The sequence below is a fragment of the Anomaloglossus baeobatrachus genome, chromosome 5, assembly GCF_048569485.1.
Source record: "Anomaloglossus baeobatrachus isolate aAnoBae1 chromosome 5, aAnoBae1.hap1, whole genome shotgun sequence".
Classification (NCBI taxonomy): Eukaryota; Metazoa; Chordata; class Amphibia; order Anura; family Aromobatidae; genus Anomaloglossus; species Anomaloglossus baeobatrachus.
In genome coordinates this window covers 577945630-578055505 of record NC_134357.1, presented here as the reverse complement: position 1 = coordinate 578055505, position 109876 = coordinate 577945630, and the positions used below count along the sequence as shown (strand labels likewise).

Sequence of the window (109876 nt, the reverse complement as noted above, 5' to 3'; positions counted from 1 at the left end):
TGCAACCAGATTGCAGTATGGTTGCAAGAACAGGGTCTTCATTTAAAACGGGTAAATAACGTTTAATAATATTTTTGATGTGATTAAATGGTGTGCTGTATTGTAAAGATAGCACTATTTTGTTATGCAATTTCATATTATTCTTATTGTTTTTACATTCAGAGTTTTTATTTGAAAAATCTATCAAATAATCACGTTTTTTATTTTCTACTATCTTGCGTGCTCTCTGAAGTGTCCAGGATGGATAACCCCTTGCACTTAATCTGGATTCAGCTGATCTGACTTCATTGTTATATACAGAATGCTCACTGCAATTACGCAAAACCCTGGTAAATTCACCCACTGGTACAGCTTTGATTGTATGATTAGGATGACTACTCATAGCATGTAAAATTGTATTTCCGGCCAGTGGTTTACGATAAATACAAGTAGATATAATCTGGTTAGGCATGCCTGTGAAAGTCAAATCCAAAAAATTAATTTTATTATTGTCACAAAAATGGGTGAATTTTAGATTGAATTGATTATTGTTTAAATAATTCATGAACTCCGGAATTAATAAGATGGGACCATTCCAAATGAATAACTGGTCATCAATAAATCTACCGTACCAGTGGATGAATTTACAGTAAGGGTTATTAATATCATAAGTATTTTTCCTCCCAATGAGCCATAACCAAATTCGCAATTGAAGGCGAAAATTTAGCACCCATAGAAACTCCGTGGTACTGTAAATAAAACTGTTTATTGAACATGAAAAAATTATGCTCCATCAAAAATTGCGCAACTTGTATGATATAATTTTGAAACGCTGAAGAATAGGAGCTATATTTATTCAAATGAAAAATCAAAGCTTGTATAGCTACAGATAAAGGAATAGTAGTATACAGTGATATAACATCGCAACTAAGCCAACTAAAGCCTGTTTGCCAAATTTTATTGGAGAACTGATCAAGAATGTCAATACTATCTTTGATGTACCCTGGAGTTCTATGGGTTAAAGGCTGCAGTATTGAATCCAGCCATTCACTCATGTGTTCATTGGAAGAGCCGATACCTGAGACTATTGGCCTCATTGGGGGAGGTGATATTCCCTTGTGTGTTTTGGGTAAAGCTGCAGAGTCGGGGTAACAGGATGTTGTACAATGAGATAATCCCTTTGTTTCTCAGTAATATAATTCAAATGTACACCTTCATCAATCAATCGGACAATCAATGCAGAAAATTTCTCAGTAGGATCAAAATCCAATTTTTTGTATACAGTGGGGTCCTTGAGCATGGATTCAACCTGGGTGCAATAAGCCAGTGAATCCATTACTACAACAACCCCACCCTTATCTGACATTCTAATTACAATGTCAGTCATTGTTTCAAGATCCTGCAGTGCTTTTCTTAATTTAAAAGACAAATTGTGCTTGGCAGGTAGAGTGTGAACACTGTCATGCAGCTTTTTTAAATCCTGTTCTATTAAATCCTGAAATCTATCCATGCATTCAACCCGTGAATTTATTGGATAAAATGCAGGGTTTTTTGGAAAAAACTGAGTAGCTTGATCAATGGAATTATCATCAGCAGTATTCACACTCAAATCCTCCAAGCACAACACTGCACGTTGTTCTGAAAAGTCATAAGAACGATAAGGGTTAATACTGACAGGATCATTCACATTAGAAAAATGTTCACCAACAGCATCATGTAAAAAATGTTTTTTTAACAGTGAGAATTCTCATAAACCTGTTAATATCCAGTAATGTTGAAAATAGATTAAAGTCCCGTGCAGGAACAAAGTTCATACCTCGTGATAAGAGTTCAATATGGTCATCTGATAAAAGACGCGATGACAAATTAAGAACGCTGTTCTGATTTAGCGGTAATTGTGCTTCTTGCCTCTTGTTATAACATTGTAGGTTCCTCCGATGTTTCCTCCCCCTCCTCCGTTTTTGATTTAGAAGGTACAAAAGTCCTGGGCAATTCATTGAAGGAGGAATTATTGGAAACATTATCAGTGTCCACATTATGTCCATTAGACATTTCTGCCTCAGAAGAAATGAAACTTACACGTGAAGCTCGATTAAATTTTTTCTTCTTGAGAATGGATTTTGGCGTCCTGTTATAGAAGAATTCTTCATGCCAATCATAAATTTTGTTTGCAGCATAGTCATTGAGATCCCTTTGGAACTTTTTCTTTTTTAAAAACATAATGTTATCATCCAAATTTGAAACTGATTTGTTAATTCGTTCCATGGCAGTATCAAATTCCTGTTTGTTATATTGTGAGATAACACTCTGCTTTAATGTGGAAATGTCCTTTTGAAGTTCTGTTAATTTGAGCTCCTCATACTTGACAATGAGTCGCATCAGGTTCAATGAACAGGTACTGAAAATCTGATTCCACTCCTCTTGAAAGGCAGAACAGAAAATCGTGGTAGGTGATTTTTTAATTCGAAGACCTCTTGGGATCATGTCCTTTGAAACGTACTTGTTTAAGGTTGTACAATCCCACCACGTTTTATTTTCTATAAACAATAATTTTTCCAGCTCACGCATATCCGATAACATGGAGCCTGATGATGATTGAGGATTAAGGCTATGTGCGGACGTTGTGTCGGAGTACCTGCAGTTTATTCTGCACGTTTTCCTTCCCTTGGTTTTTGACCAAATGGCTTTTGACCATTTTTTAGCGCTAAAAACGCATGCGTTTTTGCCGCGTTTTTAGTGCGTTTTTAGCGCTTTTTACCTGCGTTTTCACCTGCGTTTCTGCAGATGCGTTTTTTAGATCAAGACACTGAGAAATAAAGTTGAATTAGTCAAAAAGAATGAAAAAAGAGAAAAAAAGTATAAAATTAACTTTTAATAATACGATATGGGAAATTATCATTTTTAATGAAAAAATAGTGGTTATGCACATTCTATCAGAAAAATAGGTGAAGTTTATAATTTTTTAACATTAAAATTTTCGGTTATTGTGTGTGTGTAAAGGAACATTAGAACCCATTAAATTATTTCCAGAAAAGCATGCGTTTTTGGAGCCAAAAACGCAGTGGAAAAGCATGAAAAACGCAGGAATTGTGATTTTGGTTGCTTTTTGCCATTTCTCATTGACTCCAATGTTAAGGAAACGCTGCAGAAATGGCAAAAACAACTGACATGCTGCTTCTTTTTCAGCATGGTTTTTGACCACAAATATGCAAATTAAACGCTGCAGAAAAAAAAGCAAAGTGCAGACAGGATTTCAGCTTTTCCCATAGACTTTGCTGGAAAACAAAAACGCATGCGTTTTGGCACAAAAACGCTGCAGCTAAAAACGCAGAAACGCGGGAAAAAACGCAACGTGCGAACATAGCCTAACACTTTCATCAAACACAGAGGCAGCTTTGGCTTCCCTATTAGCCATAATATTGTCCGTTCATGAATTATTGATTTATAAGTAATAGAGTATAAATCAAACGTCCAGCTTACCACCAGGAGCGCGGAGTGTCAGAAGTCGATGAGAAGGAAAAAAGGTGATCCAGCTCAACTGGGGCAAAGTCCGGCATGCAAGGATAACACTCTGGCAGTGAAAGGGTCCAATAGAAGAAAGAAAAATCCAGCTTCCGGAGTAGTAGTAAAACTGATGCAAAATTTTACATGCTATGAGTAGTCTTCCTAATCATACAATCAAAGCTGTACCAGTGGGTGAATTTACCAGGGTTTTGCGTAATTGCAGTGAGCATTCTGCATATAACAATGAAGTCAGATCAGCTGAATCCAGATTAAGTGCAAGGGGTTATCCATCCTGGGCACTTCAGAGAGCACACAAGATAGTAGAAAATAAAAAACGTGATCATTTGATAGATTTTTCAAATAAAAACTCTGAATGTAAAAACAATAAGAATAATATGAAATTGCATAACAAAATAGTGCTATCTTTACAATACAGCACACAATTTAATCACATCAAAAATATTATTAAACGTTATTTACCCGTTTTAAATGAAGACCCTGTTCTTGCAACCATACTGCAATCTGGTTGCAATGTGGTTGCTAAAAAAGCACCTTCACTGGGCAACATTCTTTCACCTAGTTTTTTTGTAAAAAATAAACCTGTTTCCACCTGGCTTGAACACAAGGGATTTTTTAGGTGCGGCACCTCACGCTGCCGCACATGTGAATTTGCCTTACCTTGTAGCTCATTTTCAAATACTGGTGAGACTGTCACATATTTCATTTCGAGGTACATTAATTGTAATACCACCAATGTGGTTTATTGCATTAAGTGCACCAGCTGCAACCTACTTTATATTGGTTGTACAGTGAGAAAACTCAAGGTGCGTTTTAATGAACATATCCGGGATATTTATAATTCTAAGGGCACCGTTATTCCAGCCAGAAATCTCTCATCGGCATCCAGATATTTTATTTCACATCACAATTGCAATACTGACTCCCTGCGTGTTTTTGGCTTAGAAAAAGTTAAAATCTCTCCTCGTGGTGGTGATATCCAACATCAGGTTCTCACACGTGAGGCTTTTTGGATATTTCATTTGGGAACTAGAATACCCAATGGTCTTAATCTGAGACGAGATGTCATGTTTCATTATTAAATCTTGGTAGATAATGTTCGCATGTACATTTCGGATGATAGAGGGTTTTTTTATGTGGAATTTTAATATCAAAAATCTTTTCTGTATATATGAAAAAAAAAAAAAAATCTGTTCACTTATTGTTGAATTTTTGTATTGTTGCTTTGTATGTTATCTACCCCATGCTGGCACATGTGCTTTCTGATTAAACACACTCCTCCCATTGGTAGGAGTGAGTTTAAATGCTTGTGAGCAAGACATGTTCACTCAGGCTTGACAAAGAACGCAGGCAGCGTTCGAAACGCGTAGCCTTACGCCGCATATGGGCTCCCTATTTTTGTCATCACATTAATTTTTACGTCCTTTAATAAAATTTTGCATCAGTTTTACTACTACTCCGGAAGCTGGATTTTTCCCCTCCAAATTGGATCACCAGCCAAGGTAAAGCGGACAGCTGTGGTCTGGTATTCTCAGGGTGGGAAGGTCCATAGTTATTGGGCCTTCACAGCCTAAAAATAGCAGGCCGCAGGCACCCCAGACGTGGCGCATCCACTAGATGCGCCAATCCTGGCGCTTCACCCCAGCTCATCCCGTGCCCTGGTGCAGTGGCAAACGGGGTAATAAATGGGGTTGATACTAGCTGTAAAGTCACCTGAGATCAAGCCCAGCAGTTTGTGATGTCATGGCGTCTATTAGATACCCAACATCATAAACTGTCAGTACTAACAAAAACAAAAAAAAATCGACAAAAGAAATTTGAAAAAACAGTCCCCAAAACATTTCCTCTTTCACCAATTTATTGTAAGAAAAAAAATAAAGGGGTCCCACGACGACTCTGCACCGTCTAGAATATGGGGGGGAGACACTCAGGGAATGTATCCCCCATTTTCTAGGAGTGCGGACCCTTCATGTGAGGAGTGTGGGTGCAATGAATCTGCACTCACTCTCCCCGGGTCCACAGCAGCAGAGTCCATGTCGTAATGGTTGCTACCAAAGCTGCAATGCCCTGCTCATAAGGTAAGGGCATGTCTAATCAGGAGAACTACTGTAGAGGAAGCTCTGCTCACTGGTATATAGGTGCTCAGAAGTAATAATAGATAAAATTAGTGAGTAACCTCGGCACTCTAAATCTCCCAGACTAAGTCAGTAAGTCACAACGGATAGTAATGCAAAATCACTCTTTATTGGTCCGTATTAAGAAATTTTTTTTTTTCATAAGCATATATGTTTTTGTCCAAAACAAGTTACAAATGACGTTTCGGCCTGAGCCTTCGTCAGATTGGACTTATCTGCATGTAATCATGAAAAATGACAATAATCAGTATCACATCAGAGTGAGAGAACAATAACATAAACTCGAACAATGTAGAGGTACAATTGGGATGTAGCAAAAAAATTGCAACACAGAAAGAAATGAAACACATGATACAAATGTCATAATACAGTACAAGGACAATATAGTAATGACAAATATGGGGTCAGAGTAGGCTCTGGTACGAAAGAGATGTCAATCATAAAGTAACATGTGCAGTAGGTGTAGAGCTACACTATGCATGGCAGAGCTAATGGGTAGACCGACCATAGAAAAAGAACGGAGAAAAAGTGGAGAAAAAATGTAGAAAAAGTGGAGAGAAAGTGGAGAAAAAATGTAGAAAAAAAATGTAGAAAAAGTGGAGAAAAAAATGTAGAAAAAGTGTAGAAAGAGTGGAGAAAAAAATGTAGAAAAAGTGGAGAAAAAATGTAGAAAAAGTGGAGAAAAAATGGAGAAAAAGTGGAGAAAAGGTGGAGAAAAAATGTAGAAAAAGTGGAGAAAAAATGTAGAAAAAGGTGGAGAAAAAGTGGAGAAAAAATGTAGAAAAAGTGGAGAAAAAATGTAGAAAAAGTGTAGAAAAAGTGTAGAAAGAGTGGAGAAAAAATGTAGAAAAAGTGGAGAAAAAATGTAGAAAAAGTGGAGAAAAAATGGAGAAAAAGTGGAAAAGAAGTGTTTGTTCATGTCAGATGGGAGATAAATAATTTTTTACCGGCGCTGTCATTTTCTGTAACGTGATCATCGGTGTACGGTGTATACCTGTGATCACGTGGGCGGGGACCGGAAAAACCGTCCTGAATCATGATCTCCAGGGTCTCAGCTAGCCCTGAAACCCCGGAGATTTTCTGACGCCGGGGGGCGTTATTCACTTATTTCTGCCTGCTGTTTATAAACGGCAGATCAGAATAAGGCTACATTAACACGACTGATCCATTTTTGCGGTCTGCAAAAAACAGTCCGTTTTTTTTCACGGGTGCATCCGTGTGGCATCCATTTCCGTTCCGTAGACGGTCCATATGTCATCTATTTGTCATCCGTGTGCCTTCCATTTTTTTTTGTGTACTGCAAAAAAACTGAAGGAGGGTAAATGCATAAATTTACCCAGGATCCATAGCTTCATCCTACATGAGGCGGTCACATGTTCACTCCAGTGCCATTTTCTACTGCTTTTCACAGCGTAGAGCGTTCTGGTGATTTTCTTGTGCTTGTGCACTTCATATCAGTCTTTTCTGTCATTATAATGGCAGAAAGACACATAATGTCCCACTCTCCTGCATTTTGTAATTTTGCACACTTTGGTGCCTTTCATGTGGCACTAAGGGGTGCTTAGCTTTGTATTTAGCCAAAAAAATGAAAAAAAAAAATGACGTAGGGTTCCCCCTAGTTTTGTAGCCAGCTAGGGTAAAGCAGACGGCTGCAGCCTGCAGACCACAGCTAGCAACCTCACCTTGGCTGGTAATCCAAAACTGAGGGCACCCCACGCTGTTATTTTAAATTAAATAAATAATTAAAAAAAAAAACCACGTAGGGGTCCCCCCAAAATTGGATCACCAGCCAAGGTAAAGCAGACAGCTGGGGTCTGATATTCTCAGACTAGGGAGGTCCATGGTTATTGGACTCTCCCCAGCCTAAAAATAGCAGGCCGCAGCCGCCCCAGAAGTGGCGCATCCATTAGATGCGCCAATCCTGGTGCTTCGCCCCAGCTCATCCCGCGCCCTGGTGCAGTGGCAAATGGGGTAATATATGGGGTTAATACCAGATGTGTAATGTCACCTGGAATCAAGCCCTGGGGTTGGTGAGGTCAGGCGTCTATCAGATACCCGACATCACCAACCCAGTCATTAATAAAAAAAATAGAAGACAAACACATTTTTATTTGAAAAAACACTCCCCAATACATTCCCTCTTCAACCAATTTATTAGAAAGAAAAACAAATCCAGGTCTGGTGTAATCCAAGGGGTTGCCATGACGATCCACACTGTCCCAGTCAATGAAGAGCAGAATGTTCCCCATTGGCTGGGAGAGCAATGCAGTGACCTTAGCTAACATCAATGGGTCAGCCCAGGTCACTGCAGGGGATGACAAGTGCTGCTGTCAGCGAGGTACATTACCTGCGCTGATCTCCAGCACACTGACAGCACCTGTCACTGAGTTCAATGACCGCCGCCTTCACAGCCAAGTATCGCGAGAGGCACGTGACGTCACCGCTAGTCAGTCTCGGGTCGGAAGCGAGAGAAGGTGATGTGACAAGCGGCGGCCATGGAGGACAGTGACAGCGCTGAGATCGGGATGGCGGGACTTCATCACCGCAGGTAAGCCGAGCGGGACCATGTGTGCAGAGTGTGTGTGTGTGTGTGTGTGTACATGTGTACATGCCGCGGGCAGGAGGGGGCGAAGTGAGCTGAGCGGGGAAGTGTCGGCTTCCTGCACGTAACTAGGATAAACATCGGGTTACTAACCAAAGCGCTTTGGTTGGATACCCGATGTTTATCTTGGTTACCAGCTTGTGGCAGGCTGCCAGCGATAGCTCCTGCACACTGTAGCTGTAAAAAGCCCTGCTTTTTGCTGCTAGAACCATTCTCGAACGTAGCTAGAACTATCGAGCTTTAGCAAAAAGCTCGAGTTCTAGTTCGATCTAGAACAGCCCCCAAAATCACTCGAGCCTCGAACTGGAGAACCTCGAACCACGAACCGCGCTCAACTCTAGTCGTGGGACCTGTAAGTATAATGACAATGTTTATTATTAACTATATTCTTTATTTTACAGCCCCCCCATCACATGACTGTAGTCCAAGATCAGTGATCGGATGCAAGACCATGTTATCTCGATCCCGATCTTTACCATATGATCGGGCGAGGCTCCCTGATCATCGGGGGGATCACCCATCACTATTTACAATATACAGTGCTGCTCACCATTATTGGCACCTTTTCATTTTTTTATAGACTGTACAATATCTTCAGAAATAAATGGAAATGCACCAAAATTATATCCTCAGTATTTTTAATTAGTGGTCTAAAATACAACAATAAAACATTGTTTGTCAACTTACATGTTGCAATTTCAAAGACGAAACAGAATAAACAGCATGTGCAGCAATAAAGGCGCCTAATTAATACTTGGTTACACCCCTAATAAATACATGGTTGTACACCCTTTGGCATTGATGAGCCTCCAAACATTTCTTGTAGCCATCTACAGTGCCTTGCGAAAGTATTTGGCCCCCTTGAATTTTTCAACCTTTTCCAAATTGTCACTCCAGGAAAGGAGACAAACTCTAGCGCCACCTATTGGAAATAGCAATCCTAAAAGTCAAAATTGGCCTTTTAACAAGCCTTTTCATATGACCTAGGATATATACCAGATCAGAATCCCAATTTGCAGATACGGTGTTTCGGGGTGATTGCCCCTCGTCAGTGCAAAGTGTGGGTAACTCACATTTCAGGCTTCAAACATAAAAGATAAACATTTTAATGTTATGGTGAAGAATCTTCAACAAGTAGGACACAATTGTGAAGTTGAACGAAAATTTTTGCATATTTTAAACTTTTTAAAAAAATAAATAACGGAAAATTGGGGCGTGCAATATTATTCGTCCCGTTTAAGTTAATACTTTGTAGCGCCACCTTTTGCAGTGATTACAGCACAAGTCGCTTGGGGTATGTGTCTATCAGTTTTGCACATCGAAAGACTGAAATTCTTGCCCATTCTTCCTTTGTAAACAGCTGGAGCTGAGTGAGGTTGGATGGAGAGCGTTTGTGAACAGCAGTTTTCAGCTCTTTCCACAGATTCTTGATTGGAATCAGGTCTGGACTGTGACTTGGCCATTCTAACGAAACCTTGATACGTTTATTTGTGAACCATTCCATTGTAGATTTTGCTTTATGTTTGGGATCATTGTCTTGTTGGAAGACAAATCTCTGTCCCAGTCTCAGGTCTTTTGCAGACTCCAGGAGTTTTCTTCAAGAATATTCCTGTATTTGGCTCCCTCCATCTTCCCATCAATTTTAACCATCTTCCCTGTCCCTGCTGAAGAAAAGCAGGCCCAAACCATGATGCTGCCACCACCATGTTTGACAGTGGCGATAGGGTGTTCAGGGTGATGAGTTGTGTTACTTTTACGCCAAACATATCGTTGGCATTGTGCCCAAATAGTTCGACTTTGGTTTTATCTGACCAGAGCACCTTCTTCCACATGTTTGATGTGTCTCCCAGGTACCTTGTGGCAAATTTTAAATTACACTTTTTATGGATATCTTTGAGAAATGACTTTGCCACTCTTCCATAAAGGCCAGATTTGTGCAGTGTACGACTGATTGTTGTCCTATGGACAGACTCTCCCACTTTAGCTCTAGATCTCTGCAGTTCATCCAGAGCGATCCTCTTGGGCCTCTTGGCTGCATCTCTGATCAGTCTTCTCCTTGTTTGAGATGAAAGCTTGAATGGACGGCCAGGTCTTGGTAGACTTGCAGTGGTATGATATTCCTTCCATTTCAATATGATCGCTTGCATAGTGCTCCTTGGTATGTTTAAAGTTTTGGAAATCTTTTTGTAACCAAATCCGGCTTTAAACTTCTTCACAACAGTATCACGGACCTACCTGTTGTGTTCTTCGGTCTTCATGATGCTCTCTGCGCTTTAAACAGAACACTGAGGCTATCACAGAGCAGGTGCATTTATACGGAGACTTGATTACACACAGGTGGCTTATATTTATCATCATCAGTCATTTAGGACAACATTGGATAATTAGTTGGCAATAAACTATAATTTTCAAGTAAAACATTTCTCACCTTCTAGGTATGATAATGGCTTCAACCCTTGTGAATTTTGTGATGTTTAAAATGATGCTATTTGTGTGTAAAACATTACCCTCATTCTGAGCACAAGGGTTTCTCCTCTGTGTGAATTCTCTGGTGAGTAACAAGATGTGATTTTTGGTTAAAATATTTTCCACATTCAGAACATGAATATGGCTTCTCCCCTGTGTGATTTCTCTGGAACATAGACTCTGAAGAAAATATTTTCTCCCCTGTGTGACTTCTTTTGTGTCTAGCAAAATTTGATTCATCTGCAAAACATTTCCCACATTCTGAACATGTAAAAGGCTTCTCCCCTGTGTGAATTCTCTGGTGAGTAACAAGATGTGATTTTTTGTTAAAACATTTTCCACATTCAGAACATGAATATGGCTTCTCCCCTGTGTGAATTATCTGATGTGTAACACAAGCTAATTTACGTGCAAAACATATCCCACATTCTGAACATTTAAAAGGCTTCTCCCCTGTGTGAGTTCTCTGATGTGTAACAAGATATGATTTTTGGTTATAACATTTTCCACATTCAGAGCATGAATATGGCTTCTCCCCTGTGTGAATTCTCTGATGTGAAACAAGATGTGATTTACATGCAAAAGATATCCCACATTCTGAACATGTAAAAGGCTTCTCCCGTGTGTGAATTCTCTGGTGTCTAACAAGATTTGATTTTTGGTTAAAACATTTTCCACATTCAGAACATGAATATGGCTTCTCCCCTATGTCAGTTCTCTGGAACATAACAGACTCTGAAGAAAGTCTTTTTTCCCCTGTGTGAATTTTATGGATTTTTCCATATGCTGAAGTTGAGAACGGCTTCTCTGCTGTGAGAGCACTTTGATTTGATGAGGCATTCACTTCAGTTATATCTTGTGTGATATCAAAGTCATCTGATTTAAAAATTGAAGATGTCAGTTGTGCTTCTAATCTCCTGGTAGATTCATCTGCCAAGAATAAAAAATATTTTTAATAATATATACAAATTTAAGGATATCATTTATAAGATAGCTTGAAACGTTACAGACATCACTGCATACTTACCTTCCAGGCCGCCCAACAATGTCTTCCATGGCCTCTATCCCTGCTGCTGTCTCCCAGGACCTGCGCATGCCATGCAAATCTCCTTTGAGTGTGCTTAAGGCATCCGTGCACCTATTCTTAAAGGTCCAGCATACCCTAACCAGGAAGTGCCTCTCAACTTATGGCTAAGAGGCACTAGGTACTTAATGTATCCTCCCCCTATGGGAAGTGCCTAGGCAACATGGTCAATCCTTAGAGAAGTGTTGCTAGCTCTCAGTTCCTGTTCCATTTGCTGAGTCTTATGTTCTGTGTGTGCGAACATGTGTCTGTATCCTGGTATCCACAATGCCCGGGAAACCTGCTGCATTTATCTATCTATATCAGCTGTGTCTACCATATTTGCTTCACCTGTGGTATCAGCTATATCCACTGCACCTGCTTACGCACCCAACCGCATCAGTGACTATTAGTAACCAATCCAGGATCCCAGGTGTCAGCTGTTGCAGTGACAGGGCACCCTGGAATAGCCCTTGGCATCTACCTTCCAGCACAAGCCTATCCTCACCATCAAAACCTCTAATGAAGCCGAGATATCTGCTTAGTTATGCTCCTCCTGGTTGAGATGGTGCTGCAGCCCAGTGGGCCCACTCCCGTTCGCGCCCACAAGCATAACAGTTTGCCCAGGCCATGGATCCCACTGGCTCCAGAACGTTTCATCTCGCAGCAAGATTGTCCGTCAATGGGAACAAGACTGGATCCTGAACTATTTGCAGTCAGTGGACACCTGCTTGAAAGCCTTCACCCCAATGCCTCCATTCGATCTTGTCCCAGTTGTAGTCTCCACCCCGACACCATATCCAGCTCCAATCTTTGGTCCTCATCTATGCTCCTCTGTGCTCTAACGGTGACCCCAAGCAATGAAGAAAGATTCATAAAATCAGTGCTCCAGGCACTTTGAACTTTTATTAATTTTGGACAGGTCCAAAGTAGCCTTTATGATGTCAGATATGAACGGTGAGCCCCTTGCTTAGATCAATTAATTATAGTAGAGAATGCAGCCTGTCGTATTAGATGTACAAATCTTTCAGGGGGCATTCTGCAAGATAATCGAAGAACTGGGTAGAATCTGCACTCCATAGACTGCCACGAAATTCTCACCATAGGCCACTATGCCATTCATTTCCCCACTTCCAAACTAGGCTGGAAAAATGAGGCACTGGTGGCTTCATTCTGAGAGGTTCTGTCCTGCAGAAACAAAGACGAACTGGCAGGCCATAATATACCATATTCCCTGGACGACTTGGTATCTCTGGCTGTCCGCATTTATCTCAGGTTCTAAGAACTGCAGTTCCTGCTGCTTTCTCTAAGTGCATGAAGGTAGATAACGTGAACCTGGCAAAGCCTCGTCCAGTGAACCATCGCAACACAGTCACATACGTTTATGTCCTTTGAAGCCGGGAAACTTCCAAGCCTAGGGTCCGTAGGAGAGGCTATCCTAGATGAAAGCAAGTCCTCTCTGTATTTATCCATATCACGGGCGGCACGGTGGCTCAGTGGTTAGCACTGCAGTCTTGCAGCGCTGAGGTCCTGGGTTCAACTCCCACCAAGGACGCCATCTGCAAGGAGTTTGTATGTTCTCCCCGTGTTTGCGTGGGTTTCCTCCGGGTACTCTGGTTTCCTCCCACACTCCAAAGACATACAGACAGGGAATTTAGATTGTGAGCCCCAATGGGGACAGTGTCATCTGCAAGGAGTTTGTATGTTCTCCCCGTGTTTGTGTGGGTTTCCTCCGGGTACTCTGGTTTCCTCCCACACTCCAAAGACATACAGACAGGGAATTTAGATTGTGAGCCCCAATGGGGACAGTGTCATCTGCAAGGAGTTTGTATGTTCTCCCCGTGTTTGCGTGGGTTTCCTCCGGGTACTCTGGTTTCCTCCCACACTCCAAAGACATACAGATAGGGAATTTAGATTGGGAACACTGTCCCCATTGGGGCTCACAATGTATGTAAAGCGCTATGGAATTAATAGCGCTATATAAATGAATAAATTATTATTATTAATTATTATCTGTGTCCGTATCCTGTGGCAGCACAGATTCACTGAGTTGGCCTATCTGGACACTAGTTCTGCCGGAAACTTCATACAACAGCCCATTGTGGATCAGTAACAGATTCCAATTCAATGACTTCAAGCTCCTATAGCAGTTTCATCCGTGGATGTAAAACTTGTGTAGGAGACTAACCTGTTCATCACTGAACAAGTTGAACTCTGGGTGGAAATGCTGCACTCAAGGAAGATCGCCTTCTATAAATTTGCAGGACCGTCGCACCCAATACTACTGGCTCTGACATGGCTTCAGATTAACGAGTCTGTCTTGGACTAGCGATCCGGAGATGTGCTCAGATGGAGTCAGCCCTGTTCAGAAAAATGTCTCATTTCAGTCCGTCATGCCCGATGACCAGTGATGCCCTCAAATCTTCTGGGTCTGCCATCCGCCTGCTGCGTTTATGCTGATGTCTTTGACAAGAGGAGGCTGAGACTCTTCCTCCACTCAGGCCATATGATTGCCTTATCAACATACTTTCTGGTTTCTCACCTCCCATCGGCCATGTCTACCCTCTGTCCCAGGCAAAAAGCCAAGCCTTGCCAGAGCAAATCAAGGAGAATCTGGCAAGGGCATTTGTCCAGAAGTCCTTATCAGATGGAACCGGGTTCTTCTTCTTTCAAAAAAAAAAAAAAAAAAAGATGGTCCTCTGCCCCCCTGTGTAGATTATAAAGGTCTCAACCATATCAAGGTAAAGAATAAGTATCCTCTGCTGTTTATACTGGAGGTGTTCAACCATAACCAAGGTTCCAGAATCTTCTCCGAGCTCGACCTCCGTGGTGCATACAAACTTGTCCGTATATGGTCGGGAGACAAAGGGAAGCCTGCCTTTAATAGCCATGGTGGCCACTATGAGTTTTAGGTAATGCCATTCGGACTCCGCAATGCTGTGGCGGTTTTCCAGGAATTAGTGAACCATATCTTCTGAAATCTGCTCTACTCAAGCGCAGTGGTGTATCTGGATGACATTCTGGTATTCTCACCTAATCTGACAACGCACAGGAGTAATATTGGCCAGGTTCTACATAGATTGTAGAATTGTTTATATGCCAAATTCGAGAAGTACCTTTTTGAATGCACTTCATTTCTTTTCCTGGGCTACATATTCTCAGACACCAGTTTTAATATGGATCCGGAGAAGGTGTCAGCAGTTCTGAAGTATGGCTTCGTCCTGATGGAGTGAACGTGATTCACCAGTTCCTGGGTTTCACAAATTATTACTGCCAATTCATTCCTCAATTCTTGCATCAGATTCTCCCTATCACGGCCCTGACTCACAGGGGGGAATCCTAAGATGTGTATTTCTGAAGGGGAGAGTCCATTTATCATCCTCAAATAGACATTCTCATTAGCTCCGCCACTACATAGAACAGAGATTAACAGACAGTTCTTCTTGGAAAAGGATGCTTTGTCCTCAAGGGCCGGTGTGATCCCCACGCAGAAGTCGGCTTCTGGTAAGTGGGTAACCTGTTGTTTCTTCTTCAAGGGCTTCTCTGCTCCTGAGCGCAACTAGTCAATTGTTAACCGAGAATTGTTGGTGATCAAGATAGCTCTAGAGGTGTGCCGATACTGTCATGGTGACAGACCGGCTGCAGAAGGTTGTTGCATTTTCCTGCGCTAATTGCTCCTTGATATTTCATTCTTTTTTCCCTGATGTGAATTGAGTTTCAGGTATGTTCTCTGTCAGGGTTAAAGCTTTCCCCTCTAGGAACCTGCGAACACCTTGGCAATTCAGCTGCTAATCCTTATCCCAACGCCCTGTGTCCATATCTACCTGCATTACACCTTGGTTTGTTGCCAGAGATAGAGTTCAGGCCGCTTTACACACTACGACATCACTAAAGCAATCTCGTTGGGGGTGACGAATTTTGTGACGCACATGCGGCCGCGTTAGCGATGTCGTGCGTGTGACACCTATTAGTAATTTTGAATCGTTGCAAAAACGTTGAAAATCGCTAATCGGTGACATGCCCCCCCTAAGCTCAATTATCGTTTCTGCTGCAGTAACGATGTTGTTCGTCGTTCCTGCGGCAGCACACATCGCTATGTGTGACACCGCAGGAACGAGGAACCTCTCCTTACCTGCGTCCCGCCCGCAATGAGGAATGAAAGAGGTGGGCGGGATGTTACGTCCCGCTCATCTCCGCCCCTCCTCTACTATTGGACGGCTGATGTCGCAGCGTGTAAAGCACCCTTTAATCTCCACATTGTGTCTGATAGAGGTGTCCAAGTCACATCTCAGTTCTGACAAATTTCCTGTGGTACTTTGTTAATGAACACCACAGCGATTGGGTCAAGCTTCTACCATGGGCGGAGTGCTCCTATAATAATCATGTGAGTCATCCAGTAACTCTACATTCCTCATCGTATATGGACAGCAGCCCAAGAACACTCTCCCTGTGGTTATCACCTCCGGCAATCCTACCTCCGATGTTCTTGTCAAGGGGTTCTCCAAAGTCTAGGTGAAGACCAAGGCCTCCCTGGAGCAGTCCTCCAATAGAATGAAAAGCCATGCAGAAAAGTGATGCCTGGATCCTCCTTCGTTCTGTCCTAGAGTCAAGGTGTGGCTCTCTTCTAGATATGTCGGTTTCAAAATGCCTTCTTTCAAGTTGTCCCTTCTAGGTGCTTCAAAAGATCAACACTGTGTTCTATAAGCTGAAGATTTTAGCCTCCTTGCGGAATCCCAACTCCTTTCATGTGTTCTTCCTCAAGCCTGTCGTCCTGAGCCTCTACTTCAGAAATCCTGGTACCCTGCCTTCACCGGTAAGTGTGAAAGGTGTCTTTGAGGCAAAAGGCATCCTTGCCATGAAAAAAGTGAAAGGTAAAACTTTCTTTTTGGTTGACTGAATGGGGTTTGGTGGAGAACAGTAATGCCCATCTTGTGCTGAAAAAGATTCCTTTCAGGCCTGGAAAAGGGGGAGGGACACAAGGCGGTGCACTGTAAGGCTGTTACCGGCGTTCCTGCATGGTTCTGTCCGCTTTCCCCAGCGGAGACGCTAGCACACTTACTTTCTTGTCGCCCAGCGTTGGCTTCAATTTCCCCGGTCCCTGCCACCATTTCCCAGGGCCTGCACATGCCATTCAGGTCTCCTGGGAGCATGCTTAGGGCATTGGCACACCTATTATTAAAGGGCCAGTGTGCCCCAACCTGGAAGTGCCTCCTAGCCTATAGCTGAGAGGCACTAGGTATGTAAGGAATCCTCCCCTTAGGGGAGGTGTGGCGCCCCTGAGGCTTCAGTCACCACAGAGGTACTGCACCTCAGCCAGAGGTGTGGTATCCCATCCTGGGTAAGGAAGAGGTCAATGCAGGTTCATGCAAAAGCACAGCACACTCACTTAGCAACACATCACCAAACATGGTGAGGGCGTGATTATACCTGAACCAGACCGGGGGGTGAAGTCAGCTGAGTGGGAACAGAGGTGTCGTCTGGAGGAAGTTAGAACAGTCTAAATATCAAGTCAGGTGAGGAGCAGTGGAGGAGCTAAGACCCATGGTCTGAAGCTGGTACCGCTCGGCACGGGCTCAAACAGAAAGGTCCCAGAGACCAGGAGAATTACTACACTACCCCGTGGCCTTGTTCTACACAAAATCAAGTGGAGGGACATGGTCGCAAATCAGGAACTGGTTCCTAGGCTAGCGGAGATTAAACCCACGGGCTCCCTTGTAAAACCAGTGACTGAGGTGACGTCAAGCACCAAAGCTACCACCGCACACGAATTCGTTGGAAGGTGACCCAAAAAGGACCAAAGAGATAGCGCTTCACGCCGCCCGATAGGGTTCACAAGCACTGGAACAGGGTTCAGTGAGAGAGTGCGCATGGCAGGAGGGAGAAGCCAGCGCAGAAGTCGGCCAGAGAAAGCATACATAAAGAAAGGTGCACCGGACACAGCCTCCAAACTATCCGTGAGGCTACAGTGAGTAAACACCTATTGACTGCACCCCTGAGTCGCTCCATTATTCGCCTGCGCCCACCATAATAGACTACTACTACCACCCTCTCTGCCCTGGGGCCCAGCTCTACCTGTGGAGAGTTACACCATCCAAGCTGCGTCACCATCAGCCCCAGAGGTTCCCCAATCCCGAAGCGGCGGCACCTATATTGCCGCATACGACAGGTGACGTCACAAATCAACCATCATCCCGTATATCTTTATTAAACACCACCGCCAGGGTCACAGAACCGGGCCACGCCACCGCGTTGCCTGATCAGCAGCAGAACCGCAGCCTAGTGACGAGTCACCCACGGCCCAGGTGGGCACGTCAGAGGTACTTGGGCAACGTGTTCTATCCTCAGAGACATATTGCTAGTTGTCAAGTCCTATTCCGTTTGCGGAGTCTTATGCTCTGTGAGTGAACACGTGTCTGTATCCTAGTACTCGTTGTGCCTGGCAACCCTGCTACATCTATCTATATAAGCTATGCATATCGTACCTACTACATTCATCTATACTAGCTGTGCCTGCTGGAGCAGCAGTGACTGTCAGTATCTCACCCCCAACCCCTGAGGCCAGCTGTTGCAGTACTGGGATTCCCTGGAGTAAAACCTGGCATCTACCTTCCAGCACAAGCCTATCCTCACCATCAAAGGCTCTAATGAAGCCAAGGTAGTCGCTGAGTCATGCCCCTCCTGGTTGAGACAGTGCTGCGGCCCAGTGGGCCTACTCCCGTTCGCACCAGCAAGCATAACAGTTTTCCCAGGCCATGGATCCCACTGGCTCCAGAACTCCTTAGCTCACGGGTATTGAGGAAGAGATTGTCCATTAATAGGAACAACAAGACCAGATCCTGATCTACTTGCAGTCAGTGGAAACCTGCTTGCAAGCCTTCCATCCAGCACAAACCTATCCTCACCAACAGAAGCTCTAGTGAAGATGAGGTAGTCACTTAGTTACGCCACTCCTGGTTGAGCCAGTGCTGTGGCCCAGTGGGTCCACTCATGCTTTCAAACGCGAGCATAACATAGCTAAAGAACTTACAAGGTATACAAATTGTAATTATTTACTCCAACAAAAAACATTTACAATCTAAGAGTAGACCCCAGAGCAGGAACCAGACCAGGATGTTCATTTTGCCTCCCGTGTATTGGAATAATAAGCCATCAAATAATATTTTGTAAGATAAAATTATACCAAACTACTTCTCTGTGAGTGGAAAAATGGAGGGTTTCCATAATGGTTGTAGCTGAAAGATTCTTGATAAAGAGATATGGCTTCATAATCCAATCCATCAAAATCCCAGAGCCAAATGTCCTCGATGCATCTCAGCCTTGCAGTGTACCCAGACACTGTCATTATCCACGTTTGGCATTGCCACAGGGAAGAACCCACATAAACATTTACGGTTTGCATGTCTCGTGGAGCACAAGCTGGCCATTAGGTGTTGGGCACTAAAATGGCAGATTTGCTATTTTCACTCTACAACAGGGGTGGGGAACCTTTTTACTGCCGGGGGCCATTTAGAATTTCCTACTAACCTTTGGGGGCCATTTGTTGAAAACAGCTGACATGTGTGCCGACCGCCGCCGCCTGCCCGCGGCAGGGGGTGGGGCTTAACGGGACACGCTCCATGACGGATATATCCGTCCATGGTCATGAAGGGGTTAATGCACCCCCATAGTCCTCTGGCCACTGTGATTAAATACATATTCACTTCTCCTTGTTCCCCCGCTACTGCGGTCTCCTCAGCGTGTGTCCAATCTTCTGCCACTCTGCACATCTCAGCACAGTGTGCAGTAGTGATGTCATTGCGCTCTAGTGTGCTGACACATCAGAGCGCAGACACAGTGGGAGAATGCCATCTGTGATGCCAATACAATTGAAAGTGCTATCCTTGGCGGGGGGCCCGATACCAGCATTTGCACCGGGCCCCACAGCAGTTGTTTGGCCGCCGCTATTGGCTGAGATCCCTAAGCCGCCTAAACACCTGCGACCGCAATCGTTCCGTGAGCTTTGGTTCTAACTACTGTACAGAAAAAATGTGACTGTAGACAAGAACATATCTACTAAAATGATCGCCCTCCAGCCCAACAGCCTTCACCGTCAGTGATTTAGTAACTAGAGGTGACACATCTGGAGTAATTACAGTATGTGGCTCGGGGGCTCTCGGCAATCCAAACTACACTTTGTTCCAAAATATTATGCAAAAAATATTTTTTCATATTTTCCTAAATTAACTATCAATTATAGTCATTGTTATTTTCCAGTCATCTACTATTCGAGTAGAATTGAAATGTTTTTGATCAAACTGCCTATGAAAACAGTATATTTTTAAAAATAAACACTCAAAGTGCACTCAAAATGCATGTTCCAAATTATTATGCCCAGCAGTTTTCAACCTCTTTATTTTTATTTTGAAAAACAATATGGTCAATTGTGAAATTCTAAGCATTATCAGCTTATCACAAAATGAAATCAGTTTTCAAGTCAAAACTTAATTCTAGGTGATGTTACATTTGCACATAGGACCCCTTGTTTGAAAGAAGCTTCTGAACTCTCTCGTCCATTGAATTTGTCAGTTTTTGGATGGTTTGTGCTTCAATTGTTTTGCATGTGGACAGAATACCCTCCCAGAGCTGTTGCTTAGATGTGACCTGCCTCCCGCCATCATAGACACTCCTTTTGATGATGCTCCAGAGGTTCTCAATGAGGTTGAGGTCAGGAGAAGATGGTGGCTACACAATAAGTTTGTCCTCTTTTATGCACATAGCAGCCAGAGATGCAGATGTGTTATTTGCAGCATGAGACGGTGCATTATCATGCATGAAAATGATCTTGCTGCGGAATGCACGGTTCTTCCTCCTGAACCATGGCAGGAAGTGCTGTTTTAGAAACTCCACATAGATTATGGAGTTCATCTTGACCCCTTCAGGGATCCTAAAGGGGGCGACAATCTCTCTCCCCATGATTCCAGCCCAAAACATTACTCCACCTCCTCCTTGTTGGCGCCTTAACCGTGTTTTCATGGGGTGTCCATCAACCAGCCATCCTCCACTCCATCCATCTGGACTATCGAGCGTTGCACGGCACTCATCGGTGAACAAAACAGTTTGGAAGTCGGTCTTCATGTATCGTTTCGCCCACTGGAGCCGTTTCTGGTTGTGTGCAGTGGATAGAGGTGGTCGACAGGATGGCTTACGCACAGATGCAAAGCTCTGAAGGACCCTGCATCTTGTTGTTCGGGGGACGTTGGAGGCACCAGAAGCTTCAAAAACTTGTCTGCTGCTATAAGGCATTTTAGCAGCTGCTCTTTTAACCTGATGCAATTGCCTGTTGGAAAGAGTCCTCAATTTTTCCTTATCAGCACACACACGTGTGTGCTGTGAATCAGCTACATACTTCTTGATTGTGCGATGATCACGATGAAGTGTCTTGGCAATGTTGATTGTAGTCATGCCTTGACCTAAATACTCCACAATTTGTTGCTTCTCAGCAGCCGACACATCCTTTTTCTTCCCCATTTTGGCAAAAAAATGTAGGCTGCTTAATAATGTGGACCAGCCTTCTTAAGTAGTCTTGCCTTTATTTGGACACACCTAACGCCAAACTAATGTGCACAGGTATCTGCAATTGCTTTCAGTGATCTAAAGAGCCCTAATACACATCACCATCAATGAGTTTAAATGACACACAAAAAATTACTAACCTTATCACTCCAAAACTCTTTTTGCATAATAATTTGGAACACAGTGTATTGTAGGGGCCAATATCTTCTGTCAGATGAGTTTCCTGAAGAAATATTACACATTTACTTTCTGCCTCTCGGACTCCACAATGGACGGCTCCAGTACAAGTTCTTATATAATGGAGATTTGTAGAATTCAGAGAAAATATCTTTCAGGTTCTTGAAGGTAAAAATATCAGAACTTTATGTGTTACTTTCCTTTTTTTTCTAATTAAATCTTGTGGGTGGGCTGCCCGGCCTCCATGTACCCACTGTGGGGTAATTCTAACCTCCCTCATATGTTACAGTTACCCTGTGCCCAACTTTGGATAACAACGCCCCTATCAGCAGATTCATCAGAAGGGAAAGAAGGAAGATCCATCAATAAGATGCCGAGATTCTAGGAAGATGGAGTCATTGCTCTCAGTGGAGAAACAATAAGAATCTTGTAGTTATGATACTTATAAGGACCTGCCAAATCACATTTGTGGGAAACGGTGTGCCGTCGTCCTCACCCCACTGCCTCTCCTCACCTCCCCCCACTTTTGATGTATTTGCTCCGCGCTCACAAATAAACTGTGGATACTGAAGTACGGTGATCGCTGCCTTTCTTTCTCTGGATGGATTATACTTATTAAATGGTGAATAAAAATTAAAAAAAATGATGATGTTACAAAGCAAGCTTTCCAGACTACTGAGGTCTCTTCATCAACTACAAGATTATTATTCTGTTTCTCCCACTGAGAGCAATCAATCTTTATTCACCTGGAGAACACGGCACCAAACTAAGAATCTAGGAAGTCACCAGCATCATTAGGGTAAGTTCACACAGTGCGTTTTTCGTGGCGTTTTTGCGCGTTTTTTGGGTGCGTTTTTGCTCAGAAAACTGCATGACTTTGCTTCCCCAGCAAAGTCTATGAGTTTTCATTTTTGCTGTCTGCACACAGCGTTTTTTTTTAGCTGCGTTTTTGTGGTGCCCATAAAAATGCAGCATGTCAATTATTTTTGCGTTTTTCACTGCGTTTTCCACCCATTTAGTTCAATGAGATGTTCATAAACGCAATGAAAACAGCAAATTGCAAATATAGCTGCGTTTTAATTACTAAAAACGCAGCTATAAACGCAAGGGGTGAGTAGTAAAGTGACATGTACAGGAAGAGGATTTCTTCTGTCAGTAAACACAGAAGCGTGAATCCTCCCGGTACCGCCACCGCCGCTTCCATTTCCCGCTCGGTGCCATGTCCGCTCCCGTGCAGGAGGTGGAAGCGGCTGCTGAATCAAAAGTGAACAGTAGAAAAATGTCATACTCCCCTGTCTGCAGACTCCCGGTGCCATTTCCGCTCCCAGCTTCTCTCCCGGTCGCGCCACCCCCGCTCCGGCTGTGTGCTGGGTCCCAGGCACGTCCTATAGCTGCATGACCTGGCCGTGAGGACCTGGCGGTGATCACCTGATGCGGTCACCTGACGCATCAGCTGATCGTAAGTCTCGTGGTGACGCCGGATTTTACCGCTGAGTGACTGATTCCCCGGCGCTTGCAGTCAGTTCATGACAGCTGCAGACAGGCTGGGGTGATCTCCGGAGTTCAGGTGAGAGCACCGGAGATTAGCCCGGAATGTCTGCAGCTGTCATGAACTTAATCGCAAGTGCCGGGGAATCAATCACTTGGCGCTCGCTGTAAAGTCCAGGCTGCACGCCAGAGCTCAGGTGAGAGCTCCGAAGTGCAGTGCAGGTACCTGAATCCAGGCCTGGCATTACTGGAGATTCCTCCGGTAGCCAGTCCGATGCTGCACAGACATGTTTTTTTTTTTGCACTGATGCATCAGCTGATTGTATAAAAGCCGTTTATACAATCAGCTGCTGTCAAATGTGATTCAGGCCCTTGAACCTGACACATCATCTGATCGCTGTAATGCCTGATTGGAGCCACAGACTCAGACTGGCTGTAAGGGGAGTCTAGAGAAAAGCCGCTCACAAAGCAGGACCCCAAGAACTCTGCAACCCTTTAACCCCTATACAGGGATTTGGAATTACACAGAGCTCCAGAGATCACTACCTGTGGTAGGCTGTAGTCCATGGTCATCAGGCAGGGTCAAAACCAGGAGATGCAAAACAGGAACCGAATCGGCAGGCAAGGGCGTAGTGAGGAGACAAAGCCGAGGCCAAATCCGGAACTGGCAGCAAGGTACAAAAACGACAGGCAGGAGGGTAGTCAAAAAACAAGCAAAGGTCAGCGCACAGGAATCAAAATACAAACAGCACATGAGCCAGGAGTACAGAACTATCTCTGGCAGTGGTCATGTGACAGGAGGGGGAATAAGAAGGGTGTGGTGTCTTCCCATTGGCTGCAGGTGAATGTTGGCAACTTCAGCTGGAAGACACACACGCCACCTACAGTCAGCCAGTGGTAATGCAGGTTCCAGGGAAACCCAGCCTGGTGGATGAGCGGAGCCTGTGCTCCGCAAAGCCACGGGCACCGACTCCTCTCCCATCACCAGCACTATCCATGGTGGGAACATGGCGTTGTCTGGCGATCGGAGCAGAAGTCGCAGGAGCGGGCTCCGGTGGGGACGTGACAATCGCTTTGCCTTCCAGCAAACCTATCAGATGACATTGGATCCGATTTGGACGGCGCGGGACCCTTGACCCAGGATTACTGCGGAGGGGGTTCTTTATTTCAAAAAAGATGGGAGTCACTAATTGAGTTGTGTTTTATTTCTAATAAAAATATTTTTCTGTGTGTTGTGTTTATTTTTTTATCTTTACTAGAAATTCATGGTGGCCATGTCTAATATTGGCGTGACACCATGAATTTCTGGCTTAGGGCTAGCTGATAATATACAGCTAGCCCTAACCTCATTATTACCCAGCGAGCCACCCGGCATCAGGGCAGCTGGAAGAGTTGGAAACAGCGCCAGAAGATGGTGCTTCTATGAAAGCGCCATTTTCTGGGGTGGCTGCGGACTGCAATTCGCACCGGGGGTGCCCAGAAAGCTTGGGCACCCTGCATTGCAGATTCCAATCCCCAGCTGCCTAGTTGTACCTGGCTGGACACAAAAAGTAGGCTAAGCCCACGTCATTTTTTTTTTTATTATTTCAGGAAATTCATGAAATAATTAAAAAAAAAAAAAAGGGCTTCCCTATATTTTTGGTTCCCAGCCGGGTACAAATAGGCAGCAGGGGGTTGGGGGCAGCCCATACCTGCCTGCTGTACCCGGCTAGCATACAAAAATATGGCGAAGCCCACATCATTTTTTTTGTTTGGGGGGGCAAAGAAATCCTGCATACAGTCCTGGAAGGAGGATTCTGAGCCTTGTAGTTCGACAGCTGCTGTCTGCTCTCCTGCATACACTATTGGATGGAGGATACTGAGCCTTGTAGTTCTGCAGCTGTCTGCTCTCCTGCATACACTAGTGGAGAATGAAGAACATATGGCAGAAGGAAATGACATCAGACCTCTTTTTTTTTTTCAACAATCTTAAATGGCAATTGTTCTGTCCCCACTTAAAGGCGATGGAAGGTGCGTAGTTGTGAGAGGTTGTGAGAGTCTTACCTTCGTTTTTCCTATAGGTGGGGCAGACAGGACCTTGAGCACTCCAGAGTGAAAACATGCACAAGCTGAGATGAAACAATGGTGGTTTATTTTCTCCAAAGGTCAGGACATGCAGAGTGCAGTAATCCAAGTACCTGGCATTGAAATCTCGAGTGATGCTTGCCTCTGTAGCTACTACGTGTGGTCAGAAGACTTTGCTCCTAGTAGCTCAAGTAAGGGATGTTGCTCTCACAAAAGCTCTGACTGGAATGACAAGCCAGGAAGTGATGCAAGAGGGTCATCAGACACTCCCATGGGCTGAGCAAAAGAAACAGAGGAGCTGAAAAGTCTGACCAGTAGATGGCAGCAGAGACAGGCATGAAAAACATTAAATAACAGTTTTAACTAAGACAAATAGAACAGCACAGCAATGTTGATAAAAAAAACGCAAAAAAACGCAGTGAGCAAAAACGCAGCAAAACGCAGCCAAAAACGCACCAGAACGCGGTAGAAACGCATGCGTTTTTTTCATGCGTTTTTTAAAGACACTGCCTTTCTGTACGTTTTTAGCGCTAAAAAACGCACAAAAACGCAGGGTCAAAAAAACGCAGTGTGTGCACATAGCCATACCCTCCGCTTTCTCTTAGAGGTCCACCATACTGATTAGATTTTTCTTCCCATGATTTTCTAAGTTGTCTGCACATTCTACGTACGCTGTCATTTGGCTTTACAGATTAGAGGTCTGGGCAGCTAAGGGTCAACATCATCTAATTTCTGGGGATAGGGTGGATCCTACCTGTACAGTCTGGCTGACACAGATCTCACTCCAACAGAAGCGCGTCCAATGCCTAAAATAATGGGACCAGGGTCGAACTAGCCCACCAGGAGTTCGGGAGAACCCCCGGTGGGTCCCTGCTATTGATGGCCACGCTCCGCCCCCCTACCCACCGTGGGCCCCTATGGATATGTGTGAGAGGCCCCCCCGGCCAGTAATTTCACTAATCATATCGGCACATTGCCGATATTAGTGACATTCCCATTCCCTCTGCAGTGGAAAGCAGGGAGAGCGATCTCCCTGCTCTGCCTGCTGTCACTGTCAGTGCCGCTCTGACTCCTCTGCGCAGCGATACTGCAGGAGGAGGCAGTCACAGAGCAATGACTGCTTCCTTCCTGCCCCAGTGCAGGCAGCATCGCGCTGCGGAGGACGGATCCGGCGTCGCCCCCAGGCCAGGCTGCAGGAGCAGCAGCATGTGAGCATAGAAGGTGGGGGCTGGGGGGGGTGAGCAGGGGCCCCGGGGGGGGGCGCGGGGGCCGTTTACCTCACCAGTGACCTGCCTGGGGCCAGCCCCAGGCCAGGGGTCCCCAGACAGTGCTCCAGCCGCCACCACCATCCCATCTGTCCTGCTGCTGGGGGCCTGTAGTGCAGCTGCCCCCTCCCCCCTCCCCAGTATGGTGCCCTCAGGCAGCTCCCAGGCCACAGGGCATCACAGGCCCCCAGCCTTTCAATCGGAAACTTCAGTGATTGTACAAGTTCTGTACGATCACTGAAGTTTCCGCAGTTGCAGGACCTTTAGTGACATCACATGTGTCATGTGACTCACAAAAGGTCCTAGCGGTGGACTGCGGGAGTCCCCAGGCCTGCACAGATGAGGTGTGGAGGACTTGGAGATAGCGCCGGTATATAAATGTATGCGTGTCTTTCAGGCGCGCATACATTTGTACAGGAGGTAGAGCAGCGCTGCTCAGCCCCGCACCGCGACGTCATCACTGGGGCCGGGGCTGCAGAGGAGGAGGACGCCACAGGACTGAGGCAGAGGAGCGCGCCTCACTCCTGCACCGACATGACATCATCACCGGGGCCGCAGCTGCAGGGATGAAGAGGAGGACGCACAGGTAAGCGCTCCAGAGGAGCCGAAGATGTACATGAGGGGCTGCGGGTGGGGGAGGAGCAGTGTTATTTTACAAGGGGCATTAAGAAGCGGTGGGGGACTTTATGGAGCATATTATGGGTCAGTTTGGGACATAATAGGGCAGTGGGGGACATTATAGTGCAGAGGGGACATTATAAGGCAGTGGGGGACACTATAGGGCAGTGGGGGACACTATAGGGCAGTAGGGAACATAATAGGGCAGTGTGGGACATTATAGGGCAGTGTGGGACATTATAGGGCAGTGGGGGACACTATAGGGTAATGGGTGCCATTATGAAGCAAATTGGGGCATTATAGGTCACTGGGGGACGTTATGAAAGAAATTGGGACATTATAGGGCAATGGGGGACATTATGAGGCATCAAAGATTGTGGAAGGCAGCATAGTATAATGAGGAGGGGGGGAATTTATACAGGGATATAGTTGGGGGGAGATATTATAGAAAGGGCAAATTTTGGGGGGACATTTTGGAAAGGGGCACTTTGTGGAGCTATTTTGGAGAGGAGCAGTGTGTGGGGATATTTTGTGCAGGAAGCAATTAAGAACCCCTTCTCATTCCACTTGTTTCCCCAGACATTATTAAATAAAAGTGGCCAGGATGAGGGACATAATTACTATATGGGGCCAGGATGCGGGACGTACATTATTAGTTTATGGTGGCACGTGGGGCATAATTACTGTAGGGGCAAATTAGGGGACATTATTACTGATGAAATATAAGTTAATTTTGAGGATACTGTCTCCAATTGGGGAACAAGAGTTTGACGTGGTGTAGAAATTGGGGAAATAGTGAGGAATGTGCTCTGGGAGTGATCAGCTATAGGTGACTGTTATTTTCTGCAGAGTCGCGTCATGGCAGGAAGAAGTGATGACGGTCAGCGCCGGATGAAGAGAAAAAGCGAAGATGAATAACTTCAACTAGAGACGTCACTGGTAACTCAGTGTGTTACATGTACACACACACTATACTGTACACTGTATACAGAGCTCCTGTATATAATGTCACTGGTGATCACTGTATTACCTATACACTATATACAGAGCTCCTGTGTATAATGACACTGATGATAATATTAGTGTTATTAGCATTGTAGTTTTTATTCATGATCGTTATTGTAGTATTATATGTCCTTGTGGTAGTAATATGTCGTCTGGTCATGTACTGATATTTGTCTTGTGTGTGGTATTATTTGTTCATTATGTGATGTGGTAATAGTGTGACGGTATTTCTCCCTTGTATGTGGTTGTATTCGGTCACTATGTGGTCTGATTATGGTGTGGCGGTATTACTTTCTTGTATGTAGTTATAGTCGGTCCTTATGTGGTGTGGTTATAGTGTTGCGGTATTTCTCCCTTGTATGTGGTGATATTCGGTTACTATGTAGTCTAATTATGATGTGATGATGTGGTGGCATTACTCTCTGGTATGTGGTTGCTTTTGATCACTATGTGTTGGTAGTATGTTATCTGGTCATAGTGTCATGGTATTTCTCCATTGTATGTGGTATTATTCGGTCTCTTTGTGGTCTGTTCATGGTGTGGTGGTATTTCTCCCTTGTATGTGGCTGTATTTGGTCACTGTTTGGTGGTAATATGTAGTCTGGTCACGGTGTGGTGGTATTTCTCCCTTGTATGTGGCTGTATTTGGTCACTGTTTGGTGGTAATATGTGGTCTGGTCACGGTGTGGTGGTGGTATTTCTCCCTTGTATGTGGCTGTATTTGGTCACTGTTTGGTGGTAATATGTGGTCTGGTCACGGTGTGGTGGTATTTCTCCCTTGTATGTGGCTGTATTTGGTCACTGGTGGTAATATGTTGTCTGGCCACAGCGTGGTGGTATTTCTCCCTTGTATGTGGCTGTATTTGGTCACTGTTTGGTGGTAATATGTGGTCTGGTCATGGTGTGACGGTATTTCTCCCTTGTATGTGATATTATTGGTCTTGGTATAGTGGATTGTGTTGTGTATGGAGGTCACTTTTTCTCTCTATAAGGGGGAGATTATTTTCAGTAGAAATTAAAAACTTCAACATTTAACCCCTCCCTGTCCTGTGACTATTACACTGCAGTAAATATGCACTTACAGAGATTCTCCAGTGAAAACAAGTAATCACCTTTACTAAGGCCACATGCACACACTATTCAGTGAGTTTTTTACCTCCATATTGGAAGCCTAAACCAGGAGCGGTAAAATCAGAGGAAAAGTAGACTAGAAATACGGGCACCACTTCTGTATTTATCACCCACTCCAGAATTTGGCTACAAATACTGATGTAAGATACTGACCAAATACTGAACGTGGCCTAAGGATAAGTGATAACTTATTCATCAGTGGGGTCCGATTGCTGGGACCTGCACCGATCGTGCAACTTTTATCCCCCATTACACTGGAGCTCGTGTCCGAATCAACCACTGACCCATTCATTCCTCAGTGGTTGTGAGCACTGTGCTTGTTTTTATCTGGCTGCTCCACAGAGGATGAATGGAGTTGCGGTCACACATCCCACCCCACAGATGATGAATGGAGCTGCGGTCACACACCCCACCTGCTGCTGCAAAAAGTTCCCAATCTTCCGATCGGTGCGGTTTCCACTGGTCTGTTCACCGATCAATAAGTTATCACCAACTGAACCTGTGGATCGGTGATAACTTGTTTTCACCAAAGACCCCATTACTGCAAACTACTATAATTGTACATCCCAGTTATGGTGCACAATATAGATTTGCAGGAGCCGTCTGTGTATACAGTCAAAACAACGAAACAATGGGGTGTTTATATTTAGCTGTAGGGAGGGCCCCTGGAGTCAATTCCCCTGGTGGGCCCCAGACACCCCAGTTCGACCCTGCTGGGGACAGTTTTGGGTGGAAGAGCATGTGGTGGTCTATCAGCAGAATGGTGACCATTTCCTATGGCCGGACTACAACCCTGATAAAGCAGCCACAGCCGGTGACTGAGAAGAATCTGTGACTTCTCTGCATTTAGTGGTCACTACTCACCTGGGCGGTTATATGTAGGAATCTCCTCTTTACTCCGCTCATCACCCCTCACATATGTCTCTGTAGTATTAATATGGGGCAGATCTTCCCCCTGAAACAAATATTGTAAAAGTCACAGACAGATGGAGAAGTCCCATCTATGATCAGCTCTAATCCTGCCATCTCCACCGCTCTCATTACACAAGTATAACACATATAATACTGGAGGATAAAACAAGACTGAGCACAAGACCTTCACAGCCGTCTACACATCATAGGGAGATTTCATGGCACCTTCTCTCCATCTACCTGATGATCCTGAGGAACATCGGGATCTTCTTGTTTACAGTCCTGTGGGAGAAGAGGACGGGGACATCTCTCTGGTGTTGTCCTCTTACTGGATAGAACTGGAGGAGACACATACAGGGACTGAATTCATTCCTTACATACAGATAATCATAGGCCGTGTGTATTTAGTTCTGTCTATTACCTGGTGATGTGAGGGGCTGGGGAACCTCCATCATGACGTCCTTGTACAGATCTTTGTGTCCTTCTAAATACTGCCACTCCTCCATGGAGAAATAGACGGTGACGTCCTGACACCTTATAGGAACCTGACACATACAAAGATACCGTCACCCCCGATCCCTTCATAGCGTTACTGTATAATGTCCCAGCATTCCCAGCAGTGTCACCTCTCCAGTCAGCAGCTCAATCATCTTGTAGGTGAGTTCTAGGATCTTCTGGTCATTGATGTCCTCATGTATCGGGGGGTGAGGTGGAGGCCCCGTGATTGGGCTCAGGGGTCTTCCCCATCCCTCAGACACAGGGGCCTGACAGCGCTCACTAGAGGTCTTCTTCACTACTGTGTAATCCTGGTTATGGAGAGACACAGTAATAAATCTCACTCCAGACATTTCCAGAGTCCTCACCTCTCCAGTTCTGTCCATCTGTTATTCCCATAGATAAGAATGATGTAATGTGACGTCATCAGAATCTCTCACCTCTCCAGTAAGCCGGAAGAGGATCTCTAGGGTGAGGTGTAATATCCTCTCCGCCATCTTGTCCCTGTCCATATCCATCCTTCACGGGGCAATCAGGAGAATTCTCTTCTATAGAAGATCTTCACTGAGAGGATCCGATATTGTAGGGACCTGAATGGGGAGAGTGATGATATGTAAAATTAATGTAGATAATAATGAAGGTGAGATATAATTTGGATAGGAAAAAAATTCACATGAAATGTGCTATATAAGTAGTAAAACCGACCGATAAAAGTAGCACATCATTTTTATAAAAAAAACACAATCCTTCATATGGCAATGTGAATGGAAAAAACAAAAAGGTAATTGGTCCCGGAATAAGAGTAGGAAAATACAAAAGAGCAAAGTCAAAACATTTCCCAGTTTTTCGGTTAAGAACAGGGCAATGGAATTAGGATTCGATGTATTCTTGTCTCTAACGGAAGAAGAGGGGCCACACATGGTGTACGGATCTGTGCACTTGTGGCGCCCTGGAAAAGCTAGGGGCCACAGAGAACAACACCACAACACCCCACACTCCCAGCAGGCACATCAAAGTCAGACACAAAACTCTTGTTGCCTTCCTCCAGGGGCTGATGTTCACACCAGGGGGTGGGCCAGGCGGTTGGTCCCGCCCACCGAGGAGTTCACAGTCCTGGAGGCGGGAAAAACCAGGCAGATAGAGTTTGGAAGTGAAAGTGGAAGGAGGGAAAGTGTTGAGAGAGGAGAAAAGTGACAGCTAAGCAGCCTGAAGTTGGTCTGGGTGTGTGGCCCGGACAGATCAGCAAGGTTGGCAGACGGTGGTGACCGTCTGCAGGAGTGGCCGATTGGAGTCTACCGTAAGGACCGTGGACGGGCGGTGGCCCAGCGGTACCGGACCGGTACACGAAGAGAAGCCAGCACCATCTGGCAGGGGCTTTTCGGACCCCGGCAAGGCTAGGAGTCGTGAATTTGCCGAATCCGTTAGTGAAGGGGACCTCCTGGGTTTCCAAACAGTCAAGTCCCGACAAGGCAACCGTCCAACCTAGTGAGGGAGACACCGCCACCGCCAAGGCAACCGTTTCTCAGGGCCAGCGCCTGCGGGCAAAAGGGGCTCCTCCGGCCCATATCCAAGCCGGGGAGCGGGTTACCGGTGGGAACCCATTGGAACCGTACAAGCAACTTAGGTGCAGGGAAAGGCAGTTACCACCAACCTGCCGGGAGCAACAACACCGCAGCCGTCTGTGGGACCCGTCCATCCAGCCGAGTGTCTTACCGAGAACTGTGTCTTCATCATTGGGCTGAGTGAGTACCACCGTGCCGTGCGGCACAGCGCTGCCCCGCGACCCTGCACCTCACCAGGCCCCGCAACCCGCCTGCCATCCAGCCCTACCCCATCACCGGGCCCCGGGACAACCAACCCCTTACCTACGGAGGGGAGAACTAACAACCAAGCTGCTCCCTGTCACCGCTCCCGGAATCCCCGTCCAGAGCAGCAGTGGTGTCACCAAAATCACCACAACCGTGGGTGGCGTCACGGACAATATCCCTAAACCAAACCACCCCCTTTCACTCACGGGCGAGGAGCGCCGCTCGAGTCCACGGGATCCGGCCCACCGCTCGAGCCACCGAGCAGCAGCAGCAGCAGCTGGACCCGAGCAGTGGGAGAGCGCAGCATCCCCTCCTCCGCCCGCGACAACTTGGCGTCACAAACAGGATCCTACCGTTCTACCGATTGGTGGAAGTGTGACCGCTGGAGGTGTCCGGCCGGAAAATTTGAAAAGCCGCCATCTTGGGCGTGAAGAGTTCCCGCTCGAGCGTCTCCTCGAGTAGTGGAGGCGCGAAGGCCTAAACCCCGCCCCAATAGAGGAGGAGCCGGAAAGAGGCTAAGGGGGACGAAATGGCGGCTGGTCGCATGTGAGCGCGGCTATAAAAGCAGGGACGCCAGGACTCTGCGGCCATCTTGTTGCTAGTTCCTGGAGAGCACGACTGCTAAGATGTCCGCTCCAACTACCAGCAGCGAAACCCCTGCGCCCGGCACAGCGGCGTGGGTGGAGGACCGGACCGCCCCGCTCAATCATCGTCTGCAGGCCCGCATGCAGCTCCTCCTGGAGGAGTGGGAGGCCGACATGGCGGACGTGGTGGCTGCTATGCGAAGATGCGAGGTGGAGGAAGATTTGGAGGAACGGGTAAGAGACCCACGTCCCTGTATTCCCGAGGGATCGGCCACTGCGGCTGAGGGGCCCGGCCTATACCCGTTCACCCTGCTGCCTCCCCCGCTACCCGCGTTGGCCGCTGCCGCCCCGCCACTAGGCCCGCTACCTGTCCAACCGGTAGCGGTACCCTGCCCGTCCGCTCAAGCAGACCAACCGGCTGCAGACGCCCGGGGCAGCCCTGAACTGCTTCCCCAGAGGCCACCGGAGCCAAGGCCCCTTAACGAAAATGTGTCGGAGGCCCCGGCAGTGATTGCACCGGGTTCCGTGCCCGAGCCCGGGACTGTGGTGTGGATGAGGGCCAGAGTAGTTGAGTTCAACCAACGTCAACAGAATCAGACCTTCCGGATGATGGAGCAGTGGACCAACGAGGTGGAGATGCTGATTGCAACTACCCCGATGTACGGGATGGGAACAGATGTAACAGAGCCGACTGGTGACCCACGTCCCTATGTCCTACCAGGATCGGCCACTGCGGCTGAGGGGCCCGGCCTAGTCTCGACCCATGCATCGCCCTTGCCGTTACTTATGGGGCGCCTCAGTGTAAACTCGCCTGACCTGCTGCCCCGTGCTACTGCAGAAGGATCTGATGTGCTGGATACTGGAAGCCAGGAGGCTGCGGCAGCTGGCGGCAACCCGCCTGACGCAGAGACAAGCGATGGTGACTCCAGTGACTCCAGCTCTGGTGCTGAGCCCACCCCTGAAGGTGAGGAGGCAAGTGAGCGTCTCCGCTATGTGGGAGAACCGGTAGTTTATTACATCGCGCATAATGGTGGGAACGGATACCGGGCACCCATGTCACAGCAGGCATGTCACTGCATGTTTGATATGCTGGTAGCGGAGGATGGGGCTGCCTCATCAGAAGACTCAGAGTAAGGGCAGCGGAATGCCGTTGTCACCGTCCCCGTTGGGACCACCAGTGTGTTAAAGTTTTGAAAGTTTTTGCAAATGATAAGTGAATGAAACCGTGAAAGAATTACCTGATTGTCAACCTGATTTGGAACCGGTCGTAGCCGGCAACTGGTCCCCGTTGGGACCCCCTTCACCATTTTACATAGAAACTACTATGAACATGCCTGAGAACTTGCAAGGCAACCACAAACTTGTGGCTTGTAAATAAAAATGTTGTTACAGCTTCTACCGTGACCGCCTCCGGAGAGGCAGATTGGAGGAAGGGCCCGCAGTGGAGCAGGCTGGGGCCCAGCCACCACCGGAACCGGTGGCAATCCTCTGGGGGTTTCAGAGGGTCCCCATGGATGTGGGTCCCCTGAAAAGGACAGAACCTGCTCTGGCAACTTGTGCAGGACTGGGGTCAAGGGGTGCTGCCCATTTGCTTAGGGGCAGCATCAGGGCCAGTTTGCTTGGGTGGGAGAAAGCGGAAGCCGTACCCGTTTACGCAACGTTTTAAGTAAGAGTACCTCCTGCTGTGGGAAGAAGTTATTATGATTGTATGTCTGTTACCGTTTTTTATCTTTTTCAGTTGGTAAAAATAAAACCGGTGATGGACGGGCAGCCCGCGGACGGTCTGCATTTAACTAAGGGGGAATGTGGTGCCCTGGACAAGCCAGGGGCCACAGAGAACAACACCACAACACCCCACACTCCCAGCAGGCACATCAAAGTCAGACACAAAACCCTTGTTGCCTTCCTCCAGGGGCTGATGTTCACACCAGGGGGTGGGCCAGGCGGTTGGTCCCGCCCACCGAGGAGTTCACAGTCCTGGAGGCGGGAAAAACCAGGCAAATGGAGTTTGGAAGTGAAAGTGGAAGGAGGGAAAGTGTTGAGAGAGGAGAAAAGTGACAGCTAAGCAAACTGAAGTTGGTCCGGGTGTGTGGCCCGGACAGATCAGCAAGGTTGGCAGACGGTGGTGACTGTCTGCAGGAGTGGCCGATTGGAGTCTACCGTAAGGACCGTGGACGGGCGGTGGCCCGGCGGTACCGGACCGGTACACGAAGAGAAGCTAGCACCATCTGGCAGGGGCTTTTCAGACCCCGGCAAGGCTAGGAGTCGCCGTGAATTTGCCGAATCCGTTAGTGAAGGGGACCTCCTGGGTTTCCAAACAGTCAAGTCCCGACAAGGCAACAGTCCAACCTAGTGAGGGAGACACCGCCACCGCCAAGGCAACCGTTTCTCAGGGCCAGCGCCTGCGGGCAAAAGGGGCTCCTCCGGCCCATATCCAAGTCGGGGAGCGGGTTACCGGTGGGAACCCATTGGAACCGTACAAGCAACTTAGGTGCAGGGAAAGGCAGTTACCACCAACCTGCCGGGAGCAACAACACCGCAGCCGTCTGTGGGACCCGTCCATCCAGCCGAGTGTTTTACCGAGAACTGTGTCTTCATCATTGGGCTGAGTGAGTACCACCGTGCCGTGCGGCACAGCGCTGCCCTGCGACCCTGCACCTCACCAGGCCCCGCAACCCGCCTGCCATCCAGCCCTACCCCATCACCGGGCCCCGGGACAACCAACCCCCTACCCACGGAGGGGAGAACTAACAACCAAGCTGCTCCCTGTCACCGCTCCCGGGATCCCCGTCCAGAGCAGCGGTGGTGTCACCAAAATCACCACAACCGTGGGTGGCGTCACGGACAATATCCCTAAACCAAACCACCCCCTTTCACTCACGGGCGAGGAGCGCCGCTCGAGTCCCCGGGATCCGGCCCACTGCTCGAGCCACTGAGCAGCAGCAGCAGCAGCCGGACCCGAGCAGTGGGAGAGCGCAGCGTCCCCTCCTCCGCCCGCGACACACTCGCTGACGGGCACAATTTACCAATCATTTCTTGTATGAAGGCAGCAAAATAGTGAAAATTATCCCAATTACAAAATGTGCCCACATTATATTTCACTCCTAAACTAGAAAAATTATGTAAATAACAAAGTTTAGATATTCTAAACTGGTTTCGGAGCTCGTAGACTTTAACCCCTTAACGACTGCAGTAAAATTATGTCCTAGCGGTCATAGTGTGTATTTCCTCTCGCTGCTGCCGGCAGCCGGCGGAGATAGGCGCACACCTCAGCTGATTTGTACATCTGAGATGTGTGCCTAGCAGGTACGAGCAGATCCGCGATCTGCCCGTGCCTGGTAACCCCTTAAATTGCGCTGTCAAAATATGACAGTGCCAGTATAATCGCAATTGCCATAAAACTTTACTCATAGGCCTCCACCGGAAGTCACGTGACATGATCACGTGGATCCGATGGTTGTCATGGTGGTACATATAATGACTCCTGTAGCCCACATGACTTAGGTCCTGTAACAAGCAGCCAGGTACTGCAGGTTACAGGAGATGAGTATTTTTCCTGATCTGACCAGCGCTGCTCTGATCTGGATAAATGAATGAGCGATCAGACTAATGATCCTTATAGCCCCCTAGGAGAACTAGTAAAATAAAAAAAAGTAAAAAAAGTTTTCAAAAATTAAAAAAAAAATAAAACAAACCTATAAGTTCAAATCACGCTCCTTTCACCCCATTGACAATGAAAGGGTTAAAAAAAATAAAAATATACACACATTTGGTATCGCTGCGTTCAAAAATACCTGATCTATCAAAATATAAAACCAATTAATCTGATTGCTAAACGACATAGCGGCAAAAAAATGCTAAACGACAAAATTATGTTTTTTGGTCGCAGTAAATTTTGCGCAAAATGCGATAACAGGGATCAAACTGTAGTATCTGCGCAAACAACGGTACCATTAAAATCTTGAGTTTGAGACACAAAAAATAAGCCGTCACTGAGCCATAGATCATGTGAACGCTACGGGTTACGGAAAATGGCGCAAAATGTACGCTACTTTTTTGGACAAACTTCTGATTTTTTTTTAACCCCTTAGAGAAAAGTAAACCTATTCATGTTTGATGTTTACGAATATGTACCGACCTCCTATATGTATTTGACTCCTACTCTGCAGTGATGTTCTACAATGTCATTACATAGCAGTGCATCTATACACAAACATGTAGCAACGGAGAGGAAATCCGTCCATCTCTACATAAGGCACAGACGGTTTATTACTGCCTCTGCCTTCTCTGTCACAGTATACACAGCTCTGCGGTGCAATGCAGCTGGAACAGTGAGGGACCTGACAGTGACACAGATCTCTGTGTGAGAGCCCATCCACCATCGGTACTTGCCAACTGTAATTGTTTGGGGTCTGGTAAGTGCGGTTTTTGTTTTGGGGGGGGTCGGTCTGCTTTCTTTTGGGGATGTCTGCTTTCTTTGATGACGAGTCCTGCTGTATTCTTTAACTTTTTTAGATGCTTGGACACTTCCCTATGGAAACTAGGGCTTATTTTTAGAGTAGGGCTTATATTTTAATTACAGTATAGTCAAAAAAGCCCTAAAAATCCTACTAGGGCTTATTTTCCAGGTAGGTCTTATTTTCAAGGTGGAAAGAGCCGACTGTGCTTTCTCCCCCATACGCAGAGGCCATGTGGTCACTGCTAAGAAGTAAATTAAAAATACTTAAATACGGAACTGCCCCCCCCCCCCTGCCTCCCTCTCCTTGGAATATGTGAAATATAGATAAATGCCACTGTGAATCCAAATCTCTGTTATTAGCTCTGACCAGGTAAAAATCAGCCATATATACAAAATAATAAGTGTTACAAAATAGCTAAGAAATATTTACATGAGGTAATAAACATATAATATGACAGTGTCCGGCTTTCAGTGATAGGGAGGGCCCCGATGAGGTTTTAGTCATTGCTCAGTATACAGTGATCAGTGGTTGTATACGCTCTCACCACTGACTGACAGCAGGTTCTAATGCTGAGCGTCTGTCAGTCACTGCGGGGGGCAGGGTATATATGTGGTAATAACAGACATTTCCCTTATTTTCCCACCAGTATCACTCGACATCAGCAATAAAAACTCGATGCTGAAGTTAGTTTCTTATTTGAATTTTTTTTCTGTTTTTCTTTTTACAGATTTAACAACAAACGTAAACTAAAGCGGAAAAAAATGATTTATCTCCCACCTGGTATAATTAATCATGTCAGATGGGAGATAAGTCGCCTCCCTGGTGCCCGATGTGGCCAAAGTGCCCCCCTAGTCCCACTCAACCCCATGATCTAAAATGGCCGCCGCGCATGCTGCGCTCATCCTCCTCCTCTGAGTTCTGTCGCATCTGACATGTCAGATGTGACATCAAAGTTCTCCCCAGGTCCAGCCAGGTCACCCCCTGTCAATCCCCGGTCTCTCGTTACGGCTGCTTTCACACTACGTCTTTTTAACATGCGTCCTGAACGTTTTTTTAACGCAGAAACGGATCCAGTGCAAATGCGTTTTCATTTCAATGCATTTGCAATGGACTCGCGTTAACATGCGTTCACCTGCGATTGCGTGCGTTATAGTGAGGATCCAGCGACTTGCAGTTTTTTAACATCTTTCAAAAACGCTACTTGTAGCGTTTTTGAGCTGCGTCCAACTTCTGCAAATTGCTGGATCCTGACTAAACAGCACGCAAACGCATGTGAACGCTGGCATGCTGATAGACAGGATCCTGCTTGCTCTACTGAGCATGCCCAGAAACCAGCCTCCGTGATCAGTCTATCTCTCTCCTACCTCTCTGTCTCTCCCCCTCCCTCTCCCCCACCTGAGAGCTGCGGACACTCGTAACCAAGGTAAATATCGGGTAACCACTTATCTTAGTTACCCGATGTTTACGTTGGTAACGTGTGCAGGGAGCCCGGGTCCTATCAGCTGCAGACGCTTGTAACCAAAGTAAATATCGGGTATACTTGCTTGGATACCCGATATTTACTTTGGTTACGAGCCTCGCAGCTGTCAGATGCCGGCTCCCAGTCTGGCACGTTTAGTTCCCCTCACTCCCGATCACATGACTCCAATGCCCGCCCCTAAACATCCAGTGACAGGATCCTGCAAAATAAGACATGCGTTTGCATGCATTTTTTGCTGTAAAAGCAGGATCCGCTTTTGCAGCAAAAAACCGTTCAGGACGCATGTTAAAAAGACGTAGTGTGAAAGCAGCCTACCTCCTGCAGCGACGATCCCTTCTCCTCCTTCTAAAAAGATGTGCAGAATCGCTCTCAGCTGGCTCCCTGCTAGTAGTGACACTGAGCTTACTGCAGCTCACACTGTCATGCTGCGGACCCAGGGAGTGTGAGTGCAGCATCACTGCACCCACACTCCTCTCAAGGGAGATATGTTCTCTGAGCGTGCAACCTATATTCTGGATTTTCGTCATTTGATTTCCAAAATGGATTACGGCAGACCGGATTTTTTTTTCTTTTCAATAAATTGGTGAAAGAGGGAATGTGTTGGGGAGAGTTTTTTCAAATACATTTTTTTTTGTCTTTTTTTTATAACTGACTAGGTTAGTGATGGCGGGTATCTGATAGACGCCATGATATCATTAACCCCAACCCCATCAACACCATTTATTACCCCATTTGCCACTGCTTCAGGGCAATGAGAAGAGTCAGGGCAAATTACCAGGATTAGTGCATCTAATGGTTGTGCCACTTCTGGGGTGACTGCGGCCTGCTATTTTTAGGTTGGGAAGGGCCAAATAACCATGGTCCTTCCCACCCTGAGAATACCTTTACCTTGGCTGGAAATCCAATTTGGGGGGAACCCCACTTTTTTTTTTTTTTTTAATTATTGATAAATAATTTAAGAAAAACAGCATGGGTAGACCTCCAGTTTGGATTACCAGCCAAAGGTGAAGTTGCCAGCTGTGGTCTACAGCTGTCTGCTTTACCCTAGCTATTTTTTTAATTTAATTTTTGGGGCTAAATATAAGGTAAAACACCCTTTAGTGCCCCATGAATGTTACTAAAGGGTGTCAGCTTAGAATATGCAGGGGGTAGAACATTATATATGCGTTTGACGTCTATTTAGCCAGCCATCTATCCATTCATCCAACCAATCCTAGCTTCTTAGGCTGTGTGCCCACGATCAGGATTTATAGCGGTTTGGTCGCAGAGTGTTTTGACTGTGATGTTGTGCAGTACAAGCACAGTAGCGGGATGTTTAGAAATCTCCTGCCCACTGTGCTTCTTTTCTCTGCAGCATAAACTGACCAGCGGCGCGGCTTCCTGAGACGCAGGATTTCAGTTTATGCTGTGAAGATGAGAGTGTTCTTTGCAGGGTTCCAGAATAAAGTCCGCAGCGGCTTGAACCTAAAACATGGGCACGGGCAACTGCATTCTCCTGTGGACAACACTGACATCTGCGCAGTAAGGCTGACACTGCATCCTCACCGGATCGTGGGCACATAGCCTAAAAGTGAGAAATTTGGCACTAAAGCAACATTTTTGCGGGTTCAAAATGCTCACTATATCCCTGAATAAAATCCTTGAGGGGTCTAGTGTCCAAAATAGGGTCACTTGTGGTGGTTTCTACTGTATAGGTATCTTAGGGCCCTACAAATGAGACATGGTGCCCGGAATTTATATCAACTTTTCCAAAATTGAAATGGTGCTCCTTCTTTTCCGGCTCCTCCCATTTCTCCAAACAGAGGTATCTGACCACATGTGGGGTATCACCTCATTCAAAAAGTGGGTAATAAACCGTGGGGTCCACTTTTTGGCGTTTCATCTCGAAACCTGTCAAAGTGACACTGGTCAGAATGGCAAAAAATGGCCGAGTCATAAAGTACAAAACTGGGTCCATCCAAGTGGTTAAACTGAATGTAAATGAGTCGGTCAGGAAGAGCACGAAACTAGTCTTGAACTGGTTAAAGTTGAAAATAGTTGAGAAATGAAGGGGTTAATGATAATGATGACCCCAAAATAATAGAGACCCTGCACCTACCTCCACCTGCAGAGCCGCACACTAGATATATAATACCATGCACCTACCTCCACCTGCAGAGCCGCACACTAGATATATAATACCCTGCACCTACCTCCACCTGCAGAGCCGCACACTAGATATATAATACCCTGCACCTACCTCCACCTGCAGAGCCGCACACTAGATATATAATACCCTGCACCTACCTCCACCTGCAGAGCCGCACACTAGATATATAATACCCTGCACCTACCTCCTCCTGCAGAGCCGCACACTAGATATATAATACCCTGCACCTACCTCCACCTGCAGAGCCGCACACTAGATATATAATACCCTGCACCTACCTCCACCTGCAGAGCCGCACACTAGATATATAATACCCTGCACCTACCTCCACCTGCAGAGCCGCACACTAGATATATAATACCCTGCACCTACCTCCACCTGCAGAGCCGCACACTAGATATATAATACCCTGCACCTACCTCCACCTGCAGAGCCGCACACTAGATATATAATACCCTGCACCTACCTCCACCTGCAGAGCCGCACACTAGATATATAATACCCTGCACCTACCTCCACCTGCAGAGCCGCACACTAGATATATAATACCCTGCACCTACCTCCACCTGCAGAGCCGCACACTAGATATATAATACCCTGCACCTACCTCCTCCTGCAGAGCCGCACACTAGATATATAATACCCTGCACCTACCTCCACCTGCAGAGCCGCACACTAGATATATAATACCCTGCACCTACCTCCACCTGCAGAGCCGCACACTAGATATATAATAACCTGCACCTACCTCCACCTGCAGAGCCGCACACTAGATATATAATACCCTGCACCTACCTCCACCTGCAGAGCCGCACACTAGATATATAATACCCTGCACCTACCTCCACCTGCAGAGCCGCACACTAGATATATAATACCCTGCACCTACCTCCACCTGCAGAGCCGCACACTAGATATATAATACCCTGCACCTACCTCCACCTGCAGAGCCGCACACTAGATATATAATACCCTGCACCTACCTCCACCTGCAGAGCCGCACACTAGATATATAATACCCTGCACCTACCTCCACCTGCAGAGCCGCACACTAGATATATAATACCCTGCACCTACCTCCACCTGCAGAGCCGCACACTAGATATATAATAACCTGCACCTACCTCCACCTGCAGAGCCGCACACTAGATATATAATAACCTGCACCTACCTCCACCTGCAGAGCCGCACACTAGATATATAATACCCTGCACCTACCTCCACCTGCAGAGCCGCACACTAGATATATAATACCCTGCACCTACCTCCACCTGCAGAGCCGCACACTAGATATATAATACCCTGCACCTACCTCCACCTGCAGAGCCGCACACTAGATATATAATACCCTGCACCTACCTCCACCTGCAGAGCCGCACACTAGATATATAATACCCTGCACCTACCTCCACCTGCAGAGCCGCACACTAGATATATAATACCCTGCACCTACCTCCACCTGCAGAGCCGCACACTAGATATATAATACCCTGCACCTACCTCCACCTGCAGAGCCGCACACTAGATATATAATACCCTGCACCTACCTCCACCTGCAGAGCCGCACACTAGATATATAATACCCTGCACCTACCTCCACCTGCAGAGCCGCACACTAGATATATAATACCCTGCACCTACCTCCACCTGCAGAGCCGCACACTAGATATATAATAACCTGCACCTACCTCCACCTGCAGAGCCGCACACTAGATATATAATACCCTGCACCTACCTCCACCTGCAGAGCCGCACACTAGATATATAATACCCTGCACCTACCTCCACCTGCAGAGCCGCACACTAGATATATAATACCCTGCACCTACCTCCACCTGCAGAGCCGCACACTAGATATATAATACCCTGCACCTACCTCCACCTGCAGAGCCGCACACTAGATATATAATAACCTGCACCTACCTCCACCTGCAGAGCCGCACACTAGATATATAATACCCTGCACCTACCTCCACCTGCAGAGCCGCACACTAGATATATAATACCCTGCACCTACCTCCACCTGCAGAGCCGCACACTAGATATATAATACCCTGCACCTACCTCCACCTGCAGAGCCGCACACTAGATATATAATACCCTGCACCTACCTCCACCTGCAGAGCCGCACACTAGATATATAATACCCTGCACCTACCTCCACCTGCAGAGCCGCACACTAGATATATAATACCCTGCACCTACCTCCACCTGCAGAGCCGCACACTAGATATATAATACCCTGCACCTACCTCCACCTGCAGAGCCGCACACTAGATATATAATACCCTGCACCTACCTCCACCTGCAGAGCCGCACACTAGATATATAATACCCTGCACCTACCTCCACCTGCAGAGCCGCACACTAGATATATAATACCCTGCACCTACCTCCACCTGCAGAGCCGCACACTAGATATATAATAACCTGCACCTACCTCCACCTGCAGAGCCGCACACTAGATATATAATAACCTGCACCTACCTCCACCTGCAGAGCCGCACACTAGATATATAATAACCTGCACCTACCTCCACCTGCAGAGCCGCACACTAGATATATAATAACCTGCACCTACCTCCACCTGCAGAGCCGCACACTAGATATATAATACCCTGCACCTACCTCCACCTGCAGAGCCGCACACTAGATATATAATACCCTGCACCTACCTCCACCTGCAGAGCCGCACACTAGATATATAATACCCTGCACCTACCTCCACCTGCAGAGCCGCACACTAGATATATAATACCCTGCACTCACCTCCTCCTGCAGAGCCGCACACTAGATATATAATACCCTGCACCTACCTCCACCTGCAGAGCCGCACACTAGATATATAATACCCTGCACCTACCTCCACCTGCAGAGCCGCACACTAGATATATAATACCCTGCACCTACCTCCACCTGCAGAGCCGCACACTAGATATATAATACCCTGCACCTACCTCCACCTGCAGAGCCGCACACTAGATATATAATACCCTGCACCTACCTCCTCCTGCAGAGCCGCACACTAGATATATAATATCCTGCACCTACCTCCACCTGCAGAGCCGCACACTAGATATATAATACCCTGCACCTACCTCCACCTGCAGAGCCGCACACTAGATATATAATACCCTGCACCTACCTCCTCCTGCAGAGCCGCACACTAGATATATAATACCCTGCACCTACCTCCACCTGCAGAGCCGCACACTAGATATATAATACCCTGCACCTACCTCCACCTGCAGAGCCGCACACTAGATATATAATACCCTGCACCTACCTCCACCTGCAGAGCCGCACACTAGATATATAATACCCTGCACCTACCTCCACCTGCAGAGCCGCACACTAGATATATGGCTGCTCTGTGCTTACAGGACCTGTGATGATGTCACATGGAGGGGAGGAGTCAGGGGTCACATGATCAGCTCCTCAGTGTATGCAGGGCTCTGCTGTGCTGGTTGTCATGGTGCTGGATGAGGGGAAGTTTATGTGTGGGGTCAGGAGGGGTTTACAGTGTGGATGTAGCAGAGCCGTGTGTGTACGAGGTGTACAAAGCGGAGCCGTGTGTGTACGAGGTGTACGGAGCGGAGCTGTGTGTACGAGGTGTACGGAGCGGAGCCGTGTGTGTACGAGGTGTACGGAGCAGAGCCGTGTGTGTACGAGGTGTACAAAGCGGAGCCGTGTGTGTACGAGGTGTACGGAGCGGAGCCGTGTGTGTACGAGGTGTACGGAGCAGAGCCGTGTGTGTACGAGGTGTACAAAGCGGAGCCGTGTGTGTACGAGGTGTACGGAGCGAAGCCGTGTGTGTACGAGGTGTACGGAGCGGAGCCGTGTGTGTACGAGGTGTACGGAGCGGAGCCGTGTGTGTACGAGGTGTACGGAGCGGAGCCGTGCGTGTACGAGGTGTAAGGAGCGGAGCCGTGCGTGTACGAGGTGTACGGAGCGGAGCCGTGCGTGTACGGGGTGTACGGAGCGGAGCCGTGCGTGTACGGGGTGTACGGAGCGGAGCCGTGCGTGTACGGGGTGTACGGAGCGGAGCCGTGCGTGTACAGGGTGTACAGAGCGGAGCCGTGCGTGTACGAGGTGTACGGAGCAGAGCCGTGCGTGTACGAGGTGTACGGAGCAGAACCGTGTGTACGAGGTATACGGAGCGGAGCCGCGTGTGTACGAGCTGTACGGAGCGGAGCCGCGTGTGTACGAGGTGTACGGAGCGGAGCCGCGTGTGTACGAGGTGTACGGAGCGGAGCCGCGTGTGTACGAGGTGTACGGAGCAGAGCCGCGTGTGTACGAGGTGTACGGAGCAGAACCGTGTGTACGAGGTATACGGAGCGGAGCCGCGTGTGTACGAGGTGTACGGAGCAGAGCCGCGTGTGTACGAGGTGTACGGAGCAGAACCGTGTGTACGAGGTATACGGAGCGGAGCCGCGTGTGTACGAGCTGTATGGAGCGGAGCCGTGCGTGTACGAGGTGTACGGAGCAGAGCCGTGCGTGTACGAGGTGTACGGAGCAGAACCGTGTGTACGAGGTATACGGAGCGGAGCCGCGTGTGTACGAGCTGTACGGAGCGGAGCCGCGTGTGTACGAGGTGTACGGAGCGGAGCCGCGTGTGTACGAGGTGTACGGAGCGGAGCCGCGTGTGTACGAGGTGTACGGAGCAGAGCCGCGTGTGTACGAGGTGTACGGAGCAGAACCGTGTGTACGAGGTATACGGAGCGGAGCCGCGTGTGTACGAGCTGTATGGAGCGGAGCCGCGTGTGTACGAGGTGTACGGAGCGGAGCCGCGTGTGTACGAGCTGTACGGAGCGGAGCCGCGTGTGTACGAGGTGTACGGAGCGGAGCCGTGTGTGTACGAGGTGTACGGAGCGGAGCCGTGTGTGTACGAGCTGTATGGAGCGGAGCCGCGTGTGTACGAGGTGTACGGAGCGGAGCCGCGTGTGTACGAGGTGTGCGGAGCGGAGCCGTGTGTGTGACATGTAGGAATCCCGCGCTCCTGAGTCGGGGTCATTCACCTCTTAGTAACAAGGAGGCGTCCGGATGTCGCCGCTCTTCACCAGAGGACAATAGGGGTGAATGTAACAATGGAAGCTCTGCTCCTTTATTGCTGAGTTTTCTCGGTAAATTCCAGTTTATTTTTCAGTATTTCTTCTCTGGTGTTTTTAGTGTTTTCTGATCTTATTTCCTCGTGTTTCTTTGTTATTCTCTTTATTCAGTCGGGTTTATTTTATATTATGAAGTATTTTCATTATATTTATTCCTTGTGTTTTGTGTTATTTTCTATCTGATATTTTTGTCTTTTCTCTGGATTTCTCCACAAGTGATGCTGATACCCGTCATTAATGATTGGGGGAGTCACTGCCCCATCACAGGAGGGATCTCTTCTATATAATCTGGGGTTCGCTGACGTGATCTTTATCAATGACTATGGACATTTCCTCATTGGAAACGTGTAGGAAAATACATCCTGCTTGTAATTATTGTGTCCATTTTTACAATATGGAGTAAAAGTTTTTGAAATATTTTAATCAAGAATCGTCTGGAAAATCTATTATTTCCTGGACATCCTGAGGCAGCACATAAAGGGTTAATGCTTTACCCCTAGCTAGAAACAGAAGACAGGTTATAGGGGCATCCACTACTTGGACAACCCCTTCTCATTCCCCATGTGCGCCCCCATAAGAATAGCAAAGCCTTTACTCACTTCCGGTGCCAGCTCGGTTCCAGCGATGTTGGGGCCACGTGACATTATGACACACCACTCCTGCTTCTTGGGTGAATTGGCGCATGATCCACTAGATCACATCTGTAGAGCGGCTTCCTGGTCATCTACACCTACTTTTCTGAAGCATTGCAGACCAGATGCCTCAGCTCCAGCGGGTTCAGCCTTTGGGAAAAGAGAACAAGCTGCTGGTTCTGGTTCCCTACCCTACAATGTTCTTGTTATTGCTTTACAAATCCCATTACATGCTCCTGTAGGACATCCAGGGTAGTCTAAAATTTACTCTCCTGGAATCCGTCAGCAGCACTGACCCCCATGAACATACGTGGTGTCGGTGGTCTTTGCCCCCATTATGGTATACAATGGGGAGTAGTCAATCATTTGTGGTTGATTAGTAATTGCTTCTTAACCTGTCTTCTTTCTCTAGCCAGGGGTAAAGTATTAACCCATTATGTGCTACCTGCGGATTGCAGGAAATGAAAATGACAGGTGAATAAATCTTAGACTTAGTTTTGCGTTCCTTGCAGCATGAGACGATGCATTGTCCAGCATGAAGATGATTTTACTATTGATGGAAGTTTGTCTGAAACCCTATAGAGTTTGCCAAGGTCATTCATGGGGTCTGCCAGCTCGCTCCACGATTGCAGTCCAAAACATGACTCTACCACCTATATTCTAATGTTGCAGCCTTGTTGGGAAATGATGGCCATTCACCAACCATCCACTACTCCCATTAATCTGACCCATCCTTTTTTCCATTGTAATGCTCGCGGGTGCAAGCGAGGGTGGACCGACTGGGCCACAGCACTTGGTACATCTGAGGGGCTTGACTAGGCCCACACTGGGTATTCACCAGTGCCTTTAATGGTAGGACTGGCCTTGGCTGCTGGTAGCCACCAGGTGATTCTCTGGGGAACTCAGTACTGCAACAGCTGGCCCCAGGGGTCGGGGTACAGACACTGGCAGTCTCTGATATACGTGGATGCAGCCAGAATGGCTGATGCGGCACACACAGCTATTATGGTTAGGTGCGGCAGCTGGTATGGCAGGTACAGCCAGTATAGATAGATGCAGCAGCGGGTACCACAGGCAGGTACTACTAAACAGATAGGTAAAAGAAACACAGCAGCACATGGGAAAGAGACCTGACAGCCTGCAACATATCACTAAGTTTGACCACGTTGCCCAGGCACCTCAAATAAGGGGAGGGTGCCTTAAATATCTAGTGCCTCTCAGCTTTAGAGCACACTGGCTCTTTAATAATAGGTGCACACTCCCAGGAGACCTGCATGGTGTGCACAGGCCATGGGTGCCAGCATCAGAGGTCGCAGCAGTCATCGCTGACTGGCGATGAGTGTGCCAAAGTCCCCGCCTGGAGAGGGGCAGGAGAGTGATGGGGCCCATATTGTTTGAAACTTCTGACTGCTTAATACCGTGGAACGTCGTCTTAATTTTCCTTTTAATTGGACTCACCTGGCAAACTATCACATCTGTTTTAGAATGATTTCAGTGATCCAAAGACCATGAGACACAAGACCATCCTGGAATTTATTTGAAAAACAAAACAAAAAAAATCTTTGACATCCAATTTGCATAATAATTTGGAACATGGCAAATGCATATCATACGATGTATTATATTATTACTATAAAATATTCAGTGCACAGGTGTGATTTATATTTGAGCAACTTGGATTCTATTTTATTTTTGTATTCATGAGACATTACTTTTGTAATTGATATGTTTTCTTGTACAAATTAACCATAAAACAGGATAAAGAATGCTATTTTCTAAGTTTTATGAAGACTAAATGTATTTCTTACGTTCAGAGCATGAATATGGCTTCTCCCCTTTGTGAGTTAGCCTATGTGTAGCAAGACTTAATATCTGAAAAATAGAATTTAATTTTAAAATAAAATACTTCACACATACTGCGTCTGAAAATTTGTTCTCAAATGAGTGAGCCATGTTGTTTTGAAAAGAAAAAAAAAAATAAATAAATAACGACACTAGTGTGTCTGTTTAACATTCAGCTGGATTTTACTGTCTTTTTATTTGCAGGTTTTTCACCAGATGTGCACTGGCAGCGCGGTGATCAACTGTTTACTTTAGGCTACTTTCACACATTAGTTTTTTCCCATGAGGCACAATCCAGAAAAAAACAGATAAAACGGATCCGGCACCGGATCTGTTTTATCCCCATTGATTTGTATTAGTGCCGGATTGCGCTGGATGGCATTGCGTTGCATCTGGCTTTTGCCGGATCCGGCGTAATTGGCTAATGCGTCGGCCGGATGGAACATCTTTTGTAACGTTTTTTGTCTCTGACAAAAAACCGCATCGCGCCGGATCCGGCGTGATTTACAATGGAAGCCTATGGACGCCACATCCGGCGTAATGCGGCAAAAAACGAATGCGGCCGCTGGATCTGTTTTTTTAAACTGAGCATGATTCAATTTATTGTAAAAAAAACGGATCCGGCAAAAAAAAAAACGGATGAAACGGATGAAAAAACAGATACTCCGGATCCGTTTTTTTACGGATCCGGCAAAAAAAAAAAAGGATCCGGCGCATCTGTTTTTGCATATTCCGCGCCGGATCCATTGCATCAGGCACACGCTGAATTGTGCCTGATGCCAAAAAACTGATGTGTGAAAGTAGCCTTAGTGATGATCACTCTCCTGCAGGGAGGTTTTCACACAGGGCACCCTGTTTATCTGCAGCTCCTTCTTATCAGTAGCGCCAGTGTTGATATTAACTAGTTAATCTGGACATAAAATGAATCCCTCAAGCTTTCCTCGGAGTTAAGAAACAGAGGACCCCAGCAGGGATGGCTTTCACCCACCTCTCCCAGCGCTTGCTTCTGCTGCTCAGTCGCTTTCACTCAGCGCCAGCCATCTTGTGAATTCACTGCTTCTCTTCATATACTGCAACTTCGCTGTTCTGAGTACGGGCTGGTCCCTGATAACAGTAATAAAAGCTCCTCCATGGGGGGGCGTGGCTTGCCGATGGCAGAGTGAGGGGCACTGCAGCCAGAAACTTGAGATGCTGCCCCCTGACTGCTGGCCCCTCTGCATGTTAAAATAGAGTTCTCCCCCCTGGAAAGACACTGACCTGCCGCCCCCGCCTCCTGTGGTGTGACTGGCCTAAGCCCCGCCTCCTGGATACATATCACTGTGCTGCCCAGCTTCCAGCCTCTCGGCTGCAGGACCCGGACCTGTTTGGACAGCCGGACACAGGGACCCGCTCCTGGAGGCGGAATGAGAGCTATCAGCAGGGAGGTAAGCGTTTCAGCTCACAGCGCTGTTAGCTGTGAGCGGCTCCCTCTCTGCTGAGGCACAAGCAGTGTGTGCCGGTGAGCGCAGCGTTCTATGGGAACGACCCGCCTGCTGGTCCGCTTGTGCTCGTCATTTTTTAAACACCCTTAACCCCCTCCCTCCCTCCAGCCTCCCCAAAAATCAGCATGGAGGAAAGCGTCCTGCTCACGGCGCTTTTAGCTGTGAGCGGCTCCCTCCATGCTGAGGCTCAAGCTATGGGCGCCGGCGAGCGGCGTTTCTGAGGAAACTACCTGCCCGCCGGTCAGCTTGAGCCGCCATTAAGTTTTTAAAAAAAAAGAGCGCTTCGCGCTTTTTGTCTTTGGCCCCGCCTACCCGCCGCCCAGCCACCGCCGCCCAGCCACCGCCGCCAGTACTGAGAAGGAGCAGGGTAGGGCTGTGTGCGCTCTGCACGGCACCGAAAAGGTGTGCCTCAGAGCGCAGCTGAAAAGCTCCGTTCTGAGGCGCATGGTGCCGGCAGAGAACGTGCGCTCAGCCTGCAGCTCCTGCCATAGACAGAGCAGGAGCTGCCGGCGGAGCGCACGGAAGAGGTGACATGTCACTTCTTAGAACACAGGGATTCGGGCCCCAGCTGAATCGCTGCGTTCTACTATGCAACGTGCGTACGGCCTCTGCACAGTCTCCATAGACTGTGCAGGGGACGCAGGACGCATGAATTACGCACACAGCCTAATTGAAGTGCAGACTCAGTGCTGTCCCTGTCACAGCGCAGGTTGGAGGCACGTTGGGGGGGAATGTAGTATGCAGGCACTAACCTGCAAGAGCTCAAATCACCCCATCCCACACGCACTGAACTTCCCCTCCCCTCCGTTTGTATGCCCCGGGAATGCCAAGGGGGCTAGCCTGGGAATGAACCAGGTACCATGTGGGTCTCCCAGTGAGCGGGTGGGTTAAGGGATTCTGTTAGGACTTCATTGTTCAAATTGAGGGGCTGGTAGTGAACAGGGGCAAGAAGCAACAGTCAGCAGGTGGCGTGTTTTCCCTCCTGCTGATACCAAACCTACACCGAGCCCCCTCCCAGGCCAAAACACACTCCATTTGACATTATGACAATGGTGACTGTTAACAGCCCCTCACCGTTGTCACACAGTGGTTTCAGCATGTTATGGCGGCGGTGGGTTCGGTGCCGACCATCGCGTTGTACGGTCATGTGCAGGGGTCACGGTAGCAAGCTTTGGCATGGGTAGCCACCATGTCGGGAGTCTGTCATCTTAACCCTTGGATAGGTGTGAGCGTCGTCGTAGCAGGCGTTACGTGGGTAGATCTAGATCCAGTCGTCTTGTCATTTTCTGAATCACCAGGTGAGTACCCTGATGGGGAATGCGGGGTGGGGTAAGTCCCCCTTGGGAGGATAACGTGATGTCACAGGTAACAGGCTTCCCGCCCAGCTCTACATGTTGTCACTAAGTTATTTATAACAAACAATGTTATTGGTGCTGAGGGAATCGCCCTTCCCCCGTTCCTGTTAAAAGCTGTGATGGTATCTAGCATTCCTACCCCTTGTAGACAGCATTCCACAATCTACCCGCTCTAACTGTAAAGAAGCTTTCCCTATTTCGGAGGATTAAGTTTGGTGACAGTTTATTTATATTGACCACGAGGGTATTTATACAAATTATTATTATTTATTACAGGGCCATATAATTCATGGCGCTTTGCATGGGACGGGGGTTTTACAAAATACGTACCAGTATACTAATCATAGACCATACAAGGCGCAGTCTGGTACAGGAGGAGAGAGGATCCTGCCCGCGAGGGCTCACAGTCTACAGGGGATTGGTGAGGAGACAGTAGATGAGGGCAGAGCTGATTGTGCGGCGCTGTATCAGACGGAGGGTTACGGCAGCGTGTAGGCTTGTCGGACGAGGTACGAATGAGATCTCCTCTGAGACGTTTTTTCAAAAATTAAACATATCTTATTTTTCAACCTTATTTTAATACAGGCGGCCTACATTCCTTGTAATAATCTTGTTGCCACCGGTTAACTGACCCTTCAAGTGATTTAGTGATTAGTGACAATATGATGGGATCACGGGATCTCACACCCCTGTTATACCCCTAATTTCATGCTGTAATTGAAAGAAGTGATCTATATTGGCCACAGATAGTTTTATCGAAATGTGAGAAGTATATTTCTGTACAGTTGCATGGTTTGATTGTTTTTCTAAAATTGCTTCTCTTTTGTAGTGAAGTAATTCTCATCCTTTTGTACTAGATTTTCCCTCTTTGGTTAATTACGTATGTTTTAATTGGTTTTCCTTACCGTAGGAACCGAAAATAAACAAGTGAGATGGGTAAACCGGCAAGGTTAGCTATTCGCAGAATAATTAGGCTCGCTAATATTTTCTGGACAATTACTTCCACATAAATATTCTAAAAGGTATAAATTCGCTTTTAGTTTTTGGGTGCGTTGCATGGATTGGGGACGCTGCCCCATTGGGGCTTACGGTCTGGATTCCTTACCTGTATGTTTATGGGGGTGTGGGAGGAGGCTAGAGTGCCCGGAGTAGACCCACGCAGTCACGGGGAGAACGTACAGGCTCCTTGCGGATGGTGTCCTTGGCGGGATTTGGGCCCAGGACCCCAGGGCTGCAGCTAGCCACTGAGCCACCGTGCCATGCCATAATAGTTTCAAGAGCAGGAACAGACAGATTTGTAGATGGAGTATTACGGCGTTGCAGGGCCAGCTGTTTGAGATCATTTGCGATTCAAAAGGTTTATATAGTTATATATATATATAAAAAAAAAAAAAAAATGCTCCTTATGCTGGGCCCGGGGGGGGGGGCATGGTCCATTAACCTACCTTTGATTGCGCCTTTCCCCCTATTATGGTTCCAGCTACACAAAAGGGGGGGGGTGGACTGGGAAATAGGAGAATGACCAGTGGTCCGACGGTGCCGGTGGGTAAAAGCCTTAACCAACTACAGCCCTTTCCTCGAATAAGTAATCAGGCTGATTAGGTTTTTTGTGGCTTGGAATGCCTATGGGTCAATGCAGGGTTGAAGACGAAACAGGCATCTGGGTCCGGGTTAGCATCGGGCACCTTATTGCAATCCCAATCTCAGGTATTTTGGTAACTCAACCCACCAGCAGGATCCAGGTTTGGAGTTCTCAGCCAGATGGTGGGGTGTGTGGTGAAGTTAGGCCCATGATCCAGGCCTCCATTTTGCATGGACTTGACGGTTCTATGGTACGTTATTCAGCGGATGTTGCTCTGGTGGTTTATGTGCGTGACGATTTTACAAGCCACCCTCTTGCATTACACGCCCTGCAGTAGTCAGCGAATGTGCACCATTTTCGGTTGCAAGCAAACTGTTACGAGGACGGTCTTCCCAAATTTAAATTGTGGAACGGTACTGAAGCGATGAGGGTCTTGTGGGGTGAAAGGTATTGAAGGGTTGGATGATTATGGTAAGTGAGTGGAGCACAGTAGGCCTATTCTTTTTTAGCCGAAGATTGTTTTGTTTTTAAAAAAAAAAAAAAAAAAAAAAGGGGTGGTTTGGATTGTTCGCCCCATTGCAAATCTATACATTGATATTTTGGATCTTTTTCTCCCACTCGGCGGGTGTCCCGACGTTGTCGGTTGTTTCTCTTAGGCGAGCGGGAGTATGGGACCAGTTTTTACCCATGACGACGGCACTTCATTTTAGCGTCACGTAGTTTGTCCTCCATTTTGTGGGCTGGTTTTTGGTTGGTAATGCGACGGTTACTCGTTCGTTATTTTTGGTGTTTGCCAGCCTGGTACCCGGCACGTACTCTACCAGAGTTGGGGTGCTACAAGGCTTCAGGAGCCAGCATACATGAGCACAGTTTCAGTGGATCAGGTGACGACAATGGAAATGCATTATGAGGGACGACAGGTCGGAGTTGGTTTTCTTTTTTGAAATCGGGTTTTTATTTGACACGTAAGGAGATTCAGAACAGCGTACAGGGCTAATATAAAATGATATGATTGTGATTTGTTTATCCAAAAAAAAAAAAAAAAAAGTTTTGTCAGTACCACCTTGGAGAGAAGAGGTGTTTGACGGTTACGAGAATTCCCTGTTCTGACAGTGTTTTTGCCTTTCAGATCCAAGTCGGCCCAGTGATTGGGTCCGAGGTTACTTCCATGTATGTTGGCAGCGAGGAGAGCGGATCTTCGCCTCTTCGCCTTGGTGGTCGGTTCTTTGTTCCTGTTACAGTGAAAGTAATTGGAGAGGTTGCCGGGGCTTGGCTCAGCGGTGGGTTTATCGGAGGGGACCAAGATTGCGTGAGCTCTCTTTTTTACAATCGACTTGGTGATACACATAGGCTTCAAGTATCTGGTCCAAGGCCGTCTAGCTAGGCCTCTTACCCTTATCCGGTCAGAGAGGTACAAATTTCCCTGTTTTAGTGCAGAGTGTTACAACGATCCGGTCGAAGGTTACCCTCTGGCCCAGGGGGCTTGGAGCTATGGAAGAAGGTGATAAGGATCTCTCCTGGCGCATGGTCGATCGGGGCCTACCCAAGTTGTGCTGTTCATAAAGTGTTTGTATAAAAAAAAAAAAAAAAAAAAGGTTGGAGGTCTGGCACCGCCAGCTGGAAGGCAATATTTGGCTGTCCTTAAGCTCAGATGGGTACATCCCGAATGATGATGTTGTGGATATGGTGGTTGCGGAAATTCCTGGGACGGCTCAGGTATTTCAGTTTTTTGGGTGGGGTCGCAGCTTGCTGGCGCTGTGCTGCTCCTTGGCGGAAGGGGTAGGAAAAGTGGTGGTGAAATACCCGCGCCGGACGGCCGGATGGCGGTACATTTGCCTGAACCCCGTGATGTTGGCAAGTTAATGCCTGATTAAAAGCTGCGACCAAATTTTATGCCAAAAGATGAGAGTGGTTTTTTCCCCATACCTCTCTCCAAAAATGGAAAATTCAAATAAAAGTATTTTAATTTATAAGAGAACGGTGTTGTGTCTTTCTAGGGGGGGAAAAATGGTGGTTGTTGGGTCCTGGCAGTCTGAGGGGCACTGCAGCCAGAAACTTGAGATGCTGCCCCCTGACTGCTGGCCCCTCTGCATGTTAAAATAGAGTTCTCCCCCCTGGAAAGACACTGACCTGCCGCCCCCCGCCTCCTGTGGTGTGACTGGCCTAAGCCCCGCCTCCTGGATACATATCACTGTGCTGCCCAGCTTCCAGCCTCTCGGCTGCAGGACCCGGACCTGTTTCCCACCCTCCCTCCCTTTTGTTTTCCAAGTTTGTTGGAGTTTACTGTGTTTTAAGTCGCAGCAGCGGAAGGGGTAGGAAAAGTGGTGGTGAAATACCCGCGCCGGACGGCCGGATGGCGGTACATTTGCCTGAACCCCGTGATGTTGGCAAGTTAATGCCTGGTTAAAAGCTGCGACCAAATTTTATGCCAAAAGATGAGAGTGGTTTTTTCCCCATACCTCTCTCCAAAAATGGAAAATTCAAATAAAAGTATTTTAATTTATAAGAGAACGGTGTTGTGTCTTTCTAGGGGGGGAAAAATGGTGGTTGTTGGGTCCTGGCAGTCTGAGACACACATCTCCTTAGCTCTGTGCCCAGGCCGCCCTCTCAGCCTCTTACAGGTGGTGCAGCTGAGCCCAAACCTCACATGGGCAGACCCAGCCGTTCCCTCAAGCAAGCAACAGATCCGGAGACCTGGACAAGCAGGATGGATCGCTTCCTGGCCTCCAGCACCCCCACTCAAACACGAGCTGCTCAGGCCAAGATGGCGACAGCAAAGAAACAACAACACTCCTCACTGAAGCATGTCTCAGAGGTAGGGGATTCCCCAGTAACTGCTTCTCAGGATTCCAGTGAGAATGAAATGGACTCTGAGGAGGTGAATCTCCGTGACATTAGTAAATACTAGTGATGAGAGAGTACTAAAAAGCTCGGGTGCTCAAAGCTCGGGCCGAGCCTCCCAAGATACTCGTGTACTCGGCCCGAGCAACGAGCCCAATGTTATCCTATGGGAGACCCGAGTATTTTTGTGAAATGACCCCCCCGGCAGCATGGAGAAACCCTAAAAATGTCACAAAAGTCTCAGAAGAGTGCTCAAATGACATGGCAACAGCATGGGGAAGACCCCTTGAAGCATTTATCACTGAAAAGTCACAGCTGTGAACAATTTTGTCCGCGTTTTACGCCATTTTTACGGACTCACCAGAAAACCTTCCAAAATGACCCCAAAATGATTTTTCATGGCGGAAATGTTAAGGGCACATACCCAATAGTGAGATAGAGCTGGTGTATGCTACTTTTTGAGATTAATACATGAAAGATTTTACGTGAAAACATTGTGTGGCACTCCGATGTCCCTGAGAAGAGACGTACATGAAGGCCTCTTGAGTCTAATGTGCCCATTTTGAGGAAGTGAGTCTTTGTAGTATTTTCCTTTGCCAGGGCAGTCCAAAATTGTGAGGTTCACCAATGCCCCTGCATACAGACGTGCATGATGGCCTGTAAACCTGAAGTGCCCATTGTAAGGAAGTGGGTCTATTGTAGTATAGCCCTTAGGCAGGGCAGCCAAAAATTGGGAGGCTCCACGTTGTCCCTGGATAGAGACGTGCATGAGGGCCTGTAAACCTGAAGTGCCCATTGTAAGGAAGTGGGTCTATTGTAATATAGCCCTTAGGCAGGGCAGCCAAAAATTGGGAGGCTCCACGTTGTCCCTGGATAGAGACGTGCATGAGGGCCTGTAAACCTGAAGTGCCCATTGGAAGGAAGTGGGTCTATTGTAGTATAGCCCTTAGGCAGGGCAGCCAAAAATTGGGAGGCTCCACGTTGTCCCTGGATAGAGACGTGCATGAGGGCCTGTAAACCTGAAGTGCCCATTGGAAGGAAGTGGGTCTATTGTAGTATAGCCCTTAGGCAGGGCAGCCAAAAATTGGGAGGCTCCACGTTGTCCCTGGATAGAGACGTGCATGAGGGCCTGTAAACCTGAAGTGCCCATTGGAAGGAAGTGGGTCTATTGTAGTATAGCCCTTAGGCAGGGCAGCCAAAAATTGGGAGGCTCCACGTTGTCCCTGGATAGAGACGTGCATGAGGGCCTGTAAACCTGAAGTGCCCATTGGAAGGAAGTGGGTCTATTGTAGTATAGCCCTTAGGCAGGGCAGCCAAAAATTGGGAGGCTCCACGTTGTCCCTGGATAGAGACCTGTTAGGTTCTTAGTGCCTCCGTGCTTGCATTTAAAAACCGCACGTGTGTGCCTGTTGGTGGCAGCTTTCCGCTGCATTTGTGTGAGTTTTGCAAAAACTTGGATATAATGCACAAGTCTAGTGAATACACATCAGCACAGCATTGCAAAATGCGCAAGGGCGTTGTCAACGAACAAGGAAGTGGACGTGATGGTGGTGCAGGCAGAGACCGAGGTTGTGTGCAAGCTCTAATTTCGCCACAACAAAGGGCCACATCTAGTCGCTCGCACGTCCTGTCCCAAATTCTTGGGGACCGCAGCAGTACACCGCTCTTGAACCAAGACCAGTGTCAACAGGTTGTTAGTTGGATAGCGGATAATGCTTCCAGTCAGATTGGCACCACCACAAACACTCTGTCTTCCACACGGTCAAGTGTCAGTAGCCGTGATACTGCACCGCACATTTCAGAACCTGATCCTCCTTCCTACCACCAGGCCGAGTACACGTCCACGGACATTACTGATCCCACACTTGGACACTCGGAAGAGCTGTTTGTTCACGTTTCCATTCACAAATTCTGGCCTCTCGCCAGCTCCTGTTGAAGTGGGCCATGACGAGATTGTATGTACAGATGCCCAAATATTTGAGCAGCCACATTCTCACGAAGTTGGCAACGTGCCTCAACAAGGGGTGGACGATGATGAGACACAATTGTCAGGAAGTCAGGAGGAGGAGCAGGGTGCGGAAGAGGAAGACGACGTGGTGGATGATCCAGTAACTGACCCAACCTGGCAGGAGGATATGCAGAGCGAGGACAGCAGTGCACAGGGGGAGGGAGGCGTAGCATCCCAACAGGCAGTAAGAAGCAGAGTGGTGGCCCCAGGCAGACGTCAGGCAACTGTTCCCCGGAATAACACGACACAAGGTGCCTGTACAAATGTTAGGTCTTCCCGAGTCTGGCTGTAATACTATTGTATGTATTGAGGATTTCGATTGCGTTAGGGCAATGACAACCAGAGACGAGTTCTTGGTGCAAGACGTTTATAATATGCAACCAGCAAATATGTACATAAACGGAACAAAAACACAGTAGAACATAAATACAGGAAATACCTTCCAGGGACGGAGCGAAAGAGAATTCCCGGGACCGCGCACCGGACTCCCCCAGGGAGACCACCAAGAGCGAACCCCTATACAGGGACTGTCTGGCAATCACCCCAGAAGCCCTAAATGCGCAGCAGCCGGGACACAAAAGGGCAATAGGTAAGTCCAAAAATGTCCGTACGTGATGTGAGTCCAGAGTGGTATTAAACGGAAGGAACCGGGCAGAAGTGCCGACCAAAGACGGCAAACGGAGTCCGGGCACAGCTAGATGATACCAGATGAAGTCCAGAGTCGGTGTCGGTTGTTTTCCAAGAGGATCCGAATAACAATCAGGAACCAAAAGCAGAAGGGCAGGAGCACACAGGAAGCAGTATACTCAGGCACTGGACTAAGCTTTAGGGGCGGCTTTTAAACAGATGGACAGGAAGTAGGGCAACAGAACAGAAAACTCCATGTTAACAAAGGGCAAGCTCTTTCAAAAGAAAACTGGAAAACCCGGAACTCTGACACTGGCAGTTTTTTAAGTTGGCTCCAGATGATTCTAAAAAGGCCATTTGCAACACCTGCCATGCCAGCATCAGCAGGGGTACCAAAACTAGCAGCCTGACCAACACCAGCATGATCAGGCACATGTCAGCCAAGCACCCGACTTTGTGGGAAGTACAACAGAGTCGAGGAGCAGTGCTTGCTGATGTCACTGCTACGTCTTCGCTGGTTGTGCATGCGAGCCAATCCCCTGTCCATGCTGCCTGCGAACAAGCCTCCTCCACTCCTGCACCTGCAGTTGCCTACGCAGAAAGAACACCATCATCAAGCACGTCCTTGTCCCAGCGCAGCGTTCAGTTATCCATTCAGCAAACCTTTGAACGCAGGCGCAAATACACTGCCAACACCCCACATGCCACAGTTCTAAATGCTAACATTTCGCGACTGCTTGCGCTGGAAATGTTGCCTTTTAGGCTGGTTGAGACAGAAGCATTCCGCGACATGATGGTGGCAGCTGTCCCACGTTACTCGGTCCACAGCCGCCACTATTTCTCCCGGTGTGCCGTCCCCGCATTGCATAACCACGTGTCACAAAACATCACACGTGCCCTGAACAACGCTGTTTCAGCCAAAGTCCACCTAACCACAGACACGTGGACAAGTGCATGTGGGCAAGGCCGCTACATCTCGTTGACGTCACACTGGGTTAATATTGTGCAAGCTGGGACCCAGTCTGAGCGAGGGACGGAACACGTCCTTCACACACCAAGTTTTGCAGGCCCTACCTCAGTCAGGGTTTCACACACTCTACAGCTCCGGAATGTCATGCTCCTCAGCCTCCTCCTCCTCCTGCGCATCCTGATCCACTTTACCCTCCACACCAGTCCCAAGCTGGAAGTGTCGCGGGCGGAGGAGGGGACGGTGCGCTCTCACACTGCTCGGGTCCGGCTGACGCTGCTCTACGGCTGCTGCTGCTCGTTGGCTCGAGCGATGGCCGGATCCCGGGGACTCGAGCGGCGCTACTCGCCCGTGAGTGAAAAGGGGTGGTTTGGGTTTTGGGGATATTGTCCGTGACGCCACCCACGGTTGTGGTGATTGTGTGTGGACACCACCGCTGCTCTGGACTGGGATCCCGGGAGCCTGTGACAGGGAGCAGCTTTGTTGTTATTTCTCCCCTCCGTGGGTAGGGGGGTTGGTTGTCCCGGGGCCTGGTGATGGGGTAGAGATGGATGACAGGCAGGTTGCGGGGCCTGATGAGGTGCAGGGTCGCAGGGGCAGCGCTGTGCCGCACGGCACGGAGGTACTCACTCAGCCCAATGATGATGACACAGTTCACGGTAAAACAAGTGGCTGGATGGACGGGTCACTCGGACGGCTGCGGTTGTTCCTCCCTGCAGGTTAGTGATGACTGTCTCTCCCTGCACCTAAGTTAAGTGTTGGTAGTGATGGTTTCCCAACGGTAACCCGCTCCCCGACCTGGATATGGGCCGGAGGAGCCCCTTTTGCCCACAGGCGCTGGCCCTGGGAGACGGTTGCCCTTAGCGGTGGCGGTGTCTCCCCTTCACGGTTGTACGGTTGCCTTCTATCTGGACTTGGCTGTTTGGAAACCCTGAGGTTCCCTTCACTAACGGATTTGGCAAATTCACGGCGACACCAAGCCTTGCCGGGATCCGAAAGTCCTCTGCCAATGGTGCTGGCTTCTCTTTGTATACCGGTCCGGTACGGCCGGGTCACCACCCGTCCACGGTCCTTACGGCAGACTCCAATCGGCCTCCACTGCAGACGGTCACCACATCCTGCCAACCTTGCTGTCCTGTCCGGGCCACACACCCGGACCAACTTCAGGCTCTTTGCTGTCACTTTTCTCCTCTCTACTACTTTCCTCCTTCTACTTCCGTAGCTTAACTCTCACTGCCTGTGTTTTCCCTCCTCCTCGGTGGGTGGAGACCAACCGCCTGGCTCCACACCCTGGTGTGGACAACAGCCCCTGGGGAAGGCAACAAGGATTTTGTGTTTTGACTATGATATGCCTGCAGGGAGTGTGGGGTGTTTAAGTGTTGTGCTCTGTGGCCCCTGGCTTGTCCAGGGCGACACAGAAGCACTGCAGCACTGCCTCGGCGAAGCGGCAACAGGCAGTGCTGAAGCTAATCTGCATAGGTGACAAACCCCACAATGCAGAAGAGGTGTGGACAGCTCTGAAACAGCAGGCAGATCACTGGCTCACAACTCTGAACCTAAAGCCAGGAAAGGTCGTGTGTGACAATGGCCGGAACCTGGTGGCGGCTTTGAGGCGAGGCCAGCTGACACATGTTCCATGCGTGGCCCATGTGCTCAACCTCGTGGTTCAGCGGTTTCTAAAGTCATACTCAGAGCTGTCTGATCTGCTGGTAAAAGTTCGCCGCCTGTCTGCACATTTTCGAAAGTCACCTACTGCTTCAGCCGGCCTTGCCGGCTTAAGACGCCGTTTGCATCTTCCGGCACACAGACTGGTGTGTGATGTCCCCACGCGTTGGAATTCAACTCTGCACAAGTTGGTCAGGATATGTGAGCAGAAGAGGGCAGTTGTTGAGTACCTGCATCACCTAAGCCGTCGGGAAATGGGTCAAACTCCACACATAACACCTGAGGAGTGGAGATGGATGTCCGACCTATGCACCATCCGCCAAAACTTTGAGGACTCCACCAAGATGGTGAGCGGCGATGACGACATTATTAGCATCACCATACCGCTTCTCTGCCTTCTAAAATGGTCTCTGCTCAAAAAACAACCATGATGCATTGCAGGCGGAGCGCGATGAGTTTGAGCAAGAAACAGTAGTGGGTGTGGGTGATGATAACACACAGCCCAGCCTCGTCTCATCACAACGTGCAGTGGAGGACTATGACGAGGAGGAGGATGAAGACATGGAGCAACTCTCTGGCCAAATTGAGGATATGACATGCAGTCATATCCTCGGTTCAGCGTGGCTGGCCAGAGGACAGGGTAGATGATGATGAGGAGGAGGAGGAGGACAGCATGTTCAGTCATCGTGTTGGTCAGGATACTGAAGTGATGGCTGTTAAGAGTCTGGCACACATGGCTGACTTTATGGTAAGCTGCCTGTCTCGTGACCCTCGCGTTAAGAACATCTTGGCCGACAATCATTACTGGTTGGTAACACTGTTAGACCCACGCTAAAAGGAGAACTTTATGTCTCTTATTCCCGAGGCGGAGAGGTCAGGCAAAATGCAGCAGTTCCAGAAGGCCATAGTCACGGAAGTAGGCAAAGCATTCCCCTCACAAAACGCTAGCGGCATAGGTCAGGAATCACTGGACAACCAAGGCGTACAGCCGAGAGGGGCACAAGTCCAATCCGCCAGAGGTAGGGGAACAGTCTTTAAGATGTGGGACAGTTTTCTCAGCCCCTCACATACCACAGCCCCTGAGGTGAGGGGTAGTGACACAAGAAATCCTAAGTTTGGCCAGATGCTCAAGGAGTACCTTGCAGATCAAACAACTGTACTCCGACATTCCTCTGTGCCTTACAATTAATGTGTATCCAAGCTGGACACGTGGCATGAATTGGCTCTCTACGCCTTGGAAGTCCTGGCCTGCCCTGCCGCTAGCGTTTTGTCAGAGCGTGTTTTTAGTGCCGCAGGTGGAATCATTACAGATAAACGCACCCGCCTGTCAACTGTAAATGCTGACAGGCTGACTCTGATCAAGATGAACAAGGGTTGGATTTGGCCAGACTTCACCACACACACCAACAGCAAATTACAGCGGAATTTAAAGTTTGTAACGGGAATTTGCCATGTACCTCCACTCACCCATGGTAACACACTTCTGGACTTTGGCTAATCGCTGGACTGCTCCTCCTTCTCCTCATGCGCCATCATGGTGACCGTTACAATAGTTAAGCCGTTGTTTCAGGTATACCCCCAGTGGTAAATTTTTTCGCCCATTCTTTCTGAATGGGCATTACAACGACAGGAGACCCGCTCCTTTGCAATGGGAACAATGTTTTGAGGCCCTCATGCACATCTCTATCCAGGGACAATGTGGAGCCTCCCAATTTTTGGCTGCCCTGCCTAAGGGCTATACTACAATAGACCCACTTCCTTACAATGGGCACTTCATGTTTACAGGCCATCATGCACGTCTCTATCCAGGGACAATATGGAGCCTGACGCTGCCACCGACTGCCACACACATGCTGTTTTTAAATGCAAGCACGGACGCAATAAGAACCTAACTGGTTTTTAGGAGCGACAATTACTGAGAAGTCTGACACTATCAGACACTGCTGACTGACGTGTATTATACACTAGACTTGTGCGTTATATAATAGTTTGTGCAAAACGCGCACCTGTACGCTGCCACCGACAGACACACACGTGCTGTTTTTAAATGCAAGCACGGACGCAATAAGAACCTAACTGGTTTTTAGGAGCGACAATTACTGAGAAGTCTGACACTATCAGACACTGCTGACTGACGTGTATTATACACTAGACTTGTGCATTATATAATAGTTTGTGCAAAACGCGCACCTGTACGCTGCCACCGACAGACACACACGTGCTGTTTTTAAATGCAAGCACGGACGCAATAAGAACCTAACTGGTTTTTAGGAGCGACAATTACTGAGAAGTCTGACACTATCAGACACTGCTGACTGACGTGTATTATACACTAGACTTGTGCGTTATATAATAGTTTGTGCAAAACGCGCACCTGTACGCTGCCACCGACAGACACACACGTGCTGTTTTTAAATGCAAGCACGGACGCAATAAGAACCTAACTGGTTTTTAGGAGCGACAATTACTGAGAAGTCTGACACTATCAGACACTGCTGACTGACGTGTATTATACACTAGACTTGTGCGTTATATAATAGTTTGTGCAAAACGCGCACCTGTACGCTGCCACCGACAGACACACACGTGCTGTTTTTAAATGCAAGCACGGACGCAATAAGAACCTAACTGGTTTTTAGGAGCGACAATTACTGAGAAGTCTGACACTATCAGACACTGCTGACTGACGTGTATTATACACTAGACTTGTGCGTTATATAATAGTTTGTGCAAAACGCGCACCTGTACGCTGCCACCGACAGACACACACGTGCTGTTTTTAAATGCAAGCACGGACGCAATAAGAACCTAACTGGTTTTTAGGAGCGACAATTACTGAGAAGTCTGACACTATCAGACACTGCTGACTGACGTGTATTATACACTAGACTTGTGCGTTATATAATAGTTTGTGCAAAACGCGCACCTGTACGCTGCCACCGACAGACACACACGTGCTGTTTTTAAATGCAAGCACGGACGCAATAAGAACCTAACTGGTTTTTAGGAGCGACAATTACTGAGAAGTCTGACACTATCAGACACTGCTGACTGACGTGTATTATACACTAGACTTGTGCGTTATATAATAGTTTGTGCAAAACGCGCACCTGTACGCTGCCACCGACAGACACACACGTGCTGTTTTTAAATGCAAGCACGGACGCAATAAGAACCTAACTGGTTTTTAGGAGCGACAATTACTGAGAAGTCTGACACTATCAGACACTGCTGACTGACGTGTATTATACACTAGACTTGTGCGTTATATAATAGTTTGTGCAAAACGCGCACCTGTACGCTGCCACCGACAGACACACACGTGCTGTTTTTAAATGCAAGCACGGACGCAATAAGAACCTAACTGGTTTTTAGGAGCGACAATTACTGAGAAGTCTGACACTATCAGACACTGCTGACTGACGTGTATTATACACTAGACTTGTGCGTTATATAATAGTTTGTGCAAAACGCGCACCTGTACGCTGCCACCGACAGACACACACGTGCTGTTTTTAAATGCAAGCACGGACGCAATAAGAACCTAACTGGTTTTTAGGAGCGACAATTACTGAGAAGTCTGACACTATCAGACACTGCTGACTGACGTGTATTATACACTAGACTTGTGCGTTATATAATAGTTTGTGCAAAACGCGCACCTGTACGCTGCCACCGACAGACACACACGTGCTGTTTTTAAATGCAAGCACGGACGCAATAAGAACCTAACTGGTTTTTAGGAGCGACAATTACTGAGAAGTCTGACACTATCAGACACTGCTGACTGACGTGTATTATACACTAGACTTGTGCGTTATATAATAGTTTGTGCAAAACGCGCACCTGTACGCTGCCACCGACAGACACACACGTGCTGTTTTTAAATGCAAGCACGGACGCAATAAGAACCTAACTGGTTTTTAGGAGCGACAATTACTGAGAAGTCTGACACTATCAGACACTGCTGACTGACGTGTATTATACACTAGACTTGTGCGTTATATAATAGTTTGTGCAAAACGCGCACCTGTACGCTGCCACCGACAGACACACACGTGCTGTTTTTAAATGCAAGCACGGACGCAATAAGAACCTAACTGGTTTTTAGGAGCGACAATTACTGAGAAGTCTGACACTATCAGACACTGCTGACTGACGTGTATTATACACTAGACTTGTGCGTTATATAATAGTTTGTGCAAAACGCGCACCTGTACGCTGCCACCGACAGACACACACGTGCTGTTTTTAAATGCAAGCACGGACGCAATAAGAACCTAACTGTTTTTTAGGAGCGACAATTACTGAGAAGTCTGACACTATCAGACACTGCTGACTGACGTGTATTATACACTAGACTTGTGCGTTATATAATAGTTTGTGCAAAACGCGCACCTGTACGCTGCCACCGACAGACACACACGTGCTGTTTTTAAATGCAAGCACGGACGCAATAAGAACCTAACTGGTATTTAGGAGCGATAATTACTGAGAAGTCTGACACTATCAGACACTGCTGACTGACGTGTATTATACACTAGACTTGTGCGTTATATAATAGTTTGTGCAAAACGCGCACCTGTACGCTGCCACCGACAGACACACACGTGCTGTTTTTAAATGCAAGCACGGACGCAATAAGAACCTAACTGGTTTTTAGGAGCGACAATTACTGAGAAGTCTGACACTATCAGACACTGCTGACTGACGTGTATTATACACTAGACTTGTGCGTTATATAATAGTTTGTGCAAAACGCGCACCTGTACGCTGCCACCGACAGACACACACGTGCTGTTTTTAAATGCAAGCACGGACGCAATAAGAACCTAACTGGTTTTTAGGAGCGACAATTACTGAGAAGTCTGACACTATCAGACACTGCTGACTGACGTGTATTATACACTAGACTTGTGCGTTATATAATAGTTTGTGCAAAACGCGCACCTGTACGCTGCCACCGACAGACACACGCGTGCTGTTTTTAAATGCAAGCACGGACGCAATAAGAACCTAACTGGTTTTTAGGAGCGACAATTACTGAGAAGTCTGACACTATCAGACACTGCTGACTGACGTGTATTATACACTAGACTTGTGCGTTATATAATAGTTTGTGCAAAACGCGCACCTGTACGCTGCCACCGACAGACACACACGTGCTGTTTTTAAATGCAAGCACGGACGCAATAAGAACCTAACTGGTTTTTAGGAGCGACAATTACTGAGAAGTCTGACACTATCTGGACTGTTTTACACTGTGTACACCAGCCCCAGATATGATGAAGGCTGGTATACGGTCACCACTAGGAATGGCTATATACCCTGCCTGCCTGCCTGCCTGCCTGTATACTGCTACAATAGTCCTGACAAGGACTCTTCTGGTCACTAGCCTGTATTCCGACCTGGCTATACCCTGCCTGTATATAGCAACAATAGTCCTGAGAAGGACTCTGCTACTGTACTCCGACCTGGCTATACCCTGCCTGCCTGTATACAACTAGAATAGTCCTGAGAAGGACTTCTGGTCACACTGTTTGCAGCCCTGCTCCGGAACTAACTATAAAGGGCCGCAAAGCTTTCCCTGAATCAGCGACACTCTCCCTGCACTGACTGTCTGGATAGCTGTGAGCAGAGCACAGCGCGCCGGCCGGTATAAAGGCTCGGTCACGCTGTGCAGGCCGGCCAATCACTGCAATTCCACAACTAACAGGGCTGTGGCATTGCAGTGGTCTGCCAGCCAATCCCTGCATGAGGGCTGGCTCTCAAAAGAGCGCCAACATGCAGAAATGAAGACCACGAGTACAGCACGAGTATCGCGAGATTACTCGGTCCCCGCCGAGTAGACCGAGTACAGTGATACTCGTGCGAGTACCGAGTAGTAACAAGCATGCTCGCTCATCACTAGTAAATACATTAAATCTCTCCCCACCAAACATGATTTGGAAAAGCTAGTGTGCAGGCTGGAGAATACTTATAAGCAAGAGATACATGCCCTGCAGAGAGGGTTCACAGAGAGAGTGGGTGGAGCAAGCACAGGATGTAGCTCTATCAGAGTTAAGGCAGCACCGTGAAATACTTAACCATCACTCTGCCAGGCTGGAGGAGCTGGAGGCAGGCCTGGAAAACCAGGAAAACCGCAATAGGCGGAATAATATCTGCATACGTTGACTCCAGGAATCAGTGCCATCATCCAATGTAGATGCCGCAGCACAGCAGATATTCATGCAGATCTTGGGGGACGATCAAGTAACCACTGTTGAATTAGATCGCATTCATAGAGCCATGGGGCCCAAACTGCCCAACAATGCACGGCCCAGAGATGTGATATGTCGGGTGCACTTGTATAAAACCAAGGAACACATTATGGCAGCAGCCAGATCCAAAGGCCCTATTGCTTTCCAGGATTCTCAGGTTACGCTGCTCTCTGACCTAGCCAGGCGCACCCTCATGCTGAGGAGGGTCTTGCGTCCCCTGCTGGATCAACTCCGGGACAAAAATATATTATACAGGTGGGGCTACCCCTTTCAACTGGTGGTTACAAAGGAGGGCAAGTCGGTGATATTTCGGTCCCTTGGGGACCTTCCTAAGTTCCTTGGAACATTACAAATCTACCTGACTGACCGAAAAGCCTACACCTGCCGGTGATTCCACCCAATTGGCAAGAGGCCTCAGGATCAAGGAACAGACAGAAAAACCCCAAACAGACCCCAGTGGAGCTGCAGAGGTCCCCTTCTTGAGATCTTCTTGGACATTTAAAAGTTTCAGGATCACCATCCACAAGTGGTTGGAAGACAGACCCATTGAATCTCATTACATCCCTTTTGCTGGTCCTAAAACAGGGATGCCATGATTTCTCCTCCTTATACCCATTAACAATGTGACATGGAGATTCGTGAGCTGTTTGTACCTTTTTTGGGAAGTCAGAATAACATTAGCTAGTCTGTGACTTTGCTCTCTTTTCCTGCACAAAAAAAACCCAACAAACCTCTTTCTTCTCCCTTCCTCTCCCTCCCCCCCTCCCCCCCTTCCTCCCCCTCTTACCCTCCTCCCCCTCCCTTCTCCCTCTCCCTCCTTTCCCCCCTCCCTCTCCACCCCACCCTCTCCCCCCCCTCACACTCTCCCCCCCTCTTCCCCCCTCCCTTCTCTCCCTTCTGCCCCCCCCTCCTTCCATTTCTTCCCCCTCACTCACCAGTTTACCTTCTCCAATCCCCACCTCACGTTCCCCTCCTACTCACTTTCGCAGTCCGCTGCACGATCTCTGCTAATATTTAAGGTTTAAAATTAAGTTACTGTTAAAGTATATGTTGATGGCTTCATTGCCATAATGGTTCAAGTTGCACTACCCCAATGTTATTATATTCTGTTTGAATGGCTGGGAAGGTAGGTGAGGGAGTGAGCACTGTTTTTGGCTTCTTCTCCCCCTTCACTGTGCACAGAACAGACATTACTGTTCTCCTTAGGCCCATTCAGGTCAAGACAAGCGCTTTTGCGCAAGGTCTACTATTAATGTTTTTTATCTTATGTCTTCTACCTTTGTCTATGCTTTCTCACCTTTTCCCTCTCTTTCTCGTCTGGGCAGTCGTGGCAGTCTAAATATCAGTTTGTTTACCCTTCTCAGACACAATGAGTAGTCTTAAGTTTTGCTCTCTGAACGTAAAGGGGCTTAACATCCCTCACAAAAGAAGTCAAATAAGTTATAACAATCATAAACAGCGTGTCTCCATATTACTACTCCAAGAGACACACTTTAGGAAAGATTCAGTGCCTCGGTGCTCATCTAAATTCTATCCAGTCTGGTATCACAGCACTTGCCCAGACAGCAAGTCCCGCGGGACGTCCATAGCCTTCCACAAGTCTTTCACTCCTGAGGTTTTAGGCTCGCTCATCGACCGATTGGGCAGATACGTCTTTCTGAGAGTTTCTTGGGCCTCCCACAATTTTGTGATAGCTAATGTGTACTTTCCCAACAAGGACCAGCAGGGGTTCGGAGCCAGATGTCGGACACTACTGGAGGCCTTCGCAGGTCCCCTTCCTGTAATACTCGGTGGCGACTTCAATTTGCCAATGGATCCGTCCATGGATGTCTCCTCGGGTAAGTCCTCATATCCTCACTCCTCTATACATAAAGTTAAAAGACAGCTGCAGGGCCTGAAGCTGGTGGACGCCTGGAGGGTTCTTCACCTAGACACGAGAGACTACACATACTACTCCATGCCACACCGACTTTACAGCAGGATTGACTATTTCTTCATATCCCAGACGCTCCTAGGATTTCCACTTAAACACAAAGATAGGCTCCATCCTTTGGTCTGACCACGCCCCTATATATCTTTCCATACAACTTGGCAAAGCAGAAAGGTCAGGATTCACATGGCGCCAGAATGAGAACTTATTGCAGGATACGTTATGCTTGGCAGATGTGACCCAGACAATCTCAAACTTCATACTGGATCATATGGTTGACCAATCTGCCCCATCCATGAAGTGGGAGGCATTAAAATGAGAGGAGTCTTCATAAAACATGGCAGTCGGCTTAAAAAGGAAAGAATGGAGGAGATCAAAATGCTTTCTTCCCAGATCTCTGACCTAGAGTCCGCCCACAAACGCACAAATGCACAGGACATATTTGGTCAATTATCTACAGCCAGGCAGAAACTGCTGTCCATCTTAGACCAGAGAACACGATGCTGGAGGGAAAGACTTAAGGGCAGGTTCTACCAGTATGGGAATAGGAACGGCAGGTTTCTGTCCAGAGCACTACACCCACGTAACTTGGCTACTCACGTACCATTCATAAATGATAAAGAGGGGGAAAAAAATCCAGAACATAAAGGAGATATTACAATGCTTTATTGAATATTATCAAAATTTATACAATATTAAGGGACATTTTTCAGACCTTTCTAAACAACAATTAGTAGAGAAAATAAAACCGTATATTTGCTCTACCAAATTACCAGAGCTGGACCCAATAATAACCACGGGCCTAGAGGAGGATTTCTCATTGGAGGAGGTAACAGACGTCATTAAAGATTGTGAAAAGCCCAGGGCCTGATGGGTTTACAGTGGGTTTCTATAAGCGCTTTATTGACCAATTGAGCCCCCAATTTTTGTCCACTTGTAATTATGTATCCAATGGTGGATCCTTCCCGAAACAGGCGCTGGCAGCCCACATAATTGTCCTCCCCAAGCCAGGTAAAGACCCCTCCCACTACGGGAGCTATAGACCAATATCATTGATCAATATAGATATTAAAATGTATGCTAAGCTCATCTCAAATAGACTGCAGCCGCTTCTTCCCTGTCTGATTAGCACTGATAAAGTAGGATTTGTTAGCGGACGAGAATCAAGAGATAACAAAATACATGCAATATCCCTGATTGATAGAGTGCAGAGGACTGGATTACCCACGTGCATCCTGTCGGTGGACACAGAAAAGGCCTTTGACAGGGTGCACTGGGAGTTCATGTTCCAGGTCCTTGAGGCGGCAGGTCTGCAGCAAACAATGCTACATAGGATCTCTGCTTTATATATGAACCCCACTGCTCAGATTAAAGTTAACGGGGGTATGTCCCATTCCTTTGACATCAAGAATGGAACGCGGCAGGGGTGCCCATTTTCCCCCCTTCTCTATGTTCTCACAATGGAACATAATTAAAGGGGTCCCAGCTCCGCACAGGGAGGATAAACTAGCTCTCCGCAGACGACTTGATGCTGTTCATAACAAATCCAGTGACGAGCCTACCGAACATTATGTTAGAACTACACAGATTTGGCTCTCTGCGCAATTTTAAAATGAACATGCACAAGTCGGAGGTGCTTAATATTTCCCTTGCTCACCAGGTGGTCGATCAGCTTCGAGTGTCGTTCCCCTTTAGGTGGCAAGGGAAATCATTGTCATATATTGGCTTTGACTTGACTGCTGATGTCTCGTCCTTGTACGGAGCTAATATCCTTAACGTTTTGGGGAAGATAGAGGTGGATCTCCTGAAATCGAATAAGCTGCCACTATCCTGGTTAGGCAGGATACATGCCATAAAGATGGATATTCTGCCTTGCCTGTTATATTTTTTTCAGGCAATTCCCATACCCTTGCCAGCTTCCCTTTTTTTCACGATTAAAAACGGCCATAACCAGATTCGTCTGGGCACACAGACGCCCTCGGCTGGCCTATAGAGTCCTGAACAAGCCTAGACTTGCGGGGGGCAGGACTTCCAGACCTCAAAAAATATCACCTTGCTTCATTGGGAACATGCCTTCTGGATCTCTACCATAAGAAACCTCTAAGCGCTGGGTGGAGGTGGAGATGCCTCAGACAGACTGCGCCCCTCTCGTAGAGTTGTGGTTGCCAGCCCCTTCGCACCCGTGCACTCAGGCCAGGCCGTTCCTCATAAACAGCTTGTCCTCATTTCTCAGGAGTTCGAACGCACTCCTGGGCATTTCCACTATACCTGGACCACTGACACCTTTACACAATAATTCTCTACTCCCATCAGATTTAACAGGCAACATATTTCTTCACATGTCCAGAGGCATGGTGTCCATAATGAGTGATCTAGTGTCCAATGTGGGTATGAGGCCCCTTCATTCTTTCTTTCATGACAACCGCACTCCTGCAGGAGCTTGGCTTGGTTATGAGCAATTGAAGACTTTTATTAACTCCCTTTCACCACAAACTAACTTTTTTAGGCCCTTGATGCCCTTTGAGTCTGTGTGTCTGGGAGGAGAGCCTCTGGAACACACCATTGCCCTGCTATACAAAATGTTCCAGATTGAGTTGTCTGGACGGAAGGATGATGCCCCTTTCTTCTTGAAATGGGAGGTGGATTTGGGGAGACCCCTCATGCATGAGGAACGCTCAAAAATATTACTCTTTACTCACAAGTCGTCGCTGGATGTAGCGTCACAGGAGCGGGGCTACAAAATAGTTTCTAGGTGGTATCGCTGCCCCTCCAGAATTCATTCCATGTTCCCATCTGTCTCTGAAAATGCTCAAATGATAGAGGCTCATACATCCACATGTGGTGGTCTTGTCCTCTCATACAATATTTTTGGCTAGACGTGTTTGCCCTTCTGAATAAAGTGTCATCCACTAGGTTTGAGCCGACGCTGGAACTGGCTCTTCTATCCTTAAGCAATATCTCGATCGCCAACTTCAGGAGAAGCCTGTTAAGGCATTTTTTGATGGGGGCAAGGAGATTAATCCCAAGGTACTGGAGGCAGACCAAAGTGCCCTTGCGGGCTGAACTGGTGGCCGAGATTAACCAGATCTATATGATGGAGAAGTTGGTTGGCCAGGCATCAGACTCGGGGGAGCGAGTGTTCAGGCTGTGGGCACCGTGGAGTATGTATGGAGAGACACCAGACCTGGTACTATGGCTTCAAGCTTCAGTTGGGGGCGTGAGACCTCTGCTATTGTCCATTCCACAAAACAAAAGTGCCGGGGGCTGCACACGACGCAGACGAGACATCTTCTTGGTCCTTCTTTTCTTTTCCCTCATCCCCTACATTTCCTCTTTTCTCATCTTTCTTTCCTCTTTGTACATTTTATGTTGTTGTGTTTACATTGTTAGACAGGATTGCCATCTCAGGGACTTTGTGCATCTACGTTGCCTCCCCTTTCTAAACGAGGCTGCATACATTTTTGTATGGGGGTCGGATTGTTGGCCACCCAGTGGGCTTCATCTCCAAAGCAAAGCTATTACATGGGTGATGATGGTCTGACCTGAAGTGTGTAATCAAAGGACTTATTATGAAAGTAGAAAAGTGTTGTATTACTTATTACCTCCAAGATTTGAGTTATTGTACTCTCTCTCATATGTTGCCTATCCTATCACTTGTAAACATGTTCTTTATTCGAATAAAATCTGATTTACACAAAAAAAGCTCCTCCATGTGCAGAGAGGTGAGGGGATGTAGTAGATGCTTCAGTGCTGGAGCTGTCTCCCAGGCCGAGGGTCTCGGGAGCCTTAGAAATCACAGCCCTCCGGCACCATCGCTAGGCCATTCCCCCGGCCTTTCCATTTTTAAGGCTGATTAATGGTTTGCTCCTTGTAGTGAAACCTTTGTATCTGCACTCAGGAAATCTTCTCTTTATGTTACTTTTAGAAAACTGAAACATCCACTTTCTTGAGAATATTTTTTCACTTGGGTGGATGTTGTGTAGGAATATTCATTCACTATGGAAAGGATTCTGTGATCATTCATCACTATTGTCTTCCTTGGAAATCCAGACCTCTTTGAGTTCCCTTGCTCTCAAGTGTGCTCATTTTTTTCCCCAAAATTTACCAAATTGTTGATTTGGCAATCCCTAACATTACCATTAGCTCTCATTTTTTCATCCCAATGATGGTCTGTTTTCCTCCATTGAGGACTCCTTTAACCACATGGTGTGGGTTCACAACAACAGCTTCCAAATGCAAATGTCACACCTGGAATCAGCTCCAGACCTTTTATCTGCTTAATGGATTAATGAGGAAATATCCCACGCAGCCTATTAAAGAGCTTTTGAGAATTGTTCAGTTACTTTTGGTCTCTTCATAAAGAGACAGCTACGTGTTTATGGGCTGCAATTCTTAAGCCAGGACTCGAATTAGGATGTGAATACTATCAAATTAAAGTTGAGAATATGCACTTAAAGACGCATATTGATTACATAACTGTATATTGAAAATGTTTTGGTAAACAGGTAAAATGCCAAAATTTGTTTTCACTGGCCAAATATTTCTGGACCGAATTGTAAGTAGTAAACACTTAGTGACAGAATCCCATTAAATTCACTAAATACCAGCATAGGTATCATAAATCTTTCTTGCTCTTCACCAAGAGATAGGCCCCTTTTATGTTACACCTCGTGGCTCTCCTGTGGCAAGGAATGAGACAGTCTCCTTGCCTGCCACGAGTGCTCCTCCTCAGCAGCGCCGAAGGTCTGCCAGACTGCGCAGAGTGCAGGAGAAACCTCCTCAGAGAGGCAGCACAAGGGTGACACCTAGTGGTACTCCTGTTGCAAGAAATGAGACGGTCTCCCATTCCTTTCCTGCCGCAGCTCCTCTTGCTCAGCAGCCTCGAAGGTCTGTGAGGTTGCACAATGTGCAGAGGTTTGCTGCTCAGGGAAGCAGTGAGACTCCCGTTATCTCTACACATTGTGAGACCGAGGATCCCGCCTCTATTTCCCAGAGGCAGGAGGGTGAGCATGTGCTATGCTTGGTGGATCCTGATTCGCCCACTGACGTCACACGGCTTGATGACAAGGCTGGTGACGTGGTGAATCCTGACTGGCCAGGCTGGGATGTCGTGGATCCTGATTGGGTCAAGTCCGTCATCTCCGCCTCGCGCCCGCCCTTGGCTGGAGCTACACCTCCTTAAAAGCTCCTCCTGTCATCATGGCGGCGCGCGACCGTCCTTCTATGTTTGGATGTCTGGCAGCGTGCTGCCACGCCACTGCTCAGGCATTATCTTCCTCTGTGGGCTTGGCCCTTGCTGCTTAGGCAGCCCCTGGTTTGCAGGCCGTGTCCCTGCCTTGATGCTCCGGCAGTAGCTCCTTCTACAGGCCGTGTTCCTGTCCCAGGTGAGCTCCTCGAGTCTCCACTGGACTCACCTGGTTATTGAAAGCACACGTGCGTGGGCACCTCTGTGCTACCCTCGTGCCATATTCTCGTGACTTCCACTGGCACACGTGCGTGGGCACCTCTGTGCTTCCCCGTGCAACAGGTACACCGAGCCGTGTGATCCCTGCCATACAACCCACACGGGTTAGAGCAGACCGGTGTACATAGATCGTCTGTGACATTCCAGACGATCGCTAGCAGCAACCCGCTCACTCTTCACCCACCATAGCAGCGGTCCCTTACACCGCACAGTGGACCTTGACCGGCGGAAGCTGTCCATTCCCCATCTTGGCACGCTTCCCCGGGTCCCCCTCGTAACATTACGGTCGCGCCAAAGGTCTGGCTATGGCTGAAGAGCAGCAGCAGTTGCTGCGTTATGTGCAGCAGTTGGAATCACGTTTGGCAGCAGTGGAGCAGTCTTCCTCCGACAAGACTGCTCTGACGACAGTCGCCACCCAGGCGGCTACCCAGGCTGTGCTATTGGGCGGAAGGTCTCCTAGCCTTGCGCTTCCAGAGCGCTTTAGCGGGGCAGCTCCGAGTGCCGTGGGTTTATAAACCAAGTTACCACCTACTTAGAGCTGTCCGCGAATCTTTACGCTACCGAGAAGGCGAAGGTAGCCTTCGTCCAGTCCCTGCTCACAGGGAGAGCGCTGAAGTGGTCTACGCCGTTGTGGGAGCGCGGAGATCGGGTGGTGACTAACTTAGCATCTTATCTTGGGGCCATGAGAATGGTGTTCCTCGGGCCTCAAGTCACCCACGACTCCGCGCTGCGCCTCCTACGACTTCGGCAAGGGTCCACTTCAGTCGGGGACTTTGCCGTACACTTTAGGACACTTGCCGCAGAGCTGGACTGGCCCGATAAGGTCCTTGTCCCTGTGTTCTGGGAGGGCCTGGCAGGGTTCGTCAAAGACGCACTGGCCACGCTTGAGGTGCCTGCTACTTTAGAGTCCTTGATTGTGGTTGCCTCTCGCATAGACATCCGCCAGGCGGAGCGGAGGCTCGAGGTCTCTTCAGCACCCACGTCCTCACGGCCTAAAAAGCGTCTGGCTCCCGTCTTCCACCAGACAGGTCTCCCAGCCAGCTCTGTAGGCGACTCCGTGGAGTCAATGGAGGTGTCCAAAGCGGTCTCCTCTACCCCAGGTTCTCGGTCTGGTGTCATCTGCTTTTCCTGTGGGCAGAGGGGACACATAGCTACCCGATGTCCCAAACCGTCGGGAAAAGACAGCGTCTAGTTTCCATCAGGGGGGGGTTCCTAGACGCTGCTTCTCCCTCTAGGTTGACTATCAGCGCCCAGTTGCAGTTTGGCACTACTCTCTTCTCTGCTCTGGCCTGCCTGGACTCAGGCGCTGATGGCAATTTCATTTCGACCTCCCTGGCAACCCGATACTCAGTTCCCCTGGTTCTCTTGCCCAAGCCACTCAGGGTCCGGGTAGTCAACGGGTCCCTACTAGTCGATCCCATCACCCAGATCACCATCCCTCTCAGGATGGAAGTATCACCAGGACACCATGAGCAGGTGTCCTTCCTGGTGCTTCCAGGGGGGACGGATGAGATCCTACTGGGCCTCCCCTGGTTGAGACAGCATGCTCCTATACTCAACTGGGCAACAGGGGAGATCTCATCATGGGCAGGATCCTGTAGGGAGCACCTCGTGACTACCGAACCACCCGCTACCATTAGGTCGGTTGGGTCCTCAGGGAATACAGGGGAGCCAGGTTTACCGACACCTTATGAGGCCTACAGGGACGTCTTCTCCAAGAGGGCCGCAGATACCCTTCCTCCCCACCGGCCATACGATTGCCGAATAGACCTGAAGCCAGGCTCCGAGCCCCCTAGGGGCAGAGTGTATCCCCTCTCTGCTCCAGAGACGGAGGCTATGTCCAAATATATTCAGGACAGCCTGGCAAAAGGGTTCATTCGCAAGTCTATTTCACCGGCCGGTGCGGGGTTCTTCTTCGTGCAAAAGAAGGAAGGGGATCTACGCCCCTGTATCGATTACAGGGGATTAAATGCAATCACGATCAAAAACAAATACCCTTTGCCCCTCATTACGGAGTTATTTGATCGATTCCGCGGGGCAAAGATCTTCACGAAGCTGGATCTACGCGGGGCGTATAATCTAGTGCGAGTCCGAGAGGGCGATGAGTGGAAGACCGCCTTCAACACCAGGGACGGTCACTACGAGTATCTCGTAATGCCCTTCGGACTCTGCAATGCCCCCGCCGTATTTCAAGACTTTGTGAATGATGTTTTCCGGGATTTGTATCTTTCCGTGGTTGCATACCTGGATGATATCCTTATCTTCTCCCCCGATCTTGCCACCCATCGGAGGGATGTCATCCGAGTACTTAAGAGGCTCCGCACTCATTCGTTATATGCTAAGCTAGAAAAGTGCGTTTTTGAACGTGAATCCTTGCCGTTCCTGGGGTATATCGTGTCCAGTCAGGGGTTAGCAATGGATCCGGGGAAGTTGGAGACAGTGATGAAATGGCCTGAGCCCCGCTCGCTGAAAGCGATCCAGCGATTCTTGGGGTTTATCAATTATTATCGCCAGTTCATTCCCAACTTCTCAACGGTGGCAGCACCCATCATTGCCCTTACCCGCAAGGGCGCTAATCCCAAAGCATGGACACGGGAAACGGTAGAGGCATTTCACACTCTCAAAACTTACTTCTCCAGAGCTCCCATCCTTCATCGTCCAGACATCTCCAAACCCTTTCTACTAGAGGTAGACGCCTCTTCGGTCGGTGCTGGTGCAGTCCTGTACCAGAAAGACGAACGAGGAAGGAAGCATCCATGTTTCTTTTTCTCCAAAACCTTTTCTCCGGCCGAGAGGAACTACTCCATAGGGGATAGGGAGTTACTGGCGATGAAACTAGCATTCCAGGAATGGCGGCATCTCCTGGAGGGTGCGAAGCATCCATTTGAAGTATTTTCCGACCATAAAAATCTCACATACCTCCAGACAGCACAACGCCTGAACCCAAGGCAGGCCCGTTGGTCCTTGTTCTTCTCCCGGTTCCGCTTTATTATCCGCCACCTGGCCGGTGAGAAGAACGTACGGGCCGATGCCTTGTCACGTTGTATGGTTGTGTTGGAGGAGGACGAGGAGGAGCCTCGTCTTATACTACCCCCGGACAGCTTGAGGATGGTCACTCCCACTTCTTTGGACCAGGTGCCACCTGGCAAGACCCTCGTTCCCCCTGAACTACGGAATGAGGTGCTATCGTGGGCCCATGCCTCCAAGGTCGGGGGTCACTTTGGGGTCAAAAGGACCAGAGACCTTGTGACTAGGCACTATTGGTGGCCGAGACTACCCCAGGACATACAGGAGTATGTGGGAGCCTGTATGTCGTGTGCACGGAATAAGCCGTCCCGGCAGAGACCGGCAGGTCTTCTTCACCCACTGCCAGTGCCGGATCGTCCCTGGGAAGTGGTGGGAATGGACTTCCTGGGAGATCTGCCCAAGTCAGCAGGTCACAAGGTCGTATGGGTCATCACGGATCACTTCTCTAAAATGGTCCACTTGGTGCCTCTCCCACGACTCCCGACGTCACGTGCTCTCGCCACCTTATTCATTAGGCATGTATTTAGGCTGCATGGCATGCCTGACAAGGTGGTGAGCGACCGGGGTCCCCAGTTCGCGTCTCGCTTCTGGAGAGAGCTCTGTAAGCTCCTGCAGATAGAGCTGAACATCTCCTCCGCATACCATCCCGAAACCAATGGACTGGTAGAGAGGACCAATCAGACCTTGGTAATTTACCTCCGCCATTTTATCTCCGCGCACCACGACAACTGGGCTAACCTCCTTCCTTGGGCCGAATTTGCCATTAATAATTCGGTCCATGAATCCTCTGGTCAGATTCCGTTCCTGCTCAATAACGGACAACATCCCAGAATCCCGGTTCCTATGCCCATAACGTCACCCGATCCTAGAGTGGAGGATTGGGCGACCGAGGCCCGGGAGATCTGGGATAACACCCAAGAGGCCCTTAAGAGGGCTAAAGACCGGATGGTGACAACGGCTGATGAGCGCCGCCGCCCTTCACCATCCTTCACCCCTGGTGACCTAGTGTGGCTGTCCTCTAAGAATGTTAACCTACGGGTACAGGCAGCCAAGTTCGCCCCTAGGTACCTGGGTCCGTTTAAAGTGCTAGAGCAGGTGAACCCGGTGGCATACCGACTCCAGCTCCCTCCACGCTGGGCTATAGCCAACACCTTTCACGTGTCCCTCCTGAAACCCGTATGACTTAATAAGTTCTCGGGGTCCCTGACGCCTCAAACTGACCCCCCGCCCGACGACTCTGAGGTGGCGAAGCTTGTGGAGACAAAAGTTATACGGGGCAGGAGGTACTACCTTGTGGAGTGGGTCGGCCGTGGTCCGGAGCATAGATCCTGGGAATTGGAGGATCATATCCACGCCCCGGGTTTGATAGCGGCCTTTGAGCATGGGCAGGGGGGGGGGCCTAGACGGGGGGGTAATGTTACACCTCGTGGCTCTCCTGTGGCAAGGAATGAGACAGTCTCCTTGCCTGCCACGAGTGCTCCTCCTCAGCAGCGCCGAAGGTCTGCCAGACTGCGCAGAGTGCAGGAGAAACCTCCTCAGAGAGGCAGCACAAGGGTGACACCTAGTGGTACTCCTGTTGCAAGAAATGAGACGGTCTCCCATTCCTTTCCTGCCACAGCTCCTCCTGCTCAGCAGCCTCGAAGGTCTGTGAGGTTGCGCAATGTGCAGAGGTTTGCTGCTCAGGGAAGCAGTGAGACTCCCGTTATCTCTACACATTGTGAGACCGAGGATCCCGCCTCTATTTCCCAGAGGCAGGAGGGTGAGCATGTGCTATGCTTGGTGGATCCTGATTCGCCCACTGACGTCACACGGCTTGATGACAAGGCTGGTGACGTGGTGAATCCTGACTGGCCAGGCTGGGATGTCGTGGATCCTGATTGGGTCAAGTCCGTCATCTCCGCCTCGCGCCCGCCCTTGGCTGGAGCTACACCTCCTTAAAAGCTCCTCCTGCCATCATGGCGGCGCGCGACCGTCCTTCTATGTTTGGATGTCTGGCAGCGTGCTGCCACGCCACTGCTCAGGCATTATCTTCCTCTGTGGGCTTGGCCCTTGCTGCTTAGGCAGCCCCTGGTTTGCAGGCCGTGTCCCTGCCTTGCTGCTCCGGCAGTAGCTCCTTCTACAGGCCGTGTTCCTGTCCCAGGTGAGCTCCTTGAGTCTCCACTGGACTCACCTGGTTATTGAAAGCACACGTGCGTGGGCACCTCTGTGCTACCCTCGTGCCATATTCTCGTGACTTCCACTGGCACACGTGCGTGGGCACCTCTGTGCTTCCCCGTGCAACAGGTACACCGAGCCGTGTGATCCCTGCCATACAACCCACACGGGTTAGAGCAGACCGGTGTACATAGATCGTCTGTGACATTCCAGACGATCGCTAGCAGCAACCCGCTCACTCTTCACCCACCATAGCAGCGGTCCCTTACACCGCACAGTGGACCTTGACCGGCGGAAGCTGTCCATTCCCCATCTTGGCACGCTTCCCCGGGTCCCCCTCGTAACACTTTTAGTTCCGGTCTCTTCTACACCCAAAGTCCAAACTGTAATAAAGGTTCATAGGCAGAGATGAGTGAACCCCAACAGTAAAGCTCGGTGTTTGTACCGAATACAAAACTTTATAAAAAAAAAATATTAGTGTTAGGCTATGTGCGCACGTGTGCGCTCTGCACTGCACCTAAAAGGTGCGCTTCAGAGCGCAGCTGAAAAGCTCCGTTCTGAAGCGCATGGTGCCGGCGAGAACGTGCGCTCTGCCTGCAGCTCCTGCCATAGACAGAGCAGGGGCTGCCGGCAAAGCGCACGGAAGAAGTGACATGTCACTTCTTAGAACGCAGCGATTCGGGCAGCAGCCGAATCGCTGCGTTCTAATATGCCACGTGCGCACGGCCCCTGCACAATCTCCATTGACTGTGCAGGGGATGCAGGACGCATGCAGTTACGCTGCGCTACAAAGCGCAGCGTAACTGCATGAATTACGCACACGTGCGCACATAGCCTTAGAGTTCGGATTCTTTATGTACCCTTGTGAAGGTGGTCTGAGCTGTAGTATGTTTGTTTAAACGTAATAAGAATATCTGTGTATGTAAATAATCAAAATGTAAATGTAGTTGTATAATAATCTGTCTGTCTATGTAGCAATTGCACAGATCTATAATACTCCCTGTTCAAAGTTGTATAGTCATGAAGGGGTTACCAAGGATAAGTGAACCGATGTACAAATAATGGAAGTTTTCAAATAATGAGCAAAAGTCTTATCAGTAATGTTCACACAGAAAGAATGTGCAAGGAACAAAGATGTGTTTTACAACATGCTGTGAGAAATTAAGGAGTGTAGAACTCCCTGTTTAGCTTCAAGGCCAAGGGGCAGTGGGGCATATTATATCTGCCTGCGCCCTCCTTTGATCGCACATGATCCCCCGTGTTAGATATGGCCCCCGTGCTGCTGCCCATAGTAAAATAAAAAAAGCTTTACTTACCTCCAGCGCTGATCTCCCGGTCTCCTGCTGCTGCTGTCTGTGACAAGGCACGCAGAAATGATATCACTCTGCGGTGCCGATCACATGACCGGCAGCAAGAACCAGGAAGTGGAGGAGGGAGGACTCGGAGCTCAACTGCGAGGAGGGAGACACAGGGAATACAGCGCTGAGAAGGTAAGGAAAGTGTTTTATTTTTTTTTTTTTAAACCAAATTTTTATTTCTTTTCTTGTAATGGTAAAATAGGGTACAGAATGAAGAAAATAAGGGTCAACAAATCAAAATATCAAATAACATAGTCTCTACAATTTATCGATCAAATATTTGCCACGGTCATCAAATTTGCTCCTTCCCCTTCTTCGTCAATGTATATTTCCATTATTCAGTCTCCGCTACCCCCCTTCAGCATTCCTTGATAACTTGTTACATTACTTGTAAACACTATCCCTCCCACCCCACCACCTCCCCTCTCCATGCGACACAACCCAGAATTTGGCCAACTATACTTTCAGTTTGCACAGGGACCCTGACAGGTCTTCCTTCATGTACCATTCCGTGGACACAAATGTGGACATTATTTGTATTGTTTCTTCTCTAGAACATATAACGCTTATGAACTTTCTCCATTTACTGAAAAATTTTGCTGTCATCCTTTCTTTACACCTCTCCACCATCACCTTCTCCAACATGAGCGTTTTTTTCAATTGATTAACAAGTTCTTCTTTTGTTGGTGTTTCCTTCACCAGCCACTTCTGAAGAATAGCCCTTTTACTTATCATTGCTATATCATGGAAAACATTCGGTAACTTGTCTCCCCCTTTCTCTCCCTCCTTCCGATGCTGATAGTGAAATAACCAGACCATTGGATCTAACTCTACATTTCTATTCCAGATTTTCCTCACTACCCCTTGGACTTGTTTCCAAAATCTTTCAATCCTTTCGCACTGCCATATCCCATGATATAGATCTGTTTTTTCCGTACCACAATTTGGATAACTCATCATCTTATCTGGATGTCTTGCATTCAGTATATTAAATCCATAGATAGCTCTATGTATGATCCTGAATTGGGTATCTCTTAAGTTCTCATTCACAATCTTCTTTCTCATCACCATCCAACCATTCAAAATCTTCTCCTCCACTTCTTGATCTCCCAACTGCTTTGCCCACCCTTCCAACATTCTTCCTGATATGTTAGGGACTAATACTTCTCTCATATTTCCATAAAGACTTGATATATTTGTGGCATGGATGTCCCTTAATATGATCGCATCCATCTGATTTGCCTCATAGTCGTTATTTATGTTGTATAGTTTCTTCATTATCCCTTGTTTCACCTGTTCAAACTGGAGAGTCTGGAATGGGTGCAAGTCATACTTTGCTCTCAACTCTTCACACGTCATCCATCTCCGTTCTGTATCATGCATCAGGTTTTTTAGAGTTCCAATCCCTTTTTCCCTCCATTCTTTAAAGAGATAATTTTCCCTTCCTTGTGGAAAGTCAGGACAAGCCATATATTAAGGAATTTGGAGATGTTCCAGGCTAACCCGAACTTTTTCCTAACCGCCTTCCAAGTCATCACTGTGTCTCTACAAATCAGTGAGTGTTTAATGTTGGGTGGCAAATTTGGAATGGAGGTATGTAGGATTGAACTCAGGTCCCAAGGTTTACAAAATTCAGCCTCTATATCCCAGTCAGAATACCTACTTGTTCGTCTAATCCAATCGACTACATGTCTTAAGATACAGGTCAAATTGTACCCCCTGATGTTAGGTAGTCTGATCCCTCCATTTTCTGTTAACAACATTAGCTTTTTGGCACTAATCCTCGGCCTATATCCCTTCCCCAAAAAACGTGAGAACGCTATTGTCAATCTGTTCACATCCGAGTGTTTAAGAAGCAATGGGATTGTCTGCATTGGATAGAGAAGCTTGGAAAAGCTCATCATTTTTATTAGATGATTTCTTCCCAGAAGAGTCAACGGCAAATTTGCCCAACCTTGCAGTTAACGTTCAATTTTCTCGATCAAAGGGGAATAATTTAATGAATATATGGTTTTTGTATCCTTCCCAACCTGTACTACCAAGTATTTAATTATATTTCTAGCTATAAGAATGTCACATAATGTACCCCTCTCACCCTCCGCTCGCTTTCCGTCCAAGAAGAGAATTTCACATTTGTTTTTATTAAGTCTAAACCCTGCTAACCTCCCAAACTCCTCAATTTCTTCTATGACTCTACTCAATTGCGTTTTAGGTTTGCTCATGAACAGGATTATATCATCAGCAAATAAGGCTGAGTGCAATGACTTCCTCCCTACCTTGATCCCTTCTAACCACCCCCCCTCATTCAAACGTCTAGCCAGTGGTTCAATAGCCAAGTTAAACAATATTGGTGGCATCGGGCATCCTTGCCTGGTTGCCTTCATCAAAGGAAATGTTTTTGACAGAAATCCCGAAGTATTCACTCTTGCCTGAGGATTTGCATAAAGAACCCTCACAAAATTCCTAAAAGCTCCGTGTAAGCCCAGGTGATCTAACACCTGTTCCAGCCATGACCTCCTCACATTGTCGAAGGCTTTCTCCACATCTAAGGTGAACAAGGCTAGAATCACCCCCCTCCCTTTCTCCTCCTTGTTTTACTACATCAATTGCTAGCATTACTTTCCTAATGTTTGTCACCACTGAACGCCCTTTAACAAAGCCAGCCTGGGGGAGATCTATAATCTCTGGCAATACTGCCGCTAACCTATTTGCCGTCAACTTCGCTAAAATTTTTAGGTCTTGATTAATCAGCGAGATGGGCCTATAACTAGATGGGTCTTCTAAATTCTTTCCTCCTTTAGGAATGAGCTTTATCTTTTGTGTATGTTTATAAACACAGCCTACTGTTCAGATTAAATATATAATATGTAATAGCGTATGGCTTTGGGATGTGGTTTATAGATTAAGAGGAACAAAGCTACTTGTAACGTGTGTCCAATCAACCTGTATAAGCAGAGACCCTGATTCCAGCGTTGTGTCACTTACTTGGCTGCTTGCTGAAGTTTTGAAAATCAGTTGTCTCTGTTTAAAATCTACCAGTTCTCAAAATACTGCTCTATGTATAACCCCACCCACATCACTGATTGGCAGCTGTGTACAATGAGCATAGACAGAAGCTGCCAATCGCAGGGACGGGGTTATACATAGCTTATGGAGCTAGAGGATACATAGCAGCAGTTTACTAGTTCTCTAGTGATAATCCCCTAGTGATAATAGTGATTTTATGAAAACTACAGCAAGCAGCCCAGTAAGTGACACATCATTGGACTCAGAGTCCCTCTGCGTCATGGGTGAGAGACAGTCTTGTGGTGTCTGGCGATAGAAGGTCACAGCGTTTGGCTGTGCAAAATGCTCCCTGACTTTCTATTTTTCCTGCTGTCAGTATTCAGTGTACTAGGAATCTTCTCTATTGGGTTTTCATCCTTTTCCCTTTAGGACCCAAGAGAGCTCCTCTTCCCTTCAGCTGCTAATCATCTGTATTTCCCCTTGGGTTTAAATGCACTCATTTTCCTTGGACTTGTGCAGGTGATATTATTCAGTTCCTTCACAAGGTCTGGATGCAAGCAGGCGGCTTGCACTCATCAGTAGGATAGTTGTTGCTCTTTACTGAACTTCTTACTGAGTCGTCTAGAGATAAGTTGTATATTGTTTCCCCTTGTTTCTTATCCCTGTGTGTCCTTTAGTGGCTAGTGAAGTTGACAGAGAGCTCATCCCATCCGCTCCCTACCTAGGGCCCAGATCAGGGTAAGCCTAGGGTCCGGTATCCGGCTCGGTGCATAGGTGCGGAACCTATCTAGGGCAGTGAGGAAACCCCTCACCAGGCCCACTGGTAGGCTTGGTCAGGGCTCTCATCTCCCCCTTCCCTACACAGGGTTTCCCTTCCCTTTCGCCGTTTGCTTGGTACTTCCCTGTACCTAATGTGAAACTGTCTTTATACTTTATATTATCCTGATGTTGAAATTAAGGGATAACACTTAGTGACAGTATCCCATTAAATTCATTAAACACCACCACACCAAGAGATAGACCCCTTTCTGATCTAGACTCTTCTACACCCATAATCCAAACTGTAATAAAGGTTAATGGACAGAGATGAGCGAACCTGAACATTAAAGTTTGTATAGAACACAGACTTTATAAAAATAAAATAAATCAGTGTTTGAGCTCAGAGTTTGGGTGCTTTATGTATCCTAACCGCTCGATCTAGCATCGCTGTGCTCGGGTACACTCAGTGTTCAGCACAGTGCGAGCCGCTTGCAGTGTTTGAATGGCTTTCACCGGGGGTAAAAACATTGTTATAGGACAGTGATGGTGAACCTATGACACGCGTGTCACTGACACGCGTAGCCATTTGCACTGACACGCAGCCGCCTGCAGCCGTGTAAAAATTCCCCAGCTTCCTGCCATCCATGTCTCGCCAGGCCTCCCCTATTGGCTAGCAGTGGCGTGCGTGCGGCCTGACAGCGGGCGGACGTGCGTGCAGCCTGTGCTCGTGCTGCAGTCGTTCTAGCTGTGCCCTGTGGACCTGATGATGAGTAAACTGAGGTGGGCGCTTGTTTTTTTGTGTGGGGGGATTCTGCTGGAGGTGGGCTCTTGATGTTGGGGGGGGGTTATGCATGGTGCTGCTGCTGGTGGGGGGTTTGTGTTACTCGGTTGGGTGCTAGTTGCTCTGGGAGGGGATTATGCTGCTGGAGGTGGACTCTTGATGCTGGGGGGTTTGTGCATGGTGCTGTTGCTCATGGGGGTTAGTGTTACTGAGGTTGGTGCTAGTTGTTCTGGCGGGGAATTTGCTGCTCGAGGTGGGCTCTTGGTGCTGGGGGGGTTTTGTGCATGATAGTGCTGCTGCTGGTGGGGGGGGGTCGCCAAATTCTGGTGTTTTTTCGCAAAGTGACACACCACTCGATTTATGCTTGTTTTTTTGCCGAATTTTGACACATCGAGCTGAAAAGGTTGCCCATCACTGTTATAGGATGTAGTGTGTAAACCCCGACTTCACTCCCCAGGAAATGCTCTGTTTATGAGACCTAAATAGCCAATCAGTGACTTCCATTGGGGTTCAGGTCAAGTCCAGGTCCCGAACTGAACTTTATCTAAGGTCCAAAAAAAGCCAAACCCGAACTCTAACAGTTCCACTCATGTCTATTTGAGGGTAGACCCATCAAAAAAATAACCACATGGATATCAGACAGATAAAATCCCTTTGGTTTTTTGTATAACAATTATTCTTTAACTAAATACTTTGTGCTAAAAAACACGTATAGGAGACTTATTCAGGTATAAAAAAACCTAAATTTTATTTTTGAACAAACAAACAATATTTAAAATTCATTTTCCATATAGCAAATACATGAGGTAACAGGTGGATTCAATCACATCCACCCACCAATTATATACATAATATAACAATTATTCTTTGTAAAGGGATCATTTTTATAACATAAATAGCCCAATTTGTGCGGGGATCACTCCTTATTCATGAAGTGGTGCATGCCTCTTCATGAATCTGGAGCGTTTCACGAGTGGCATGTGCCTCCTTGTACCATGCTAGAAACATTACTCCCATCAGGGACTTGAGTGAGATCTCTGGCATAGGGAACACCACAGCTCGTCATGAATTAAAGGAGCTGTGCTGTCACTTCGCCGTTCCACCCACCCAAGCTCTTCCAATTTTGGTTTGAAAATGCCAAAAGCCAACAAACTTTGCCACAACTATGAATTGATCCAAATTTTTTAGACTTTTCAAAGCTTGTGTGACAATTTTTGTGGCATAAAAGCTTTTATGAATAGAGACTAGAGTGCCTTTACAACTTCCACATATCTAGGATGCATAGTGCGTTTCAATTCTCCCGTCACGGCTGGGGATAGAAGCTATACCAGCTGTATAATACAATACAAAAGGGAAGGGGAAAAGAATGCCCTATTAGTAGGGAAAGGGGGAAGTGGTGACAATAACGTGCAGCTCACCCTCACTGCCCTCCTTAACCCTATAAAGGTTCTGCACCTGTCACCAAGCAGGAATACCTCACCCTAGGCAAACCCTGATCAGGGGATAAGTAAGGATGATGGATATGAGCTCTTCATCAACACCACTAACGCTAAGGGTGACAAAGGAAGCAATAGAGAGGAAATACCATTACTACCACCTGAGCCCAGGTACATAGCAAAAGTCAAACACTTATCTCAGTAACCACAGAAGTATCTGGAATAACAAGATGAGACACCCGCAGCAGACCACAGCCAGGAACAACTATAAACCGCACCCGTAGCACCCCAGGCTAAGGTTTATAAAAGAAGTCAGAAGCTCGCAACTGAGAGGAAAAACTGACAGTTTCCCAGGGTCATGGAGTCCGCTGTTGCAGAAACAAAGAACTGTCAGATAACAACACATGCTGCAAATTTCTGGGATTTTCCAACACTTCTGCTACTGGATTATCACCTGGCCGTGACATATCCGTGACATCCCCTCACTATTTTTGTGCAAAATGTCTACAGCTCTACCTCAACTCCAGAGGTTCTGAGACAAAATCATCACATCTAGACAATAGAAAAAGAAAGGCATGAACAATCTATATTTACAAGCATTTATTAACAAAACAACAAGTTTTGAAATGCAATTATATACAATATGATATACTTCAAAGTTCCTATCTCCAATCTGGGGCTGCACTTTTTAGTAACTAAAGCAGTGGGCAACCTGAGATTAGTTAATCATGTAAATATACTCCAGTATCAAAACATTTCACAAATGTTCCTAAAGGCTCTCGAAATACCCAACTTACTAGCAAAGTCGAGCCCGAACTTCTAGTTTGTGTGATCTCAGTGTGCAGAGCGGGATCCCACAAATCTCTGCGGCTGCTCTAAGAATGAGAAATTGCTCTCTCAACTAATCCAGCGCTGTCACATACTTTTTTAAGGTTTTACTGAACTGCTTAAGAAGGATGCCGCAGAGCTGGAGTCGTAGAGCTCACTCTTTCATGGTGAGAGTGATCTCTGAGGGTTGTGGGATCTCACACCCTGGAAGTTAATTTTGGGGGACATTAGGGACACTTCCAAAAGTTTTGGTAATGGAAAATTCAATAATCTGTGGCTCTTCACTGCTTTAGTAAATAAAAAAGACAGCCACAGATTTGTGATAAGCACTATTTAAAGGGAAAGTCATCAAACACATTGCGCTAGAGATTGGGGGATATTACCCCCTTAACAGTGTCAGCAGCAGACCCCCCCATAACAGTGCATCATGACCACATTTGTTTGCTTCAATCTTTTTCCCTATGTCCCTTCTTCAGAACCTAGGTGCCTCTTATTGTCTGAAAAATACTTTAAGTTTAAAAAGAGAAAAAATGGTTCTTTCCCTCACCAATTCTTACTTGAACAATTGTAGCCAATTTTTGGATAAAACCATTTGAATTATGGTACATCATGATGGCTTCTCCCGTGTGACTCATCTGACAACAGAACCTGATTAATGATAAAAAAATTTTGGCAAATTCTGAAAGCAAAAATGGCTGTTCCGCTCTGTTGGTTTTCTGAAGTCGGCAAGATTTACCAGTTAAACATTTCAATTATTCACAACATGAAAAAGGTTCTTTCCCCTTGTGGCTCTTCACATTTTAACAAGATTTGGTTTCTAAGAATAACATTTTCCACATTCAGAACATAAAAATGGTTTATTTTGTGTGATTATTTTGATGGTAAACAAGATATGATTTCCTAGTAAAACATTTACCACATTCTGGACATAAAAACGGCTTCTCCCCTGTGTGAGATCTTTGATGCCTAACAAGATCTGATCTCTGAATAAAACATTTCTCACACTCTGAACATGAAAATGGCCTCTCCCCTGTGTGAATTCTTTGATGCTCAACAAGATCTGATTTCCGAATAAAACATTTCTCACATTCTGAACATGAAAATGGCTTCTCCCCTGTGTGACATCTTTCATGCACAACAAGTTCAAATTTCCGAATAAAACATTTCCCACACTTTGAACATGAAAATGGCTTCTCACCTGTGTGAGATCTATGATGCTCAACAAGTTCTGATTTCCGAATAAAACATTTCCAACATTCTGAACATGAAAATGGCTTCTCCCCTGTGTGACATCTTTCATGCACAACAAGTTCTGATTTCCAATAAAAACATTTCCCACATACTGAACATGAAAATGGCTTCACCCCTGTGTGATTTTTCTGATGTCTAACAAAATGTGATCTCTGAATAAAACATTTCCCACATTCTGAACATGAAAATGGCTTCTCCCCTGTGTGACATCTTTCATGCACAACAAGTTCTGATTTCCAATTAAAACATTTCCCACATTCTGAACATGAAAATGGCTTCACCCCTGTGTGATTTTTCTGATGTGTATCAAAATGTGATTTCCGAATAAAACATTTCCCACACTCTGAACATGAAAATGGCTTCTCCCCTGTGTGAATTTTCTGATGTCTAATAAGGTCTGATTTCTGAATAAAACATTTTCTACACTCTGAACATGAAAATGGTTTCTCCCCGGTGTGAAATCTTTGATGCCCAACAAGTTCTGATTTCCGAGGAAAATATTTTCCACACTGTGAACATGAAAATGGCTTCTCCCCTGTGTGAATTTTCTGATGTCTAACAAGGTAGGATTTCTGAATAAAACATTTTCCACACTCTGAACATGAAAATGGCTTTTCCCCTGTGTGAGATCTTTGATGTTTAAAAAGATCTGATTTCTGAATAAAACATTTCCCACATTTTGAACATGAAAATGGCTTCTCCCCAGTGTGAGTTTTTTGATGATCGGAATTTTGGACTGGTTTGAAAAGATCAGATGATAGAGCTTTCCGAGGAAGGACTGGAGGTATATCCGGGACAACAGCATGCTCTACATATGTATCATGTGTGATACCTTCATCATCTGTTATAATTTCTGAAGATATTAGATGTCCATCTGAACTCCTGATACAGTATTCTGCTAAAAATAAACACTGTTATTACATTTTAATGATATCTTGAAAGTACATTTATTTTTTAAACCATAACATCAGAAATTAAATTAGGAAAAAATTATTCTGAATCTGTTGTCCAATTTTGACATCTAAAGGGTGCTTTACACGCAGCGATATCGCTAGCGAGCGTACCCGCCCCCGTCATTTGTGCGTCACGGGCAAATCGCTGCCCGTGGTGTACAATATCGTTAGCAGCCGTCACACGGACTTACCTGCCTAGCCACGTCGCTGTGGCCGGCGAAGCACCTCCTTTATAAGGGGGTGGTTCGTGCGGCGTCACAGCGGCGTCACTGATCGGCTGCCCAATAGAAGCGGAGGGGTGGAGATGAGCGGCTGTAACATCCCGCCCACCTCCTTCCTTGCTCATTGCCCGCAGCCGCAGGTAAGCTATAGTTCGTCGTTCCCGAGGTGTCACACATAGCGATGTGTGCTGCCTTGGGAACGACTAACAACCTGTGTCCTCAACAATCAACGATTTTTTGAAAATGAACGACGTGTCAACGATGGACGATTTGGTGAGTATTTTCCATCGTTAACGGCCGCTCGTTGATGTCACACGCAACGACATCGCTAACGATCCCGAATGTGCGTCACGGAATCCGTGACCCTGGCGATATATCGTTAGATACGTCGTTGCGTGGAACGGGGCCTTAAGAGTTACATCTTTGTTAATTTGGATCTCCCATTCCTGTCTCCAAGAAATCTCTCCAGTAGCACCAGTTCTCTGGAATGTGCTACAGTAAATAATCTGACTGATTGTCACAATATGACTGCAGGATAAGAAGGGACAGTGGGCTCCTATACTGTCCCTCATGCTAGGTTGCTCTGTGGATTACCCCTGAAGGTGGAGATGCCGGAGTCCAGTACCTTACCATTCTCCTGACTAGATCTAATCTGTGAGCCCCCAGGGAAGGAAGAGGCAGAAGTATAATGGAAACAGATTAAGACAGATGGGAAAACTAACACTCAGACACACTGCAAACTCACAGAAATAAAAAGTGAGAGACTAAGGCGGGCTTTGCACACTACGACATCGCAGGCCGATGCTGCGATGCCGAGTGCGATAGTCCCCGCCCCCGTCGCAGCAGCGATATGTGGTGATAGCTGGCGTAGCGAAAAGTATCGCTACGCCAGCTTCACACACACACTCACCTGCCGTGCGACGTCCCTGTGGCCGGCGACCCGCCTCCTTGTTAAGGGGGCGGGTCGTGCGGCGTCACTGTGACGTCACACGGCAGGCGGCCAATCGGAGCGGAGGGGCGGAGATGAGCAGGATGTAAACATCCTGCCCACCTCCTTCCTTCCGCATAACCTACGGAAGCCGCAGTGACCCCGGTAGGAGATGTTCCTCGCTCCTGCGGCTTCACACACAGCGATGTGTGCTGCCGCAGGAGCGAGGAACAACATCGGACTGTCGCGTCAGCGTAATTATGAATTACGCCGACGCTGCACCGATGATACGATTACGACGATTTTGCGCTCGTTAATCGTATCATCGAGACTTTACACACTGCGATGTCGCATGCGATGCCGAAAGTGCGTCATTTTCAATTTGACCCCACCGACATCACACCTGCGATGTCGCAGTGTGCAAAGCCCGCCTAAGGAGAAAATCAAGGGCAGAAAAGCAGAAACAAAAGGACAACAAGGGTTAACACCACAACCGCTCACAGCAATAATGCACAACAACCACCCGTTAGTCTGTATCACAACACCTCACCAGACCATAGGTAAACAATAGCTGGCATTAATGGAACAGTCCAGCCAGCATATACAGGAGGGGAGCGAATGATACTGACTCCCCACAGCACATAATCAAAGATACTAAATAGCAGCCGAGCAGAAATTAAGTTTTGCTAGCCTGCCTAAAGGTGGCTTTACACGCTACGACATCGCTAAAGCGATGTCATTGGTGTCACGGATTTTGTGACGCACATCCGGCCGCGTTAGCAAGTCGTTGCGTGTGAAACCTATTAGAGATTTTCAATCGTTGCAAAAACGTGCAAAATCGCTAATCGGTGACATGCCCCCCTAATCTCAATTATAGTTACTGCTGCAGCTACGATGTTGTTCGCCGTTCCTGCGGCAGCACACATCGCTACGTGTGACACCGCAGGAATGAGGAACCTCACCTTACCTGCGTCCCACCAGCAATGACGAAGGAAAGAAGTGGTCGGGATGTTACGTCCCGCTCATCTCCGCCCCTCCGCTTTGATTGGGCGGCCGCTTAGTGACATCGCTGTGATGCCGAACGAACCACCACCTTAGAAAGGAGGCGGTTCGCCGGTCACAGCGACGTCGCTATGTAGGTAAGTAGTGTGACGGGTCCGTGCGATTTTGTGCGCCACGGGCAGCGATATGCCCGAGACGCACAAACGATGGGGGCAGGTATGCACGCTAGCGATCTCACTAGCAAGATCACAGCGTGTAAAGCGGCCTTAAGTCTGTGGTTCGATGCTTGCGTCTCCCTGCACTGCTCACAGACATCAGAGAAGTTAGCAGGCAGAATGTAGTTTCCAAAGATCCTGACACCGCCATGACAGTTGAATAACCTGCAAACATCTCTGTGACATTGATCCACAACATAGACAATTTAAAAGAGATTTTTTTCAAAAATGAAAATAAAATAGTTAAAGGCAGATGCTGGAAATTTAACGGGGTTGTCCGGGACTATAATATTCATGGCCTATCCTTAGCCTTTGTAACTAAAGCAGGTAGCAGGGTCTTGCTGTCTGTTCAGATAAACATTTGGGCTCCAATTCATCAAGACTGACGATGTACACTGAAAAATAACATCATGGACTGGAATGAGATTTCTGGCATAGGGAACGCCATAGTTTGTTACGAATTAGAGAAGCGGTGGCATCATACCCTTCTGGCCAAGCTCTGCCCATTTTGGCAAAGCTGGTTAAAATTGGCGTAAACACAAACACACCAGCCTGTCTCCTTTTTAGCTTTACACTCCTGCAATTGAGACCTTTGGTCACATGATGTGATGTCAAAAAGGTCCTTAAAGGGGTGGTTCACCCATTTTTTTTATTTTCTGTATGAGCTATACTTACCTTTCTAGGCGTCTTCTCCATTGCCTTCTGTTTCCAGTTCTGGCACTGAGCGGCGCTATCCTGCACGCTCAGTGCCGGTCACATGACCCCCTGGAGCTGTGGCCACCGGCATCCTCTGACGTCCCGGCATTTCCGGGCTCTCAAACAAGACGGGTACGTCACAGGATGCCGGCGCCACTCAGATTGAGTGACAGGGCTGTGGGCGGTGACTACCGCACGTCACAGCCCAGCATCGAGGGGAGGAGCCGGAGGACGTCACTGTGGAGCCGGCGTCCTGCAGAGAGGCTGAGGCACGGGGCGCCAGTGTGCAGTACAGGGGGGGTCTTTAGCTGAATCCCCCCTGCACGTAAGTATGTGCTCACACTGTCCACCCGCCCGCTCTGCTGCGATGTCAGGAGAGCGGCCGGTGTCGGGCAGTGTGATCATCTGCTCCTCCCAGCAGCAAGACACTGACAGGCATGTCACCGCTGTGCTCTGCCACCTGTCCTGCTGCATGGGACCAACTGTCTGCACTCTGTCACCTGCACCACAAGTCACAGAGTGGAGACAGTTGGTGACAGAGCACCTCTGACCCCCCCCCCTGTTCTTTCCCCACTCTCTTCTCTCCCCCCACTCTTCTCCCCCTCCCCTCTTCCCCCTCTTCTCTGCCCCCCTCTTATCCCTCTCTCCCCTCTTATCCCTCTCTCCCCTCCCCTCTCTTTTTTTCCCTTGCTCTCTTCCCCCCTCGCTCTCTTTTCCTCCCCCCTGCGCTCTCTTTTCCTTCCCCCTCGCTCTTTTTTCCTCACCCCTCGCTCTCTTTTCCTCCCCCCTCGCTCTCTTTCCCCCCCCCTCGCTCTCTTTTCCTCCCCCCTGCGCTCTCTTTTCCTCCCCCCTGCGCTCTCTTTTTCCTCCCCCCTGCGCTCTTTTTTTCCTCCCGCGCTCTCTTTTTTTCCTCCCGCGCTCCCTTTTTTTCCTCCCGCGCTCTCTTTTTTTCCTCCCGCGCTCTCTTTTTTTCCTCCCCCCTCGCTCTCTTTTCCCCCCTTGCTCTCTTTTCCCCCCCCTCGCTCTCTTCCCCCCCCTCGCTCAGTTTTCCTCCCCCCTCGCTCTCTTTTCCTCCCCCCTCGCTCTCTTTTCCTCCCCCCTCGCTCTCTTCTCCCCCCCACTCGCTCTCTTCCCCCCCCCGCTCGCTCTCTTTCCCCCCCCCCGCTCGCTCTCTTCCCCCCCCCGCTCGCTTTCTTTTCCTCCCCCCCCTCGCTCGCTCTCTTTTCCCTCGCTCTCTCCTGGCATGGTCAGTACAGAAATCTCTCCATCGTGGAGGGGTGAGAGGGAGTAATAAACATGGAGTCCCTACTGTGTCGGTGTATTTATTTCTAATAAAGTATTTTTCTCTGTGTGGTCTTTTTTTTTTTAACCCTTTATTGGAGATTCTTAATGCCCAGGTCAACCTTGGCCTGACATTTAGAATCTCGGGCTTTATACCAGCGGGTAAAACATAGCTGGTATTAACCCCTTATTACCCAGCGTGCCACCTGCCACCAGGGCCACTGGAAGAGTTGGATACAGCGCCAGAAGATGGCGCTTCTATAAAAGCGCCATTTTCTGGGGCGGCTGTGGACTGCAATTCGCAGCGGGGGGCCCAGAAAGTTTGGGCACCCTTCACTGCGGATTCCAATCCCCAGCTGCCTAGTTGTACCTGGCTGGACTCAAAAATTCGGCGAAGCCCATGTCATTTTTTTTTTTAATTATTTCATGAAATTCATGAAATAAAAAAAAAAAAAAGGGCTTCTCTATATTTTTGGTTCCCAGCCGGGTACAACTAGGCAGCTGGGGGTTGGGGGCAGCCCGTAGCTGCCTGCTGTACCTGGCTAGCATACAAAAATATGGCGAAGCCCACGTCATTTTCTTAAAAACGTTTTCAGGGAAAAACCTTTATAAAAAAAAAAAAAAAAATGCTTCCCTGCATTTCTATTGCCAGTGAAAGTAACACCAAGCAGCGGGGGCTAGCAGCCAGTAGCTGCTTTGGTTACCCTTAGCAACAGAAAATGCAGCGGGAGCCCACAAACAATGTGATTTTTTTTTTTTTATTTTTAATTAATTTTTTTTTAAAAAAAACGGCATGGGCTTCGCCCATCGAGCACCAGAGCATTTTACTGCTCAATTCATCCCAAGTAATCAGATGACTCCAGTGTCGGCCGATTACTTGTTCTGTGTCCCCCTGCATCCATCGCAGCGTGTACGGGCTGTGAGGTCAGCGGAGTGGAGACAGTGACATGCTCTGCTCTGACACATAGTGTGCTGCATGTCACTATCTTTCTCCACTCTGGCACTTGTAGTGCAGGTGACTGGATGCTGCATGTCACGTTTTTGCCGCGATTTGGTGCCTTTTTTGCTGCGTTTTTGCTCACTGCGTTTTTAATCAGTGCACAATGCCATTAAAGATTGTTGATGAAAAAAATAAAAAAGGTCTGATGTCATTTCCTTATTCAAAATGTTCATTGTATGCAGGAGAGCAGACAGCAGCTGCAGAACTACAAGGCTCAGCATCCTCCATCCAGGACTGTATGCAGTTTTTTACCCAAAAAGAAAAAAAAAATGACGTGGGCTTCGCCATATTTTTGTATGCTAGCCGGGTACAGCAGGCAGGTACGGGCTGCCCCCAACCCCCAGCTGCCTAGTTGTATTCGGCTGGGAACCAAAAATATAGAGAAGCCCTTTTTTTTTTTTAATTATTTCATGAATTTCATGAAATAATTTAAAAAAAAATGACGTGAGCTTCGCCTAATTTTGGTGTCCAGCCGGGTACAACTAGGCAGCTGGGGATTGGAATCCACAGTGAAGGGTGCCCATGCTTTCTGGGCACCCCCACTGCGAATTGCAGTCCGCAGCCACCCCAGAAAATGGCGCTTTCATAGAAGCGCCATCTTCTGGCGCTGTATCCAACTCTTCCAGCTGCCCTGATGCCGGGTGGCTAGCCGGGTAATAATGGAGTTAGGACTAGCTGTATATTATCAGCTAGCCCTAAGCCCGAAATTCATGGTGTCACGCCAATATTAGACATGGCCACCATGAATTTCTAGTAATGATAAGAAAAAAAAAAAAACACAACACACAGAAAAATATTTTTATTAGAAATAAAACACAACACAATTAGTGACTCCATATTTATTGAAATAAACCCCCCTCCGCAGTAATCCTGGGTCAGGGTCCCGCGCCGTCCAATCTGGATCCAATATCATCTGATCGGTTTGCTGGAAGGAAGGCAAAGCGATCAGATGATGTGTCAGGATAAAGGATGTGAATCACATCACACATCAGCTGATTGTATAAAAGCCGATTATACAATCAGCAGATGCATCAGTGCAAAAAAAAAAAAAAAAAAAAAATACTCACGTCTGTGCTGATGACTGGCAGCTCCTGCAGCGGAGTCTGATCCTGGCCCATCACTGCAGGAGCTGCCGGTAATCAGCTGATGAAGTCCCCTGACGGCAGGATCAGCTGATAGCCGGCCGGGCAAGAAAAAGCCGGCGAGAATTGATCATCTGATGCGTCAGGTGACTGCATCAGGTGATCCACGGCCAGGTCCTGCAAGCTTCGTGCATGCACCGGGGAGACTGCACACAGCCAGAGCGGCGGGACCGAGACAGGGGCTGGAAGCAAGCATGGCACCGGGACCCTGCAGACAGGTGAGTATGACATACACACTCACATACACACTCACTCACACACTGTATATACACACACACACTGTATATACGCACACACACACTGTATATACACGCGCACACACTTTCTTCCCCTGGCTGTGCAGAGCTGCTGTATCTGTGATTTCTCTGAGTGCACATCCACTGGGAAGAGGCAGGGAGGAGGGTTTGGGTGGGAGCAGAGTGGGTGTATTAGACACAGTGGGTGTGTTAGATAAGCCAGACACCGCCCTAAAGCCACAAAGAATTCTGGGACTTGTAGGAACTGAACACAGGAAGTCAGAGGAGAGATTAACCCCATCAGAGCTGGAGCCAGCAATGAGCATGTGCTGCTAGTGCACAATGAAAGGTAATTTTGCTGAAAAAACATAATAGATGTGTTGAGGGGCACATATTAGCAAGATTTATCAGAAAAAAAAAAATCAGTTTTGGTAACTGGACAACTTCTTTAAGCAGTCCTATAACTGGCATATAAACACTGGGGCCCCTAGGACATTGAGAGTCCTGTGAAATTGCCCAGTTTGCTCCCTCTTTCCCCTAATACCAGTCCTGTATGTCAGCCTCTCTTAAGTTCATTTAGACTCCTGCAATTAAGAAACCTTTGGTTACATCATGTCACATGACTTTGAAGCCATCAAAGGTCCTTAAACAATCAACCTCAGAATACAACTGATGGGGTCTTTAAGAGAGTAGGGTCTTGAGAATTTGCGCAGTTTGACTCCTCCAAACGCTGGCCCTGACTGTAACTAGGGCTTATTTATGGAGTACGGCTTATATTTCAAGCATTCTTCAAAAATCCCATAAAATTGTGGTAAGTGTCAATTTTGGACTATGTTTAATTTTCAGGGAAACGGTATTTATGAACCCTCTGCAGGTCTTTGAGTTGCCTTCATAACAACATAGAGAAGGCACTAGAAACAAACAAAAGGAAAGACAATACAGTTGAAAAAACCCAAAACAGAGCAGAAAGTCTAAAAATGTAAACACAAAATTAGTGCAGAGAGTACATGAGTAGATATCTCTTACTGGATAGAGCTGGAGGAAACACATCCTGAGGAACATTGGGGTCTTCTTGTTTACAGTCCTGTGGGAGAAGAGGACGGGGACATCTCTCTGGTGTTGTCCTCTTACTGGATAGACCTGGAGGAGACACATACAGGGACTGAATTCATTCCTTACATACAGATAATTATAGGCCGTGTGTATTTAGTCCTGTCTATTACCTGGTGATGTGAGGGGCTGGGGAACGACCATCATGATGTCCTTGTACAGATCTTTGTGTCCTTCTAAATACTCCCACTCCTCCATGGAGAAATAGACGGTGACGTCCTGACACCTTATAGGAACCTGACACATACAATGATACCGTCACCCCCGATCCCTTCATAGCGTTACTGTATAATGTCCCAGCATTCCCAGCAGTGTCACCTCTCCAGTCAGCAGCTCAATCATCTTGTAGGTGAGTTCTAGGATCTTCTGGTCATTGATGTCCTCATGTATCGGGGGGTGAGGTGGAGGCCCCGTGATTGGGCTCAGGGGTCTTCCCCATCCCTCAGACACAGGGGCCTGACAGCGCTCACTAGAGGTCTTCTTCACTACTGTGTAATCCTGGTTATGGGGAGACACAGTAATAAATCTCACTCCAGACATTTCCAGAGTCCTCACCTCTCCAGTTCTGTCCATCTGTTATTCCCATAGATAAGAATGATGTAATGTGACGTCATCAGAATCTCTCACCTCTCCAGTAAGCCGGAAGAGGATCTCTAGGGTGAGGTGTAATATCCTCTCCGCCATCTTGTCCCTGTCCATATCCATCCTTCACGGGGCAATCAGGAGAATTCTCTTCTATAGAAGATCTCCACTGAGAGGATCCGATATTGTAGGGACCTGAATGGGGAGAAGATGACGCTGTAACATCATAGAGAATCCGCTGTAATAATACAATTACTGGAGATACAAGAAATCTCTTTCTCTATAGGGAAAACCCTGAGAATATAACAAGATGGAGACGACATTTCCCAGTACAGAGGCCGGAATATCAGCAGAACGTATGTGACCGAGACAGATAGAGCCGCCGCCATTATATCTGAGGAGCAGAGAGAGGAACCTCCCCCGCCCCAAATAGTCTCAGAGTTGAAGGGGTTAATGCCACCTGCCCCAGTAATGGGGAATCTCCACACACCTCCACCTGCAGAGCCGCACACTAGATATATGGCTGCTCTGTGCTTCCAGGACCTGTGATGATGTCACATGGAGGGGAGGAGTCAGGGTCACATGATCAGCTCCTCAGTGTATGTTAGTCGCCGTTTCACAGTTGGCGGCGTTGTGATGTAACGCTCTGAATTGATTGTTTCTCCGCGTTGTTGGAAATCCCCATGGATAACGCCATCTGCGCCCCAAACACTGAGGCCAGGATTTCCCGGCTGAGGACGGGGTCTTGAATGTCTTTTTCTGGGGCGAGCCTTTGTGCTGATATTCCATGGACGGACGTTTCGGCTCCGGTCCGTAGTGGTGTACACAAGCTTCATCTCCGGTCACAATTGAATGCAGAAAGGCGTCACCTTCATTCTCGTAACGTGAGAGGATTTCCTGGTAAATGTCCAGTCTGTGGCTTTCATGTCAGACGTCAGCATCCGGGGCAGCCATCGTGCACAGATCTTCCCATAACCAAGCAGAGCAATAATGTGACTACACGTTCCTGTGAAATGCCGATTGTGCTTACAATTTCTCTCTGAGTGACACGACCATCATCCTGAGTCTACGTTTTCCATGTGTAACTCCGTGGTTGCTGTCACAGGACGTCCAACTCTTTCTTTGTCACACAAGTCAGACGTTCCCCGTCACCATCTTTATTCTTACTACTGGCCCAACAACGCACAGTGCACATCAGCACAATCACCATACACCGCTTGTGTTCTCTGATGGATCTCCTTTGGGGTGACACCTTCTGCTGTCAAGAATTCAATGACAGCACGTTGCCTAAATCACATTGACCTATCGTCTGCTCAGGGATCCATTCTTTACACTGTAACAACACAACCGTTCATTGCTAAGGTTTCCCACCAACTGGAGCTGTAGAGGAGAGTCTACTGAACAGTCCAGTACCTGCCCCATACCAGCGCTGCCATCTGTGAGGAGTTATGGAGGCATTACTTGTCATTCAACCCTCATATTAATGTTTTTCGCCTTACAGCTCCATTTCCCTGACCTGCGCTAAGTCCCGGGGGTCCGGCGCTCTCTGTGTTATAGATTTGAAGCGTCCTGGTAGACGTTTCTCCAGGCCTCTCCCTTAGACCGTGCTCACACTGTTGTATATTCTCTCATGTATCAGACTCGAGTGTTGAGCCGAGTGTCATTCACTATAATTCGATTCCTTTATATACAAGAATCGGATAAAAGTGCGGAGAAGATGGAGAGATTAAAGGGTTTATCCGACGCTTTTTTTTTTTTTAACTATTAGGCTACAGAGATACATGTAGGTGGACACCAACTATTTACCTGCTCTGCTGTGAGCTTGTCTCTCTTTGCACAAAGGTCATGTTACATAGTTACACTCGTAGGTTGAAAAAAGACCTATAGTTAGGTCCAGAAATATTTGGACAGTGACACAATTTTCGCGAGTTGGGCTCTGCATGCCACCACATTAGATTTGAAATGAAACCTCTACAACAGAATTCAAGTGCAGATTGTAACGTTTAATTTGAAGGTTTGAACAAAAATATCTGATAGAAATTGTAGGAATTGTACACATTTCTTTACAAACACTCCACATTTTAGGAGGTCAAAAGTAATTGGACAAATAAACCAAACCCAAACAAAATATTTTTATTTTCAATATTTTGTTGCGAATCCTTTGGAGGCAATCACTGCCTTAAGTCTGGAACCCATGGACATCACCAAACGCTGGGTTTCCTCCTTCTTAATGCTTTGCCAGGCCTTTACAGCCGCAGCCTTCAGGTCTTGCTTGTTTGTGGGTCTTTCCGTCTTAAGTCTGGATTTGAGCAAGTGAAATGCATGCTCAATTGGGTTAAGATCTGGTGATTGACTTGGTCATTGCAGAATGTTCCACTTTTTTGCACTCATGAACTCCTGGGTAGCTTTGGCTGTATGCTTGGGGTCATTGTCCATCTGTACTATGAAGCGCCGTCCGATCAACTTTGCGTCATTTGGCTGAATCTGGGCTGAAAGTATATCCCGGTACACTTCAGAATTCATCCGGCTACTCTTGTCTGCTGTTATGTCATCAATAAACACAAGTGACCCAGTGCCATTGAAAGCCATGCATGCCCATGCCATCACGTTGCCTCCACCATGTTTTACAGAGGATGTGGTGTGCCTTGGATCATGTGCCGTTCCCTTTCTTCTCCAAACTTTTTTCTTCCCATCATTCTGGTACAGGTTGATCTTGGTCTCATCTGTCCGTAGAATACTTTTCCAGAACTGAGCTGGCTTCATGAGGTGTTTTTCAGCAAATTTAACTCTGGCCTGTCTATTTTTGGAATTGATGAATGGTTTGCATCTAGATGTGAACCCTTTGTATTTACTTTCATGGAGTCTTCTCTTTACTGTTGACTTAGAAACAGATACACCTACTTCACTGAGAGTGTTCTGGACTTCAGTTGATGTTGTGAACGGGTTCTTCTTCACCAAAGAAAGTATGCGGCGATCATCCACCACTGTTGTCATCCGTGGACGTCCAGGCCTTTTTGAGTTCCCAAGCTCACCAGTCAATTCCTTTTTTCTCAGAATGTACCCGACTGTTGATTTTGCTACTCCAAGCATGTCTGCTATCTCTCTGATGGATTTTTTTTTTTTTTCAGCCTCAGGATGTTCTGCTTCACCTCAATTGAGAGTTCCTTAGACCGCATGTTGTCTGGTCTCAGCAACAGCTTCCAAATGCAAAACCACACACCTGTAATCAACCCCAGACCTTTTAACTACTTCATTGATTACAGGTTAACGAGGGAGACGCCTTCAGAGTTAATTGCAGCCCTTAGAGTCCCTTGTCCAATTACTTTTGGTCCCTTGAAAAAGAGGAGGCTATGCATTACAGAGCTATGATTCCTAAACCCTTTCTCCGATTTGGATGTGAAAACTCTCATATTGCAGCTGGGAGTGTGCACTTTCAGCCCATATTATATATATAATTGTATCTCTGAACATGTTTTTGTAAACAGCTAAAATAACAAAACTTGTGTCACTGTCCAAATATTTCTGGACCTAACTGTAGGTCCATCTATATCAACCTTTCTCCACCAATTATACATTTTGTCATTAAGTCATTTATAACCAACAATGTTGTGTTTACTGAGGAAATCATCCAGCCCCTTTTTAAAAGCAGTTATAGTATCTGCCATTACTACCTCTTCTGGTAGGGCATTCCACAGTCTGACTGCTCTAACTGTAAAGAACCCTTTCCTATTTAGCTGTCGGAATCACTTTTCTTCCACTCGCAGCGAATGCCCCCTGGTCCTTAGTATAGTCTTTGGAAGGAATAAGTCATGTGCCAGTCCTTTATATTGACCACACATGTATTTATACATATAAGGTTTGTTTCACACGTCAGTGAAAAACACAGACGTTTTCCACTGGCGTGTTAAAAAAACCTATGTTCCTCCGTGTGATTCACGGCACACGTGTGTTGTCCATGTGCAATCCGTGATACATGATCCGTACTCCGTGGTTTCATATGGACATAAACTCACCTGTCCAGTTCCTGCTGTCCATGGTACTGAACTCTCCAGCATCTGGCCCCCGCTGTCTTTCACCTCTGCAGAACCTTGCGGGTCGGCTCTGGCTGCATTCATAAATTTGCATGCCATAATGACCCGGCCAGGAAGCTGCAAAGAACAGAGGCTGAACAGAGCATCGGTGGAGCCGGGTGAGTTGAAAATGCTTTTTATTTTCAATGTCTGTATTTTTCTGGTACGTGTTTCACAGATCACACCATAGTGTGGTCCGTGGGATATCAGTGATGCAAAAAAAAAACAAAACAGACTTGTCTCCGTGCGGCAATCACAGACACGCGTGTACGCTTCACGGAGACACGGTTAGTGAAAAATCACTGATGTGTGCGCAGACCCACTGATTATAATGGGTCTGCGTATGTCCATGATTCTGGTACGTATAAAAAAAAGCACATACGTACCAGAATCACTAACTAATCTGAAACAGGCCTTAATGAGATCTCCTCTGAGACGTCTTTTTTTCTAAGTTAAACAGATCTAATTTTTTCAACCTCTCATCATATGGGAGACCTCCATTCCTTGTAGTAGTCTAGTTGCCTGCTTTTGAACTGACTCTAACTTCTGAATGTTCTTTTCAAAATGTGAATCCCAAAACTGGATCCATATTCTAGATTTGGCCTTACAAGTGATTTATAGACAGGTAACAATATGTTGGGATCACGGGATCTAATCTCTCTTTTTATACACCCTAAAATCTTGTTTGCTTTAGCAGCTGCGGCTTGACATTGAGAGCTGCTGCTCAGCTTATTTGTAACGAAAATACCCAAGTCCTTCTCCTGTTCTGCAGTCCCGAGTTTAAGGTTCCTGTTGCTATTTTGCACCCTTTGAGACGTAAATAAATACTTTATAAAGTCTTACCTTTTTGTATGCAAATGTTTTTTATGGTCACGGGGGCGGGCTGTCTTGCGTCCGTTATTCTCCCTCCTGCCACTTTACGCCGTCCCCCATTGCTCATTTCCATACCTGAGGACGCCGCCCAGTGCACCCGAGGTCTCGTGCATGCCCAGTGCCACTCTCGCGGGACTGAGCACTGTGCAAAGTGTGACCGCTGGTGACGTGTTGCGCAGGCGTGAGATTATGGGCAGCGCTGTGATTGTCATCAGCAGTGTCATCCAAGTACCCGCCCATAATCTCGTGCCCGCGCTTTTCCCTCTGCCTCCACCGTTATGCGCAAGCGCTGGCCATATGAACTCACGTCACCTATTACCGCAGGCGCGAGATTATGGGCGGCGCTGTGATTGTCATCTGCAGCGTCATCCAAGTACCCGCCCATAATCTCGTGCCCGTGGTAATAGGTAAGGTGGGTCATATGGCCAGCGCTTGCGCATAACAGTGGCGGCAGAGGGAAAAGCGCGGGCACGAGATTATGGGCGGGTACTTGGATGACGCTGCTGATGACAATCACAGCGCTGCCCATAATCTCACGCCTGCGCAACACGTCACCAGCGGTCACACTGTGCACAGTGCTCAGTCCCGCGAGAGTGGCACTGGGCATGCACGAGACCTCGGGAGCACTGGGCGGCGTCCTCAGGTATGGAAATGAGCAATGGGGGACGGCGTAAAGTGGCAGGAGGGAGAATAACGGACGCAAGACAGCCCGCCCCCGTGACCATACCTAGAAAGAATATAGAAACACGTAAAACATTGATGCACTACCCTTAGAATTCAATAAAGCTCCATGACCTGTGAATCTCACTTCTTGTGGAGCCGTGCAATGTCATTGGAGACACTATGTATCTCTTGCCCAGAGGTTGATAGAAAAAATATGTCCTTCGGTGAATCTTTATGGACCAGCGTTGGTCTAACTCTTTCATAGTATGTGTTAAACCACTGGAAAGAAACAAAAAAATAAATTATTAGCTCACTGAAGAGCCAAGTTACAACACTAAGTGGAGAAGACATCTTAGTGAAATATTACCATTTCTTCCTCCTTAGTCAGAACAAAGCTAGCCACTTGATGCGAAGCTATTTTATGCAACTTAACCCCAATGATAACCAGGTCTTCCCACAAATATCTGTAGTGGATCCTCTCCTTCCACTCAGAAACCTATTAGTGAAGTGGTGGGAAACTTTAAGGGATTGTGAAATAAACCATATTTACTAAAAAATGAAGAGGAAGAGAGAACTGCTTACGGTCATGTTTTGCACTACCCCTGGTCGTTGCAAATGCTTCAAAACAAGCAGGGCCTGAAGATAGTAAATAATTTGTAGCTTTGTGTCCTGATTCAAGGACTTGCCCTGGGTAGCTCGGATGCATTTCAAGAAGGGTGGCTTTTAGAGATGAGCGAACCGGTCGCGGTTCGGCTCGAGGTTGGTTCGCCGAACGGACCTCCCGTTCGAGTTCGGTTCGTCGAACGTTCGACGAACCGAACTCGAACTGCATAGGAAACAATGGCAGGCAATCACAAACACAGAAAAACACCTAGAAAACACCCTCAAAGGTGTCCAAAAGGTCACAAACAACTCACAACACATGGGAAAGTGACAAGGACATATACTCATGCGAAAACAAAAGAGCTGGACAAGGAAAAAGAGGAGGACACACAGATATATGAGTATATGCAAGGAAACATGCCATTATTGTGCAACTTGAGCCCTGCTCATTCTTGGCTTCCAATCTTGATAAATTGCCTGAGCTCGCCACGTACGTCTTGGGGATCTTGTCGTGTCCTGCAGCCAGCGTTCTCTCGGAACCTGTCTTCAGTGCTGCTGTGGGTCTGCTGGCAGATAAGCACACGTGTCTGTCCACTGACAATGTGGACATGGCTCTCAGAGGACTTTTCTTCCCCGGGGTCAGCCAAGGGACGGGAAAGGCACGCGTATTTTTGAGAGTGCTTCATGCAAAGCATCTTTTTCTTTTTCAAAAGGGGGCTCAACCGATGCCAGTCAAGTGGGGTGTGTGTGGCCCAGTGAGTGGCAACGAGGGAGACTGTGGTTGGAGTCCCCTCGCTGTGTTTCTAAAAGAACCAAGATGAACAAGTCATGGCTCTCAGAGGACTTTTCTTCCCCGGGGTCAGCCAGGGGACGGGAAAGGCACGCGTATTTTTGAGAGTGCTTCATGCAAAGCATCTTTTTCTTTTTCAAAAGGGGGCTCAACCGATGCCAGTCAAGTGGGGTGTGTGTGGCCCAGTGAGTGGCAACGAGGGAGACTGTGGTTGGAGTCCCCTCGCTGTGATTCTAAAAGAACCAAGATGAACAAGTCATGGCTCTCAGAGGACTTTTCTTCCCCGGGGTCAGCCAGGGGACGGGAAAGGCACGCGTATTTTTGAGAGTGCTTCATGCAAAGCATCTTTTTCTTTTTCAAAAGGGGGCTCAACCGATGCCAGTCAAGTGGGGTGTGTGTGGCCCAGTGAGTGGCAACGAGGGAGACTGTGGTTGGAGTCCCCTCGCTGTGTTTCTAAAAGAACCAAGATGAACAAGTCATGGCTCTCAGAGGACTTTTCTTCCCCGGGGTCAGCCAGGGGACGGGAAAGGCACGCGTATTTTTGAGAGTGCTTCATGCAAAGCATCTTTTTCTTTTTCAAAAGGGGGCTCAACCGATGCCAGTCAAGTGGGGTGTGTGTGGCCCAGTGAGTGGCAACGAGGGAGACTGTGGTTGGAGTCCCCTCGCTGTGTTTCTAAAAGAACCAAGATGAACAAGTCATGGCTCTCAGAGGACTTTTCTTCCCCGGGGTCAGCCAGGGGACGGGAAAGGCACGCGTATTTTTGAGAGTGCTTCATGCAAAGCATCTTTTTCTTTTTCAAAAGGGGGCTCAACCGATGCCAGTCAAGTGGGGTGTGTGTGGCCCAGTGAGTGGCAACGAGGGAGACTGTGGTTGGAGTCCCCTCGCTGTGTTTCTAAAAGAACCAAGATGAACAAGTCATGGCTCTCAGAGGACTTTTCTTCCCCGGGGTCAGCCAGGGGACGGGAAAGGCACGCGTATTTTTGAGAGTGCTTCATGCAAAGCATCTTTTTCTTTTTCAAAAGGGGGCTCAACCGATGCCAGTCAAGTGGGGTGTGTGTGGCCCAGTGAGTGGCAACGAGGGAGACTGTGGTTGGAGTCCCCTCGCTGTGTTTCTAAAAGAACCAAGATGAACAAGTCATGGCTCTCAGAGGACTTTTCTTCCCCGGGGTCAGCCAGGGGACGGGAAAGGCACGCGTATTTTTGAGAGTGCTTCATGCAAAGCATCTTTTTCTTTTTCAAAAGGGGGCTCAACCGATGCCAGTCAAGTGGGGTGTGTGTGGCCCAGTGAGTGGCAACGAGGGAGACTGTGGTTGGAGTCCCCTCGCTGTGTTTCTAAAAGAACCAAGATGAACAAGTCATGGCTCTCAGAGGACTTTTCTTCCCCGGGGTCAGCCAGGGGACGGGAAAGGCACGCGTATTTTTGAGAGTGCTTCATGCAAAGCATCTTTTTCTTTTTCAAAAGGGGGCTCAACCGATGCCAGTCAAGTGGGGTGTGTGTGGCCCAGTGAGTGGCAACGAGGGAGACTGTGGTTGGAGTCCCCTCGCTGTGTTTCTAAAAGAACCAAGATGAACAAGTCATGGCTCTCAGAGGACTTTTCTTCCCCGGGGTCAGCCAGGGGACGGGAAAGGCACGCGTATTTTTGAGAGTGCTTCATGCAAAGCATCTTTTTCTTTTTCAAAAGGGGGCTCAACCGATGCCAGTCAAGTGGGGTGTGTGTGGCCCAGTGAGTGGCAACGAGGGAGACTGTGGTTGGAGTCCCCTCGCTGTGTTTCTAAAAGAACCAAGATGAACAAGTCATGGCTCTCAGAGGACTTTTCTTCCCCGGGGTCAGCCAGGGGACGGGAAAGGCACGCGTATTTTTGAGAGTGCTTCATGCAAAGCATCTTTTTCTTTTTCAAAAGGGGGCTCAACCGATGCCAGTCAAGTGGGGTGTGTGTGGCCCAGTGAGTGGCAACGAGGGAGACTGTGGTTGGAGTCCCCTCGCTGTGTTTCTAAAAGAACCAAGATGAACAAGTCATGGCTCTCAGAGGACTTTTCTTCCCCGGGGACAGCCAGGGGACGGGAAAGGCACGCGTATTTTTGAGAGTGCTTCATGCAAAGCATCTTTTTCTTTTTCAAAAGGGGGCTCAACCGATGCCAGTCAAGTGGGGTGTGTGTGGCCCAGTGAGTGGCAACGAGGGAGACTGTGGTTGGAGTCCCCTCGCTGTGTTTCTAAAAGAACCAAGATGAACAAGTCATGGCTCTCAGAGGACTTTTCTTCCCCGGGGTCAGCCAGGGGACGGGAAAGGCACGCGTATTTTTGAGAGTGCTTCATGCAAAGCATCTTTTTCTTTTTCAAAAGGGGGCTCAACCGATGCCAGTCAAGTGGGGTGTGTGTGGCCCAGTGAGTGGCAACGAGGGAGACTGTGGTTGGAGTCCCCTCGCTGTGTTTCTAAAAGAACCAAGATGAACAAGTCATGGCTCTCAGAGGACTTTTCTTCCCCGGGGTCAGCCAGGGGACGGGAAAGGCACGCGTATTTTTGAGAGTGCTTCATGCAAAGCATCTTTTTCTTTTTCAAAAGGGGGCTCAACCGATGCCAGTCAAGTGGGGTGTGTGTGGCCCAGTGAGTGGCAACGAGGGAGACTGTGGTTGGAGTCCCCTCGCTGTGTTTCTAAAAGAACCAAGATGAACAAGTCATGGCTCTCAGAGGACTTTTCTTCCCCGGGGTCAGCCAGGGGACGGGAAAGGCACGCGTATTTTTGAGAGTGCTTCATGCAAAGCATCTTTTTCTTTTTCAAAAGGGGGCTCAACCGATGCCAGTCAAGTGGGGTGTGTGTGGCCCAGTGAGTGGCAACGAGGGAGACTGTGGTTGGAGTCCCCTCGCTGTGTTTCTAAAAGAACCAAGATGAACAAGTCATGGCTCTCAGAGGACTTTTCTTCCCCGGGGTCAGCCAGGGGACGGGAAAGGCACGCGTATTTTTGAGAGTGCTTCATGCAAAGCATCTTTTTCTTTTTCAAAAGGGGGCTCAACCGATGCCAGTCAAGTGGGGTGTGTGTGGCCCAGTGAGTGGCAACGAGGGAGACTGTGGTTGGAGTCCCCTCGCTGTGTTTCTAAAAGAACCAAGATGAACAAGTCATGGCTCTCAGAGGACTTTTCTTCCCCGGGGTCAGCCAGGGGACGGGAAAGGCACGCGTATTTTTGAGAGTGCTTCATGCAAAGCATCTTTTTCTTTTTCAAAAGGGGGCTCAACCGATGCCAGTCAAGTGGGGTGTGTGTGGCCCAGTGAGTGGCAACGAGGGAGACTGTGGTTGGAGTCCCCTCGCTGTGTTTCTAAAAGAACCAAGATGAACAAGTCATGGCTCTCAGAGGACTTTTCTTCCCCGGGGTCAGCCAGGGGACGGGAAAGGCACGCGTATTTTTGAGAGTGCTTCATGCAAAGCATCTTTTTCTTTTTCAAAAGGGGGCTCAACCGATGCCAGTCAAGTGGGGTGTGTGTGGCCCAGTGAGTGGCAACGAGGGAGACTGTGGTTGGAGTCCCCTCGCTGTGTTTCTAAAAGAACCAAGATGAACAAGTCATGGCTCTCAGAGGACTTTTCTTCCCCGGGGTCAGCCAGGGGACGGGAAAGGCACGCGTATTTTTGAGAGTGCTTCATGCAAAGCATCTTTTTCTTTTTCAAAAGGGGGCTCAACCGATGCCAGTCAAGTGGGGTGTGTGTGGCCCAGTGAGTGGCAACGAGGGAGACTGTGGTTGGAGTCCCCTCGCTGTGTTATACATGCTTTTAGAAGGGCATGACATGGCTTGGAGGTTGACTTTCATAAAATGCAAACTGTTGGCTACCAAAATGCTGCCTTTCCAACAACTGTGGTTATAGGCAATGAGGAACATACTGATGAAGATGAGACGCAGATACCCGATTGGGATGACAACTTAAATATTCGGTCAGGGCAAGAAGAAACTCGGTCTGAGGGGGAGGGGAGTGCAAACACAACAATTGATGATGAAGTTCTAGATCCCACCTACTGTCAACCCACAGTCAGACACTCGAGGAGGTCAATAGAGGCGGTGGAGGAGGATGCAACCGACGTCGAAGTAACCTGGCGCCTTCCTGGACACAGTCGGAGCACTGGTAGCACGTCTACAACTGCATCCTCAGCCACCACTCTGCCTCTGAGCATTATTCGGGGTGGATCAACAGGTCGCATGGCCTCTA

General features: G+C 47.7%; 1 protein-coding gene across 1 annotated transcript; it reads right to left on the bottom strand.

Moving 5' to 3' along the window:
• Window positions 1-8778: 8778 nt before the first annotated feature.
• Window positions 8779-92787, bottom strand: LOC142313111 (uncharacterized). Its single transcript, XM_075352096.1, has 3 exons — window positions 92731-92787; window positions 88995-90228; window positions 8779-11409 (listed from the first exon to the last, which is right to left on the bottom strand). The coding sequence occupies exons 1-3, from the start codon at window positions 92785-92787 to the stop codon at window positions 10748-10750; spliced, it is 1953 nt and encodes a 650-aa protein (XP_075208211.1). The 3' UTR covers window positions 8779-10747.
• Window positions 92788-109876: the final 17089 nt, after the last annotated feature.

What these genes read in the sequence shown, in the direction of transcription:
- LOC142313111 (XM_075352096.1), bottom strand. Translation starts at nt 92,787, where the DNA reads ATGGCGGTGTCAGGATCTTTGGAAACTACATTCTGCCTGCTAACTTCT. An exon ending in TGCTAACTTCTCTGATGTCT is followed by an intron (nt 90,229 to 92,730) that starts GTGAGCAGTGCA and finishes ATGTAATAACAG; the next exon opens with TGTTTATTTTTAGCAGAATA. An exon ending in AGGGGAGAAGCCGTTTTTAT is followed by an intron (nt 11,410 to 88,994) that starts GTCCAGAATGTG and finishes GAACTGACATAG; the next exon opens with GGGAGAAGCCATATTCATGT.